A 144,179-nucleotide genomic window follows, 5' to 3' on the forward strand; every position below is an offset into this window, starting at 1 on the left:
ATCGGCTCTCTTTGAAGAGAACCACTATGCATCCATTCATGTCCTCCCTATTTTTCAAACACTATGTTAAGTGTTTGAATTCTTTTTCTTTATGGCCCGTGTGCAATGCGGCAATTGGGGACCTGAACTCCCTGAGGCCTTAGACATGATTGATTAGGGCATCTGGGAGGAAGGGCAGTACATCTGAAAGTAACCACCCTTTTGCCCTGTCCCACTAAGGCTCCCACCTGGTGGGACATTGTCCATCACCAAGCCTGATACTCCACCTTGATGACCATGGCAAATGTGCGGATGAAGAAGACGGCTTTTCCATACATCCTGCTATCCTACCACTTCAGCAAGGGCTGAGATGTAATCATTTTTCTGGGGAGATTAGCATGGGCACCAAATGCCATGTTTTTTATTTTTTTTATTATTATTATTTTTTTAATTCTTTATCATTTTCAAATACAAACCAAATTTCAGTTTGCAACAGAAATATGTGGTCTTGACATTTCAGCAAAATAAAATAAAATAATAGAACAGAAACAATTTATCTCAAATCAAATATCATTATGCCATTTCCACTTACAATTACATTCAACCATTTAAAAATTACAGCATGAGGCAGACATTTTTTCAGCACATACATTATTTTTCAGCACATACATTATTATTAGTAAAGACTTAACATAGCATACCTGCACTTTTCTGGAATCAAATTTGCAGATGATACAAAATTGTTCAGAGTAGTTAAATCACAAGCAGATTGTGAAAAATTGCAGGAAGACCTTGTGAGACTAGAAAATTGGGCATCCGAATGGCAGATGAAATTTAATGTGGATAAGTGCAAGGTGATGCATATAGGGAAAAATAACCCATGCTATAATTACACAATGTTGGGTTCCATATTAGGTGCTACAACCCAAGAAAGAGATCTAGGCGTCACAGTGGATAACACATTGAAATCGTCGGTTCAGTGTGCTGCGGCAGTCAAAAAAGCAAACAGAATGTTGGGAATTATTAGAAAGGGAATGGGGAATAAAACGGAAAATGTCATAATGCCTCTGTATCGCTCCATGGTGAGACTGCACCTTGAATACTGTGTACAATTCTGGTCGCCGCATCTCAAAAAAGATATAATTGCGATGGAGAAGGTAGGGAGAAGGGCTACCAAAATGATAAGGGGAATGAAACAGCTCTCCTTTGAGGAAAAACTAAAGAGGTTAGGACTTTTCAGCTTGGAGAAAAGACGGCTGAGGGGGGATATGATAGAGGTGTTTAAAATCATGAGAGGTCTAGAATGGGTAGATGTGAATCGGTTATTTACTCTTTCGGATAATAGAAAGACTAGGGGGCACTCCATGAAGTTAGCATGGGGCACATTTAAAACTAATCGGAGAAAGTTCTTTTTTACTCAACGCACAATTAAACTCTGGAATTTGTAGCCAGAGGATGTGGTTAGTGCAGTTAGTATAGAGGTGTTTAAAAAAGGATTGGATAAGTTCTTGGAGGAGAAGTCCATTACCTGCTATTAAGTTCACTTAGGGGCGGATTTTAAAACCCCTGCACGCGTAAATCCTTCCGGATTTACACGCGCAGGGCCTTTGTGCACCGGCGCGCCTATTTTGCATAGGCTGCCGGCACGTGCAGAGCCCCGGGATGCGCGTAAGTCCCGGGGCTTCCTGTCGGGGGCATGTCGGGGGGCGTGGTGGGATGATGCGGCGTTTAGGGGCGGGGCGTTTCAGGGGCGGCGACGTGGGCGTGGTTTCAGCCCGGGGGCGTTCTGGGGGCGTGGCCGCAGCCTCCGGGACCAGACCACGGAGCGGGGCAGCCGGCCGACGCGCGCAAAGTTACGCCTGCTTTCAGCAGGCGTAACTTTGCTGACAAAGGTAAGGGGGGGGTTTAGATAGGGCCGGGGGGGGGGAAGGAAAGTTCCCTCCGAGGCCGCTCCGAAATCGGAGCGGCCTCGGAGGGAACAGGCAGCGCGCGCTGGGCTTGGCGCGCGCAGGTTGCACAAATGTGCACCCCCTTGCGCACGCCGACCCCGGATTTTATAAGATACGCGCGGCTACTCGCATATCTTATAAAATCCAGCGTACTTTTGTTTGCGCCTGCTGCGCGAACAAAAGTACGCGCTCGCGCAAGTATTTAAAATCTGCCCCTTAGAGAATAGCCACTGCCATTAGCAATGGTTACATGGAATAGACTTAGTTTTTGGGTAATTGCCAGGTTCTTATGGCCTGGATTGGCCTCTGTTGGAAACAGGATGCTGGGCTTGATGGACCCTTGGTCTGACCCAGTATGGCATTTTCTTAGGTTCTTATGTTCTCTCTAACTGGATACAGGGGAAGAAGTGGCTAGTTTTCTTTGTTCCTCAAAGCTTTTTAATTGTTCAGGCAAATGAAAAATAAAAAGATCCTCCTGTTTCCTTATAAGACACCTACATGGAAAACGTAAAGTGAAAGGGAATCCCAATGATATAACATCTTGGCGAAATGCTAAAAAGCCTTTTCGCCAAATCTGTGTGGTTATTGCTAAATCTGGGAAAATCTTAACCGCTCTATCAAAGAAACTGATGGGGTACTTACTGAAATATTTTTTCATAATTTGTTTAAGTCCATAGGACTGGAAAAAGTTACTAATAGTGTACCCCAATCTATAACTTGTAAAGCAGAGTTTTCAAGAAAATTGGTAAGATCTCCTTGAAATGGCATTTCAGGCCAATATTTGGTTTCGGAAGAAAATAAAATAGGTTAATAACTGGAAGTTCATTTTCAACAAAGCCAAGCTGTTCTAGCATGAACTTTTTATTAACAGTACTTCCTCAACCATTCTGGGGAAGTTAAGAAATCTCAAATTTAAACGCTTAGCATTATTTTCTAAAGTCTCAATGAGTCTGGATAATATCTCTCTGTCTTTAACTACCGCCTCACTAAACACCTGATGCTTTTTCTCTTTCTCTTCCAGAATTTTAACTCTACCGTCAGACTTCTTAATTTATTTTTGTATCTGAAGGATTTCTTGCTGGTTATTAGCTTTAAAGTTAACCAATTTCTCATTTAAGCCTTTGATGTTGCTCACCATTCCAGCCATTAAGTCCCACAATGTGTGACCACAGCAGGCCCTGATAGGATTCCCAGGGCCTCACCATCGGCAACTTGGTCCTTGCCCCCAACCGGGGGATTTATTGAAACCAGTTCTCCACCTTCCTCCTCTGGGATCGAGCCGACTGCTTCCACACCCAGTCCCTTCTTCATGGGCTTGCACAGCCCCCGGCTCTGAACCGGAAATGCTGACCTCTTCGGAAGTCCCTCCGGTGCTCCCATACCTGGTTCTCTGCACGGGTGGTGGCCTATGGTTGGGGCTCAGTGAAGCCTCCTGGGCCGGCTTGAGCAGACCTCCCAAGCTGCTCGGCACATCAGTATCCGCGGTTCCTGGTATTTTAAATGCAGCTGAGGTCATATAGCAGCTTATTTCTTGTTGAATAGGCAAGGGTAAAGGTAAGGAAGGGTAGACCCTCAACTTTCCCTTTGCAGGCATAACTCAAGGAAATCTTCTTAATCTCAGAAGCAAGAAAAAGCTCCCACACCGACCTCAGGCTATGCCGCCATCTTGCCAGATGCCATGTTTTAAGGACAGACCTGTCAACAAGGACATATCATAAGAACATGCCATACTGGGTCAGACCAAGGGTCCATCAAGCCCAGCATCCTGTTTCCAACAGTGGCCAATCCAGGCCATAAGAACCTGGCAAGTACCCAAAGACTAAGTCTATTCCATGTTACTGTTGCTAGTAATAGCAGTGGCTATTTTCTAAGTCAACTTAATTAATAGCAGGTAATGGACTTCCCCTCCAAGAACTTATCCAATCCTTTTTTAAACCCAGCTACACTAACCGCACTAACCACATCCTCTGGCAACAAATTCCAGAGTTTAATTGTGCGTTGAGTGAAAAATAATTTTCTCCGATTAATTTTAAATGTGCCACATGCTAACTTCATGGCGTGCCCCCTAGTCTTTCTATTATCTGAAAGAGTAAATAACCGATTCACATCTACTTGTTCTAGACTTCTCATGATTTTAAACATCTCTATCATATCCCCCCTCCAAGCTGAAAAGTCCTAACCTCTTTAGTCTTTCCTCATAGGGGAGCTGTTCCATTCCCCTTATCATTTTGGTAGCCCTTCTCTGTACCTTCTCCATTGCAATTATATCTTTTTGAGATGTGGCAACCAGAATTGTAGAAAGTATTCAAGGTGCGATCTCACCATGGAGTGATACATGGGCATTATGACATTTTGCTTTTTTGACTGCCGCAGCACACTGAACCGACGATTTCAATGTGTTATCCACTATGACACCTAGATCTCTTTCTTGGGTTGTAGCACCTAATATGGAACTCAACATTGTGTAATTATAGCTTGGGTTATTTTTCCCTATATGCATCACCTTGCACTTATCCACATTAAATTTCATCTGCCATTTGGATGCCCAATTTTCCAGTCTCACAAGGTCTTCCTGCAATTTATCACAATCTGCTTGTGATTTAACTACTCTGAACAATTTTGTATTATCTGCAAATTTGATTACCTCACTTGTCGTATTTCTTTCCAAATCATTTATAAATATATTGAAAAGTACAGGCCCCAATACAGATCCCTGAGGCACTCTACTGCCCACTCCCTTCCACTGAGAAAATTGTCCATTGAATCCTACTCTCTGTTTCCTGTCTTTTAGCCAGTTTGTAATCCACAAAATGACATCGCCACCTATCGCATGACTTTTTACTTTTCCTAGAAGCCTCTCATGAGGAACTTTGTCAAACACCTTCTGAAAATCCAAGTATACTATATCTACCGGTTCACCTTTATCTACATGTTTATTAACTCCTTCAAAAAAGTGAAACAGATTTGTGAGGCAAGACTTGCCTTGGGTAAAGCCATGCTGACTTTGTTCCATTAAACCATGTCTTTCTATATGTTCTGTGATTTTGATGTTTAGAACACTTTCCACTATTTTTCCTGGCACTGAAGTCAGGCGAACTGGTCTGTAGTTTCCTGGATTGCCAATGGAGCCCTTTTTAAATATTGGGGTTACATTAGCCATGTTCGTTTTCAGGTACAATGGATGATTTTAATGATAGGTTACAAATTTTTACTAATAGGTCTGAAATTTCATTTTTCAGTTCCTTCAGAACCCTGGGGTGTATACCATCAGGTCCAGATGATTTACTACTCTTCAGTTTGTCAATCAGGCCTACCACATCTTCTAGGTTCACTGTGATTTGGTTCAGTCCATGTGAATCATTACCCAAGAAAACCTTCTCTGATACAGGTATCTCCCCAACATCCTCTTCAGTAAACACTGAAGCAAAAAAATAATTTGGACCCTGCTAATCTGAAAAATTTTAGACCCATTTCAAATCTACCATTTATAGACAAGGTAGTAAATAAACAGCTAACTGAACATTTAGAAATGAACAATGTACTATATCCTGTGAAACATGGGTTTAGGGACATTTTTTAGTACTGAGAAACTGTTATTATCATTAACTGATACTGTCCTTAGAGGGTTTGATGGGGGCCAACGCTATCTTCTTGTGCTGTTGGATCTGTCGGCTGCATTCGATACTGTGTATCATGAAATTTTACTCACTAGATTACAAGAAATAGGCCTTACGGACTGTACTTTAAAATGGTTTGCTTCCTTTTTAAATAATAGAACCTTTACAGTAAGAATTTGGAACAATACATCTGATAAAGTAAAACTGACTACAGGGGTACCGCAAGGCTCATCATTATCGGCCACACTTTTTAATATTTATTTACTCCCCTGTGCCATGTGTTAACTGGCCTTGGACTAATATATTTTATTTACGCCTACGATATTCAGTTTTTAATTCCTATCATGAACAATCTGGGTGAAACTTGAAAATTAGCAGAGATGTATCTGAATATAATCCGTCAACTACTAGCACAAATGAAGCTTGTTTTAAATGTAGAGAAGTCGGTTTTTATTGTATTAGAAAGAAAAAACATGAGTATAGAACAGAGTAATTACTTTTAGCAACAATCTAAATTTTAAAATAGCTGATACAACTAGGAACTTAGGCCTTTTTATAGATATTGAGCTAAACATGAAATCACATATCACAAAGAAAGTAAAACAAGGATTTGCAAAATTAATGATGCTAAGGCTGCTCCTATCCAGGGAGAACTTAGAGCAGTATTGCAAGCCATTATAATTACTAGCTTGGATTACTGTAACTCCACAATGTTAGGTCTACCAAAATCAACACTGCGCCCTCTTCAGGTTTTACAGAATATTGCGGCGTGTGTTTTAACTAACACAAGAAAGAGAGATCACATTACCCCAGTGTTAAAAGAGCTACATTGGCTACCTATTGAGCAACGAATAACATTCAAGACATTATGTATTATTCACAAAATCCTATATGGTGAAATGACGGAATGGTTAAATACAACAATTAGACTGCATGTGCCACAACGAGAACTAAGGTCTGCAAATAAAGCTTTGTTAGTAGTACCTAACATAAGATCAGCACACTTGAGTGAGGTTAGAGATCGTTCCTTATCGATCGCAGGGCCAAGATTATGGAATCAATTACGATCAGAGCTGAGGCTACAGCAAGACAGAAAGAGGTTCAGGAAAGATTTTAAAACGTGGCTCTTCTGTCAGGCATATGAGAGTGACTGCTAAAACGGAAGCTAAAAACCACGTATTCTGTTCTTATTTGTTACTTTTAACTTGTGTATTTTTAGCTTATCTTGTTTTAGGGGTAATATTAAGATATTTTAACATTGTTTGTATTAAGTTAATTTTAATGATATGAGATTTTAGCAATTTTTATGTAATAATTTAGGATTACTTTTTGTAAACCGTAGCGATGGAACTTTACTGTACAATGGTATAGAAAAACTGTACAAATACAAATCTTCTCCAATTGCCCCTTTAACCCCTCGATCATCTAACGGTTCAACTGAATCCCTCACAGGCTTTCTGCTTCGGATATATTTAAAAAAGTTTTTCTGTGAGTTTTTGCCTCTATGGCCAACTTCTTTTTAAATTCTCTCTTAGCCTGTCTTATCAATGTCTTACATTTAACTTGCCAATGCTTATGCATTATCCTATTTTCTTCTGTTGGATCCTTCTTCCAGTTTTTGAATGAAGATCTTTTGGCTAAATTGCTTCTTTCACCTCACCTTTTAACCATGCTGGTAATCGTTTTGCCTTCTTTCCACCTTTCTTAATGTGTGGAATACATCTGGACTGTGCTTCTAGAATGGTATTTTTTAACAATGACCACGCCTCTTGCACACTTTTTACCTTTGTAGCTGCTCCTTTCAGTTTTTTTTCTATTTTTCTCATTTTATCAAATTTTCCCTTTTGAAAGTTTAGCACGAGAGCCGTGAATTTGCTTACTGTCCCCCTTCCAGTCATTAATTCAAATTTGATCATATTATGATCACTATTGCCAAGTGGCCCCACCACCGTTACCTCTCTCACCAAATTCTATGCTCCACTGAGAATTAGATCTAAAATTACTCCCTCTCATGTCTGTTACTGAACCAATTGCTCCATAAAACTGTCATTTATTCCATCCAGGAACTTTATCTCCCTAGTATGTCCCGATGGAGATGGCAATTTTTAATTATGAATGCTTTTATATGCACTTCTTAGTAACCTCGAATAAGCAGTTGATAAGTAAATAAATGAAAATGAATAAATGAAAGGCGACCAGAGGGAGGTGGGGCTGCAGCTACTGCTGCATAGCTCAGCTTCCTTCTGGGAAGTGGGGCTGCACCTACTGCTACATAGCTCAGCTTTCCTCTTGCTCCTTCTGGGAGGTGGGGCTGCACCTACTTTTGCATAGCTCAGCTTTCCTCTTGCTCCTTCTGGGGTGGAGAGAGAGAAAATCTAGCGATAATGCCCTCACACTAGATAGGTACTTACTACTTATAGCTCTATGGGAGGCCCACCTATTCACTCGAGGTGAGGTTTAGGTATTAGTGTAGGGGTTAAGGGCCACTTTGACATTCAAAGTGAGACGTACAAACAGAACACTGCTCTCTTGTGAAGATTTGATGACCTTGGGAGTGAGAAAACTCATCCAAAGATGAGATTTGTGCAATGTTCTCTCAACCTAGCCTGATGGACTCTCATCTGAAATGAAGAGGGGGGAAAATAAGTTTCTTCTTTGTTCTTCACAGCAGAGCAGGAAAGAAAAACCCCCACAAAAGAAAATAAGGCTTAACTGATTAATTAAGCAGTCAGCACCTGGGCTGGTGCTGGCTCAGTCAGGAGATTGCCTATGTGGAATGGGGAAAAAGCAATTTAAAGTGTGATGTGCAGTGCAGAGAAAAAAATCAAACAAATAGTGTGAGGATTAAACAAAAACCCAGTTTAATAGAAGTTCTGTAACTGAAAGGGGGTGCTTAAACTATCCGAAATTAAAGATAAGAGAAAAAGGAGTAGAAAGGCACGATGGCTAGGGTGCAGGCAGGGGGAGATACAGTATTGTTAATATCAACAGATTTCCCACCCCCGGTTGTTTCCTGACCATTACAGATGCCTCACAGGCCTGCAGAACTTACTCTGCCTCCTGCTTTGACGGTGGAGCCCCAGGAGGGTGTATGCTGTAAAAATAAATTGGGATAAACATGAGGAAAGCTCACAAAAAAACCCTAGTTGCTGTAGATTTGATTAGGAGGAGGGGGTGAAGCTGTTCCCCAGGCATGGAAAAAAAGCTGTTTGTATTCTCTCTTTCTGTCCCGGGAAGTGGGCTGGTAAACTTCTTTCTGCTCTCTCCTTCTCTGCAGATCTGGAACGTGTAATTGCTGGAATGGATTCAGGCTAGACATTTTCCTGTTCCTGGTCAGTTACTGAAAAAGATGACTAGGATCGAAGGAGACTGGGCCGAGTCCTGAAAGTCTCAACGAAAAATGCCTCCTCTCTCTCCTCTTGGAGATCTGGGGCTTGCAGGGAATTTCCAGTCCTCTGTTTCCCTTTCCCAGACAGCAACTGGGTTAGGAGGTTGCAGCAGCAAGGGGGAGGTCAATTTAAGGGCCGAGATGAGGGGAAAAGTCAGTCAAATGTAAAAGCCGAAAAATCTGTTTTCGCCAAAGCTGAGAGCAGCACAATGGAAGTATACAGGAAGAGCGCGCGCTCTCTCTCTCCATGCAACTGCGTAATAGCGTACACCTTCCTCTTCCTTCCGTATTCTGCAACAATCCCCTTTGCCAGCTGTCACCTTTGATTGGCTGCTGCCGAAGAGTCATCACTCTGCGACCGGTGGCCGGGCTGCCCCAGGCAAGGAACAAAAGGCGCCAGCAACAGAGTGGGCTGTTATCGTTAAGCTACCCGGTTCGAAAATAGCCCAATAAAAATATTTCCTTCCCCCCCCCCCATAACGGGAAAAGAGTAGCCCAATTGAAATAGCCCAAGCTGGCAACACGGGGGAGGGGGGGATCCAACGTAGGGTGATTGATCCTGCAGGCTGAGACGGGCAAAGGGTAGAACGGCAGGGAGTGGGAGTCGCGCGCGGGCGGCGCGAGGGCCACAGCAGCAGCAGCTGCTGGAGCGGGCGGGCGCGCGCTCCCTCATCCGCCTCTGCCGCTGAGGGCAGGCCGCGGCTTGGTGGCGGAACGGCGGTTCCCCTGCCTGCTAGCCAGTCGGAGACGGCCCGAATGCCCGCGAGCCCGCCAGCCGCCGCCGCCGCTTCCTCCTCGTCCTCCAGTCTTGTCCTGGCCGCCGAGCGAGAGGAGGAGAACGGGAACAGTAGCAGCAGCAGCCACCAGCCGTCGCCGCTGCTGCCACCACCACCACCACCGAAGAGCCTGGGCAAGATGACCCTGGCGCCGAAGGAGCTCGCCAACCTGCTGGGCATCGTCTCGGAGGAGGCCTGCACCAACACCTTCGAGGGGCTTTCCACCACCTTCCACCACTACTTCGTCAAGGCCGACCACTTCCGGGTGGGCTCGGTGCTGGTGATGCTGCTCCAGCAGCCCGACCTGCTGCCCAGCTCCTCGCAGCGCCTCACCGCCCTCTACCTGCTCTGGGAGATGTACCGCACCGAGCCGCTTGCCGCCAACCCTTTCGCCGCCGTCTTCGCGCATCTCCTCAACCCGGCGGCTGTCGGGGAGGAGCGGGAGAGGCCCCTGTCAGGTACCGGCGCCCGCTTCTTTTCTCCCGCTCGCGGTGCTCTCTTGTCTGTTTTGGAAGGAATAAAGAAGAGGGGGAAGCAAGACGCAGAAGTCTTGTCTTGTTTTCTAGGGTGCGAATCTGAAAAGTTACAAAAATATTGTCCACTGGTCCAAAATGGCTCTAAAGCACACTGAAAAAACCCAAACTTTTGTGTAAATTAAAACGTTTAAAGAGATCTTTTATGCATTGTTTATATTTTCATATTTGAAAAAGTGCCATAGAAAAGTTTGGGCTCTTGCCTGGTACTTGTGACCTGGATTGGCCACTGTTGGAGAGAGAGAATGCTGAGCTTGATAGACCTTTGATCTGATCCACAATGGCATTTCTTATGTTCCAAACTTTTACATGAGGTGGCTTGCAAAAGTATTCGCTCCTCTAAAAAGTCAGCAGATGTGTGGATTACAAATGACACACAGATTGTTCAGGACATTATGTTTATTGCAAACCAGTATGGGCTTAAAATAAATGTTCAAAGTCATGTTTTCTCTCAATTTTTTGTAAAATAAAATTAAAAACTGAAAAATGCTACTTGTATAAATAGTCAACCCCTGTACTGTGGAATCTCCAAGTTTACACAGATGAGATATTGCCCTAACAAATTAGCTTACAGTTGGCTGCTCCCTGCTTTTCTGGATAAAAGACCCTCTAATTCCAGTACCATTGGTCAGACTGGGAATCTGAAGGAAAGCTATGAAAAAGAAGACCAAAGAACATTCTAAGGAAATTTAAAGATAAAGTTATAGATGTGCACAAGATAGGAAAAGGCTACAAAATAATATCCAAATGCTTAGTTACCACAGTGAGCCCTGTTGGATCAATTGTGAGGAAATGGAAGCTGCATCATACAACCCAGATACTGCATAGACAAGGCAATGCCTCAAAACTCTGTGACAGAGTAAGAAGACGACTTGAGAAGGAAGCCCCAGAGAAGCCAACAATCACTTTGAAGGTGCTACAGAGTTAAATGGCTGAGACTGGAGTGGATGTACACCAGTTAACCATATCAAGAGCTCTGCATAAAACTGACCTGACTGGCCTGAATGGGAGGGTGGCTAGAAAGAAGCCATTACTGAAGAAAAATCACATCAAAACACATCTGGAGTTTGCCAGAAAGCGTCAGCGTGACCCAGCTAAAATGTGGGATAAGGTTTTGTGGTTAGATGAAACAAAAATGGAGTTTTTAAGCCAAAATTCAAAATGCTATGTTTGGTGCAAACCTAACACTGCCCATTCCCCAGCAAACACCATCCTAACAGTAAAGTATGGGGGTGGCAGCATCATGTGAGGATGCTTTTCCTCAGTGGGGGCTGGGCATCTCATTAAAGTTGAAGGACAGGTGGATGGTGCAACATACAGGGAGATACTGCAAGACAACCTGCTTCACCCTTCCCTTTGTCCCCCCCTGCTAATAAAACTTAAAACTTTCAGCAGGGGAATGATCCCAAGCACAAGGCCAAAGTAACACAGGAGTGATTGAACAACAAAAAGGTGAATGTTCTACAATCACCAAGTCAAAATCCAGATCTCAGTCCAATGGAGAATCTGTGGCAGTATTTGAAAATTACAGTCCATAAGTGTCATCCAACCAACCTGGAGCAAATCTGCCAGGCAGAATGGACAAAAAATCACTTCCAGACAGTGTGCAAAGCTGGTAAAAATTCACCCCGGTAGACTTAAAGCTGTTATTGTAGCAAAAGGTGGTTCTACCAAGTACTAGTCTGAAGATATTCAATATTTATGAAAGCATTTTCGGTTTTTCTTTTTCTTTTTCAAAAAATGCAGAAAAATAATGAATTGCAACTTTGAAAATTTAAGAGCATACTCATTTGCAATAAACATACTGATAGTAACAATCTGTAATCCACATGTCTGCCAATTTTTTAGGGTATCACATTCTTCTGCAAGCCACTTTATTAGTGTGTTTTCTATATATTGTGCTGAATGTGGTGGAACTTTAGCAGATAAGTACTCCCTCAATGATATAATGAAAGTCTCTATAATGTTTTAAGTAAGTTAGCATATACATATATCATGCGAGTTCCAATCGGGGTCTGTTCTTCCATTAGATAAACTAGGCAGTCATGTAGGGTCTCAAAATTTTGGATGGTGTGACAAAATCCCTAGAAATTTCCAGATACCACCTGCCCACTTTTAATGTGCTGCACCACAAGAGAAAAAATAATGGATGCTGAATAGATGTGGGAGATGGAGACAGAAAAGAAGCTCAGTGGGAGATTAGGGAGTTGAGGGAAGGAGAGAGAGTTGTGCAGGTGAGGGTGGAGTGGAGTGATGATTCTGGGCTTTGCAAAAAGGGGGTAAAGAGATTGGAGTGATTGGGTGCTGAGCAGGGAGTGAAGGAGAGAAAAAAGGATGTTGAGATAGAAGAGTAGAGATGCTAGTCAAGTGAATAGAAAATAGAGATGGGGGGACAAAGGGAAGGGTGATGCATGACTTAGCAGAGGGTGAGAGGAGAGAATGATGGATGCTGGGGCAGGGCGTGAGAGGGAGATCTATGCCACAGGAAGTGCGACACATGAGGTCCGCCTCCTTCACCCTGGGCAGGCAAGTTAAGTGAATCTCACTTCCACCAGCCACCTAGCTATCTACATTCCTAATAACCCTTGTTCTGACCCTTTCCTCCTGGGCACGTGCCCCTGGAGACAAATCCTCAGTGCGAGAGGTGGAGCAGGGGCCGGCATCTACCCTATTGAAAATAAGAGTGAGGTAATTTTTAGTAGGGTCAAAGTTGAAAAGTATTAGAAAATCTATGCATATGCATGGTTTTCACTTCCGTGTATTAATATTTATATGGGTTGGCAATACAGCTTAATGGTAAGTTATGAATTTTTATGCTTTGTTTCCCTATCAGCCCCTCTTTGAAGGGCCAGTGCAATAAGACAAACATTAAAAGAGCGCTTGTTTTCCTAACAAACGCACAGCCATGCCTCTTGGGCACCCGATGCAATATTTAAATGAGTTGCGTTAAAAAGTACGCACTAAGGAAGAAATGTGCGTCCCTAGCGCTCATATTCATCAGGCGCCCACAGTTGCAACGGGTGCTTGGTACGAGCGTCTGTCTTATCCTGCTTCAGGCCAGTTTTGCCTAATATACAGTACTGATGTGCTTCGGCTGAACCTTTTGGTTCGGCCTTTGTTATCGGCCCGCTGCGGGAAATTTCTGTTTCCTGCAGTTTGGGCCCCGAATTTCGGGGTTAGTGCGCCCTAACATTTCTATCTTAGTGTACGCTAACGGGGAGTTAGCGCGCGCTCTAACCCCGAAAAATGAAATTCCCTGACATTTCGGGGAAATTCCCTTCGATTTTTGAGGTGGCTGAAACAGGACGAATTAGACAATTTCGTTGAAATTGTCTAATTCATCCTAGACAAGTGCACATCCCTAATATACATGCACAATTGCAAGGGGCGAAGTCAGCCTGGAGCATGTTTGTTGTGCGTCTAGAAATTTTTTTTTTTTTTTACATCAATCTATTACATTATACTTTTTCTTAAGCACCGCAAGTAGTAGATTTAAGTATTAAGAACATAAGAAATTGCCATGCTGGGTCAGACCAAGGGTCCATCAAGCCCAGCATCCTGTTTCCAACAGTGGCCAATCCAGGCCATAAGAACCTGGCAATTACCCAAACACTAAGAAGATCCCATGCTACTGATGCAATTAATAGCAGTGGCTATTCCCTAAGTATAATTGATTAATAGCAGGTAATGGACTTCTCCTCCAAGGACTTATCCAAACCTTTTTTTAACCCAGCTACACTAACTGCACTAACCACCTCCTCTGGCAACAAATTCCAGAGCTTTATTGTGCGTTGAGTGAAAAAGAATTTTCTCCGATTAGTCTTAAATGTGCTACTTGCTAACTTCAATACTAACATCAATACTAAGTAGGAGAAAGCACAGAGGACAGCATTTTTTTTAAATTTCTCCTGAGCCCTTGACTCACGGTTGACTTAATGCCACCTCTGGGGCTGGAATTAAATTTGCTCCATTAAAAATTGTGCGTTGGACGCCCAGCGATTTTCTGACTCGGGGGGGAGGGTAGGAAATAGCTAATAGCCTCTTCTACATGGAATTAACATTTGATGAGCTCTATCAGCTATGCATTTGTTTGGGCATGAGTTTTGGGTGCACTAATCTCCTTATTACATCGGGTGCTAGTCTAGCGCGTCCAAAACTTGTGTAAATCTGTGCACTAGGCTGGGTGCACTTTATTGCATCGGCCCCTGAGTACCTTGGAGTAAGCCATTTAACCTGCCAGTTGAATTGAGACATGGTGAATTGTTCAGTTTTGTTATACACTGGCACTATATAAGTAAATCATATTTATAAATTATCAAGCTGAGGGTCTGATTTGCTAAGGCTTTGCTCCCTTTCTGTGTCTGTGGGGGGAAATGTTTAGTAACAGGCCGATACAGTAAGGAGCGGTAGGAAGAGGTGTGTTAGTGCCGGGTGCACCCGCAGTTGCTGCATGCACAGTCCGGCTCACCTACTGCTGTATTTAAATAGCTTGCAAATGCAAACCGCGTCCGTGAAGCGTTAGGCCCGCGCAACCCATTTTACTGTATAGAGCGCTATACAGTATCCTGGGTGCGCTGGCCTAACGCTTCACGGACACGCTGGTATCTGTCATTTCAAATGACATTTGAAATGACAGGTACCAGGAAGTGGGCGGTTTTCCTACGCTCGGGATTGCCAGTCCTCTCTCCCCTCCTCCCGAAGCAAGGCGCAGGGGGTGGGGAGAGAGGACTGCCACATGGTAACTTAGAGGGGAATTCATCATGTTGGAAGTGAAGACCAAACAATGCCATAGCTCTGGATTTTCCCAGTCTTCATGGCAGCTTCATTTTATCTATAATCATAGAAGTTGGAATAGGTTAGCTGGCCAGACCATGAATAGGAAATAAAATGATTTGCCTAGATAGAACTGTGTATGGTAATAGCTGTTCATAGATGGAACGGTTGCTTCGTTTGCTCCCTTGTGGTGTAAATTACATTTATTATCAGTTTATATTCCACTTTTTCAAGTACATGCCTGTAATGGATATAAAATTTATGAATATCAAAATAGATTTGTTTTGACTTGATGCCATATGAAAGTCTTAAAATAACTTTTTTGTTTTGCACAGGATTTCTGCCTCCTATAACACCACCAGAAAAATTTTTCCTTTCTCAGCTGATGTTGGCTCCACCAAGAGAGCTTTTCAAAAAGACTCCTCGACAGATTTCTGTAATGGAGTTAGGGAGCATGCCCCAATCAGTGGACATTAGTGGACTCCAGTTAATACTAGCAGGTGAGAATGAAGCAATATTATACTGTACTTACATTTTCTTTTTCATAAATTATATATACTCTGTGAGGGAAGAAGAGCAAGAAAAAGATGACATTTTTGAAAGAGTAAAATAATAAATCTAGTTTTAGAGCTACAGGGAAGATTTTTTCATAGTACCCACTGCATATCCCTGGGATTGCAGCATGGAATTTTATCAACTTTTTGGGTTCCTTCCAGGTACTTGTGACCTGGTTTGACCACTATTGGTCTGACCTAGTCTGCCAAATCTTATGTTCTAAATAGTTATGTTTCTTAACATTTTAAGTTTTAGATTTGTTTTAAAAACTTCTAGGTTATTTTTCTGTGGATGGGTGAAAACTGTGCTCATTAGCATGTATAGTAAAAACTGTCTTTTGATGATAGAAACGCACAGTTTTATCTGAATGTTCCTGAGTTGTATATTTTTTTTTTTTATGAACTCTTGTAATAAGTTTAAAGTAAGAACGTCTTATGAATATCTATTTGTGTATGATCCAGTATCAGGAGACAAACCAGACAATGGAATAAATGGAAATTTGAGAGATTAAGTGTGAGTAATTAAGATATAAATATGATGATAGTAAACTTTATCTATTTCATAATTGGTTCCACTTCACTCTGTTTGTGTTTACATGCTTGGGATTCAATAACATACACTAACATGCATACTTGCAATTTTGTACATGGTAAACCATTTAGTATATGTTATAATAACTCTACTTCCACACATGTACTCAGTGGGAGTACACTTTCTATACTTGTTAAGTTATGCTTAGTTATCTGCTGTGGACGGTGGTTTATCTGTTGACAAGCAAGGCTAAATTAGCCATGTCATGTGAGTGATGTCATCAGTGACACCAAATGGATACCTCTTTCTCTTAGCTCTACTGAGCATGTTCAGGAGTCGCCTCGTGAGCCCCCCTTAGTCTCTTTTCATCTCAGCACCAGCATAGATGTGTGTCTGTTTCTATGAAAATCTTACATTTTTTTCTTAAAAGTTGCCTTGTTGCCACAGCAGCCTTCAAATGCACTTTTCAGTGGCACCTTTAAAAAAAAAAAAAAAAAAAAAGTTTCCTCATAATGTCTGGTAAGAAGAGAGCCATAACGAGTGGTTTCAAGGATTGCATTTGCAATAGGTGAATGTCTATTATCAATGGATATAATTTGTGCCAACGCACCCATTGGCCCCATCGACACATACATCCGATGCATTGAGCCCTGGTTATTAGTGCCATCATTAACACATTGTGTTGTAGAGCTGGCCTATCGAGAGTGTCTAGGACTGGACCAGATCAGGCCGACTGCTAGCATTATAGCTTTATGACCCTGTGTACCCAAAGATTAAGGGCATGGAAAATGGAGGATCTGCTTAAGTCTCTCAGAAGCCACGGTAGAGCCTTTTCCAAAAGCGCAGCTTCATATGCCTCCCTGGGAATGGAGTTGGAATAAGCCAAATCCTTGGGGTCGAGTAACCAGAACCAGCATGTGTCGAAGAAAAAGAAGTGCAACTCTATGGAATCAAAGAAGCACAGAGTCTTGCGCAATGTGTCAATGGTGTCAGCACACCCATTGGCCCCATCGATGCATACATCTGACGCATTGAGCCCTGGAACATCGATTCTCAACACCTTTGGCGATTATCAGTGCCATCATTAACACATTGTGCTGTAGAGCTGGCCTATTGAGAGTGTTATTAGGGGCAGAAGGAGATATGAGGTGAAAGAGGCTATTTTATCCAAAACAAATCCTTCAAAAATTGGAAGAAGGATCCATCTGAAGAAAATAGGATAAAACATAAGCATTGTCAAGTTAAGTGTAAAATATTGATAAGACAGGCAAAGAGAGAATTTGAAATGAAGTTGGCCATAGAGGCAAAAACTCATAATAAAAACTTTTTAAAATATACCCGAAGCAATGACAGAGAGGTTAAAGGGGCTCTTAGGGAAGATAAGGCCATTGCAGAAAGACTAAATGAATTCTTTGCTTCCATGTTTACTAATGAGGATGTTCGGGAGATACCAGTTCCGGAGATGGTTTTCAAGGGTGATGAGTCAGACGAACTGAACCAAATCACTGTGAACCGGGAAGATGTAGTAGGCCAGATGACAAACTAAAGAGTAGCAAATCATCTGAACCGGATGGTATACATCTTAGGGTACTGAAGGAACTCAAAAATGAAATTTATGATCTATTAAAATTTGTAACTCCATCATTAAAATCGTCCATTGTACCTGAAGGCTGGAGGGTGGCCAATGTAGCCCCAATATTTAAAAAGGACTGCAGGAGCGATCTGGGTAACTATAGACCAGCCAGCCTGACTTCAGTGCCTGGAAAAATAGTGGAAACTATTCTAAAGATCAAAATCGTAGAGCATATAGAAATACATGGTTTAATGGAGCACAGTCAACATGGATTTACCCAAGGGAAGTCTTGCCTAACAAATCTGCTTCATTTTTTTGAAGGGGTTAATAAACATGTGGATGAAGGTAAACCGGTAGATGTAGTGTATTTGGATTTTCAGAAGGCGTTTGACAAAGTCCCTCATGGGAGGCTTCTAAGAAAACTAAAAAGTTATGGGATAGGAGGCGATGTCCTTTCGTGAATTACAAACTGGTTAAAAGACAGGAAACAGAGTAGGATTAAATGGTCAATTTTCTCAGTGGGAAAGGGTAAACAGTGGAGTGCCTCAGGGATCTGTACTTGGACCGGTGCTTTTCAATATATATATAAATGAGCTGGAAAGGAATATCATGAGTTAGGTTATCAAATTTGCGGACTACACAAAATTATTCAGAGTAGTTAAATCACAAGCGGATTGTGATACATTACAAGAGGACCTTGCAATATTGGAAGATTGGGCATCCAAATGGCAGATGAAATTTAATGTGGACAAGTGCAAGGTTTTGTATATAGGGAAAAATAACCCTTGATGTAGTTACACGATGTTAGCTGCCACTCAGGAAAAAGATCTAGGCAACATAGTGGATATTACATTGAAATCGTTGGCTCAGTGTGCTGCAGCAGTCAAAAAAGCAAACAGAATGTTAGGAATTATTAGGAAGGGAATGGTTAATAAAACGGAAAATGTCATAATGCCTATGTATTGCTCCATGGTGAGACCACACCTTGAATACTGTGTACAATTCTGGTCGCCTCATCTCAAAAAAATATAGTTGCGATGGAGAAGATACAGAGAAGGGCAACCAAAATGATAAAGGGGATGGAACAGCTCTCCTATAAGGAAAGCCTGAAGAGGTTAGGCCTGTTCAGCTTGGAGAAGAGATGGCTGAGGGGGGATATGATAGAGGTCTTTAAGATCATGAGTGGTCTTGAATGAGTAGATGTGAATCGGTTATTTACACGTTTGGACAATAGGACTAGGGGGCATTCCATGAAGTTAGCAATTAGCACATTTAAGACTAATCGGAGAAAATTCTTTTTCACTCAATGCACAATTAAGCTCTGGAATTTGTTGCTAGAGGATGTGGTTAGTGCAGTTAGTGTAGCTGGGTTCAAAAAAGGTTTGGATAAGTTCTTGGAGGAGTTCTTGGAGGAGAAGTCCATTAACTGCTATTAATCAAGTTTACATAGGGAATGGCCTCTGCTATTAATTGCATCAGTAGCATGGGATCTTCTTAGTGTTTGGGTAATTGCCAGGTTCTTGTGGCCTGGTTTGGACTCTGTTGGAAGCAGGATGCTGGGCTTGATGGACCCTTGGTCTGACCCAGCATGGTAATTTCTTATGTTCTTACCCCTACCAATTACTAGGGCATGTACACCAACAAAATTAATGGAACAAGGACTATGTCTAGAGACCCTAAATTCTATTTGCTCTTTGGTGCCCCTCACATCTAACCAGCTTCCAATCTAAACTTTGCAAAGCCCGGAAAATATTAGAATTCCATGTTTGTATCTTAAGAGGATGTTCTATCACTTATGCCAGGACAAGAGGCATTGTCAGCTCTTTGACTAGTAGTAGAGTTGGTGAAGGATTTCTTTACCTCTTTGGTGACTAAGGACAAGAAAGGGTACCTTCCAACCTCTCTTTTCCAGAATATCAGATATGCTTAGAGAAGGAGTCCCAGTATCACCACTTTGTACCAATACTTCATCAGAACCCCTGCACAGTGGTTCTAGCCTTCAGGATTACCCTACAGTGGAGTCCAGCTGGTTAGAGTATATGTACCAGAAGTATATCCCTCCGAGGTGACCAAGGGCCCATCTTAGTCACCACCTTAATCATTGGGGTCCTGGATTAGTGTGTGTTCACCTCTGGGTTCTGTTGAAGGATTGACAGGGATCCCCCTCCAACTCCTTTCCAGAACCTCCAGAATAGTCATCTCCACCAAAAGATTTCTGGACAAAGTGCTCAGAGTTAATGGGAGCGTAGAGCACCTTTTGGGTTTCCTACTAGTGCAGAGTGAAACTGAGTCTTATGGGAGGAAACAGTCTAGCAATGTGAGTGTATAGGTCCTCCATGTGAGAGAGTGCATATGGTGAGTTCCTCTTATATAAATATTCTGACCATATTACTGTGTGGATTTTTCAGTTACCCTTCTTAGGGACATGTTGTGATTGCGCTGTGGTTTGGATTTTATTGAAGGGGTAAGGCCTTTGTGGTTCTCAGACTGAGACTTTGAAGAAATTCACAAAGCCTTCTTTTAATTTTGGAGAACCAATTTAAAGAACATTTTCTTTTGAGATGAGTTTTTACATCCTCTTGGACTCATGTATCTTTACCCTGTTTTATGTAAAAGTATGGTTATTTTTCTTAAGTTCCCATTAATTAGGGACTCTAATATCAACAAAACAAGAGAGGTTGCTTCACTGAGAAAGGGACCTGAGGGATGAATTAAAACCATCCAGAAGTGAAGGAGTTGGGATGTATCCTAGCAGGGCTATGCACATTTACTAAAGATCTTGGGAGAAGAGGAGTGTAACAGAATTAATCTGACACTATGAAGAGAAGGAGTTGTGGACTGAGACCAGTGGGAAGATAGACTTTGTATTTGGACAAACATAAATTGGACTAAGCATTCTCTCTGCTGTTCATATGGGGTGGGAAGCTCAAAGACATGCCCTAAAACCATGGGAAGGGAAGAAGCGAACTTTGACTTTACAGTCTAAGAAGTCCCAAATTTACTTGAAAGCACTTATAACATCAATAAGTGAAACAAACAGCTGTAGAAAATATCTTCATCACTTCAGAACATATCAGTAAAAGTAATGTTGGAAACCAAGTTAGCTTCAGTGTACTTCTTACTGCAGAGTGTCTTTAATGCTCATCACTGCTATACACAAGAAATTTAAACTGGGACTTAAAGGTTTGCAATGCACAGGGTCTTGAAATTCCTCCCACTCAGGAAATCTTTCCTTACCACTCAGATCTTACAGTGCTCAGGAAGATATGGAGTAGAGACTCTTTGAGATATGGCTTTTTGAATCTTATATCTGGGACTACCAGCACGTGGGTTATATGTGTAAGAACAAAGATCCCTGTGCCAAATTCCTAATTCTGTACACTCTGGCAGAGCCAGCAGCTATCCTGATGCATGAATTTGTTGCAAGAATTGCAACAAGAATGTAGGAAAACCCTATTTCCTATTTTCCTGTGCCCCAGTTGCAGGGAAGCTAGACCTCAAATGTAGAGTGCAGAAATCCCCGGTGTTTGGAAAGGTTACCCCATCAATCTGCTCTTAAAAGAGCAAAGAAAACAAGAATATACTCAAATACTCTGCCAGGGAACGATCCCAGGTTATTGGACAGTTTTGGTAAAAAGATGTTCCAAAGTTCTATGCTTAATGCGTGCATCTCTGCACACCAGTTCTACATGGTTTAATGCTTACATGATTGTATTGGTACAACAAACTGGATATCATCTGCATAAAGACGATATCCCACATTAAAATTTGCTAACAGTTGACATATAGGGAAAATGTAAATATTAAATAAAGTGATGGGCAAGGTCGATCCTTGAAGAATGCCTGTTGATAGACAATAAACAGAGGACTTCTAAGCCTGACTCTGAATCCTTTGAAAACCAGATGTTCGAAAAGGCGGAACCACCTGAGAACTGTGGAAGAGATACCACATGGTTTTAGACGTTGTACCAAAACTGCATGATCAACTGTATCAAAAGCTGCTGTTATATCTAGCATGACCAAAAAATAACTCTGACCAGGATCAAAGCCTCTATGGATTAAATCAAAAGAGGAGAGGAGAATTTCAGGTAATGCACTTTCCTAAAGCTGAATTGAAAATCATCCAATAGAGATGGCAGTTGTTAGAGCACTACCTTTTCTAGAATCTTTGCAAGAAAAGGCAATTTGAAATTGGGCGATAATTTCCCAGTTCAGCAGAGTCAATATTAGGCTTTTTTAACACTGACCAAACAGCCACAGTCTTTAACTTATCTGGGACCACACCTTCATTCAACGAGAAATTCACAAAAGGTAATGTGCATCATTAGATCTTTTCTCAACAACTCTATAGGGACAGAAGAAGAGCCAGTTGAGGGACAAAAGATAGTTCTCATATCAGAGATAACAGACGCAACTTCACACATCAAAACATATCTTGAATTGATCCCAAACACTGGAAGGATCCACATCTAGATCATAAAAAGGTGCAGTCATTGAACAGTCAAGCTATGTATCTTATCATGAAAGAATTTTCCAAACACATCAGGATATCAAGTAGTCCTGCAAGTGTTCTACTTTCCAGGAATCTCCAACACGTTAGCAGATTGCCTCATCAGAGTTTTTCAACCATACAAATGGTCTTTGCAGCAGTAAACAGCCAACATACTATTTAGTTTATGGGGACTTCCAGCAATTGCCCTAATTGCATCAAAGCGAAACAGAAAACTGGAAAAGTTTTGCTTGCTTCTTCTCAGCGAGCTCAGATCAGCTCTAGATGCTTTTCTTCTTGATTGGAATGCAGATCTCATTTACACTTTTCTACCAATTCCACTGATAGCCAGAATGGTGCAAAAAGAGTTTAGAAACCGGTCTTGTCTAATTCTCATAGCTCCAACATGGCCCAGACAAGCTTGGTTTGTGTACCTAGTATTGTTGTCCAGCAGTCTTCTGATCTTTCTTGGGTCAGATCCATCCATCCTTATTAACTCAAGAACGAAGTCTATTTCATTCAAACCGTCCCTCCCTCAATGTGATGGCTTTTAACATAGAAACATGTCAGCAGAAAAAGACCATATTGGTCCATCCAGTCTGCTCATCATCCAATTAATTTAGCATTATAATTCTCATTACTTCCTTAGAGATCCCCTGTAATTATCCCTTGCCTTTTAAAATTCAGATACTGTTTTTATCTCCACCACTTCCACTGGGAAGCTGTTCCACACATCCATCACCCTCTCTGTAAAGAATGTATTTTTAAACATTACTCCTGAGTCCTACCCCTTTTCAACCTCATCTCATGACCCCTTGTTTTCACGAAAAAGGCTCACCTCCTGTGCATGGAAACCTTTGAGATATTTGGATGTCTCTATCATATATCCCCTGTCTCACCTTTCCTCTAGGGCAGGGCTTCTCAACCGGTGTGTTGAGACACACCGGTGTGTCGCCAAGCACCGGCAGGTGTGTCGCATGCTCCCGTTCTCTCCCGCTGCTCTTCCTTCCCTGCTGCCGTTGCTGCCGGGCTAACAAACACGTTCAAGCCCAATGGAACGGCAGCGGTGTTAGAGGAAGCTGTGGCACCCGCGGCTGGCCTTTTCTTCTTCCCACGCCTGCCCCGGAACAGGAAGTGATACCCAGTGCAGTGCACGGGAAGGAGAAAGAGCCGTGCTGTGTGGAAAAGTAGCAGCGGCAGCATATGTAGAATTTTTCGGTTTTGTTGTGGTTGAGGGTGAGAGCTATTTGTGATAGAAGTTGCCGGATTGAAATCCGGTAGGTATCCCAGTATGAGAAGCCTGTGCATGTGGAGAGAGCGAGAATGAGAAGAAATGAAATGAAAATGAAATGAGAAGAGAGCGAAAATGTGGAGAGAGCGAGAATGAGAAGCCTGTGCATGTGAAGAGAGTGAGCATGGGAATGAGAGAGAGACTGGTGCGTGTATATATAAGAGAGAAAGTGATTATGGGAATGAGAAGCCTGTGCATGTGGAGAGAGTGAGCATGGGAGTGAGAAACTTGGGTGGGTGGGTGTTTGTGAGACACAGTATGGGAGTGGGAAGCCTTGTGTGTGTGTGTGTATGGCATGAGAGAAACTGTTCAGGAAGGTGACTGGTGTGTGTGTCAAAGACTGTTTGGGAGATGATTGGTGTGTAAGAGTCAGAAACTGGTCATGGGCCCTAAGGAAGAGGACCATGAGTACAGAGCTTCAGCTACTGCTGGCCTGCATGGAAGAGGAGTAGGAGAGCTGCTGGAGGGGGTTAGTAAAGGTGGCTTTTTAAGTTTATCTTTTTTGATTGACTGCCATTTTAATTATTTAATATTATGTGATGTGTCTGCTTTTTAAAAATATTTTATTGGTGTTTGGAGACTTTTTAATAGTTTTTATGAATTTTTAATTGTTGGATGTTCTGTTCATAGCTGTTTTGAAACATTTATTCTGCTTATTAGTATAGTGTTACAATTATTTCTGTGTGGGGATCTATAGCTGCTTGCTAGTTCTGTTTTCCTAATAGGAGGTGTATTGGTGTTTAGGGCCTGATTTAATATTTGTAGTGTTGCCTTTTCATAGGTAGGGTTGTTACTGTTTTGAGTGCATTCCATAATACAGGTGTAACTGTGTGCGGATTAGTTTATGTACATAACTGTAGATCCTGGGAGTATGTTAGGTCGGTTCTGTGTATGTGACTGAGGTGAGGTATTTTACTAGCATGTAAATGTTTGTATCAGTCTTATTTGTTGTGTTTTCTCAAGAGGACACGCATTGGTGGTAAACTGCTGTCTTTTCATAAGTAGGTACTATAATAATAATTTAATTAGGATGTGATGGTGTTTCAAGAAAAGCCAAAGTTAGATGATCTGGAATAACATCTGCTTGCAGATAAGGCTTTTATGCATTACTATTATGATAGTTTGCTAATTCATTTGTTATAGATGGGGGGGGGAAATACCCCAGTACTGTAATTTTACCATAATAGTTAAAGTCTCAAATTGTTCAAGTTCATATTTTCTATTTTGGGTTTCTGATATTTTGGAAAAATACTTGTACATATATTGAAACACATTAGGTAACAGAAACTGAGGTATTTAGATATTTTTAAGATTGTTGGCCAAAACATTTACATTTAAAGAAACACGAAAGGGATACAGGAGAATGGCTTTTCAGTTTCTAAGAGCTGAAACACAGTACTGAAAGTAATGTCATACAGTAGGTGTAGACGGTGTGTATACGCATCAAGACCAGAAATTATCAACTGCTATTGTTTTGACAGTATATTGAAATAAATGTTAAAACCTTATGAACTGATAATTGTAGGCTAGCCCCCTAATTTTATATAATTGTGAGAATGCAGACGTTGCTAACTGCCGTATAGTTCATGTTTTAATATTTTTATAAGTATAAATAAAACAAGTTGTAGGTGATAACTTTTTATTGGATCAAAGTTCTTAAATTTCTTGACTAACTTTCAAGAGGAACACTCCATCAGGTTAATGCGAAGGAAGAAAATAGAATATCTTTTTAAATTGTAACTATACTGTAAAGTAACAGAAGTGTCGTTTAAATACTACTACTACTGCTGCTGCTGCTGCTACTACTAAACATTTCTATATTTTAATCAAGATATCGTTTTTGCAGAAACTAGTTCAGGATTCTTTCACTGCTTCAGTCTGTTTTTGTGTACACAAAAAGGCCAAATCTAGAAAAATTATGATCATCTTAATGAGATGCAAAAAATCCTTTGCTGTTGAGAGAGAGCTAGATTGAAAAAAATAATGCATTTGAAAAGATAGAGCTGGAGGTTAAAAAGGATTTAAAATGAGATTTAACCATTTAACAGACAGTGAACCTCTAACACTGAATGTGGACAGTTCCAGGCAGGCTATTCTTGGGTTTTTCATTTAAACAATTTTCTTAACAACCAGTTTTAGGATGGTATTGTAAGGAAATATGAGATACGGTTACACTGTATCTAGGCAGCTGTAATATATTTCTTAGTCTACTTGCTAAAAAATACAGTTTCTGACCATATCCAAAAATATCTCTGCCAGGCTTTGACCATTACAGTTTTTAAGATACTATAAAATACTTATCTGTTCTTAAAAAAGTGAAATGCCTTTAAATGTATCATCTTCTGATACATTTAAAGCTCTTCATGCCCAGCTGATATTCACTTCCATATAGGCGAATGGAAAATTTTATATTTAAGTAAGAGAAGTCTTACATATAGTATTTTGACAGCAATTTTAATGGTCAAAACTTGATCGAATCAAGTATTTTTGCAAATATTTGACTGCAGGATTTAAAGCCTGAAAGGTATGTGTGTGTGTGTTTAGGGGGGGGCAGGGTGGGAGAATGATATGAGCATGACCGTGCCTGCCAGCATTCTATAGATTTAAGTTGATTGTTTTTTTAGTGTTTTTGTATAAAGGATAGCAAGAATTCCTTATGGTGAGATTATATCTGTCTGTGATTTATCTCAGCTAAAACAGGAAGTTGAAGAATGTGCTTTTGGTGTGATTTGGTCGGGCAGATGCTGTCAAGTTTTTAAGAACGCCACGTCCCCATAATCTTAGATTGAGTCTAGCATTTGTACCATGTTTTCCAGTGTATGGGTAACACCCTTGTATAAATGGCATCCCAGCAGATAAGACGCACCTGTTGGTATTTCAACTGATGGGTAATCATGGCGATGACCTGTGAGGATCGGGCGTGTACTGGGTGACTGAGCGTGCTGGCAGTGAGCGGGAGGTGTTCTAGTTGAGTGCCAAGCTGCTGTTGGTAGGCCGCACTGAGGAGTGAGAGGCAGTACTGAGGAGTGAGAAGCACGGATGCGCTGTAAGGCAGGAGAGGCTCGGATGCGCTGTAAGGCAGAAGAGGCATGGACGAGAGAGAGAGAGAAGTGAAAACACCGCATATTAGTCGCACTGGTGTATAAGACGCAGTGACTGGAATTTCTGAAAAAACTGCGACACATACACCGGGAAATAAGGTATTTGTTTCTGATAGCTTTTTTTCTGATACCTTTTCTGTTAGAGGTGGATGAGATTTTAATCTTTTGGAACAGGCCTCTCCGAACTTTGTCCTCAAGAGCTGGAACTCAGGTTTGCTGCAATGAATATACATGAGGTCTGTTTGCATGCACTGCCTCCATTGTGCATGCAAATCCTGGAAACTCGACTGGGTTGTGGCTTTCAAGGACCAAATTTAGGGGCCCCTGTTTTAGAGTATACTGTAAGGGGCGGATTTTAAGAGCCCTGCTCGCCTAAATCCACCCAAATCCGGGCGGATTTAGGCGAGCAGGGCCCTGCGCGCCGGTAAGCCTATTTCACATAGGCCTACCGGCGCGCGCAGAGCCCCGGGACTCGCGTAAGTCTCGGGGTTTTTGGAGGGGGGCGTGTCGGGGGCGGGCCCGAACCGCGCGGCGTTTTCGGGGCGTGTCGGGAGCGTTCCGGGGGGCGGGCCCGGGGCGGCCTGGGGGCGTGGTCGCGCCCTCCGGACCCGCCCCCAGATCGCGTCCCGGCGCGCTAGCGGCCCGCTGGTGCGCAGGGATTTACTTCTCCCTCCAGGAGGCGTAAATCCCCTGACAAAGGTAAGGGGGGGTTTTAGACAGGGCCGGGCGGGTGGGTTAGGTAGGGGAAGGGAGGGGAAGGTGAGGGGAGGGCAAAAGAAAGTTCCCTCCGAGGCCGCTCCGATTTCGGAGCGGCCTCGGAGGGAATGGGGGTAGGCTGCGCGGCTCGGCGCGCGCCGGCTATACAAAATCGATAGCCTTGCGCGCGCTGAAATCCAGCGTACTTTTGTTGGCGCCTGGAGCGCCAACAAAAGTACGCCTATTCGCGGTTTTTGAAAATCTACCCCTAAATAAGTAGGTGGTCTTTGATTTCGTACTTTACCTTTTGTGTAATTATTGCTGGTCTTCATTGTATTTCACACAAGTGTTTTGCCATCCTCCCTCTTTTGAACTCTGTTACTTCCTCTGATTTTTGGTAGTTTTCTCACTGAATTATTTAGTCATTAGAACACTTTTTTTTGTTTTGTTTTTGGAGCAAGGAGAAATTCCCTTTTCAAATCTATCGCCCTTGAAGCAGATATAATGTAACTAGCACCATTAGAATAGTTCACAATTTTTTTTCTCTGCTTTGTATTCCTGAAATCAGCGATGCATATGATTTAAGGTGTGGCTTTTTTTTGTTACCATTTGTTTTCAGAGCGTCAGTCAGAGCTGCCAACACAGAGCAAAGCAAGCTTCCCCAGCATTCTCAGTGATCCAGACCCGGACTCCTCGAATTCTGGGTTTGACAGTTCTGTTGCCTCGCAGATCACAGAAGCTTTAGTCAGTGGACCAAAACCACCCATAGAAAGTATGTACTTATTTATGCTTATTTTATTTTAAATAATCGCTAATATTTGTCCTGGATGAAATGGAAGCCAAATCCATATATTTGTCTAGGTATGATGGGAGCAAAGGAAGTATAATCATTTTTATAATGGCTCCTGAGGATATATGCAGTGATGTACAACGGTGATAAGTATTCAGGTGTCATGTCCCTGTGCAAAAGAGCTTACAATGCAAGTGGGTATCTGAGGCAACTGGAGATAAAATGACCTTCTCAAGGTCACAAGGAGTGTTAGTGGGATTTGAGCCCTGTTACACAGTCCATTGCTCTAGTCACTAGGCTACTCATGATGTAAAAATGCTGGAAGGTGATAGGTGTCATGCACACACACAAGCAATATATCATTTTTCATTGCATTTAATTACATTGCTTTTATGAATTAACCAAATATGACAAAAGTCAGACTTATTTCATATGTAATAAAACAAAAATAGAGATCCAGGGATAGAGCACCAATTAACTTTGCACAGTTAAAAATGCAGGGTGCCCTATCAAAACAGTAGGGACAACTTCCAAATAAATATTAAATCATAAACAAGATTGCCTTTGTGCTTAATCATTTTATGTCTCTTAATGGAGTCTATAAGCTCATGATAAAAAAAAAAAACCAGGGAGACTATAAAGCAGATCATTAATTCGTGCCTGCAGACTTTCCAGTTTTCCTGTTTTGAGATGGTGACAGTAGTGATTGTATTTTGTCACAGTTCAGGGTCAATATCTGAACTTTCTTAAAATTCAGACAGGTTAATCCACGACCAGTGGGTGATGCCCCTCTACCAGCAAAGCTGACATCATGGTATTTATACCCCTGCACCAACAGCAGCCCGCCAGTATTCTCAGTCTCCAGCAAAAGGTGGTCGTGCATCTCCCTACTGGAGAAAAGAAAGAGGAAATTAATTCGCTCCGCTCTCCATTCGAGGTTTCCTGAGGTGGCTCCCTGCCTCAGTAGAGTGCCTCGCTCCATTATCTGGTTTTCCGGCGTGGAATTCCCTGTAGAGAGAGAAACAGCAGAGAGGCAAGCAGGTGCAGGAAGTCTAGCACGGAGGTGAAAGCCTTTGCTTTCTCCCCCCCGCAGACGGAGATCGACTCTTTGATCGGCCGGGACGGGCTGAGCTCAGGTAAAGAGTAAATATAAAAAAGAAAAAAAATGAGGGATTTCGTTCCCCTTCTGGTCTCCGAGCCTTGGCGTGTCGATCCAACTCCCCACAACTCCCGCCTCCAGGGCAGCTTGGGGAGTCGTGGAAGCTTGGGTTGAGCAGCCTTTTGGCTAGGCCCTGCTCTCAGGCTTTGCTCAGATGCCGCATCTTTTCCCTTTCCGTTCCCCTTATCCGCTCATCTTAGAATATAATATGTATCCTGTTATACCCTTAATTAGCATATGTTAAGAATACTACCTTTTGAATCTTGTAAACCATTGTGATGGCTTCACCGAATGACGCAACGGCATTCTCACGCTTTTCTACGTGCAAGTCTGCCACAAAACAGTGTTTGATATTAGTTTGCGGTTGTGCGCCTGGGTGGGCGCCTACCTGGACTGCCTATTGGGTGCCTAAATTTTAGACGCCTGTAGTATGTGTTTATTGGACAGAGCTTGTTTTTGGGCGCCCTGTCCAGGCTTGCTTGTGCGGATGCGCAGTTGGGCACACAATTGTCAGATGCCTTAGGAGCGTGTTGCTCTTGAGTGTTTATCCATAGTGCCGGTAGCAAAGAAGCCTAAGCAACTTACCCTTTATGCCGCTTGCTATATTTGGGTATCTCAGCCTGGCGTCCCCTCTAAATTGTGTTAGCGCTGCTTGGAGGAGGCTCAGGGAGGGTTGTCTCTGGCTGATTTTGCTGAGCCCGGCCCTTCCCAGCATGATGCAGAAATGGGACCGGAGGGGGACCTGTCAGGTTTTTCTGGTTTTGGGGCTTCCCTAACTGGTTTGTGAGCAAGGCAACTCAGTGGGAGCAGGACCCAAGGATCCGACGACCCCTGGCCTTTAGTAAGAATCCTTCTGCCTTTTTTTGGGTGGAAATTTTTTCAAAGGCTGCTCTTGAGGTACAGTCGGCAGAGCCGGCCAACCCTAAGACTTCAGAATCGCAGATGATAGATCCCTACATGCCTGGTGCCACTGTAAGCGTCCGAGTATGTCTAGACCTGCTGCGGGCCACACTGATAGGAACCCAGATGGCACGGATGATTAAGGCGATTCTTACTCCCTGGAGGATGGGGAAATTCCTCCAGGGTTGGAACCGTATAGAACAATGTTGTGTTCATTTCATAGAGATGAGTTGCTTGCTCTGATCTCCCAGACACTGAAGATGCTGGGGGTGCCAGGTGCTGATTCCATGTCTGAGCCAAAGAAAAATCCCATTTTAGTTTCTTTGTGTAAAACATCATGTTTCTTCCCCATTATGGATGCTATTCAAGAATTGATTGATCTTGAATGGGGCGCCCTGGAAGCTAATTTTAAAGGGGATCAGTCTTGGAAGCACTGTACCCTCTGGATCCAGTGGCGAGAGTGCAGTTTCCCTTTCTGAAAGTGGATGTGCTGGTGTGTGCCATCACCAAGGGGATGACTATCCCTGTAGAATGGAGAGTGGCATTGAAGGATGCGAAAGATAGGAGAGTTGAGACTATCCTTAAGCAGGCAGGCCTTTTAGGTGGTGGCAATGAATTTCCTAGCGTGTAGACAGATGGACTCAGGACCAGTCGGTTTATGCTCCCCATGCCAGCGGCGGTGATGGAAGATGCCCTCTCCCCCCGCAGCCGGAGACATTCTCTATACTCAGCTGGTAAGCACAGAACTCAGATAAGGTTTAAAAAAAAAATCAGAGACAGACAGAGGGTTTTCAGGACTTCCTGTTGTCTCTGTTCTCGGCACGCCGTAACGATATTCATTCCCGCTCCCGTTGGGGTTGGGGAACTGGATAGCCTGGCAGGTTGAGCAGCCCTCGGTGGGCTAGGCCCCGCATTTAGGCTTTTTTTTTTTTGCACGCCACATGGTAGGCCATGGCGGCCGTTTTCGCGCGCTCTTGTGTGTGTTCTGCCACTCTTTATAGGCTGTCGGTGTGCACAGTGTGTCAGCTCTGCGCATATGTTGTGCGCTCTGATTTTGGGCGCACTTTTTATGCGTACAAACTTTATGCGCTTAACCTGAGGTTCAGGTTGTGCGTGTGCCTTGCTGTGCTTTCTTCTAGATGCTTATTTTTTGAGCGCATTTCATTTTTGAGTGTAAGCCATTTCAACTCACATTTACCGTAGCAATGGCGCCAGTAAGCAAGAAGCCTAAGTGTCTTCCTATTTGTGTTGCCTGTCATATTAGTGCTTCTTAGTCTGACCTTGCTTCTAACCTAGTTTCTAGCACTGCTCAGATGCTCAGGGAGAGTTGTCTTCCACGGATTTTGCTAAGCCTGGCTCTTACCATTCTGATGATGGGTTGGTCATGGCCTTAACTGTGGGGACGCCAGATCTTGGTTCTCCCTTGACTGGCTCCTCCGCTGGCGAGGGCAGATCTGTGGGACCAGCTCCAGTTCTTTCTGGGCTTGGTCTGGACCCGGCTGCTTTTTCTTGAGTGGAATTTTTTTCAAGGCTTATAAGCCTTTTCTTCAGGCGCAATCCTCCACTTCCCCCATTTCTGTCCAGTTGGACCTTCAGCCGGTGGCTCCTCCTTCTTCTAGTCCTATGCTTAAGCACCAGGGCTCATCCTGGCTCCTTGCGGGTGTTTCACACAGGAATCCGGATGATACTGATGAGGTTGATCCTGATTCCCTTGAAGATGTGGACATTCCTCCAGGGCTGGAACCATATCGAACCATGTTGCGGTTTTTTCATAGAAATGAACTGCTGGCCCTGATTTCCCAGACCTTGAAACAGCTGGGTGTTCCTGGTTCAGATGCTATGTCAGAGCTGAATGAGTATCCCATTTTGGTTTCCTTACGTAAAGCCTCTTGTTTTTTCCTGGTGATCGATGCCATCCAGGAATTGATCGATCTGGAATGGGATGCCCCAGAGGCAAATTTTAAAGGGGGTCGGACATTTAAAGGCCTGTACCCCCTGGATCTGGCTGTGAGAGAGTGTTTGGTTTTCCCAAAGTAGATGCTCTGGTTTGTGCCATGTATAAGCGTAGACTATCCCCGTGGAGGGAGGAGTGGTCTTGAAGGATGTACATGATAGGATTGAGTCTATTCTTAAGCAAGCCTTTGAGGCAGTAGCGATGAATTTACAGATTGCCTCCTGTTTTGCCCTAGTGGTGAGATCTTGTCTGCTTCTCTCTCAGGAGGTTGATGAGTCTGGAATGAATTCCAGAGTGGTTATGGAGCCTGTTGCTGCCTTTTTAGCAGATGCAGGCTATGATTTGGTCCAGACCTTGGCCAGAAGAGTGGCTTCAGTGATAGCGGCCAGGCGTCAACCCTGGTTGCAAAATTGGTCAGCTCCAGTATACCAAGGCAATTAGTGCTTTATATGCAACTGCCAAATTCTATCGCACCTTATTATTTAATCCACATCACCCACAAAATTATAATGAACACAAATTTCTAAACATAAGAACATGCCATACTAGGTCAGACCAAGGCTCCATCAAGCCCAGCATCCTGTTTCCAACAGTGGCCAATCCAGGTCATAAGAACCTGGCAAGTACCCAGAAATTAAGTCTATTTCATGTAACCGTTGCTAGTAATAGCAGTGGCTATTTTCTAAGTCAACTTAATTAATAGCAGGTAATGGACTTCTCCTCCAAGAACTTATCCAATCCTTTTTTAAACATAGCTATACTAACTGTACTAATCACATCCTCTGGCAACAAATTCCAGAGTTTAATTGTGCATTGAGTGAAGAAGAACTTTCTCTGATTAGTTTTAAATGTGCCACATGCTAACTTCATGGCGTGCCCCCTAGTCTTTCTATTATCCGAAAGACTAAATAAATAAACAACTTTTATTGCAAGGAGGGAACAGACTTCAGACGCCCTCTGGTAAAGGGCAAAATCATTAGTCTAAAAAACCTAATTCATTCATTGTTTTATAAAAATTTTCTTATATCTAATCTACTTCTAAAAAATTATTTTTTAATTTTTTAAAAAAGAACGCAGTGGCTCATGCACTCTTCTTTGAATATTTCACAAATTCCATTATTCTCCCCTCATATACATTTGATTGTAGACCGAAAAAAAACCTCTTCTTGGGCTTAATGTTCTATTTGAAAAAACAATTATTCCAGAGTTAGCATTGATTTTATCCTCAATCACCTACAGTTATTATGACCAACGATGAACTACATTTTGTATCAAAGATTGCAGATGGTACTATCTTCATTCATAGTAAATTGAATGAGCACTCTTGCTTCCAAAGATAATTTTCATATATCAGAGCTTGATCATTATTTACTTTTTGATAGCGGCCAGGTGTCAATTCTGATTATGAAATTGGTCAGCGACACAGCTTCCAAAGCCAACCTTACCAAGATGCCCTTTAAAGGCTCGCTCTTGTTTGGGAGCGAGTTGGAGAAACTGGCCAGTAAATGGGGCAAGTCCCCGGTGCCTCGGTTGCCAGAGGATAAGAAACAGTTACAGCGCCCCTTTGGTATGATGGGTCGTTTCTGGGGTTCCAGGCATTTTCGTCCCTACAGAAGGATGACCTTTCAGCGGACTCTGCCTTTCAGTAGGTCTCAGTCCTTTCGTCCCTAGCAGCAAAAGAGAGGAGCGGGCTTGGATGGTGGATCTTTTCGGGCTTCCCAATAAAGGTTTGCTGACCCACCTTCCAGAACAGGAAATAGGGGGACGTCTCTCTCTCTTATCGGAGGTGGGTCGAGATCATGTCAGACCAGTGGGTCCTGGAGGTGGTATGCGAAGGGTATGCACTGGAATTTCTCAGTATTCCTCTAGATGTGTTCAATATGTGCCCTTGCCACTCCCCGCAGAACAAGCAAGCACTAGAGTTCACGCTGTGGTTCCGTTGCCCTCGTCTCAAAGTATAGAGCAGTAATCTATTTATTTTGTTGTGCCCAAGAAGGAGGGCTCATTTCATCCCATCTTGGATGGGATGAAATGAGCTGACTCGTTTTCAAATAGAAACCTTATGCTCTGTAATAATGGCGGTGCAGTTGGGGGAATTTCTGACCTCCTTGGATCTGTCATAGGCTTACCTTTGTATTCCCATCTGATTGGAACACCAACGCTTTCTACACTTTGCGGTGTTGGGGTGCTATTATCAGTTTTGGGTGCTGCCTTTTGGTCTCACCACCACTCCCAGAATATTTTCCAAGATAGTGGTGGCCTTGCGAAAAGAAGGAATCCTGGTGCCTCTGTATTTGGACAAGTGGCTGATTCGAGTCAAGTCTCAGGAAGAGTGCCATCTTGTGACACACAGGGTGATCTCCTTATTGCAGGAGCTCAGTTGGTAGTGAACTTGACCAAGAGCAATCTTCAACTATCCCAGTTGTTTGATGGGGGTTCAGTTTGACACGGGACACGACAGAGTTTTCCTGCCGGAAGTTCGGATCCAGAGATTGATGTCTCAATTGCGTCACTTGATGAATACCATATGCCCGATGGTGTGGTCCTACCTACAGGTACTCTGTTTGATGGTAGCTACCCTGGAAGTGCTGCTGTGGGCAAGGGTGTATATGCATCCACTTCAGCTCTCTCTGCTATCTTATTGGGACCTGCAGTCTCAGGATTATGTGGTTCAGCTCCACTTACTGATGGAAATCTGCTCCTGTCTCCAGTGGTGGTTGCAGGAGGATCATCTGAGAAAGGGAGTTCCCTTGGGCTCTCTGGCCTGGTTGGTACTCAAAACAGATGCGAGTTTCCAAGGTTGGGGTCTCACTGTCTAGAGTTAATGACCCAGGGATGCTGGAATGCCAAAGAATCCCATAGGAACATCAATTGCCTGGAGGCCCAGTTGGTACGACTGGCATGCTTGCAGTTCAGCCATAGGCTGCGGAATCGAGCGGTTCACGTGATGTTGGACAATGCGATGGCAGTGGCCTATATCAATCGCCAGGGAGGAACAAAGAGACAGCAAGTGTCGCAGGAAATATATCAGCTGATGGAATGGGCAGAAGGTCATCTGCAGATGAGTTCGGCCTCTTGCATTGCAGGAAAAGACAACGTAAGAGCTGATTTTCTCAGCAGGGAGAGTCTGGACCCAGGCATTTCGGCTGATTGTGGATCAATGTGGCCTTCTGTTCCTAGACCTGCTGGCGACTTCTCGAAATGCGAAGGTTCCTCGCTTCTATAGTCGCAGGAGAGATCATGGTCCCTGGGAATAGACGCTCATACAGGTCTGGCCAGAAGACAGCCAGCCCTCTTCCGTGGCCCTTGGGGGGCAGGATAATTCACAAGATCGAAGGCCACAGGGAGCTCGTACTCCTGGTGGCGCTAGATTGGCCCAGGTGTCCGTGGTATGCGGATTTACGGCGATTGCTGGTGGAGGCCCCTCTTCATCTTCTTCTGCACATGGATCTGCTTCAACAGGGACCGGTTGTTTACAAGGATCCGACTCGATTCTGTTACGGGTTGGCCCCTGAGAAGGCTCGCCTGTTAAAGCATGGTTATTCCTCTGCAGTGATTGCCACTTTACTCTGCGCTTGCAAGTTCTCCACTTCCTTGGCTTATGTGTGGGTTTGGAGAGTTTTTGAGGCCTGATGTGAGGAGCGGGGTGTTCTTCCTTGTTCAGTTAAGATCTTTCTCATTCTGGAATTTTTGCAAGATGAATTGAATAAAGGCTTGGTCCTTAATTCCTTGAAGGTGCAGGTTGCGGCTCTTGCCTCTTTCAGAGGCCTGGTGAATGGTGTTTCCTTATCTCATCCTGATATGGCCCATTTGTTTGAAGGGAAGCACCTTAGGCCTCCACCTGTTCCACTGTAGAGTCTTAATTTGTTGCTGGAATTTTTGGTACTGCATAGCCTTTCCTTATTGTTGTTGACTTTGAAGACTGTGTTCCTGGTGGCTATATGTTCTTCGCTTCGGATTTCTGAGCTGTAGGCATTGTCTTGCCAGGAGTCGTTCCTTCGGGTGACTCCGGGAGCGTTACAGCTGCATACTGTTCCATCCTTCTTGCCCAAGGTATTCTCGTACTTTCATTTGAATCAGTCCATCTCCTTGCCATCCCTGGATAAGGTCAGGGATGCGGAGGAGTTTCGCCTTTTGCACTCCTTGGATGTTAAGCATCTTGTCGTGCGGTATCTGGAGGTTTCTGAGTCTTTTCAAAAGATGGATCGCCTGTTTGTTCTCCATGGCAGGAGTAAGCAGGGCATTCTGGCTTCGCGGGCTATCATAGCTCGTTGGATTAAGGAGGTGGTCATAGCCGCGTATGTGGATGCTGGAAAACCGTTGACTACTCAGGTTAGGGCTCAGGCAGTGTCATGGGCGGAGGTTAGTCTGCTGTCTCCTGTCAATATCTGCCGAGTTGCGATGTAGTGGTCCTTACACACTTTTTCCAGGTTTTATTGTCTGAATGTGCAGGCCCTGGAGGATGCAACCTTTGCATGTGCGGTGTTGACTGGACCACGGGCAGCCTCCCACCCTGTTGGGGATTAGCTTTGGTACATCCCACTATTCCTGAGTCCATCTGTCTACACACTAGGAAATGGAGAAATTACTTACCTGATAATTTTGTGTAGACAGATAGACTTAGCTTCCCGCCCTCGGCTGCTGCATGAGTGTGTTGAGTCTTCCTTTGGGACTCTGGGTCCCAAGAAATTACTGGTAAATGTTCATCCAGTCCCTAGCTTGGGGTACCTAGAATCTTATGTGAGTTCAGTGTTTATGGTTGGTTGAGTACAGTTCTGGTTACCTGTTTTTAATCAAGTTTTTTGCTAGTCTGTCCACAATTGCTTTTGAAGAGAATACTGGCAGGCTGGGGTCACTACAGGGTTATATATACTGTGACGTCAGCTTTCTCCATCTGCTGTCAGAGGAGCGTAAACCCACTGGTCCTGCCAAGCAAGGAGACCGGAGGAAAAACTTACTGAAGCCCTTCCACATCTCTAAATCAGAGGAAGAGTTCTTTACTTACCTGGGCTCAGCGCTTACCGGCTGAGATCAGAGATGGTCTCCAGCTGCGGGGGGGAGAGGGCATAGGCCGACACTGCCATGCTCTGCTTCCTGCACCCGCTGCCTTTCAGCTGCTTCAGCAGCAAAGTTCATGCCAGGACCTGGCTACCGGACCAAGGCACACCTCTGAGGGATCTCGGAAATCGTCTCAGGAATTCTCAACTGGGGGGGGAGGGACCATTAAGTATCACCGCAGGAGAGTGGGGCGCGATCTTTCTCCAATTTAATGGTAAAATTTCCTCTTCTAAAGAGTACTGGGTTCCTGATTGGGAAGGCACAATCCACTTCTGCTAGGAGACAGAGAGACACTGAATGGCTGAGGTCACTGCAGGGGTATATCTAGGGTGATGTCAGCTTTGAAACCTGATTCCATTTCTATCTGCTAACAGGGGAGCACATAACCCATTAGTCCTGAGTCCATCTGGCTACACGCTAGGAAAACAAAATTATCAGGTAAGTTATTTCTCCATTTGCAGATAGCCTCTTGCTTCTCTCTCAGGAAGTCAGCGAGTCTGGTTTGAATTCTAGGGCAGTGATGGAACCAGTAGCCACCTTTGTGGCGGTTGCGGGCTGCGACCTGGTCTGCATTTATGCCAGAGAGGTGGCTTTGATGTTAGCAGCCAGGCGTCAGCTATGTGTCTGAGGAATTGATCTGCCAAATATAATTTCAAAGCCTAATCTTACGAAATTGCCTTTTAAAGGATCACTTTTGTTTGGGAGTAAGTTGGAGAAAATGGCCAATAAGTGGAGTGAGTCCCAGGTTCCTCAGTTACTAGAAGATAAAAAGAAGGCTCCGCGAGATTTCGTGCTAGGGGTTTCAAATATTTTTGACCCTACAGAGGAGCGGCTTCTCAGAGGGCTCGACCTTTGGGTAGGGCTCAGACCTTGGTCCCAGGCAGCCCAGATGGGGCGCGGGCTCTAGTGGCGGTGCCCCCGGCACCCTCAATAAGGGTATGCTGGTCCACCCCTGGGAACAGGAGATAGGGGTCACCTGTCTCCTTTTTTTTTTTTTTTTTTTTATCTGAGGTGTGTCGAGATCACATCTGACCAGTGCGTTCTGGAGATAAGAGATGGCTGTGCTCTGGAGTTTTTCAGCATTCCTTGGGACATTTTCATGGCGTCTCCATGCAGCTCTCCGCAGAAGAGGCAGGCGGTAGAGTGTGTACGTTGTCAAGGCTCCTCAGCCTGCAGACTGTGAGTCCATTGCTCATGTCACAAGAAAATACAGGCCGATATTCCATTTATTTCATTGTACCCAAGAAAGAGGGATTATTTCGCCCCATCCTGGATCTCAAGGGAGTCAACCATCTTTTGCAAGTGACTCGTTTCTGCATGGAAACCTTATGCTCAGTGATAATGGCAGAAGAGTTGGAGGAGTTCTTAACATCTCTGGATTTGTCAGAGACGAACCTGCATATTTGCATCCGGCTGGAGCATCAACTGTTTTCTGCGTTTCGCTGTTTTGGGTCAACATTATTAGCTTCGAGCTCTACCCTTCGGTTTGGCCACCATACCCAGAACCTTCTCCAAGCTCATGGTGGTGGTAGCAGCAGTGTTGAGAAAGGATGGCATTCTGGTCCACCCATACTTAGACGATTGACTAATTCGGGCCAAGAGTCTTCAGGTCTCCCGCAAAGTGATCTCATGGCTACAGGAACTAGGTTGGGTGGTGAACTTGGCCAAGAGCAATCTGCAGCCATCCCAGACACTGGAGTATCTCGGTGTTCATTTTGACATGAAGCAAGGCAGGTTGTTCCTGCCAGAGATCTGCATTCAGAAACTGATGGCCAGGTGTGACTCTTGACAGAAACAATATGCCCAACAGTGTGGACTTATCTACAGGTGTTCAGGTTGAAGGCAGCCACCCTAGAAGTGGTTCCGTGGGCAAGGCGCATATGCATCTTCTTCAGCACACACTGCTTGCACATGGGAGTCTGCAGTCTCAGGACTACTCGATACAACTTTAGTTACCGGTGGAGATCCGCTTGCAACCACCACTGCAATTGGATGCTGATCATCTAAGGATGGGGCGTTCCCCTATGAACACTGGACTGGCTAGTGCTCATGATGGATGCGAGTGTCCAGGGTTGGGGGCTCACTGTTAGGAGTTGACAGCGCAGGAGTGCTGGAGTACAAAGGAGTCTCTCTGGAGCATCAATTGGCTGGAAGCCCATGTCGTTCAGCTGGCATGCTTGCGATTTGTTGACCGTTTGCAGGGTTGAGTGGTCCGAATGATGTCCGACAATGTGAAGATGGTGGCTTACATTAATTCAAACAACAAACAGGAGCACTACTGCATGCAAATAATCTCAGCGGACCACAGAAATGTGCAGGAAAGAATTCAGTGTCCACACAAAGTTCAGTGATTATAATGTTTTCATTTTTAAACGGCAACTCCACAGTGTATATTACAGCAGTTAAAGGTGCAAAGCGGGTCCCCCGACACGGACCCGTGTTTCGCTGCGAGGCTGCGTCGGGAGGGACAAACAAAACTTTAGTTGCTCTAGAAGGTAAAACAATTTGCGTTAAAAAAAAATCCTTGGAAGCAAGGTGGACAACAAACATGATGGAAGCGGCAACTTCAAATTCAGTAAGACAATATTACAATTATAAACAAATCTATGAGTGGTTCAATACATTGCAACACGAGCCTAAAAATGGTAGCCATGTAACTTCAAAAAAATTTTGCATAAAAATTCAATAACTAACCAAAGAAGCTATAGACCGGACATTCCCTCCAGTGGAGGGAGCTTCTCTGAGATTCTCATTCATAGAGAGCAAAGGTGGATCTTCAACTTGCACAGCTTAGCACCCTGTGGGTTAAATAAGGAAATTGAATGGCGCTATTTCATCTGAACCTGTAAGCTTTGGGTTACTTTATTTTATCTGTCGGTCCTACATGTAGTATTTTATATATTATTACACACCATCTGCTGACACTGTTTTGCTATACCGTTGAGAATCTATTTGTTCACATGTACAAGTTTTCCTTTTGTATGTTATGTAAGTAACTTATGGACCTTGTTACGGCTTAGACTGTCATAATCAAAATTTTCAGTCTTCTTTCACATCTGTTTCCTTTTTCTGAATATACTCTGTTAGTCTTTTGTCATATCCGGTTTATAGTACTTTCTTCTGATTGGTTACTGAACTTTCGCGCCAAATTTACTGAAGTCAAATAGCCACCATTTTCATGTTCGCGTTGCACTCCCAGTGACACCATAATTTGAATTGTGCAAAGGTATGTCTGAATATATTTTATTTAAAGTTATTGTCTTTCACCATGTTGACTCCTTTAATTTTGTACGGGTTATTAAGGAAAGAATACTTTAATTTACTCGGACATTAGACTGTTTACTGTTTAATCACCTTTACTGTTCATTTACCCAGATGAGTTTTCTTCTCTGGTTTTCTGTGCTGTCATTTCTTCTTTATCTGTTTTATTTAATTTTTAGTTATATTTAGTCTAATTATTTGTACGTTACCTCTGGAACCTGTACGGTCTCTACTGTTTTTTTCTGCTTTAGTTATCTCTGATGTCTGTTTTAATATAATACCAGGGAGTTCAGATATTTCCTTCCCTGGACAACTGGCTTCTAGTAGCCTCCAACCAACCTTCCTTGTGAGAAAATCTTCTCCGTACAATATCTTGCCTAGACAATCTAGGCCTTCTGATAAACTACGAGAAGTCAAATCTGCAACCTAATCAAACCTTGCAATTCATCGGGGCTCATGTCGACACCATTCAGGACAAAAGCCTTTCCACAGCTTTGAGTGCTTGCTCTGGCCACACTGGCCAGTCCCCTCCTAGAAAGAACATAAGAAATTGCCATGTTGGGTCAGACCAAGGGTCCATCAAGCCCAGCATCCTGTTTCCAACAGAGGCCAAACCAGGCCACAAGAATCTGGCAATTACCCAAACACCAAGAAGATCCCATGCTACTGATGATTCTGGGACACATGGCAGTGTCCATCTATGTCGTCCCGCCTATGCGACTACATATGCGTCATTTGCAATGGGGCCTGAAGACTCAATGGACTCAGTTCCTCAGCCCCCTCTCCACTCCTATCACCCTGACAGCCAGCATGAAAATAGACCTACGATGGTGGCTAACACCACCGGTGCTCACGACGGGCTCGCTTCTACGTTGCCCTCGCCATCAGATAGTACTCACCACAGATGCCTCCTCCATGGGTTAGAGAGCCCATCTCACCAGCCTACAGATTCAAGGGCTATGGTCCCACTGGGAACGGGCCCAACACATAAACCTCCTGGAGCTTCGGGCCATCCGCAATGCCCTTCGAAGCTTCGAGTGGACCCTCCGAGGCCAGATTGTCATGATCCACACGGACAACCAGGTTACAATGTTTTACATAAACAAAAAAGGAGGGTCAGGTTCCTGGCGCCTTAGCAGGGAAGCTATTGAAATCCTGGAGTGGGCTCACAACAGGGGTATCTCCCTGCAAGCCACATACTTACCCAGAATCAACAACTCCAGAGCAGACAAACTAAGCAGGATATTTCACCCCCACGAATGGGAACTACATCAGGATGTAGCCAATCATATTTTCTCCACTTGGGGTCTTCCCCGGTTCGACCTCTTCGCAACAGAACACAAGAAGGTCAAACTGTTTTACTCAGTGTACCCCAGCCCCCACCGGCTGGCACAGGACGCGTTCCTCATAGATTGGTCGCAAGGTCTGCTTTACACGTTCTCTCCGAAACCACTCATCTCTCTCACAGTCCAAAGTGCATTGAAGACAACGCAGATTTGATTCTCATTGCCCCAGCATGGGCACAACAACCGTGGTACAGCTACCTAGTTCAACTATCAACACACAAACTGATCCCCCTAGGCAACAGCCCTCAACTGCTTACCCAAGAAGGAGGATCGCTGCTTCACCCATTTCATTCATTGCTGATTCTCACTGTGTGGAGATTAAAAGGCTCGTATTCCAAAGCCTAAATATTTCTCCTCAACTTCAAGATATTCTGGTCTCCTCCAGAAAACCAACCATCAACTAGACTATGTTACCAGCGAAAATGGTCACGTTACGCATCTTGATGTTCGGCCAAGGAAACAGATCCCCTCACTTGTCCACCAGAACGCCTCCTGGACTATCTACATCTGCTCTACAGGGAGGGCCTTGCCACTGCCTCACTTTGAGTACACCTCAGTGCCATAGCAGCTTACCATACTCCTCTCAATGGGGAACCAATCTCTTGTCATTTCCTCGTCTCCAGGTTCATGAAAGATGTCCTACGTCTACGGCCCCTGACTCGAAAACCGCCAGTACCGTAAGATATCAACATAGTGTTGGAACAACTCATGTTACCATCGTTCGAACCATTGGACACTTGTCATCCCAGGTACCTTTCCTGGAAGGTGCTCTTCTTAGTCGCCCTCACCTCTGCAAGGCGCATCAGCTACAAGCCTTAGTTCACTATCCACCTTACCTTGAGTTTTACCATGACAAAGTTACGCTGCGTACGTATCCTAACTTCCTACCAAAAGTGGTTTCTGCTTTCCACATCAACCAGACCATCACCCTCCTGACTTTCTTCCCAAAACCTTATGCAAACGAGGGCGAGCAAAGACTCCACTCATTAGACTGTAAGCGAGCGCTAGCCTACTATAAAAAGCACACTCATTCTGCCCACAGAGCCTCTCAGCTCTTTCTCTCCTTCAACCCGAATGCACCAGGGCTCCCTGTATCCAAGAGAACACTATCGTCCTGGATCTCGAACTGCATTTAGTACTGCTACCAGAAGCGTTCAGAGACCCTATCCGCCATCAGGTACGTGCAATGGCTGCTTCAATTGCTCACCTTCACGAAGTGCCTCTCCTGGACATTTGTAAGGCAGCCACATGGTCCTCACTGCATGCGTTCATATCCCACTATTGTTTGGATAAACAGGCTGCAGATGACACACACATGGGACGGACTATTCTCAAAAAAGGCACCTCTGCAACACAGCAAAACGACTCATGAGAACTGTCCGCCTATATGCTACTGTCTTGAGTGCATTACCTCACTACGTCATGGACACATTATTTAAGAAAGGTGCGCTCAATACTTCAGCTTTGGACTCCAAGACAGCATGGCTAATTCATGCTGCTTAGCTACGGGAAAAGAGCAAGTTTGCTTACCGTAAATGGTGTTTTCCGTAGATAGCAGATGAATTAGCCATGCTGACCCAGCCGCCTCCCCGGACAGTTCCAGCGTTGCATCTTGTCTTGCTTTGACACGGACTGAGGAGACTCGGGGAAACACAGGAAGATACAAGAAGGGAATACCTCACTAAAGACTTTTTTTTATTATTTAAACTTTATTAGGTTTTCAAAAAGTACAAGAATCATCGTCAACAATGACATCTATGCGTGGTAACATGTATAAAACCAAAGAACAATATTGATCTCCTTACAATCATGTTAACGCCCCAATTCACTGATGGGTTACATGTCAACAATGACCCAATTACCCCTCCCTCCCCACCCCCCCCATCCTCTCCTCGAGCATGATAATTCTTACTCATTAAACCTGAGTTTGGGCAATTTACAAAATACATCATATGGTTATTTCTAGTGAAAATACACGGGTGATGAGATCAGAGAATCAACCAGAGACTTATCCTAATCTATAAGTGGCCATACATCCAGCAGTGAGCATTTCAAACATAGTAGATCAAGCATAGTAGATGAAGGGAATATAGGGGGTTAGACATTCCAAGGCAGCATACCCAAAATACAGAGATTGAAAACAAGAACTACCCGTCACCCAGCGTTCAGAGGAAGTTGGAGGGCCTTCCAGATTTTAGTATGTCTGGGTACCTGGTCATGCTGAAGCGCAGTAAGGTAATCAAGTCGTTTATGTGTTTGCAGTTTCTCATATACCTCTATCAATGTGGGAACCCGGGAGGATTTCCAATAGCGTGCGATAAGAATCCGTGTGGTCACCAATATATGGGTGCACAATTTCTGTTGAGGGCCACTAAGGTTTTCAAGATGCACATTTAATAAAGCCGTAAGCGGCGTCAGTAAAACAGGAATATGGAATAGCTGATGCAGCCACTCACTCACAGCGGACCATAAAGGGGTAAGCAAGCAACATGTCCACCATATGTGAAAGAAAGATCCCACTTCTCCACAATTCCTCCAGCATGACGAGGAGACAGAGGGGTAGATAATATGTAGCTTCTCAGGGTCAAGGTACCATCGATACAGCATTTTATAGCTATGTTCCTGTAAGCGGGCAGAGACAGAGCACTTACTTGCTGTATGATAAATCTGATTTTTCACCCTAATAGGAATCCGCTCCCCCAGATCAAGTTCCCACTTAGTCATATGTGGGAAGACAATGTCCTCCGTGGTTGTGAGAATGGCATATAACTTAGAGATTTCTTTGGTCATATGGTCAGCTCGTATACACATGTTCTCAAATAACGATCTAGTAGGGCGCATATGCTGCTGGGTACGTATATTCACCAAAAAGTGTCGAATTTGAGCATAAGGTAAAAAAGCAGTGGGGGGTACCTGATACGCGGTCACTACCTGCTCTAAAGTCATTATATCTCCCCCTTGAATCAAGTGGCCCAAAGTAACGATCCCTCGACGATGCCACTCCCGAAACAGGTGAGACTGATGACCCATCACGAATTGTTTGTTATGGGCTAAATGAGTTTGATAATAATAATGATAATTCCCTACCACTCTCTTTCTGAATGTCTCCCATAGTTTGAGAGTGGCATCCAAAGACCAAACGATACAAGAAACCGGCATCCAGGTATTTCTAGGTTGCCACGGGAGGGCCGCCATGGGTACAGGGCCCATCATCAGCTGTCCCGCTTGTACCCACTGTTTGGGGTGAACAGTTTTGGTCATGTCAATGATTGCCTTCAATTGGGCCGCCATATAGTAAGCCTGCAAGTCAGGAACTCCCAGCCCCCCCTGTCTTCTAGGCTGATATAAGGTCTGTCTAGCCACCCTGGGGGGACGCCTACGCCATATGAACTGAAGGAGCTTCCTTTGTGTTTTGCGTAAAAAGGTATTAGAAAGTATGATAGGGAGAGTAGTGAAGAGATATAGGAACCGAGGTAATATGTTCATTTTAATAATGGCGATCCTCCCCAGCCATGAGTAGGGGCCCTTATGCCACTTATCCAAATCTCTATCAATTGCTCGGGATAGTGGTATATAATTAAGTGAGTAAAGATCTTCCAACTTGTTATTTAGATAGATACCCAAATATTTTAACGATTTTCTAGCCCATCGAAATGAGAATGTTTCTGAAATATACTGCATATCAGCAGGGGATAGATTTATGCTAAGCAGTTCTGACTTTTCTATGTTGACTTTAAATCCGGACACCCCACCAAATCTGAGGAGCTCCGACTCTACCGCCTTGAGGGAACTAGTTGGGTGGGATAGGGTAAACATGATGTCGTCGGCAAAAAGGGATAGCTTAAAAGTGCTGTTTCCTACCGAGATACCCGTGACAGCAGAAGAGCTCCGAATACTGGTCGCAAAAGGCTCTAAAAAAATAGCAAAAAGCAGGGGTGAGAGGGGACATCCCTGTCGGGTACCTCTCTGTATAGCAAACCGATCCCCATACCCTCCATTGACTTTAACCGCTGCCTGGGGTGCATTGTACAATTGGGAAATCCAGGTCATAAAGAATGGCCCAAAGTTCATTTTCGCTAAAGTATGAAACAGGAAGGGCCAGTGCACCATGTCGAATGCCTTTTCCGCGTCGACAGACAATAGTGCAACTGGGATATTCTCCTTCTTGGCCCACCACACCAAGTCCAGAATTTTCCGCACATTATCCGCTGCCATTCTATGAGGCACGAAACCCACCTGATCGGAATGAATTAAGCCAGGTAGGCAGATGTTTAACCTCATGGCTAGGAGCCTGGCCAAAATCTTCAGATCTTGGTTGATTAAAGAAATCGGCCGATAGGAGCCGCAGAAAATGGGATCCCGCCCCGGTTTAGGCAATACAGTAACGCCTGCCGTGTTAGACTGGGCCTGCAGTGTTCCACCCTCTCGTAAATGATTGAAGAAGTCGGTAAGATGGGAACTCAGGCAGTCATTTAGTGTTTTATAATATTCGCCAGGTAGGCCGTCCAAGCCCGGTGATTTTCCATTTTTAAGTGACTTAATGACCCACGCCACTTCCGTGGAAGTGATAGGCGAGTCTAGTGCTTGCTGTTGTGTGGGACTTAGGGTCGGGAGCGTGACATCGTTCAAGTATGTGGTAATGTCCGCCTCCTGTATGTGAGAATTACTACTGTAAAGCGTGGAATAGAAATCAGTAAAACATTGCCGAATCTCAGTAGGGTTCCTGGTAATGTGTCCCTCCTTATTCTTAATTTTGGTAATTAGGCTAGTTGCTATGCGTGCTTTCATTTGTTGGGCTAGCATTTTACCTGCCTTATTACTTCCCTCATAGAAACGTTGTTTCAGTCGCTCTAGGTTATACGCCAATTGCTTATCATGTAAGGTAGTTAATTGATATCGAGCTTCTGTTAACAGTCGGTAGACTTTGGTAGATTGGGTCCTATAATGGTCTTCCGCCAACCGAGAGATGTCTGCCTGCAATTGTCGATATTTGCATTCCCTAACTTTTTTGTCTGCGGCCGCCTTGGCAATGCATTGTCCCCGAGCTATCGCCTTCGAGCATTCCCACAAACTACTCCATGTTATGTCTGGAGTTGCGTTCAGTTGGAAATACTCAGTTAGCGTCTGGGACAATTGCTGGGAAAAATCTTTTTGTCTTAGTAAGGAGACATTCAATCTCCAATAGGTCTGACCTCCATGACCTAAATGAGACTGCAGGTCAAACCACACCAGCCCATGATCAGACCAGGTAATGGGTTCTATTTCATGCAAGCCTATTTTAGAAAGAAGACATATGTCCACTAGGAAAAAATCTATACGAGAGTAGGAATTATGAGGCTTAGAGTAATAAGTGTAGGAACGAGAGCGGGGATGGTTATGGCGCCAAAAATCCTCAAGATGTTCCTTTTTCATGATAGCTTTGAGTAAGGTTCTAGCCTTCTGACTGGTATGCTTAGAAGCTTTACCCTGGTATGAGTTGTCTAAATCTGGAGCAATCGTGAGGTTAAAGTCACCACCCCAAATAACATGCCCCTCACCGTGTGCCTGAATTAAGTGCTGTATTTTAGGTAATAGCTCTGCTGGATTGTGGGTAGGGGCATACATGGAAATGAGTGTATAAATGTCAATACCCACTTTAATTTTAAGGAAAACAAATCTACCATCGTCATCAGCTATGAGTACCAGTTGATCAAATAAGATATCAGCAGAGATAAGGATGCCCGTGCCCGTGTACTTATGGGTTTTCCCTGCAGCAGCTAAATAAACATGGGGGTAATCCCGAAAGTTCAGCAAGCGCTCATGCCTCCTCCTAATATGCGTTTCCTGCAAAAATATTATATGAATTTTCAACCGCTGCAAATCTTTGTGCAGTAAGTAACGCTTGCGATATACATTTAAACCCTTAACATTAAGGGTGGCTATACGAATAGACATAAGGCAAGGTGATTAGGGAGAAGAAGAATCAAAAAATATGCATGAGCCCCATTGAAGACCACTCTGCCCTCTCCCCCTCCACAAGCATAAACATTAGTGCAGGGTACATGAAGGAGCCGAAATTGAAACACTAGAAAGCCATTATTAACAAGCCCAAATGTAGTCTGCCCGGAGAGAGTAACCCTCAGATTCAGCATGATCCGCATAATTAAACCCGCGGATCCTCTAAGGAGAGGAGTCATCGTCCCAGACCAATAGCCCATACCCCGCCCCCCCCCTCCCCACTCAATCAACAACTATAACATACATACAAACAAAAATGAACCCGAGTCTAACTTAAATAAAGAAAAGTCCACGGTGCATAACCTTAAGGTCCTTTTCAACCTGAGTGTATCTCATTATCGCACACAGTCAAAGCAAACAATGTTTAAAATAAGCAAACTTCCCTTTCCACGCGGTTCCCGCCTTCAACTGGAATCCTGTTGAAACACGGGGATGTAGTGAGAACGCGGACACCTTAGCGTCCGTCTAAAATCACCCTTGATCAGAAAGTGACTCCACTGCGACGCTGCTTCTGTAGGCCGCTTTTCTCCGGGGTCTCTCTACTCTGTGCCAGGTTGACGCGTTAGTGAAGTGCGGCTTGTTAGGCGCCTGAGTAGTTTCAGGTAATTCTGCTGGAATGCCCGCTTCCTTCAGCACGGCTACTGCCTCGGCCGCATTCTTTAGACGATAGGTCTTCCCCGCGCGCTGGAAGGACAAAGAGAAGGGGAAGTTCCATCGATATTTAACCTCCGCTTGCCTCAAAGCATTCGTCACCGATCTCAGGCCATACCGCTTCTGTAGGGTACTAGCGGCTAAGTCTTGAAAGACCGCTACGGAGATATTCTGCCAGTCCCAGGATTTCTTTTTCCGAGCTATGTTAAGGATTCGCTCTTTTTGGGAATAGCTTTGGAAATTCATAAGAATATCACGGGGCTTGCCATCCTTCCGAGCTCCGAGGGCCCGATGAGCACGCTCAAGTAAGATGGCGCCGATCTCCTCATGTTCGCCATTTGCAGGCTCAGATCTTTCCTGCTCACACAGATATCTGCAGAAGGCCTGAGCGGTAGCCATGCTATCCTCAAATTCGGTAGACTCCGGAATCCCCCTTAGTCGGATGTTTTGGCGCCGGGACCTATTTTCTAGGTCTTCGAGCTTGTCGGAAATTGTTAAAAGTTCAGCTTGCGTCTCAGATTTTGCTTTGTCCAGATCCTGAAGTAGGACCTCGTGCCCTTCTGTGCGTATGTCGATTTCATCGACCCTGTGGCCTAGGCTGAGAAAATCATCGCGGAGCTCTGCGAAGGATGCCAATAGCTCCTTTTTATTATTTTTGATCTCCGAGCGCAGGTCCATAAACCATTCCCGCATCTGGCTTTTAGTAAGGATATCCGCCGCCTCTGGAGTGGTGTGCACGGTATGTGGGGGCGATAGTATCGGAGCTTCTTCCTCCGGTCTCCCGTCTTCCCCCATCGGACATTCAGCCAGCTCGACTCCCGCTTTCCTGGAATCCGCCGCCATTCTCGTGAAAGAGAACTTCTGCAGTTCACTTTTTTTCTTAGGATTCATCAGCCCCTTTTACACAGGGCGAGATCAGGTCCTGTATAGCGCAGATCGTGGGAAAAAGCTACTGAAATCGGGTAATATAGTTGAGTGGTTCGGGGAGCCCTGGGATCATGCGGCCATCTTGGTTCGCGGCGAACAGCGCCCCCCCTCACTAAAGACTTTTAGTGATCTTTGAGAGCTCTGCCACCTAGTGGCATGGAGGACGTCCCAGACAACATGGCTAATTCATCTGCTATCTACGGAAAACACCATTTACGGTAAGCAAACTTGCTCCTTTGTCTTCATATTTATAGTGGTCTTTCTGTCCTTGGTGAAGGTTGGCTTTGAGTGTGTTACCGAGGGTGAGGTATTTTACTAGCATGTAAGCACTTGTATCACTTATTTGTTGTTTTTTCTCAATAGGACATGCATTAGTGGTAAATTACTGTCTTTTCATAGGGAATGCTATTGTACCTAGTAGTAAAGGGAGTTTGTTTTGCTTTTACTGAGATGTCACCAGAACATCTTTTTTGTATGTTGAGTTGTATGCATAATGCCCTGCTTCTGCTCTGACCCATTGTTGGGGTCAGGGGGTTCCTGTGGATACAGAGTGTATGTTTACATATAGTCTTGTGACGGTCATATGTTCAGTGTGTCACGCATGTGAGAACTGTCAGGTGTGTCCTGGCCGAAAACAGATTGAGAACCACTGCTCTAGCCATTAGGTATCCCCCTGTGTTTTTCCCATTCCCTTTTGAATTCCATTACCACTCTTGTCTTCACCACCTCTTCCGGGAAGGTATTCTATGAATCCTCCACCCTGTCTGTGAAGAAATACTGACATTGTTCCTGTGGTTATCCCCTTGGAGTTTCAAAGCATGGCCGCTAGTTTTACAGCTTCCTGTCCATCAGAAAAGGTTTGATTTTTATGCATTATTTATACATTTAAGTTTTTTAAAAGTCTGTATCATGTCTCACCTCTCTGTCCTTCCTCCAAGGTACACATATTTAGGTCTTCCAATCTAATTTCATCCTATGTGCTTTTTAGTTTTTCTGTAATAAAGTATTGTAGTTGCCATGGTCGTGTGTACTTTTATTTCTACAATTTTCTTTAGTAATGTTAAAGAACATTTTTTTCATTGCTGTTGATTAAAGAAGATTTTTCTTTCTCAAATACTTCAAGGTCATTTTCGACCAGAGTTTATCCGGCCACCACCACCTCTCCACATTTGTGATGATGAATTAGCCTGGCTGAACCCAATAGAACCAGATCATTCAATTCAGTGGGATAAATCAATGTGTGTAAAGAACAGCACTGGTGTGGAGATAAAACGTATCATGGCAAAGGCCTTCAAAAGTCCCTTATCATCCCCACAGCAGACACAGGTAATTATATGTTTTTCAACATTTTATTTAAAATTATGCTAGCAGTATATTATTTATATTTCATAGCATAACAAGTTCTCACAACTCCAGAAATGTAGCACCCATTAATAAATACAAAGTTAAACCATTCAAACAGCCAAGATTAGGGCATAAAGAAAGAATAGGAGGATTCTCTAATTTTTTTCCTCATAGATTTTAAAATTCTCAAATATGCAAAGTCAAGGGGGCAGCATATTTCTCCGATTATCACAGTTCCAATCAATCAGTTAGCAACCTACCTGCTTAAAGGTTTTCAGATTCTCACTACATCAAAGTACTTAATTCCAACCAGATAATTCACCTTTTCAATTTTGTAGTATGTGTTCCATAGTAGTTTAAGCCTTCTTTTGGATCATGGCTTAATATGGAGACTTATAGTAGAATTGTACAATCAATAAATCTACTACCAAGGGATATCTCTTATAGATACAGGAGGAATTTTATTTGAGATGTCCTAATACTATTAAGTAATCCTCTACTAGTCTAACACCCTGTTATTTCATATATCCAAAAATAAGTTCTGCCCAATAAATCTTTATTATTGGACAGGGTCTCCATGTATGAAAATAAAATTAGACTGTTCACTTTCTCTATCTATATCTATCTGTCTAACTATCTATCTGTCTATATATATATATATATATATATATATATATATATATATATGTAGAGAGAGAGGATTTCACCTTTAACTTCCTCATCAATGGGGTACCATGCCAGTTGTAACATTTTATAGGCATTTTCTTGCACTAATTGATATATCTTTGACTAGTTTGTGATATTTAGATGCATGTTCTTCATCCGATACACTGTCCCACATTGGTTTCCTTTCTATATCTTTCAGGGCCACCTCAGTTGTTCCCTTTTATTAGATTATATAAATCTGGAGATTATGTGGGCAACTTTCAAATTGGCTGCATTGATCCAAAGTCTGCATGTACGTTTTCTCTGTTGGCAAGCAGTATAAAGTCAGCCATACAAGTGGGTAATGTTTTTCTGATGGTGCTGGGATGAAGAAGCTCTCTTAGAAAAACTGACATTTTTTAATCTGAGCAGTGCTGTTTGTCTCTCATCATTCTTTTTCATTCACTTGTATAAGTGAACAAATTTTTGCTCTCTTCAAAGCCAAAAATCATGTTTTACTTTGTTAAATGTTTTTCTTTTTTGCAAATCTCCTTTTTATAAAAAGAAAAAGTAAACTTTTTTTAATTTACTTTAGTTTTCCTAATTTTTGCCATGTTGGGTTTCAAGAAGTGTGGTGTGTCAACAACATTGTGTGAGATGTTTGGGCTCTTAGTCTGATATACCTAATTGTGCCGCCTGTGTTTGTATGTCCTCGAAGGCCAGAAGATATAGAAGTGTTACCCTGAAGGATCTCATGAAATCTCAGTCATTGACCTCAGGAGGCAAGGGAAGGCCTTCAAAAGCTGAGAGACCTTTACCTAAAAAAAAATAAAAAATAAGGCAGCGTCCTCTCATGTTGAGCATCATGAATTTGTGCTCACTCAGCTCAGGCACCTTTCCTCTTTTAGAAATGTACGTTGCATTCTTTGGCACAGAACACAATGGTGCCATTCCAACCCAAGGTTTCAGTGCAGAGAAACACAAAAGGCCATTCTTGATACTGGATGGAGGAAACAAGTTTGTTGCAAGGTACAACACAGTCAGCAGAATTCCTTTTCAGTGCAGACAATATGTTGGCGCCATTGACTAGCAGAGCAGTGGGAGACCTATTGGCACCAAAATTGTCTTGATGCCAAGATGAATTCTGCGGAGCAGAGAAACAGAGAATATTTCTTATCAAGCATTGCATATAATGCCCAGTATTTCAGTAGCTATGCCAATTCTAGTTGTAGAATTGGATGGCAACTCAGCATATCGTTCCTTTTATAGGAAAAAAAATGTGGTTGGAATTTGTAAAAAAGTATTTGTTGGATTAGCCAAAGTTGCTGTCCCCTCCTTCAGTGGAACAAATGTCTCCCATTTTGGGCAAGATGTCTTCTAAGTCAGGCACTTAATCCACTATCTGCCTTATCAGGCAAGGATAAAATGGTCCAGATGCAAATCCTATTTTCATTCTCGTGAATTAGCCTCCTGAGGACAGATCAAACCAGAAGAGCTTCCTAGAAACTTATCGTCTGGACATTCTCAAGCATGTTCAAAATCCTCCTGATTCTTTCTCTTATCATTTGGATGATAACCAATCAACAGGTCTTCCATTAGATCTTTTGCATCCCAAGAGCACATCTCCTGAAAATGTCTGTCTTAATATGCTTTTGTTCAAAACTGGCAAGGGAAATACTCTTTGTTCAACAAGAAGCAGATCCTTGAGAGTAGAGTTGCTTAACTACATTGAGATACACAATAGTAGTAGTGGTTCCATTTCATAGACTTCTGCAGGAATGTCAAGCATGAATGCAGCAGGCACTACTATCCACCCTGCTGACATCAAGTATAGGGTGCAACCAACTCCAGGTTGTCTTAAGATGCAGTTACTGCACCAATTAGTAGTAATGGAGATGGCATTAAAAAGAGCAAAATGTTCAGACATATCCTGTACTTTTCCAACTAAGGATGCCAGAATGCTAGATAATGTAATGAAAAATACTTTTCCAATCAGCCGTGCTTAATTCAAGCTCATCAGTTGCATGGGTTCCAATAATACTGTATGCCGTCTTCCCTATAAAAGCTACAAATGTTAGCAGAAGCCCTTCCAGTAGACAAGATGGAACAGTTCCTACTAGTAATTCAAGAAGCTGAAGAATGTGATGAGCACCTCATCAGATCAGTCTACGATTCTTATGACAATTCTTCCCGAATATCAGCAGTTGCTTTTGGACCCAGAAGACTTGCTTGGCTGCAAGCTTCTGAACTATGGGAGGATGTGCATGACAAGCTGGCAGATGCCCCATACACAAGTGACAGTCTCTGTTTGGGGAAGAAGTGAAAGAAGCAATGGATACCATTTGTTTCTAGAAGGTCTCAACAGCCATACACAGGACAATACTACTCTAGAAGAAGATACTTTCTGTATCCTTGCCTAATACCCTCCTCTGCCGCAGCAGCATCAACCCAGACCAAGGGCTAGGGAAAGAACACAGCCTAAACCTTTGTAGTCAAAAACACTGACTACATTTTGTCATAATTTACTCAGATCTCCAGTTGGGGGGGGGGGGGGGAAACTACAGAACTTCAGTCTAGCATAGTCCTTGATAACAATCTACTAGATATTGAGAATTATCAAACAAGGCTATAGATGAAATCTCAAATATTCTTCCTTGAACAACCCTCCAAAGAAGTATCCCATGGAGATCAAGCAACTCTTACTACTTCAGTAGTAGGTGGCATGTCTCCTAATAGCCAGTGCAGTAGAACTGGTCCCACTACAAGAAGGAAACTCTGGATTCTATTTCAGATGCTTCCTGATTCCAAAAAAAGATAGCTGGTCTCTGACCTATTGTTGACCTCAGAAATCTCAACAAGTACCTTTAAAAAGAAAAAAATAAATCAGGATAAATTTTTTTGGGTACCATCCTTCCCTAGTCAGAAAACAGTTGGTTGGGAAGAAGTGATGTCATCGCCCACAATGGCCGCATAAGCCCAGAGCTCCCTACCCAACAACTGAATCCCCCAACATCAAGCACTCGTGGGGTGTTACTGTGCTATTTCTGCACCCCAGCAGTCCTCTTCAGAGGTGTTATGGCGACGCACAAGAAAAAAAGTGGATTTATAAAATTCCTCATTCATGAATGCCGCCACGCTGTTGGATGCGGGCCCTGACAGCAGTTTTCAGACCAAACGTGGCGCTGGAGGTGAGCAGAGTACTCAGGGGCGAATCAGTAGATGGTGTGCCGACCCGGGCTGATTTTATAAGCTGGTTCGGAGCTCTGCAAAAACAGAGATTCAAGGCTTACTTGCTGAGATGAAAAGCAACATCACTGAGTTAGGGAGACAGGTCGAGGACATGGAGTTCCGCCTGGAAGGCCAGGTCTCAGAGCTTGTTGGCTGTAAATTGTCCCAAGAAACTTTTACAAACTAATTTGGATTTACTAAACTGTATTGAAGACCTAGAAAATAGGTCCAGGAGAGTGAACTTAAGGTTCCGCGGGATACTGGAGAGCTCTGAATTTACTGACTGTAAGCAGGTGGTCGCTAGCATAAGTGCACAAGTTCTGGGTTCCCGTGCAGAATCACTGGAGACTACTGTGGAGAAACTGGAGAGAGCATTGGGGGTTATGCGCAATAACCAGCCATGGTCATAATTGCCTGCTTTCATAGTTTCTCTCTGAAAGAAGAAATCACCTCAGCGGCTCGGAAATCGGAGCCTGTGCTATTAACATAACATAAGAAATGCCATACTGGGTCAGACCAAGAGTCCATCAAGCCCAGTATCCTGTTACAACAGTGGCCAATCCAAGTCTCAAGTACCTGGCAAGTACCCAAACTTTAGATAGATCACAAGCTACTAATGCTTATTGATTACCATAATAGTTTATGGATTTATCCTTGATGAACTTATCCAATCCTTTTTTAAACCCAGTTACACTAACTGCTGTAACCATATCTTCTGGCAATGAATTCCAGAGCTTAACTATGCACTGAGTGAAAAATAATTTTCTTTGATTTGTTTTAAATGAGCTACTTGCTAACTTCATGGAGTTGCCCCCTGGTCCTTCTATTATCTAAGAGAGTAAATAACCGATTTATATTAATTTGTTCAAGTCCTCTCATGGTTGTGTAGACTTCTATCATATCCCCCCTCAGTTGTCTCTTCTCCAAACTGAAAAGCCCTAACTTCTTTCCTCATAGGACAGCCATTCCATGCCACTTATCATTTTGGTCGCCCTTCTCTACACTTTCTCCAGTGCAGCTATATCCTTTTTGAGATGCAGTGACCAGAATTGCACACAATATTCAAGGTGCGGTCTCAACATGGAGCGATACAGAGGCAGTATGACATCCTCCATTTTATTTTCCATTCCCTTCCTAATAATTCCTAACATTGCCTTTTTTGATCGCCACAGCACACTGGGCTGACTATTTCAATGTATTATCCACTATGCCACCTAGATCTCTTTCCTGGGTGGTAACTCCTAAGATAGAACCTAACATTGTGTAACTACAGCAAGGGTTATTTTTCCCTATGTGCATCACTTTGCAGTTGTCCACATTTGAAAGCCCAATCTTCCAGTCTCGCAAGGTCCTCCTTCAATTCATCACAATCCGCTTGAGATTTAACTACTCTGCATAATTTTGTGTCATTCGCAAATTTGATTACCTCACTTGTACCCCTTTCCAGATCATTTATAAATAAGTTAAAGAGCAAGTATAGATCTCTGAAGCACTCCACTGTTTACCTTTATCCACTGTGAAAACTATTATTCCTACGCTCTATTTTCTGTCTTTTAACCAACTTGATAGCCACAAAAGGACATCGCCTCCTATCCCATCACTTTTTAGAAGGGCCACAAGGTGGAAGTATACCAGGATTTAGCAATTTTGGCCATACGCAAGAGCAGAGATGTTGTTTCTACGCTCCACAAGAACAATGTCAAATACAGGTGGCTTTTCCCATTTGACTTGAGCTTCAGTATTGCTGGAGTGGCTTCCCATGTTGCCACAATAAATGAGATAGTGGATATCTTGCAAGCTGCAGGCCTGGAAGTAACTTCTTCAGTTAACAGTGCACCTACCCTCGGAAACGGCTGACTCCAAGATGGCAGCACGTGGACATAAGAAATTGCCATGCGGGTCCATCAAGCCCAGCATCCTGTTTCCAACAGAGGCGAAACCAGGCCACAAGAATCTGGCAATTACCCAAACACAAACATTATTGCCAGAAGCAGTGCCGCCACCTCATTTCCCTAAACTTCTCCCAAACTCCTCCCAAACTCCACACCTTCCCCTAATTTTAATTTTACTGCTGCAATAAGCCCATTATCGTGTGCGTTAGGGCGTCATCACATGCGATAATGCCCTAATGCACGCGACAATGGGCTATCACATCTTGGAAAATGACCCTATAAATTAGCCAGATAAGTTAGACCTCCTATTAAGCAGATCTAAAGTTAGCTGGATAAACTTCAAGCTAATTTAAAACTTATCTGGGTATATTCAGCAGCATGACTGTGCCACAGAGTATCTCGACAGGAGAGCGTTTCCTTCTTGAGTTGTAGGCTGGTTGATTAATGCTGGTTCTGGGACATTTCTGCATTTACCTGATATTCTACCATGGACATGTTTATCTTTTTGTTGGGTAAAAAGGGGGATTTTCTCTATTTTCTGTTTATTTTCACTAATGGGTGTGTCTGGGTAAATTGTGATCACTAAATTGTGATCACAATTGTGATCCCCAAAAGAAAATGGCACATCAAATTGCTTAGGAATAAGACCTGGGGGATATGTTGGAGGACAAAGATCAGGATCAATGCTTCTTAGCGGTCAGCAGGAGTTCAGTCTCCTCAATAATTAAGGAAAATGGGTATAAAGTACTCTAGAGATGGTATTTAACACCAGTTCAATTGAGCAAAATGTTCTGATGACAGGTGTTGAAAGGGTTGTGGAATTAGAGGCACATTTATACACCAGTAGTGGGAAACTATGGGATGCAGTGCTTGATTTAATTTACTCATTGGAAGGGTTTCGAGTACCTAAGGATCTCAGTGTGTTGTTTATGTATACCAGAAGCTGTGGGGACAGAGTTTTTTCCACGATGGGTTCTGTAGGTAGTCACTGCAGCTAGGTTCGAAATTGCTTATTGGTGGCGCAAGCCTACCGTTCCTTCACTGAGAGATGTTTGTGCCAGGCTTGATAGGGTGTTTTATACGGGAAAATTAACTGCTATGCGCAATGATAGCGTAGTTAGATTTGAGAAAATTTGGTTCCCCTACACACAATGGAAATCTAAGCTGTCCATATGATTGATTAATTTGGGCTGTTCCTGTGGGTGGGATGGTCCTAGGGCATCGCTGCACTGGTCCTATCTTGGTTAAGGTTCTCCCTGGGAATTCTGCGATGAAGGGAGGATTGATGGTGATATAATATTGTTTAATAGGGTGTTTTATTCTCACCTATTAAATTCTCTTGGGGTTCATATGCTTTGTATTGTCTCATGGGTATTCATCTTTGTCAGTGTGTGTGTGTGTGTGTGTGTGTATATATATATATATATATATATATATATGCACCTATATATACTCAGGTTCTGCATAAATACTCAGTCACCACAGGAATTCAGAGGGGGGGTGGGGGTATAATAATGAAAAGACAGCAGCATTTGAATGATAGTTTATTTTATGGTAGCATGTCATTGGTAATGTCTTAACAGAAATATTTATATGGTTTCACAGCACTGTATGTTCTCATTGTGCTGTAGTTCATTTGTTTCGTTTAATGGAGATATTTGTTTTACTATAACAAAATTTCACTGCCAATACTGTATTCTTCCTTTTACTGTCTCACCAGCACCCAGAGTTGTTGCTGCTCACCTATGAGTAAGCAGTGTTTGTTTTCCCCTGTCTAGACGATTGACTCTTATCAGGTCATTCCCTGCAAGAGGCCCATTCTTCCATACAATGTACAATGACTACTCTTCAGTCAATCCCCCAAATTCCAACATTACATCTTCTCTGGTAATAGACATCATTGGAACAAATATAGATGCTTTCAAGGGGAAAGTGTTTCTGCCTCAACAAAGCGCAGACAAATTATACAAAAAAATCCTGAATTTTATAAAACGGCAACAAATTCCTGTTATGTTCTTCATGAAGATGTTAGTCCATAAGGCAGCATCAGTTCTACTTCATTTGCCCGTCTCTGCTTGAGACAAGCTCAGTGGCATCTGACATTCCAATGGAGCCAACATCTTCAACCAATGTCAGACAAAGTGAAGATATTTATCAATTTTGTTTACTCTTTGAATTGGTGGTTGGACTATTCAAACCTGCTAAAATATTGATTTTTTTCCCCACCAACCACAATTTCAAGAAGTTAATGCAGATGCTTCCAGTCACAAGTGGGGAAGCTCACCTGAGAGGCCTATACTCTGGTCTGAAATCCAACTCTGTCAAAGTTCATCGGCCTATTTCTCATCAACCTACAATTGCCAGATTTACGAAGAGCCTCATGAATCTGAAACCTTCAATAAAAGATCCACCTGTTCCTTGGGATCTAAATGTAGACCTTGCTCAGCTTATGAAGTCTCCTTTTGAACTGTTTATTGGCAGATCTAAGATTCCTTTCCTGGAAAGTTCTGTTTTTAGTATCATTTATTTCTGCCTGAAGAGTATATTTATGTATTTATTTAAAATTATTTGTATCCCACCTCTCCAGTGTTTGGGGTGGGTAACAAAACATAGAAGCATAAAATACATGTCTTACATATAAAAACAAAATAAGAGACAATACATAAAATGAACAATACAAAGGTTGACAATACATAAACAATACACAGGTAATGGCAATGGAAATACCATTTAAACTTATTTACTGCTTTATCTGAATGGCTATCTGCCATGGTCACAGCCACGATGGAGGCATTGTATCTGGAGATAACAAGTGAGCAAAACTTACTGGATGGGAGCTTGAATGGGCGTGAGTAGCAAGGAGAAGGCAGTAGATAATAAATGGGTTTTTATTGCAGTTTTGAAGTCTTTTTGATTGATATGGTCCTTATATATTGTGGAAAAGAGTTTCAAAACGAGGGGCCTGCAAGTGAGAGAGCTTTTTCACGGGTGGAGGACATTCTAACTAAACATAGGGAAGGGGTTTTGAGCAGTTACTGAGAAGCTGAATGGAAGGATCTGGTTGGAACATATATTTTAAGAGTACTGCTGACCCATGGAAAGTGGACATGATGTAACAAATTGCGTACTAATAATGCCAGTTTATATTGTATTTGATAATCAGAAGCCAATGTAAGGGTTGAAGAGCTGGGGTGATGTGGCATGTTTGCATATGTGTTTGACCTACCTTGCTGCAGTATTTTGTACTAGTTGGTTGGAGTGGTTTGATGGTAGAGTATGGAAGGCCAATGTAAAAGCATTAGAGTAATCGATTGAAGTTAGTATTAGAGTTTGGAGTACAGTTTGAACATGTTGTCTGTCTAATAAAGGTTTTTTGTTGGTTTTTTTTTTTTTTTTTTTTTTTAAATAGTCTTTATTTTACTTTTTCAAATGGTAACAAATACAAAAACAATGAACTCCTTCAGGAGTGGAAACAAGAGTCCAGCTTTAACTCCACCAACCCCCCTCCCACCCTCCCCTATCTAATAAATGTTTTAAGTGATGCAGAAGGCGCAATTTATAAAATGATGAATGGACAACAGATTTTACATGGTCTTGTTTTTAAGTCTAATTGAACTCCAAGATGACATACAGTTTTTGATATGGGAATAGTTTGTGAATCAAATTGTAAGGAAAAATGGACAGGAAAAGGTGTGGAACGCCCTAGGACCATGATCTCTGTTTTACTGATATTTAAAGAGAGTCTGTTGTGTTTGAGCCAGGCTGTAATGGAAGAGAAACATAGAGAGACAAATTGATGAGTTACTGACCAGGATGAAGTGATTGGAAAAAAAAGAAATGAATGTCAGTATAAATGTGATAGGATAGACTCAATGTATATAGAAGATGACAGAGGAGCTAGATAGATATTAAATAGTATAGCAGATAGAGCTGAGCCTTGCGGAATACCCATGGTGATTGGAAACCAGGAAGATGTCATTAGCTATTTTCATGTGTTCTGTCAGTGAGATATGAAGTCAACCATGATATGATGGCACCTGAAATGCCAATATCAGAAACACGGTTACGAAGTATGTTATGGTTCAAAGTGTCAAAGACTGAAAGAATCATGAGAAATGAGGTCCCTGAGTAAATGAATTGCAAGCCCTGGTCTTATACTCTTTTTGTACTCAGATTTTCTGCAACAGGGTAGTTTTGAAGAGGCATCCTAAATTTCTCTCAAAATTTGTCTTTGTTTCATTTAAATCTACCCATCATATTGCTAGTGTTCTTTTCTAGACCAGATGCCTATAAGGGCGAATAAACTCTTCATACATCGGACTACAGAAGAACTTTATTCTATTTAGATAAAATAGTCTTACAGAAAATCTTCAGAATTCTTCATCTTTCATCCCAGTTAAGCAAGGGGTATCAGTTATAAAGATAACTCTATTGATTTGGATATTTGGTTGCATCACTTATTGCTTCCATCAATCAAGACTACATCATCAAAGTAAAGTGAAAGCCCAGCACATGAGGGCTACTGTAGCTTCCTTGGCATATACTTATTCTGTTTCTGTAGGAAGATATCTGCAAAGCTGGTACTACTATGTCTTCCGTGCATGCATGTCCCATTAGAACAGTAGTTTTGGACAGGCAGTTCTTAAAATCTTATTTAATAAATCTCTGCAACTTTACCCACCAGCCTTGAGCAATAATTGTGGGTTGCAATGACACTTCTCTGTCAACATGTAGGCATGAATCAACCTTAACGTGGGTGACATCATCTGATGGTACCAACTTGGACCCAGCTCTCAGAGCTCATTAAGTCTTACTGAGCATGGTGAGAGTTCCTGCACATGTATTTTTGCCTTGTGAGCCCTTCAGTCTATCTTCATCCAAGCTTCTGCAATATTTTGATGTTGACCTTGTTTTTGGACTTTATCTGCCTTATTGTATTTATTTTTTGCTGCTGTCTTGGTGGCCCCTCATTTTTGTCTCCCAAAAAAAAAAAAAATGGAAAAGCCCAATAGCAGTCAGCAGTTTTAAGGACTGTATGTGTGGGCACTCTACATTAATCACTGATACGCATTCCATCTGCTAATGCTGCGATGGTCCAGATCATGATGACTCCAACAACTACAGTTGTGGTTGGATATACCTGAGGGCACAGCAGTACTGCGCTCGGAAAATGGAGGCCCTGAAGAAGGTGCTGGTGAGTAAGAGCCCAAAGGTTTGTCGTGAGGCTGAGCAGTGGAGCTGCTGCTTATCCAGGAGCAAGGTATTGGATTTTAGGTGGAAGGAACTGAGGCAGGATTCACAGGAATACTCCCCCCTCCCTGCGGCATCAGTTTCTTTTTTGTGATGCATCACATCAGTCTAGGTCAGGAAAATGTAATAGTACAGCCTGTCCTTCATTTTCCTGACCTAGACTGAGGGACAGATGATTGGTTTCTCTGTTGCAAAGCAGAGTTCTAGTTGTATGGTTTAAGTTTTGGGAAAGCAGGGCACCACCAGATTGTGTGACCTATCATGTAAATCTTAAACAAACTCATTTGGAGAACAATTACAGCTAAATAATTTTTTGCAAAAGATATGTTTTAAATGTCATTAGTTTTGAGTAAGCAATATGCATTGAAATGTCTTTTATGAATTTGTATTGTTTTTAAAAATTTGCTATTTGCAATTGGCATTTAAACACTTATTTTAGTAGTTTAGTCAAGGCTTTTTAAAATGTAATGTATGTTTGAAATTACACGTTTTATGCATTTGTTTTAGAAAATGTAATCACTGTTTTCTTCAGAGGTGTTCCAATTCTCAAACTGGTGGGTTACATTCTCAGTTGGTGTGAGGAAAACTTAAGCTTACAGTGCTTCTCTTACTACAGAGACGCTTAGCTAGACCAAATGTATCTAGTATTTTCCTCCAGCGACACAAAATGTACAGCTAGCCCACTATTCCATAGTTACCTCATGTTTAGGTTATAGAAGCAATCATACATTATGACTATCCTTTGTAATTCTATCTTCAGAACCAAACATTCCAGGGTAAGAAATACTGAAAATAACGAATTATGCTCAGAGTAGACTTGATTGGGGCTATTAGCAGGACAACTACCCTTGGCCTTGCTCTGAAAGGAGGCGTCGTGTTTGCTGCATGCTCAGGACGGTACAGAGGCTGTGGGGAGAAACAAGTGGCAGCTTGTCCCCTGATGAGGCTCTGTGCTGAGGCTCGTATCTTTGCTCCTACATGTCCCTAGATCCTGCCATGTACTGGAGAAAAGCAGAACAAAAAATGTTTAATTTTGTTTTCATTTTCTTTATCGTGTTAGTATTCGATTCTTGCAGTTTTGCACTCTGGTTTATAAAATGCCGTTTGTTTATATTTTTTTCATAGCTCCTCGGAGAGTTAGAAAAAGATCCCAAGCTGGTTTATCACATTGGCCTAACTCCTGCCAAGCTGCCAGATCTGGTGGAAAATAATCCTTTGGTTGCTATAGAAATGTTACTTAAACTTATGCAGTCAAGTCAGATAACGGAGTACTTTTCAGTCCTGGTCAACATGGATATGTCCTTACATTCAATGGAGGTGGTAAATAGGTAAGCATTTGCGTTTTGTGCAAAGATTTTTTTTTTTTCATTTGGATGTAACATATATTCTTGCAGTGTCATGCTTATGAGTGATTGGAAGAGTCAGTATTTAAAGCATTTACTGAATTTGTATTCTTTCAACAATATTATGATTCATTTCTATGCTTACATTTTGTGCCCAGTTGGCATGTTCAATTTTGAAAAGAATTGATTGGGAAAGGTATATGGCCTGTTACAGTGACCCAGTGTGGTTGACTGTGAACATTTTATTGGCATGCTTATATCACAAATGTCTAAGTAGACCTGTTTTGAAAGTACCTGCTGTCTTCAAAAGTTGTGTTGAGGTGGTATTGATGTCAGCATGCATAACAAATACCCATTCCTGTTCTATTGTTGCCTGCTTCACAGTGCCCTGGAAGATAGGAAATGTGTATCATAGATTGATACTTATTGTTACTACTCTGCTCTTGCAAGATGGGAGATTGGTTAGTGGACAGAGGGCATGAGAAGATAAACTGAAAAATGGTTTGTTTTCATGTCATTGTTTTAGTAATAGGAAGCTAATCTCCAAAGTAATATTGCCAGTGTTAACACAAGCCAAAAACTCAGTATACAATAGTAATTGTTAGGATTTTACTTTAGCAGTATGTTGTCGTTTTTTTTGTGTGTTATCCATGTATATAAGTTTGAGTTCTTATATCACAATTTTATGCCATAGAATGCCATGTTACCATGCTTCCAACCTAGTCCTGGGGGAATTCTGCACTACTGCAGAGTGCAGAATTTGTGCAGAATTCCCGCTCTGCGCAGAAATTCAAGTTTCTGTGCAGAATTTGGAGCAGACCCCACTGTGCCACTAGCGGACCCCATCCTGCTTGCGGGTCCCAGCGTGCCACATGGCGAAGAGGGAGGAGTCCCGGCATGTCAAGTGGCGGTGAAGAGGAAGGAAGCCCCGGCGTGCTGCGTCATGGTGAAAGAGGAAGGAGGCTCTGGCGTGTTACTTGGCAGCAAAGAGGATGGAGGCCTCAGTGTGCTGCAACACAGCGAAGAGAATGGAGGCTCTGCTGTGCCGCTGCACGGTGAAGAGGAAGGAGGCCCCGGTGTGCCACGTCACAGTGAAGATGGAGCTGCAAATCCCAGCATGCCGTGAGCGAAGCAGGCTCCGTTGAGTCTGTGTGTAGTGGTTGTGTGAGAGATTGAGAGGCTATGTGTAGAGGTATGTGTTTAAGACTGCAAGTTGGTATATGAGTATGGGAGAGCATGAATAAGGGTGTGTGTGTGCCAGAAAGAGGGGGGTCTTTGTGAGGAGATTGTGAAGGAATGTGTATGTGTGTGAGAGATTGGGAGCTGGTGTGCATGAAAAAGGGAGTGTGTGTTATATGAGGGAGTGAAGGTACTTGTTTGTGAGAGGAGGAGCCTGAGTGAAGGGATGTGTGTGTGTGTGTGTGTGAGAAAGAGGAAGCCAATGTGCAGGGGTGTGTGAGAGAAAGAGATCGGTGGCCTGTGTGAGGGTGTATGCATGACAGAGAAAGGGCACCTGTGTGAGGGTGTGTGTGTCGAGAGAGCGGGAGCCTGTATGAGAGAGTTCGTATGTGTATGATAGAGGGAGCCTGTGTATGTGAGAGCGAGAGAGGGAACCAATGTGGAGGGGTGTATGAGAGAGAGAGACATAGGTAGCCTGTGTGAGGGTGTATGCATGAGAGAGAAAGGGAGCCTGTGTGAAGGGGGTGTGCGAGAGAGAGAGAGAGGAAGCCTGTATGAGGGGTGTGTGTATATGCACGAGAGAGAGGGAACCTGTGAGTTTGAGAGAGAGAGGGACAGAGGGAGCATGTGTGAGAGGAAGTACTGAGAAACGGGACAAACTCTGGGAGTTTCTAGAGTGGAAGGGGTTGAGCCTAGCGGGGAAGGGGAGAGATAGTGGAGAGTGAAGGAGTTTGGGGGCCTGAGAAGGCAAAGTGAAAGGAGACTGGCCAGGGAAGCAGGGAGAGGAAGGGAGGGAGGAAGGGACATTCTTACAATGTGCTTCTAGGGAAATTCTGCTCAAAATATTTAAAACTCTACATGTTTAATACATTTTTTCTGTATTTTAAATGAATTACTTAAAGATTGTCATGTATATTGTGCTAGTTTAACCAATATAAAGTGTGCAGAATTTTACAGAATTTTCAATTTTTGTGCGCAGAATTTTAAAATTGCGCGTGAAGAATTTTCAATTTATTTGCTCAGAATTCCCCCAGGAGTATAACCCCTAGGTCAGAATAAAACTCCTTGTGCAAGCGCATCTAGAGCACTTTGAATTTGACATTCGAACGTTTTAGATCTTTTCTGCAGTGTGGACTCTTCCATAAGAGATGTGGACAGCTGAAACCAGTTTTGAGTGGAAAAGGACCTAATATTGGATTTTTCAGCCATTTTATAACTGTGCATAATATATCTGAGATTTGCAAGAGAAGTTCGAGCATTACTCATGAAGAATTGAGTGGAGAAGTGAAGAAATACAGTGAATGTGCCATTTCTACACTGTGTGTAATGACATCCATGAGTTAATTTGGTTTTCGAGTGACGGGGAACATCTGATGCAACACTTTTGGAAGATATATAAAAAAGGCAATGTTTTAGAGGTTGAAAAGACAGGGGGTGGTTTGGATAAAAAAGGAGTGTTTTTTGGACAGTATGTGGTGATTGGGTGATTGGTATGAAAGAGATGGTGGTGAGTGGGTGAGAGCGTGCATGTGCGATTAAGGTAAAGGGAGGGATGTTATGAAAAAATTGTAGTCCTGCAACATTTAAATATGTAAACAAATGACAGAGGTGTTTCTAAATTATATAACAGAAGTATTTTAATGTGCAATTAGTGAAGAATAAAAAGATTTTGTTATTGACAATTGTTAATTGAAAAAGCAGACTGTCTCCTTATATGAGAGGTGGGGTATTTGATGTATATTTATAGACAGTCTGGGTATTGGCGTGTTGTTTTTTTGTGTGCATCACAGAATAAAATCTTAACAAATTCTTCTACACAGTAGTAATGGAAACTCATAGCTCATGGAATCAGTTCAAGTGTTTAGTCTGCCTGTTTAGAAGAACTTCCAGTAGGGACTGGTGAAACAGGCATTTACGAATATCCAGCTGGGCAATGGTGAAAGACTGTGGTGTGTCTACCGATTCCATATCATAGGAATACATATGTCAAAATCTCCTTCTGCATTATCTGTTTATTTTGCTTTGCAACATTACTGATGCATTCTACTGTAATTAATTTTGGGATATTCCTATCCTATAAAAATATAGATAGCAGAAGTTTATATTTGTATGATTAAAGGTTTCCTTTTGGAAAGTATTCTTCTCAATGCACAATTAAGCTCTGGAATTTGTTGCCAGAGGATGTGGTTAGTGCAGTTAGTGTAGATGGATTTAAAAAAGGTTTGGATAAGTTCTTGGAGGAGAAGTCCATTAACTGCTATTAATCAAGTTGACTTAGGGAATGGCCTCTGCTACTACTGGCATCAGTGGCATGGGATCTTAGTGTAGTGGATTGGCCACTGTTGGAAACAGGATGCTGGGCTTGATGGATCATTGGTCTGACCCAGTATGGCAATTTCTTATGTTCTTAAGAATCAGCAATAAAAATGAAGAATCAATAGTGTCCTTGGTTTTCAGTATTTTTTTTTTCCTGGGAGTTAACCAGTGTTTATTACAACAAAAACAAACACAGAAAAGAATCAGCATAAAAAATTACATTACTTTTCCCAGAAAATAACTTATTTTAGTAGACATAAAATAGTACAGTAAAAAATAAATATATCTAGAGCAGAGCTATCAAAACATTTTATGGAAAAGGCCACACAACTTTCAAAGTCAGTGATAGAGCTAGATGAAAATTGCAATGACTCTCCCACCAGCATTTCTCATCTTGTCTTTTTCTCACCCAGTGACTTACCTCTTCCTTCCCTTTTCCCCATAGAATCTTCCTTGTTTTTTCTTCAGCTCTCCATGTGTTCCCCATTTGCTTCTCTCCTCCTTCCAGCAGAGCACAGTTCCCATGCCTTCCTTCTCAGTGGGTGGCGCCAGTGGTAGCTCTGGATCTCCCAGTACAGCCCCAGAGGTGATTTTGGCCTCCCTGTTTGGCGGCAGCTGCCGCAGCAGCAACTCTGACCCTCCCTCCTGAGACGTAGCAGCTCCAGCTCTGACCGTGGATCCGGTCTCCCTCCACCACTGGCACGGTTTCTTTCCTCCTCCTGTGCGGGCCTGTGGTTTCGGTGGCAGCATGTCCTGCACGTTTTGCTGTATATACGGTCTGGGTCCAGGTCCTGTGCATACAGCACTGTCTGTCTTCTGGGGGCGTGCGGGGGAGATGCTTGAAAGCATCATGGGCCTGCAGCCATGTTTTTTAAATTAGGGTGAAAATCAGTTTAAACCAATTTTCATCAATAAATTACCAGGTTTTTGTGAAGATGAAAATAGGTTTAAACTGATAATGAAGGAGGCTCATTTTTGGGCATCTTGAAAATCAGATTTGTTTCTGTCCCTTTGAGTAGGCCATTTCTGCTTTATGTCAGTGCTTTTCAATCAAAGCATAAAACAGTCTTTGCTCTTTCCCACTTACGTATCTTTAAAAGTGTACAAATCTTGTCAAGTTTACATTTTTTTTAATACTGACTCTTCTGAGAGATCAGTGATCTCTGACTCCCAAGGTTGTATTTCCATGGGCTTGATTTACAAAAAAAGCTTGCCCCATTTTTTTTTTTTCATGTGAGGATATCCTTTCATTATTCATATGTTCATCTGTTAAATAGTGAATTTGTGGCTTTTGCAACTACTGTCCATTTTGTTTTGGAAGAAATTAAAAAGCAAATAAAAACATCTTATCCCTTTTTAAATTATGGGCCAGCAGTTTCCTCCTTTAACTTTGGACTTCCAGATCATTGGGTATTGGCCTTTAGTGAACTACAGCATCATGAATTTTTATTCGTGGCTACCCGGGGTTTTCCCCTACATTATAAACCTCTACTGAGCCTGGCTATTGCACTGGCATTCCTTGGCTAGGGTCTGCGGACCATGGCTCTCTGGAATCTGGTATGTATATACCTTTAAGTCTGGCACTGAACATTGCCTTTGCAACATCCTCAACACAGAGAATCGAAGACCTGACCCAGGAATCAAATCCAAGTATTCCATATGGCAGAGCACAGCACTGCCATTGAGTCAAAGCCAATGTATTTTCTGCCGCCTTGTTGTGAGTTTGATAAGGCAAACAATCAGCCCTAGTTTATTACAGTTAGTATTCCAAGACGTTTTAGAGAATCGCCACACAGTGCAATACAGCATTGTTCACAAGGCCCACAGACACATCTGGCTTTAATGATATCCACAATGGGTATTTCTTAAATATATTTTTTGTCATAATTGGTTAATGAAACCTAAAGTTGAGAGCTATTGCAGCAGAGGGATAAATAAACCTGAAAACAGGAATATGTTTATGCCTTCAGAGGAATTGGAGGATAGGGAAGGAACAAGAGAGTTAATGATTTTATTTATTTTTTTTTAACATTCCCTTGCTCCTTCCCTATCCTCCAATTCCTCTGAAGGCATAAACATATTCCTGTTTTCAGGTTTATTTATCCCTCTGTTGCAATAGCTCTCAACTTTAGGTTTCATTAACCAATTATGTCAAAAAATATATTTAAGAATACCCATTGTGGATATCATTCAAGCCAGATGTGTCTGTGGACCTTGTGAACAGTGCTCTATTGCACTGTGCTGGGGTTTAAAAACATACTGGTGTATGATTGTTCCCTGGGACATCATTTTTAAGTTTTTAAACATAAGGAATGTGGGAATGAATTATATAAAAGGGATCGATATTCATCCGTCCAAAGAAACAATAACTTTCCAAAAAAAAGGGATGGAAATTCACCAAATTTGGCATGTGGGAAGAAAATGTGACTGTCGCAGATAAGTTCAAAAACCAGGAACACTGAGTCAGTATTTTGAAAGAACCGAGCCTCTAAAAAATGAAATCCCCACTGCTTTCTGTAGGAATGTTGATCAGTGCTCCATTCCAAAAGTCTCCCTTCAGCTTCTTAACGCTTTAGCCCAGAGCAACACAAGCAGACAAAAAAAAAAAGGAAAAAATAACTGAAGCAGCTGGTGACAGATGGCACCAAAAGGCATCTTCAAAGCCATCCCCACACTACACAGATCCTTAAACTCCCCAAACACACTCGTCTATATCTCTTATCCCCAAACTACAAACATGCACCCATACTCACATCCCCAACATACCCTCTATTCCCTCCCAGTATAACTCTCCCCCCACACACCCTTCTGTGAATCTGTGCGTTTCAGAAACCATGCCTCGGCGTGTTCTTTGATCCACACTTTAAGATTAATTATAAAACGTACAGTTTAATCTAGTCAGTTTCTACAAAAGAAGAATAAAATTCACAGTGATGCATTTCCCTTTTAGTTGTGATATATATCACAACTAAAAGGGAAATATATATATATATAGTTGTGATATATGTTCCTTTATGGAGTCACATGATTTTAATATTTAAACATAGTTCTCTGCATCTTAGTTGTGTATTGGTCCTCATTCTATTATTTTTAATCATATTTTAATAACTATTTTTGCCAAATCTTGTAGTTACCTGTAACACAATTTTTTTCTTTAATACAGACTTACTACAGCAGTTGATCTCCCTCCAGAATTTATTCATCTATATATCTCAAATTGTATCTCTACTTGTGAACAGATTAAGGACAAATATATGCAGGTAGGTGGTCAAGAACACTTTAAATAAAAGGAAGTCCTGGCTTAATTTTGTAAGAGGCGGTGCAGCTGGCCTTGGTCACAGGAAGTGTAAGGGTCTCAGAGCAAAGGCACAATGACCCCTGGACACAAAGTAATGGAACGCCCTTTGTCTACAGGAAAATATAGGGTAGGAAATCTGAATGCCCGATATACAAGAATTAGTGAGGCAACATTTGTAACATTCAGTTTAGATCAGTGGTTCACAGCCTTAATGATAGCTGCTTAAGTAGCAAGGCGGGTTTCAAAAAGCCACATGTATTTTATCTTGCTTAAGACTTTAAGTAAGGACTGCCATCTGTTATAATTGTGCAATGCTGTGTGCACTAGCGGTTTTAATAAGTAATTGAATGTTGCAAAGGGTTTGTAATGTATTAATAGCAAAGCATATATATACTCAACTAATATGCTTTTATCGTTTCATAGGTTAATTCTGTCTGAGATAGTTGCTTAAAGCAGTAATTCCCAACCTTTTCAAGCCTCAGGCACACCTACTTTAACAAAAATATTTGGCACACCAGCCTGCATGGAGCAGGCAGTGCAGACGCAGAGGACTCATAGGGCCAAAAGAAGAGCTAGAGAATCACTGAAGCCCTAGCAGTCTCTCTCAAATTTTAAAACACAAGGGAGATGGGTTAGAACACACATGGACCTTCTATGATGGACCAGCTCCCTCTAAATATAAGTGCAGGATAAGAGTGAAGTCAGTGTGGTGTGAACAGCCAGCTCAGTTACTTTGGCTGCTGCATGAAGCTGACAAAGCTCCTTTACTGCTGCTATTCCCAACTCTCACAGTAAGTCACATCTAGTGCTCAATTCATGCTCTCTCTATTGACTCAGCCTGGGGATAGGACAGAGGATGGAAGGACTCTTAGGAAGCACATGAGGGGGGGGGAGATGAGATATTGTATGCAATGTGTGTGCTCACAAAGTGGGACCTAGCTATGTGTACCCTACATGCTGCCTATTAATTACCACACTCCAGGGCTTATGTAGCTAGGAAGAAGAGGCATGCATGATTACACGTGCTAAGAAAGGAACTCTTTCATATTTAAGAACCACCACTGGTGGTTCTTGTTATGAGGTATTAAGGGCAAAATCCAGCTACTGTTTTGGATATGAGCAACAAACAGTGGTGACTTTTTTTTTTGTGTAATTTAATGTTTATTGAGCAAATTATATGAGCAATATCATAGTAGCAATCTACAAAACCGTAAAACAATATTTCTGTGAAACATTACTATTGATATACTACAATAAAATAAAGCTTTTCATAACATATGCTAACTTTTCATTTTATGCCTCAACCCCAACCCCCTGCCCTCCTCTCAGTATCCATGTGGTAGATGAGTAAAAGAACAGAGCAAGTGTATGTATGTACCAGAGAGAAGTGCACAAAGGTATCAGCGAATTACAAGTATACGGACCGTGATAGACGACTATTAGTGAGGGTATAAACAACCCAATTAACCGCTTTATAGAACTATCATGTATCCCACTACCCTGGCCTTAGAACTGCCCAGTGAGAACAGCAGGACAGCATCACGTAGACACCAACCCCTCCAAAATCTGCATCTCAGATTAAACAGTCAGTTATATTAGATTTCCATTGTAGATAAGGGTGCCAAAATGTTCAAAATTAACCACTCTGTCATTTCTCATGGTTGCTACTTTCCCCATATAGTACACTAACAATTCAGTTAGGGTAGGAACAGTAGGTTTATGCCACTAATAATCGATTTCGCATCTAGTAGCTGTTACCACTTGTTGAGCCCATTGCTGAAAAAACTCAGTCCCCACAGCTGTTGGTAAACATAATAAGCAAACTTTGGAATCTTTGGGTATCTGAATACCTCCCACGGAACAAATGAAGTCATGCACTGCATCCCATAGTTTCCCAATTTCCGGCACTCCCACCACAAGTGTATAAATGTACCCTGGGCTCCAAATCCCTTCTAACATCTATCATTAGATCCATTATACATCTTGCTCAACCTGACAGAATTCAGATACCACCTGTAGAGTACCTTATACCCGTTAGATTATTGAGGATACCGAACTCCTGCTGTGTGCTGAAAAGCATTGGTCCCACACTCTGTCCTCGAGCATATCCCCAGGTCCTGTTCCCAAGCAATTTGATATATCATTTTTCTCTGAAGTTCCCAATTTAGCAAGATATAGATCCTGGAGATAGACTTACTAAGTCTATCAGCTTGAGCACAATTTTCAAAATGTGATCTACCCTTTCTGAGCTACTGCCCAGCCTTTGTGGAGGTGAAAAAATGAATAATCTGATTATAGGCAAAGCTATCTAACTCAGAGATCGGATACAACTGTTGCAATTTGTTAAAAGTTAAGTTTCTTTCCATCCCAAACTTGCTCCCATTTAAACAAGCCTTTCCCCTTCCATTGTCCTTCAGTCCCTGGAGGAAAATTTCTGTCAGAGGAAGGAAGTTAGGTGATAAGCCTGTTTATCACCCACTAATCTGGACCTCCACTTATAACTTAATCTGGAGAAAGGTGACAGACCAGAAAAACTTATCCCTCCTTTTTGCCAGGCTTTAATATGTAGCGGAGGATCACCAGCCTCCAGTGTGGCTGTTTGGGCTCAGGGTTTCAGATCCCCCCAGCCTTATGCCAGTGTATGAATACATTCAGTTGTGACGCAGCAGAATACCATGCCAAGTGAGGAACCTGGAGACCCTCTCACAGTTTGTCTTGAAATAAAACTGTTTGGCATCTCTGGCGCAGCCCTCCTTTGGTTCAAATCCTACCTGGCTATTAGACAATTCTCTGTAAAATTAGGCAACTCAGAATCCACACATTTCTGCCTCACCCAAGGAGTCCCTCAAGGCTCTTCCCTTTCTTCCATCCTATTTAACATATACCTCCTGCCCCTCTGCCAGCTACTACCTGATCTCGGCCTCAAATTCTACATCTATGCAGATGATGTTCAAATCATCATACCAATACAAGAATCCATCTCCAAAACGCTAAAATTCTGGGAGAAATGCTTTGCTTCCATTAACTCCCTACTCACTAATCTCCACCTTGCCCTCAACTCCTTGAAGACAGAACTGCTCCTCATCTCCAGCCACCAAATGCTCAAGCTCTCCCCAGCAAGCGAACCAGCTTCCAGCTCTTTCGCCTCACAGCTTCCCGTATGAAATCTTGGTGTTCTAACTGATCAGCACTTAAACCTAAAAAAACACATCAATTCTGTCCTAAAAGATGGCTTCTATAAGCTCAATGTTATAAAAAAAACCTCAAACCTTTACTTCGTACCCACGATCTCCGTACAGTCATTCAAGTGACCCTTTCTTCTAAACTGGACTACTGCAACTCCCTATATCTAGGCCTACCCTTCTCCACTATCAAACCACTTCAAATGCTACAGAACGCCATTGCTAGAACCATCATGAATGCCCGCATATCCGACCACATAACCCCCCTCTTTAAAGACCTCCACTGGCTCCCTATCCCATCAAGCATCCTCTACAAGACCCTCACCATTATTCACAAATCCATCCACAAACACAATTCCAGCTGGCTCGATGAGCCCCTCCGAGTCATACCTTCCACCCGCCCTACCAGAGCAACTCTTAAAAGTACCCTGCACATCCCATCCCTCAAGAATGCTCGCCTTACTTCCACAAGGGATCGTGCCCTATCAATTGCTGGCCCCACCCGCTGGAATGCACTACCCACAAACCTTCGCCTTGAGCCTTGCTCCTTCAAATTCAAGAAAAGCTAAAGACCTGGCTTTTCCACCAGGCCTATCCAGACTAAGTCCATGAACATCAACTCATTACTACTAACTTATGCCTTCTAAGTTATTACGTTAATGTTACCTCTCCAGTTCTTCTTTTCTTGCTCATCTATTTAATTTTCTCTAGTTGTTGCACTTTGTTGTCCCCTCCCCATTTCCCTGTTTTTTGTATTTTCCATCTACTGTTTATAAACCGATATGATGTACCTACTAATACCGGTATAAAAAAAGGCTTTAAATAAATTTAGAGACTGTAGGAGTTCTGTGTTTCCAGATGAATCTGAGTAGCTTAAGCTGCCATATTGTCAAGAGGGAATCTTTTACAGTCACAGGAAGTGTTTGGAGGAAATAGCAAAATGAGGCAGCACATTCATTTTAATAATAGCTACTCTCCCCAACCAGGAGAAATCCAGTCTATCCTATCTAAGTCTTTTTGTATATTAGATAATAAGGGAGTGTAGCTAAGCTCAAATAACTCATTTACATCAGGACCAATTTTCACCCTTAAATATTTCACCCACCCCTTTGCTATCCAAAATGGGAGATTAGCCTTATTGTGAACAAAATGATCGCTTGGTACTGATATGTTTAATAGCTCCAATTTAAAAACCGAGACTCTTCCAAACAATCTCATATCCTGCAATAGGATCTGTAGTGACGATTCCGGATCTGCCATGGTAAATAAGAGGTCATCTGCCAACATGGTACGCTTATAGTGATGTGATCCCACCAACATCCCCTGCATTTGAGAGTTATCACACCCGCTCCACAAATGGTTCTAAAGATAGTGTGAATAATAACAGCAAAAGAGGACAGCCCTGTCTAGTCTCTCTTTTTACCTCAAGGGAAAGTGAATATCACCCATTGATTTTTAAACAGGCCCTAGGATTTTCATATAGATGCTGAATCCATTCAATAAAGCCAGAACCTAATTTCATTTTCTCTAGCACTTTAAACAAAAACGACCAGTGAACCCTGTCAAAAGCCTTCTCGCTGCCCACAGATAATAGCACTATAGGAATATTGTTTTGCTGTGCTCGCCAGATCAACTCTAAAATCCTTCTCACATTGTCTGAGGCTAATCTACCCAGGACAAACCCTAATTGATCTTCATGAATAAGGAAGGGAGTCACCATCCCCAAATGTGTCGCTAATATCTTGGCAAGATTTTTTTAATCTTTATTAATCAAGGATATTGGCCGATAAGACCCACAGAGCATGGGGTCTCTCCCACTTTTAGCTAGTATAGTTATCCATGCCAGGTTGGACTCTGATGAGATCGAACCTCCCAACCATAGGGCATTAAACATATCCACCAATGGCGGAATCGCCACTGGATGAAATGTTTATAAAACTTGGCCGAGAACCCATCTAGACCTGGTGATTTCCCCAGCTTTAAACCCTGAATGGTTTGATAAACCTCACTATGGATAATTTCTCTTTAATAACTCACGAGCCCTGTCCGGCAAGGAAGTTAATTCTACACCTTCCAGGTATGGCATGTTCTTATGTTCTTATGACCCTCGGCCCACTCCACCAGAAGGGTAGAAATGTATGTAAAGAAGGTACCTTAGTCCATATTCGGACCATATAAAATAAGAAATGTGAACAATTCGCTATTATAGCTTTAAGAGCAATGAATCTACTTTCTGCATCACACCTGATATCCTTAACATCTACCACTAAGGTGCGTGAGAATAAAATACCCACTCCACAATATTTTTTTTAATAGAGACAGAAGCTAAATTCTGCTGCGGAAAGGACCTATCCCACATCCACCGTTCCATATGTTTAAGTAAGTGAGTTTCCTGACAGAAGATACCATTGACCAGCAAACCCCGTGCCTCTTGGAATAACAGTTTCCTCTTAACCGGAGTATTTAACCCCTTGGTATTAATAGAAATTATTCGTAAACCTCCCTTCGCATAAAGGCAACATGAGTATTGACCCTTTCTTTCCGAAAAGCATTGCACAAAAAGACAACATATCTCCCCGCGTGCACACACCCAGCAACCAATCATACCCGCAACCCCAAAACCTCCTCAACCCCCTCCAGAACTGGTCTACCTCCCAACTCTATGGATTGCCTCCTTGAGGAATAAAGACATTGTATCATCTAGTCACTCCACCCCGACCCACCCAATAGAATAACAACATGAGATAATGAGAAAATCTTTTCCCCACCAGTAGAAAACCAAATCCTCTTGAAAGCACCTAACAGGATAGTGAAACTGTTTAGTCCCAATATTAATCAGCCATTCCAAAGCACAGAATGGTCAAACTGTTCAAGATAGAGGATCCTTAGAAGGGAGCGAACTACCAGAATGCTACCAAAGTCTTCTGCCTCCCCATGTCCACTTGTTGCCACCTCACACAGTGTCACTGCGCAATTGACTACTTGTTGCAGTTGATGCAATGGTATCCAAGGGAGTTATATCCAGACCTGCAGCTTGCAGAATTTCCACTGCCTCTACCATCATGAATACATGGGAAGCCACTTTGGCAATGCTGAAGCTCAGACCAAACGGAATAGCCATCTGTACTTAATATTATTGCCATGGAGTGCAGCTATAACATCTCTGAACTGCTTTCGTTTGAATATAGTAGAAATCGCCAAATCTTGGTAAATTTCTGCCTTGTGGTCCTTCCAAGTCACGGGCTCTGATTTTCGAGCCGCCATGGCGATTTCCTCTTTAGAGAAAATCTATGATACCAGGGATCTAAGATGGCTGACCGATAGCGGCATGAAGACCTCTCGAGTGATTACTTCCTTTCCATTGTCTTCTGTTTTTTTCTTCCTCTAAATGGGCAGAAAGAGGAAACCGAGGTCTGGGCCTTTCCCCATGGCCCCTCCACTCCTCTCGATAAGCCCGATGGAGACCTTCATCGTGTGTAGCAGCCCATTTCCGGGGACCCAGCCACTGGAGAGAGTGGGAAGGGAATTTGAGCTACCCTCTCTCCCTGGCTCTTTTTCACTCTTGAGCCCCGCAAAGGGAACACCACCCGGTAATCCTGCAGCTGTGAGAGTTTCCCGGGAGTCAACGGAGATGCCGATGGACTTGGTCGTGGGTGCAGTGATTCCATCGGGGAGTGACGGGGTAACCTCTGCAGCTGCTAGTCCATTATTTGAACTTGGACAACTGGGTAAGGACACTTTTCGAGATTGAAGACAGGGAAGTGCCGGGAGTACTAATGAAGGTGTATCAAGTGAGTTTTCAGCATCTATATCGCTATTCCCACTCCAGAGACCTTCTGTCTTTTCTTTGAAGGCCATATGGGACGCCATAGGAGTTCTGTTTTCCAACAGTTATCCCCCTTATGCAGAAATGCAAAGATTTGGAGCATAAAGTTTGTTTTGTCTAGTACATCTACTGATTTGGGATAGCAACTTACATCTATACGTGTTCAAGTGAATTCTGTTTAACAGACTCAGGTTGCAGTAGTCAAAGAAAACACTAATATGGCTTTAAAATTTGAAAATCGTGAAAATACTGTGAGGAATAAAAAAAATCTCAGGTTCATTAATTTTCCAAAATTGCCTTAATATCTCCCAGAATTCAAGAGATATTTAAATGAAATTTTTCAAGTTTCTGAAAATGCAATTCTCCCTGTTTCTAAGATAAATTTAAGAAAATTAAAAAGGGGTATGGATGGAATGGTGTCCTTGGTTCCAGTTGAAGGACCCACTGTGGATGTTTCTACTATGCTTGAAACTTCGGATATCGAAATAGCTGTTCCAGCAATGCTTATTGTGTCGCTAGCTCTTAAGCCTGATAAAGACTGGTTGTTGAGACTTTTTTTTCGACATAGATCAGAACCTTTTTTGTAGCTTAAAGTAAAGGTCTTCCCAGATGTTTCTAGACAGACTCAAAAAAAAGTGGAAGCAATTTCTCTTAATATGTTCGAAGGTTCAGCAAGTGGGGGAGGGGGGGAGGTTTCCCTTAAATTTCCTTGTAAATGTATGGTTAAATACCAAAATAATTCACATATTTTTTATGACACCCCCCTCAGCTGACCCAGTTTTTGATTGGTAAAACATCTTCTGTTGGTTCCTCTGATAATTTCCAGTCGTAATATCTCGTAAATAGTTCCCCATTATGTAGCATGACTGTTGTTAATCGATCTTTGTTTCCTTTGAAGTATTATTCCTTGGGTTGTGGATTGGGTCTCCCCATCTTGAGGACTTGAATAAGGAATTGAGTGTGACAAATTTGTGTTTATATTTTATGGTGGTTATTTTTCTATTTTTTTTTTCTTTCTCTCAATTTTTTTCTTTCTCTCAATTTCTCTCTCTCAATTTTCTTTCTCTCAATTTTTCTTTCTCTCAATTTTTTTCTTTCTCTCAAATCGTCCCCGCAATTATATTGCGGGGATGATTATTACTCACAGCCCCCGGCGCTCTGTGCACCCTTTTCAACTTTACCACAGGGCCTCCAAAGACTTAGAATCCAAGCCCAGAACCAGCGCACTAATGTTAACCATTTGGCAATAGTCAGCAAATTCAGAACTCTCCGGTATTTCTCTGAACCTCAGATTCGCTCTATGGGACCTGTTCTCTAGGTCTTCAATTTGATTTAGTAACTCAGTATTGGTTTGCAAAAGTTTGTTTGGAGACAATTTACAACCAGCAAGCTCAGAGGCCTGGTCTTCTAACCACACCTCCGTCTCCTTGACCCGCCTCCCCAGCTCAGTGATATCTCCTTTCATCTTGGCAAGCAGGTCATGAATCTCCTTTTTCAGGCCTGATATATCATTTCGTAAAATTCCAAACCAGTTCAAAAAATCGGCTTGAGTCAGTGTGCCATCTCCCACACCATTGCTGAGTTTGCTGCTAACTTCCAGGGACATGTGTCCTGCTTGCATGCCGCTGTCCATACCTGACTCCAGCAACGCAGCAGTGTTCATAAACGAAAACTTTTGCAAGTCCACTTTTTTTCTTGTATGCCGCCAAACCATAACTAAGGAAAGTAGCAGGATGCCAAAAATAGCTTGTCTCTGAGCTGTAGATGCCCGATGCTGGGGGATTTAGTAGGGTCGGACACTCCGGACTTATGTGGTTAATTTCTTCCGATGACATAACTTCCTCTAATGGTGATTTTTCCGTGGCACATCTGATCTGGCGTGAAGGCACTCTGGTTCCTTTCATTTTTTTTCTCTTCTTTCCACCCCTTCTCTCCCCATCATACCCAGGCGCAGCCCTCTCTCCTCCTTCCACCTCTCCCGACTCCCAGGACTCAAAGGAGGCCTTTTTGTTTCCTCCTTGCTCTCAGGCCCCACTCAAATGCTGAAGACACTTATGCCACTTGCTGCTCCCTTGCTAGCTAAGAAAATATACTTGCTCCAGTCAAATGAGTGAGTGCATTTTAGAAACCCTGAACATGATGTATTCATGCCTTAGAGCGATTAATTTACTGAATGCATATTGATTATTTAGGTGTAGTAACTGATATGGAAAGGTTAAAATCTTGTAAGTAGATGCATAAGGCTATCTCATTATTTTCTAGCCAGTGTGGCTTCAGATCTGATCAGGTCTGCCACGGAAAAGTCACCACTGCCTGATATTCAGATCCATAGCAGCACCTGGGTTCTGCTTTCAGCACTTCATAGCAGCAATAGTTATCAGTGGGGGTTCTTAAACATGTAGGAGCACTTTTCTGAGGCCATGTGTAATCATGCATCATTTTTCTAGCTACAGAATGAGCTCTGGAGTAAAATTAAAGGGTATCATGCAGGGCCATGGATAGCTGGGCCCCAGTTTGTGTGGAACTGAGTGTATTATTGTCCCTTTCTTGAGCTTTCTGCTTTGGTTCCTACTAACCTCTGAGCACTGGATGTCTCATTCTGAGTGTTAGGAGCAGTACAGTGGAAGAGCTCTGGCAGCCACATGCGGCAGCCAATGTAACTGAGCTGGCTGCACATATTTCTCTCTTCTGCACTTGTATATAGAAGGAACTGGTTCATGTGTGTGTCTGAAGCTTCTCTCCCTTCAATTTAAAATTGGCCATTTGAATACTCTCCATGTCCATATTGCCTGCCCAATGGAGGCTGGTATGCCACAGAATATTTTATTAATGTAGGTGTGCCTTGGGCTTGAAAAGGTTGGGAAACATTGAGCTAGCTGATGCAAAGTAGTAGTAATTGGACAGAAACATTGAGCTAGCTGATGCAAAGGTAGTAATTGGACAGAATATGATTCCTCTGTGCTACTGCCAATGTTAGGATTGGCTACTTCTGACTGTACTAAAAACAATGCAAATTGTTTAGGCCTGCCTTAAAATGTAAATTTCTAAGACTGTGGTATTTACAAAAGTAGCCAATTACAATGTGCAGAGAGTCAATAGCACCTATAATGCAAAGAAAAAAAAAACTATTTTGGAGACCTAATCAAAATATGGGGGGATAGGGAAGGAAAGATCAGGAAAACTAGAGATCCACTTGAGATGTCATCTATGATATGTAAAATAGAAAATAAAAATGTTTTTTGAAAACTCTGCTCTTTAATTGTCCAGGCTATCAATTATCTAATAGTCCAACTGACTCCCTTGCAGGCTTCCTGCTTTGGATATATTTTAAAAAGTTTTTATTATGAGTTTTTGCCTCTATGGCCAATTTCTTTTCAATTTCTCTTTTAGTCTGTCTTATCAATGTTTTACATTTAACTTGCCAATCCTTATTCTTTTTCGTGTTTTCTTTAGATGGATCCTTCACATTTTTGAAGGAAGATGTTTTGGCTAAATTAGCCTCTCTCACCTCACCTTTTAACCATACTGGCAGTTGTTTGGCCTTCCTTCACCTTTCGGGTCGATACAGTAAAAACGCGGGAGAGCGGGCGAATGCTGATAGCCACAGGCTCGGAAACCGGACGCCGGCAAAATTGAGCGTCCGGTTTTCGACCCGACAGCTGCGGGCCCATTTTAAATGTTTTTTTTTTTTTAATTTTTTAAACTTTCAGGGCCTCCGACTTAATATCGCCATGATATTAAGCCAGAGGGTGCACAGAAAAACAGTTTTTACTGTTTTTCTGTGCACTTTCCCGGTGCCCGGAGAAATTAGCGCCTACCTTTGGGTAGGCGCTAACTTCTGAAAGCAAAATGTGTGGCTTGGCTGCACATTTTGCTTTCTGAATCGCGCGGGAATACCTAATAGGGCCATCAACATGCATTTGCATGTTGCGGGCGCTATTAGGTTCGGGGGGGAGGGTTGGACGTGCGTTTTGGACGCGCTGTTACCCCTTACTGTACTGTATCGGCCCGTTTGTTAGTGTGGAGTACATGTGGACTGCACTTCTAAGATGGTGTTTTGTTTTTTTTAACAATGTCCATGCCTGTTGTGTACTCTTAACCTTTGTAGCTGCACCTTTGTTTTTTTTTCTAATTATTTTTCTTATTTTATCAAAGTTACCCTTTTGAAAGTTTAGTGCTAGAGCTGTGGATTTACTTATTATCCCCCTTTCAGTCATTAATTGAAATGTGATGATATGTGATGATATCACTATTGCCAACCACCGTTACCACTCTCACCAAATCCTGCACTCTACTAAGAATTAGATCTAATATAGCTCACTTTCTCATTGGTTCTTGAACCAATTGCTCCATAAAGCAGTCACTTATTCCATCCAGGAGCTTTATCTCTAGCATGTCCTGATGTTACATTTAATGTCCAAGTTAAGCCTTTATTGAGAGGAGACGAGGAGGCTGTTCAAGAGTATAATTGATTTTACCGTTATTAATTGTTTTGCCTGTACTGTTGTGTAGGTTTTATCATATTTTTAAATCATGTTTTACCTGTTTGACGAGCCCATGATTTTATTCAATTTATACATAGAGAGGCAATATCAGTCACTACACAATTTTATTTTTATAATTCATATTTGTTTTATATTTTTCCCATATTTTCACAGTTAGATTAAGGTACAGTATTTCACTTTATTTTTTAATACAGGTATATTCTAGATTTTAATATTATTCATATGCGCTATGAATTTATTTATGGTATGAAGGATGCAGGTATATGTTCATCATATTTTTTATTTTTCATTTTTTGGATATATGTGGGTTTTTAATGGATCTTCAATTACTGTCCTGGTGGATACCAGGCTTTCTGAGCCGTTCATACGGGTTCTTTATTAACCACGCCTCCCTGTTGTGACTGACAGGAGTTTTGGCGCGTTTTTAAATATTTAAAGGACAGGGCAGCGTCTTTTCAACTTTAGGTCCTTGTTAGTTATGAGCGGAGACTTAATCGCACCATCACTATAATTGTGTGAGTATGCCGCATATTTCCTTTGAGACATGGTTGTTTATATAGTAGTAATAAGAATTTTCAAAAAAAATGTTTTAGTTTCGGCTTCCCTTGCGCTTGCATAAACAAAAAATAAAGACAAAACAAAGACAGCATATATTTAAGTCGACACCCGTGACTATTTTGTTTTTCAAATAGCGTTCTAATATTTGAGAGTGGCCGTATCAAATTGACAGTGGTGGACAATTGTGTGTTTGTTGCAAAGACAGTTTGTTTGGGGTAGACTTTTATTGTTTATTTTTTGCGCGCAGAGCCGCCGGCGTTGCCTTTACCGCTTTACATTCATGCAGTTCAATATGTTTTGATGTTTACATGTTTTCTCCGCACTGCTCAATAGTTTTTATTAAAACTCTGAAGGCATTTTTTTAAAATAAGTGTATAAAGGTATTTAATTTATTATTTTTTATGCGAAACTTGATAAGATTTGTATATTTCCAGTTTTGCTCTGCACCCGCACAAGCAGGACATAAACACGGCACTGTCTGAAGTGTACAGCCGGGACACCTTTCTTTAAATAGCCTTTTTTTTAAATAGCCCTGTTTTGTGCTGATTGCGTTTTTTCAAATTTAAGAGTGATCATATAATGGCGGCACATATAATATGTTCATAGTCATGTACAATCGTGCATTTGTTTTGAAGTTAGTTCGTTTGTAGTAGACTTTGAACGTGTCTCATTTGAGGGTAGAGCTGATGGCGATGCCTTTATTATGTTGCATTTTTTAATTAAATATTTTTTGGTGTTTACATTTCTTTCTCTGTACCGCTCAAATATTCACCATTTGAAACCCAAATACCATGTCTTTAAATAAGCAGATCAAGTTTTTTTTAATTTGTTTTTTGCATGTAATATGTGTTTGCGCCTTATCACATTAGTATATCAGCAGCACAACAAATATCGGTTGTTAACGTTAATTTTTAGGACACTTTACAAAAATAAGCTAACTGCTGCGTATTGTTTTTTAGTTATTATACACTGGAATACCAATATGTACAATTAATAGTTGTCCTTAGCGGATAATTTTTAGTTACTTAGAAGTTGAATTTTTTAGATTCATCATCAGTCAAGCATGGTTTTTCTATTTTTTGTGATTTTATAGTGGTAAGCCCTATATAGGTTTTATAGTGACAGCTTTTGTACCTCTATTATACCCACATTATTGCTGTAGTTTTTGATAACATACTTGTTTATCTTCTATTTTTTCATTTCAATAATTTTTTTCATCTTTTGACTGTAAGTTGCATCAGAGGCCTCTTCTCTTTGTTAATTTTTTAAATCTTTTGCAGACCAAAAGAGTGTGTGAATTTTGGCACACAAAGGTTAAAAGAAAAATTTTTTTTTCTTTTTGGCTCATTTAGTGTCCATCCATATACAGGTAAAATGATGATATTACACTGTATGTCTTTTTTGTCAATTTATTACGTCTTTCTTTATGTAAGTTTTGTTCATGATTTTAATTTATTCTCATTTGTTTATGCTCTTATTTATTTATGTGTTGCCTTTTTTTAAAACATTGTTTATGATTTTAAATTATACGTATTTATTTATGTATGTCCGGTATTGTTTACTTTGTTTATTTGTTTGTTAATTTTAGCCCCTGAGGCAGCCCCTGGTGGGGCGAAACTCGGCCTGAGTTGGGCACACGCACAAAACACACGTCTCCTCTCAATAAAGGTTTAACTTGGACATTTCCTGTTGTCTAATCTACATTATTGCCTAAACGGCCTTCTTAGATAACTTACCCTCTTGTTTTATTGGTCTGATGTTACATTTACCCAGTAAATATTAGGATAATTGGTTAGCTTCCCTAATTTCTCTTAGCATTTCATCGTCCATCTCATCATTTTGACCAAGTGGAAGGTAGTATATTCCTGTCGCTATACTCTTCCCCGATACACATGGGATTTCTACCTATAAAGATTCTATTGTGCATGTAGTCTCTTGCAGTATTCTTATCTTGTTGGATTCTATGTCATCCTGGACGTAAAGCACCCCCCCCCCCCCCCCCCCCCCCCCCCCCACAACCACTACCAAGTTGCTCCTCCCTATCATTGCGATATAATTTGTACCTTGGTATGGTACTGTCCCATTGGTTATCCTCCTTCCACCAGGTTTCTGTGATGCCAATTATGTCAATCTCATCAATCACCTGTATACACTCTAACTCTCCCATATTACTTCTTAGACTTCTGGCATTGGCATACAGACATTTCAAAGTGTGTGTTTTGTTTGTATTAACAGCCTGCTTTTCAGTTGACAGGGATAATTTGGAATCTTTTAGCTCAGGTGATTCTTTACTTATAGACATATGGACTACATGTGCTTTATTGGAACCTCTTTTTGGGATACCCTAACTCTCTTGCTTCATTAGTATCCTTCGAAGATGCTTCCCTCCGAACCATGCGCTGCTGAATGACTATTGTCTTCCCCCTTGTTCTAGTTTAAAAGCTGCTCTATCTCCTTTTTAAAGGTTAGCACCGGCAACCTGATTTCACTCTGGTTAAGGTGGAGCACGTCCCTTTGGAAAAGGCTCCCCAGTTCCTTACAAAACTGCACCATTATCTCACCCATGCATTGAGACTCTGAAGCTCTGCCTGCCTCTGGGGATCTGCACGTGGGACAGGGAATATTTCATATAATTCTACCCTCGAGGTTCTGGATTTCAACTTTCTGCTTAACCTAAATTTGGCATTCAGAACCTCCCTCCCACATTTTTCTGTGTCGTTGATGTCCACATGTACCATGATAGCTGGCTCCTCCCCAGCACTAGGTGACGCATGAGGTCCCCACCTTTGCACCAAGCAGGCATCTTACCAGGCGATCCTCGCACCCAACAGCCACACAGCTCTCTACATTCCTAATAATGAAATCTCCAACTTTGATGGCCGACCTAACCTTTCCCTCCTAGGCAGTAGCCCTAGGAGACACATTCTCTGTGCAAGAGGACAGTGCATCAACTGGAGAGCAGGTCCTTGCTACAGATTCACTTTCTGCTGCACCAGGTTGATGCTGTCCGACCAGGAGACCACCTTCCTCCAAGGCAGCACCAGTGCTACCAGACTGGAATTGGGACTTGGCTACTATGTCCCTGAAGTTCTCATCTGTAAACCTTTCTGTCTGCCTCTGCTCCTCCATGTCTGCCACTCTGTCCTCCAGGGATCAGACTCGTTCTCTGAGAACCAGGAGCTCTTTGCACTAGATGCACACACAAAACCTCTCACCATTCGATGCAGAAGACTGGAATGCCCTCCTCTTGCTGCTGGATTGCTACCTTCATCTTAATTTTGTTGAGTTCTTAGTTAAGTTTAGGTTGCTAAGGGAGTAGCAATGTGTAAATAAGAATCCTTTAAATTTATTGGTATATTCACTATAATCTGAAAGTGCCCTGCAATGGGATAATTAAACTCTTGATCAGGCCTGGGGCAGTTCTGTGTTTTAGATAAAAGGCTGATTGATTTTTAATGTGAAAGTGTCTCCTGCCTATAAATCAAAGGATGAGCTTGTGATGGGTGGGAGGGAAAGAGAAACACACAGAAACTCTAAGCTTTTTCCTACTATTTAGCTAGCTTTTTTTTTTTTTTTTTTTTTAACAAAAACACACACACACTAAAGAATGTACCTCGATAGTTTACCTCTCCCCAAAACTTTAAGATCTAAAATTTCCCAAAGCAGTACTTACCAATCTTCTTCAGCCACCAGCAAGATGATCCTTTCTTCTCAGTGCTCCCACTGGATTGTCATGCCCCTTTTCATCCAAAAGATGGCATAAGAAGTAACGTTTAATTTGGAGGAGTAATCTATTAGAGTATTTTTCTATAGGCTTAAAGCAGTGTTTCTCAACCTTTTGAATGCTAGGGGCAAGTTACCTATCTTTCTTACATTGCATGGACCAGTTGCAGTGCTAATGAGCGGGGGGGGGGGGGTGTATGTGGGATTACTCCCACCTCCTCCTGGTCTTTTAACCTCATAGATCAGCCCTACTGTGGATACTATTTAAGAAGATAACTAGCCAGTTTAATGACATTTTCTAAAAAAGAATAAACCTCTCTCTCTCTCCCTTCTTCCAGCCATCCAATGAAATTGTCCTCTGAAAAGCGTGATCCATCCTGTCATTGCAATGTAATTTGTATCCTGGTATCAGAGTGTCCCTTTGGTTATCCTCTTCCTATCAAGTCTCTAAGATGACAATTACAGCTTCCTCTAAATTTAGCATTATAGATTGTAATTCTCCTATCTTATTTTTCAGATTTTAGCATTTGCATATATACATTTCAAAGTACGTTTTTTGTTTGCATCAACATTCTGCTTATCAGTTGAAAAGGGGTAATTTGAGATATTTTGCTCTGTCTGCTCTTACTTAAAGGCTGCTGGGTTACTTTAGCATTAATACAACCTCCTCAGGATGGCCCTAACATCCCTGTTTTGTTAGTATCCTTTAAAGATTACATCATTCCAAAACCATTCGCTTCTGAGCGACTGTCTGTTTTCCCCCATCATCTAGTTTAAAAACTGCTCTATCTCTATTTTAAAGGTTAGTGCCAGGCCAGCAGAAAGATTCCATTCTGGTTAAGGTGGAGCCCATCCCATCTGAACAGGCTCTCCCTTCCCTAGAATGTTCCTCAGTTCTTAACAAATCTATAATCCCTCTTCCTTGTACCATCGTCTCAACCACGCACTAAGACTCTGGAGCCCAGCCTGCCTCTGGGGTCCTGTGCATAGGTCAGAGAGCATTTCTGAAAATACAACCATGGAGGTTCTGGATTTCATTTTTCCTACCTAAGAGCCTAAATTTATCCTCCAGAAACTCCCTCTTGCACCTTCCTATGCCATTGGTACCCACATGCACAATGACAGTCTGCCCCTCCCAGCACTCTCTAAAATCTTATCTAGCGTGAAGGTAGCGTGAGGTTTGCTACCTTCACATGAGGCAGGTAAGCTACCAAGCGATCCTCACGCTCACCAGCCCCCCCCCCCCCCCCCCCCCCCCCTGTTTTCTACATTTCTAATCATCGATTCATCACTATAACAGCTGACCTAACCCTTGTCTCCTGGGCTCTCACTTCTCTGGAGACACATCCTCAGTGCGAGAGGATAAGGCATCACCTGGAGGGCATGTCCTAGCTATAGAATCACTTCCTGCCAGACAAAGGTGATGGTCTCCTGACCAGGTGACCTTTGCTGAAGTTGGGACCGCTCTACTATGTCATTTAAGGTCTTTCTATATACTATTGTCTGCCACTCTGGCTCCAGAGATTGGACTCGTTCTCTGAGAGCCAGAAGCTCCTTGCACCAGGTGCACACATACATCACCTTACCAACTGGTAGATAGTAATACATGTGGCAATCGATGCAAAAGACTGGACAGCTCCCAACTTGCTGCTGGACTTCTATCTGCACATCATTTTTGTTAAGTAGCTAAAGTAGTTAAAAACTGATTAACGAGTAGGTATGTCTCTTAACTTAAGGGATTTTAAATTATTTGGTGTCTTTTAAAGTCTAAGGTTTTTAACTTGATAACTAGGTGACTTACTTTTTGAATGACCAGCAACAAGATTAAAATTAGTCAATCACTAAATCAGGGTTAATTGTATGGTATTCAAACTCACTGACTTCTATTTAGAAGATTTTCCTTTTAATTGGGTTGGTTATTTAGCAGAGAGAGAGCCTGGGGTGGAGTGAATGGGCCCAGAAGTAGTGACTGATTCCCCAGGAATCAGAATTCTCATATTTTCAGATCAAGTAAGTTACCTTTGTAAACTCAGTTCTATTACTTACAAAAAATACTGACACTAGCTTAGAAATACACTAAAGAAATCCCTTATTATTCCTAGCCTGCTTTTTGTTTTAAATTAAAGCCCCTCGCACACTCCCTAAAAGAAATCACTTACCTGTCCTAGCTTTTAAACAAGGTGCACATTCTACAATTTCACCTCTCCCCAAATTTTAAGTCCCAATATTACCAGTAAGCAGTACTCACCAGTCCTCTTCAGCCACCAGAAAAATCTTCTGTGCCCAATATTCCTTCAGGGTTAGTGGAACCAACTCTGGAAAAAAGTGAAGAAAACAGACCTATATTCCAGTAATTTTCCAGGGAAGGAAGCCAAGCTTTTGGATGATTTGGAGGAAAAAGATGTTCCAAGCTGCAAGGTTACAATCTAGAATTTCATCACACCAATTACAAATGGTGCAATACTTATACAATACCTTACAGCACATAAAAGAAATATCCTCATTCCCATCTGACATTCATAAGATCACATTACAGATTAATGATGCAGAGGAATGCACGAATTATCTCATAAAGTCAGTCTATGATGCTTTTGATACTGCTTCAAGTTCCTTAGCTATAGCCATATAATTAAGACTAGCATGGCTAAAGGCTTCAGGCCTGCAAGAAGATGTGCATGACAGATTAGCAGATGCTCTATGCATGGGCGAAAATTTGTTTGGAGAAAAAGTTAATGAAGCAGTGAAAATGATAAAGGAGCATTTAACAATTTTGTTCCATAGTGACCACAGTTAGTGTTTGCAGTTATCACATAAAAAAGGTCAGTATCAACCATATAAAAAAGAAGGTATTGATCGTATCAGTATTACAGGCAAAGGCCACAGCTGCAGCAACAAATGCAGCATCAATAACCTAAATAGCCTCCAAAGGAATTGACTCAACAAAGATCCACCCTTAAAGCTGTATAGAAATCTGGTCCTAGTTTTTGAAAACTCCCACTATTCTACAAGTCCTCTACAAAATCTTCAGTGGAAGGAAGATTGCATCATTTTCAAACTCAATGGTCATTAATAACTATAGACAGATGGGTTCCACAAATTATTCGGATAGGCTATTGCCTTAATCTTTCCAAATACTTTCTGATTTCAGGAGACCTCTGCCCAATCCTTGACATGAGAAACTTGAACAGGTATCTAAAAAAAAGAAACATTCAAAATGAATTCCCCGGGATAATTCTACCTCTTCTGGCTATAGGAGATTGGTTTAGACCTAAAGGATGCATATTTACATATTTTAATCCACATCAATCTCAAAAAATATCTGCGCTTCATAACAGACAGCAGTCATCAGTACAAAGTTCTTCCCTTTAGTTTCTCAGCAGCATCCAGGGTATTCACAAGTGCTTAGTGATAGTGACAGTATGCATCTGAAAGAACAGTGTGTTAGTCTTTCCATATCTAGACGATTGACTAATATCCAGCAGATCTTTACCAGAAGCTCACCAAGCAACCACCTACACAATACATATACCCTTCATTGGGGTTCATAGTAAATTTTCAGAAGTCCCGCAAGTTGCATCAAATGGAATTTATAGGGTCTCACCTGGACACAAGAAAGGGAAAAGCCTTTCTCCAAGGACAAGCAGAATGGTAGTCCTCACAAATGGGTGACATTATCAGATGGAGCCCCGATGCAGAAAACTTTTATGTCAAAGTTTCTAGAACTTTGACTAGGCACACTGAGCATGCCCCAAATCATGCGTCCACGCGGGGGTCCCTCTTCAGTCTCTTCTTTTCCGCGGAGCTGTAAACCTTGCGGTGTGATTGAGCTTACTTGGCAGTTTTTGCCTTGTGGAAAACGTTTTGCTCTTCTCATTTTTTTTCATTTTTTTTCCTTTGATCCATCGCTGGGTCCTTCTCTGTACCCTTCTGAAGTGTCCCTAGTCAGGATTTTTGGCGTTTCAGGTAAGTTTCCTTTCACGGTCAATTCCCCCTGTGGTGGCGGTGCCTCGGCACCTGCCAATCATTGATGCCTGCCACCATTGTTTGTGACTTTGCGCCCCTTTTGTTTTAACCCATCATGGCTACGTCCAGTTTTCGCTGATACCCCCAGTGCCCAAGGACCATGTCTATCACTGATTTTCATGAGGGTGTATCCTCTGCCTGTTGGCATCGCATGACTTCAGGGTTGCGCTTGTGTACCCAGATGAACGAAGGAACATCAACTTCGACTCAACAAGATCGATCAGCTATTTGTGTCAGGGAAGTCTAAGGCATCGGAGGCATCAACATCGAAGGAACTTGGAGCTGCACCGATGACACTATGCCATTGACATTGGCGGGACTGTCGGTTCGTCGATGCTTGCCAGTGGACAGGGGTGTCAGAGACCACTGTTGTCGAACTTCTCTGGAACGAGGATGATGGGTTCGTTGTCTTCGACTTCCAGCACTGGGAAAGACCAGGCCAAGCATCAAGGGAAGCCTAAGAAGCATCAATCCCTGTTGAAACTCTGTGCCGGGTGCAGAGATGCCTGGCTTTTGCTACGATCTCGTGGCAAAGAAAGCCCCATCCTCTGTTGATGCCCGGGGTCCACGACACTCTCCACCAGTCCTGGTGCCAATTGCTGATCTCCCTCATGGGTCCGAAGAAGATTTGGCCACCCTCCTTTCTCTCTTTGTGTTGGCATCGGCAATGCTTGAGGAGGAGCTGGAGCATCGAGTCCAGCTAGCTGTGGAGTGGGTGTTGAGGGACTTCAATCCTATGGCACCGGAACCGGTGCCTGCCCCATCCTTGTACGCTTCTAGAGAAGCTCAGTGTGCTCATTGGTGCATTATTGACCCAGCTAGCGTCAGTTCCTGAGACAGTATCATTGTCCAGTGGGCACTGCGGCTTCCCCCCTATTGATACAAGTCATCGCCTGTCCCTCTGAGGAGGAAACTCCACCGAGACCGGCAGAGACGCCGAGGCCTGTAGTCCCACATCCAGTTTTATCGGTGCCTGCAACCTCTGGACCTAGGATGAGCACCTAGGACCCCATCCCCTGTAGCATACTGCAAGGATGAGGGTACCTATAACCCCTGGGAGGATGATCTGCTGGAGTCCTCCTCGAGGACTCTGATGGTCTCCTGTCAGACTCTTCTTCACCAGATGAACAAAGGAAGTCTCCGCTTCAGGACTTAACCTTCGCAGGTTTTATGAGGGTGATGGTGGAGGCCCATCCCTTTTCAACTTTTGACAGAGGAGGATGCCAGACACAAAATGCATTGAGATCCTCCAGTTTGTGAAGCCTCCTTAGGAGATCATGGTGGTCCCGGTACACGAGATCCTTAAGGAGTTGCTGCTGAGGCTTATGGGAACACCCCCTCACAGTGCCTCCCGTTATTAAGGGGGGACAGGGTCTACCTCATCCAGAAGGCTGCTGAATTCGATAAGCATCAGCTGCCTCAACAGTTGGTGATGGTCAAATCTACTCACAGAGGGCCCATCCTTGGCACTCCTGAGGAAGGACTACAGAGCGATAGATGCTCTTTGGAGGAAGGGTGTTTTCAAGGTGTCTTGCATATGGCTGCATCACTGCCCTACCAGCTCTTCATGAGCCAGTACTCGCGAGACATCTGGAGCAGGTGCAAGAGGTAGCTGAGCAGCTGCCTCAACAGCAGCATGACACACTCAAGTTGCTGGTGCATAAGGGTCTGGAGTGCAGAAAACATGAGGTCCAATGCAACCTACAATGTTTTGAGACTGCTTCGAGAGTCTCTGCAGCAGGAATGGGCACCTGCAGAATGGCATGGCTGTGGGCCTCGGATCTCCAACCAGAGGCACAAGAAGACTTGCTGACGTGCTGTGCACTGAAGAGAGTCTCTTCAGAAATAAGGGAGGGATGCTGTGGCCCAACTTTGGGACCACCATAAAACCTCCAACAACTCTCCGCTAGTATTCCAGACCCTCTTCATCCAGGAGGCCGTCAAGACCGGGACCAAGGAAGGCTTTTAGCCAGAGGAAGTTCTTTCCTCCGTCTCCTCGATCCTGTCAACACCATCAGTGCTCCCGCAGCTGTTTCAGGCAGCAGAGAGCCCTAAACCTCAGCCAGATTTTTAGTCAACTCCAGCATGGCATTTTGACTGGGCTGTAGAGAGAGCATAAGTCAGTTGCCTGTACCCGGGACAATGGACCCTCCAGTCAGGGGCAGACTGCAGTTCTGTGCAAACCAGTGGCCCAGAATACCTCAGACCAGTGAGTTCTGTCCATTGTCCGTCAGGATTATCATTTAAACCTATTGGGTAGCCACCAAATTGCCCTCTGTGCCCGCATATTGGGAGCCGGTAGTGCATCAGGGGGGACTACAAGCGAAGCTCTCATCCCTCTTAACGGCAGAGTGGTCGAGCCCGATCCACCCGAGCAAAGAGGGTGGGGATTCTACTCCATGTACTTCCTGATTCCATAGAGAACAGAAGGACTCTGTCCCATCCTAGACCTAAAGGCCTTGAACATGTTTTAAAAAAAAAAAAAAGTTCAAGAGGGTTTCCCTGGGCATCTTATTCCCCCATTGTAAAAAGGGGTCTGGCTATGCTCCCTCGACCTAAAGGACACATACACGCACATAGAGATCTTCCCCAGTCACAGGAGTATCTCCGATTTGTGGTGGGAAGATAGCGCTTCCAGTACTGGATGTTGCCGTTCAGGCTTGCATCTGCCCCATGGGTCTTCACAAAATGCCTGGCCTTGGTGGCAGCGCACCTCCACAGGCTGGGAGTGCATGTCCGTCTTGTATCTCGGATGATTGGCTAGTCAAGAGCATGTCTCAGGCAGGGGCCATCAGGTCCATGTGCTTGACCATTCGGGTGTTGGAGTCACTAGGTTTTGTTCCCAATTACCCAAATTCCCATCTCAGCCCCTCACCTCAATTGGACTTCATAGGAGCCCTGCTAGACACGGCTCAAGCCAAGACCATTCGCCTTGCCAGAGGGCTGTCGCCATTGCTACCATTGCAGCAGAGATTCAATGGAGCCAGCAGGTATCAGCCTGGCACATGTTGAGGCTGTTGGACCATATGGCTGCAACCGTCCATGTTACTTCCTTGGCACATTTACGTATACACAGAGCCCAATGGACCCTGAACTCACAGTTGTGCCAGGCCACTCAGAGCTTCCTGGGTTGCATCTGAGTCACTCTGTCTCTCCGGGACTCATTGTCTTGGTGGCAGGTACTTTCCAATCTAGCACAGGAGATCTCGATTCGGAGTTTCCTCACTCAAATTGTTCTAATTTTGGATGCATCTACGCTGGAGTGCGGAGCTCATGTAGATGAGCTTGGTACCCAGGGTCTTTGGTCCTCTCAGGAATGTTCTTGTCAAATCAACTTCCTGGAGCTTTGGGCGATCAGGTATACACTATGGGCTTTCAGAGATTGTCCTGATCCAGACCAACAACCAGGTAACCATGTGGTATGTCAACAAGCATGGAAACACAGGATCATAGTTCCTGTGTTAGGAAGCAGTACAGATCTGGTCATGGGCCCTGTCCCGCAGGATGGTGCTCATGGCCATATACCTGGTTGGGACGGAGAACATGGACTTGGACAGTCCAGTGGTCTCTGGACCAAGGGGTAGTGAATCGGATATTTTGCCTCTGGGGGAACCCAGTCATAGATCTGTTCGCATCCCCTGCAACAGGAAGGTGCCTTGGTTCTGCTTCCTGTACAGGTTAGATGGCAAACCAGCCTCTGAGGCACTTGCCTGTCAATGGGGCAGGGGGGTCTTCTGTATGTGTATCTGATTCCCTTAGTAGTGAAAAACTCTTGAAGCTTCGCGAGGACAAGGGGACTATGATCCTTATAGACCCTCATTGGCCAAGACAGGTCTGGTTTCCACTCCTGCGGGAGTTGACCATCCAGAAACTGATCAGTCTGGAGACGTCCCCAGATCTCATCATGCAGAATCAAGGCAGGCTGATGACATCCCAACCTCCAGGCCTTGTCGCTTACAGTCTGGATGTTGAGAGGTTGATTCTGCAGCTGCTTGATCTTTGAGAAGATGTGTCTTGGGTCCTGGTGGCTTCTAGAAAACCTTCCACTAGAATGTCCTACATACTGAAGTGGAGGAGGTTTTCTGTGTGGTGTGAGCAGAAGGTCTTAGATCCATTCTCCTACTCCACACAAAAACTGCTTTGATTACCTTCTACACCTATCGGAGGCTGGCTTGAAAACCAACTCCATTAGAGTTCATTTGAGTGCAATTGGCGCATACCACCTTGGTGTAGATGGTACGTCCATCTCTGTGCAGCCTATAGTTGTATGTTTCAATCGGGGCCTCCTTCAGTTGAATCCTCCCCTAAGGTCTCCCACTGTCTTGGGACCCCAACGTGAGGTTAGCTCAGCTGATGAAAGCTCTTTTTGAGCTGCTGTGCACCTGTGACCTAAAGTACCTGACCTGGATGGTCATATTTTTGATGGTAGTCACTTCAGCACATAGGGTTAGTGAGTGCCAGGCCTAAGTGACTTATCCACCTTATACTAAATTTTATCATGACAGGGTGGTCTTGCATACACACCCTAAGTTCTTGCCTAAAGTGGTGATGGATTTTCTTCTTAGTCAGTCATCCTGCCAACATTCTTTCCCAGGCCCCATTTGCACCAAGGCGAACGAGCACTGCACAGTTTGTACTGCAAGCGAGCCTTAGCCTTCTATCTGGACTGGACAGAAGCCCATAGACAGTCCACCCAAATTTTTGTTTCTTTTGATAAGAATAGGTTGGGCGTTGCCATTGCCAAACAGACCATATCCAATTGTCAAGCAGATTGCATCTCCTGTTATGCCCTGGCGGGGCTGCATCTTGGGGGTCATGTCAAGGCTTATTTTGTCAGAGCCAAGGCAGCATCGGTGGCCCACTTGCGAGCAGTTCTCACGGAGGAGATCTGCATGGCTGCGACGAGGAGTTCTCTCCATACCTTTCACATCACATTACTATCTGAATAGTGATGACTGATTGGACAGTAGGTTTGGCCAATCTTTCCTTTGGAACCTGTTTGAGGTGTAGAACCCAACTCTCCCAATCTAGGGCCCATTGTTTGAGTTCAGGCTATCTCCCCCCTCTGTTTCCAACAGCACCGGTGGTGTTGTGCCCGTTGGCACCTGGTTAGGTGTCTGTTGGCCCCCTTTTGTGTTGGGGAGCAGCCTGTAGCTAGGTATTCACCCATGTGTGAGGACTACCATCCTGCTTGTCCTCTGAGAAAGAGTTGCTTACCTGTAATGGGTGTGGACAGCAGGATGTTAGTCCTCATGAAACTCTTCTGTCACCCTGTGGAGTTGGGTTTTTCCTGTTTTCTATTTTTAATCGTAATTTTATATTACGAGACTGAAGATGGACCATGCGTGGTATGGGTATGCTGGGTATGCTCAGTGTGCCTAGTCAAAGTTCGAGAAACTTTGACATAGGTTTTCTGTATTGGGGCTCTATCTGATGATGTCACCCATGTTATGAGGACTAACATCCTGCTGTCCTTGGAGAACACCTGTTACAGGTAAGCAACTCTGCTTTCTGCCAGTCCAAAAGATGAAGAATCTCATCAGTATAATTCTCCACTTGTGCAGCTGAGCCTCAGCCAAAACTTTCATGAGATTGCTAGGCCATTTGGCAGCAACACTCCATGTTGTTCCTCTGGCACATTTACACATGAGAAAAGCCCAATGGCATTTAAGACTTTTTGGAATTAGCATACTCAGTGTCTTTCAGAATATATATAATCAAATCACTTGTCTGCTCCCTACTTTGGTAGACTTAGCAAGCGAATCTTTGTTGTGGTCAAACCTTCCAACCTCGACATCTACAAAAAATATGACCAGAGCTGGCGAGTCCATCTCAACACAATATATTCGCAGGAGACTTGATCCATTCAAGGCATGCAATGCCACTTAAATTAGCTACAGTTAAGAGCCATAGCCAAAGCTTTCCCAGTTTTTCAGAAATGGCTGACATGATCAGTAGAACAAATATATGCAAACAGCCAATTAGCCATGTACTATATAAGCAAGCAAGGAGGCATGGAATCTGCAAAATGTTGCAAAGAAGCATGCAAAATTTGGAAGTGAGTTTTCACAAGAAAGGTATAACTTTCTGTTATATATCTACCAGGAAAATCAAATGTTCTCATGGATTCATTTCTAGCCTCACGAGTGGTCTGTTCACCTCAACACAGTCCAATATCGCTTTGTGTTGGGGAACAGCAATGATAAAACCTCTTTGCAGTTTTGTCAACCACAAAGTTCCATTATACTACTTGAAAAGACTGCTCCGAATGCTCTAGCAAGGAATGTTTTCTCCATTCAGTGGAGAGTTACTGCCAAATGGCCTAGCAATCATCATCTTTATGCATTTCCACTGATATCTCTTATATCAAACTGTAGTGAAACTAAGAATATGCAGAAAATGATCCCATTTTGGCTGAGACAAATCCTAGTTTCTATGGCTTTAAAGATTGGCAATAGCATCTCCTATTTATTTTCAAATATTTCCAACTTTGCCAACTCAAGACAGTGGTGCTTTTCTTCATCCCAATCTGCAATCAGTTCTAACAACTTGGATATTGAAAGTCGAATAATGCAGAGATTACCTTTTTCATCTAAAATAAGTGAGCTACTAGCAGCACGAAAACCGTCCATTAGACAATCTTATCAATTTAGAGACCCTCCTACTCAATGGGACATCAATATAATTTTCTCTGCTTTAATGAATCCCTTCTTTCGAACTTCTAGCAACTATAGATGTAAAATTTCCTTTTAGGAAAATGTTATTCCTAATAGCAATTATTTCATCTCACGGAGTTAAGCGAACTTACAAATGTTAGTAATTCTCTTCATAACACACACATTTTCAAAAACAGGATAGCCTTAATAACTCAGCTTTAGTTTTTACTGAAAATAGTGTCAGTCTCATTTAGACCGCAGAAGAGGTTTGCTTTTTTCTTTAGAGAGAACAAATGTTTTCAGAAAGTCATCTCAAGTATTTGTTTCTTATGCAACAGTGAGACAAGTTTCTCTAGTAAAGAAACAAATCTTCTTTATGTGGCTTTCCATCTGTATTTCATATTGTCACACCCTTACAGCAGGTCATCTTGCAACCAAAATTAAAGCCCATGGAGTGAAGGTAACTTGAACATCCATAGCTCATCTGCATTCTGCTTCAATTCTAGACATCTGTAAATCGGCTTCTTTGGTCTTCAATTCAGACTTTTACCAAACACTATTTTCTCAAGGAGAAATCTTGCAGAGATAGTAGTTTTGGTTAAGCAGTTTTAAAGAACCTATTTAATAACTTCAATTCTCCCTCTGGCCTCTTTTTGCTGGGTTGCAATTACTCTGTATCCAGTTAAAAAAAAAATAAAAAAATTCAGCTATTCAATTGCAACCCATAGCTTAGGAGTTCTCTCATTTGACTGCATTTGTTCTGCTTGTCCATGGAAAAAGCAAATTTGCTTACTTGTAACAGGTGTTCTCTGTGGACAGTAGGACAAACCAGCTATACAAGCCCATCCTTCTTCTCAGAGTGGAAGTTTAACTAGAAGCTTGTGCAGTGGTAGCAGTGTTGGAATTTGTGTGCATGCTCAGACTTTTTTTTTTTTTTTAATCTTTCTGGGCTCAGAGAGCATGTTCTGTTTTGGTGCCATGCATTGATGTCACCCACTTGTCTGGCTGGTTTGTCCTGCTATCTATTGAAAACATCTGGTGCAAGCAGCTTTGGTTTATGCTGTACTTGTGATAGAATACAGTGCTTCAAAGATCATTTGCTATGAATATCAAATGGTGGTCTGCTGCAGAAGTTTACTTCCTCGATTAAAGTGAAAACCCTACAAACATGACCTGAATTTGTTAAATTGCATATCAGTTTTGCTAACATGTTCCTTCCTCTTAAGTTAAGGCTACTGGTGGCATAAATGCTTATCCTTCATGGGTTTGATCTTCTAACTGCCAGTGGTTATAGTTTTTCTGCAGAGATGAGCAGAATATAAAGTCTTCATATGTGGCTGGTGTTTCCAATGGAGCCTGGAATGGGAAGATTATACAAAAGCTCTTAGAAGCTTTTGGCATGCTCGATTGATCATGCTTATATACAGCATGACCCACATCACAGGATCCCCCTCATTTCTTGGTTTTCCTTGGAGTCCTGTAGTTTCATTTCACATCTCTCTTGAGAGATTGTTTTTTTCAAAATTGTTCAACTTTTCAATATTTATGCATGGAGCCTCGTGGATATTTTCATCTCATTCCTCTTATTTTACTGATGTTTTATCAATTGTTTAAAAGCTTTCTTAATTTTTTGTTGACTGCCATGTGCACTGGGATTTTGGTTGGGTTTTTGTAAAATTGATTCGTTTGATTTTGCCTCACTTACTTTTCTGCTGATATCCCAGAAGGTCAGTAGCTTCAATAAGTGTCCCAGTGCGAATGCATTATGTCTTATTACAGCTCCCCCATGATAGATGTGTGCTTTGCCTGGGGGAGGATCGTGGCATCTCAGGGTGCTCCACTTACAGAAAGGTGACCACCTAGAGCAGTGTTTCTCAACTACTGTACCACAGAGCTGCACCTGTCCCTGAATTTCTGCTAGTCCACAGAATGACATGATTGCAGGAGGATGAGGAGGAAGCAACACTTACTCTGCAGCTATACATGCTGCATTGTATCCTACACCACAGCTAGCAGATACTCCTAAGCCGCAGGCTCTGTCTTCCCTCTCTGCCTACCATGCAGAATGTTTTTTTTCCGGATGAGGTGGTCCTGAGGCCCGGTCTCTGGGAGGAGAGCAGCAGTAGCTTAATGTTAACGAGCAGGGGTAAGGCTAAGTTAGTATCTGATCTGCTTTCAGGTCATACCTCCTATGCAAGGTGATAGGAGCATTGCAGGGCCTGAGCATGGAACAGATGCTGACGCATTCTTGTGCTGATTTAACATTCAGCTGTAGCTGTTGTACTCCCATTGATCAAGCCTCGGATCGGCTGCAGTTGGAAAAAATTCAAAGGGTATTAATTGTAATAGGTTTGCTGACTGGCATGAGGATCGAAAGGAGGAGAGAGGAATTTTATTTTCACTGATAAAGTTGTGGCTGGCTGAGTGGGAAAAAGTGAGCAATTTTTTTTTTTTCTGTTGACTATTTGTGAGAGGGAAGGAAGGGAGTGGTCTTTCTTTTTTTAATAATTTTTTTTCTTAGAAAACAGTTTTCCTAAACTGATTGTAAGGCTGACCCATGAGATTAAACAGTGAGTGGGAGAGGAAATATATTCACCATCTCCTTTTTCATTTTCACCCCCAAGCTCATCACAGAGTTTTTAAGGAAGTTGTAATTTTTGTGTCCATTTATTCCAGCAATCTGTAAAGGAGTTTTCCATTACCTAGCAACAACAGAGATCTATACAGAACAGATATAGAAAGTTTGGCGATCCTCCATTTATAAGCTGTGAGCTCCATTATTTGCACGAACATTAGATAGTATCTCACTTGAAAATAACCGTAAACATCAGTGTGTGGAATTCCAAATTCATCTTGCAATTGAGCAAAAGCATGCCTACATACCTCCCCATCCAATAGTTGACCCAAATTACATAATTCTTTCTCAGCCCATTTAGAAAGCACACTAGGGCCCAGACCAGGATGGAAAAGAGCATTACTTCTTATGGGTAAAAAGGGGCATTTCTTTGATATTTGGTACAATAATGTGTTTAGAGCTGTTTGAGTGGCAGTGTCTTAACTGTAACTTAACTGAAAAAGGATTTCTGCCCAACTGTCTATCACATTGTGATTTTCTTTAATTTCAAAATGTTGGCCGTGATTGGTTTTTTTTCTTTCGAGCTGCATATGTGTAAATTTCTCCTCGCATAACAGCTTTAGCTGTTTACCAAGAGCAGAGATTCCTGTTGATGAGCCTGATTATGCCCCTCAAATTCTTTTTATTTCTTAATCAAGTATTCATAGAAATTATCATGATACAAGTATGTAGGGAAACGCTAGGACCTGGATTGGATATTATGGGTGAACTCCATTTCTACTCAGACTGGGGCATGATCAGATATTTCCAGGAGACCCATTTCAGAGTAGGGGACATGTGAAGCACAAGAATCTGAGATTAGAACATATTCTAATCTAGACTGTGGATCGTGTGTCCTAGATATGTTTGTAGTCCCTATAGGCCTCTCCAGACATCCATCAAATTTAAGTGGTAACATACATAAAGAATGCCCTGTCTCCAGTCTTGGGATCCAGGGACTCTTGCATGCCATCTGTTTAGACCAAGGTCATAGACGATATTAATGTCTTCCCCCCCCCCCCCCCCCCCCCCCCAAAATATTGGGATGTGGCTATAATTGGCCAAGAGGTTGACTAAATGAACAAAAACAAAAATCTGTGATTATATATATTAGGAGTGTATACATTCCCAAGAACAATATGTTTGCCAAATGTACTCTTCAGAAAACATATCTATCTACTGGATCTTGGATAGTGTGCAATTCCTGAAAGGAGAGAGACTTGCAAATAGGAATCGCTACCCCAGTCATGCACTGTCCGAAGGAGTCAAAGAAAATGTCACCCACCCACTGGCTCTTCAACTTCAGATGTTCAGTGTCTATCAAGCAGGTTTCCTGCTGAAATGCAATACCCATCTTAAATCTATGCATTGCTTGCAACAGCTTATATCTCTTAATAACGGATCCTATGCCACAAACATTCCATGTGAGAAATTTTGTGCTATTAGCCATATATGGAGAAACTACTCATAAGCAAGAAAATCAGAAGTGTACAATATCATCTGGGGTCCCTCAGGTCAGATTGGTAGTTTGTGTAGGATTTTATAAACTGAAACTGCTTAGAGATCTCAAGCTAGGAACTCCCTGGTAATTTTCAAGCTGTAGTTCAAGTACTTCTGTTACCTGCGTTGAATTATTGCAGTTCCTTTTATATGGGTTTGCCATATACATCCAGTTGTGCACATTTAATCAAGGGCTGTAATAGAAGTGATCATATTTCCCCTGTGTTGGCAGACTTCAATTGGCTTCCTGTTCAGTGGAGGGTTAAATATAAAATAGCCATGTTAACCCAAAATCTATTGACATTTGACTCATTAACTTGAGCAAATGCAGTGTTGCTTATGCATAATCCCATAAGATCTCTGACATCGTCTCAGATGTCATTACTTGATATTCTCTCAGTGAAACAAGCTAGGCTGTAACACGTGAATGTGCCTTTTCTATTTCTCACTATTCTTTCGGCATACTCTTCCTAAGGAGTTTAGAACGATTAAGTGTCCTAAACTGTTTAAGGCCCTTATAAAATGTATTTATTTAAACAAGCTTTTGCTTGATATAAATGTAAGCTTGTCCTACTGATTTTAGATGTTTTTATTAAGAATTCACCTATGAAGTTTTAGTTTTGATTTTATTCATTCTTTTATTTTTTTCTTTTAGATTTTAATCTAGTGTATGCTCCTAATTTATATGATTATGCTTTTTTATATTAAAATTCTTACCTTGATTAGTCAGTTCTCTGATTATTTGGTTGTTTTGGGAGGGGATTTTAATTTTCCAGCAGATCCAAGGGTTGATGCTAGGCCTCACGAAGTTCTGGGACTCATAAACGCGTTACTGGTATTCCATTCCTTTTGAAAGAACTTCTTTTGGATGTTTTGAAGGAGATACATCCGGGAAATTAGATTTTTCCTTTTATTCTGATTCTCATCAGTGCTACTCCTGTATTGATTATTTTTTGATATACTCTGATGTATTTACGATGGTTACTCAGGCAGCTATTAGAAATTTTACACTATCTGATCACACATCTATATCCATCAACCTTAGTTTGGGTTGCCCTTCACCTTCAGCATTTAAATAGCAACCAAATCCCCACTTACATTATAATAAGGATTATCATGTTCATAGATGGAAAAAATATTTGGACTCTAATATTTCTCCTGTCATTGCTCTGGATATTCTGTGATAAGCTAGAAAAGATATTATGAGGGGTGCTATTATTACTTATACTGCTGGTAAAAACAAACTTTGATATATTTATTTATTTATTTAAGAGCTTTTATATACCGATGTTCAAGTACTGGTACATATCATGTCGGTTTACATAAAACCAAAGTAGGAAATTACATCGAACAATCGAACATTATATCAGACAAGAGGTAACAAGTAACAGGTCAAACATCATGAGAACTTATAGATTATGCTGGGAACTTATGGTTGGAGCTGGGGACAACTTATGGTTAAAAATTAAAATTGTTATTACAGTATCAAATAAAATTAAAAAAACAGAGTCAATAAACAGAGTCAATAAACAGAGTCAAATATCAAATAAATAAAATTAACAATAAACAGTCGGAAATTACAACCGACTTATTAAACATGGGTGTAGATAGATATTGAAATTTTAAGTCTTAATCGGGAGCTGACGACTTAAATTCCTTCATGTTTCCTCTATGCAGTCCTCTGTTAAGCTTCAGATTGATGATATCAGGCATACTTTAAACCAATTGCTTCTTTTAAGAGCTTTGAGATCCCATTATGTAGATTTTGTAGTAAAATGTTTAGATATGGCAGCAAGGCTGATAAATAGGTGTCCCGCTTGATTCATGGTGCCAGACAGCAACATTTTATTTGTAATGTGCGGAATGAGCAAGGTACTATAGTTGCTGATATTGTAGGAATGTCTGCAATTTTGGAAAAATTTTATTCTGATCTCTACTCAGTTCAACCTGTGAATGAAGTTATAAGAGACAAATTTTTTAATAATCTCCATCTACCTATGTTGACTGAGTTACATCAGCGACGTCTGGATTCTACCATATAGGCCTTAGAAATTCAGTATGCTTTAAAGCAATTGAAATTGGCTAAAGCATCAGGCCTGGATGGATTGGGTTCGAAATTTTATAAGAATCTGCTGGACTCTGTTATCCCTCTCTTATTGGATATGTATAATCACTGTCGAGGGATAGCTTCTTTTCCCTTGGGTATGAATAACTCTCTTATTAATATTCTTCCTAAGAAGGGGAAGGAACTTTTAGACCCAAGTTCTTATCGACCCATCTCTTTAATCAACATTGATGTTAAAATATTGGTGGCTGTTTTGGCCAGGAGATTGAGTACAATATTGCCAACTTTAATAAAGATCAAACAAGATTTGTTAAGGATAGACATTTATTTATTTAAAGTTTTTACTTTCTCACAGGACAAGCAGGATGGTAGTCCTCACATATGGGTGACATCACAGGATGGAGCCCAATCACGGAAAACTTTTGTCAAAGTTTCCAGAACTTTGACTGGCCCCTACTGGGCATGCCCAGCATGGCACTAACCCTGCAGCCAGTAGGGGTCCCCCTTCAGTCTTCTTTTTTCCACGCAGCAGTAGCCTCGCGGTTTAGGAGCTCTGAAGAGATTCCTGACAGGAATTTTCCTCACGAAGTTAATGAAACTTAAATTGTCCCACAGGGGTCCCTCCTCTAACTTTTCTCAGGCCGCGGTACTCCGGTAAGTTTTTCACCGTTTATCGTCGATTACCGTCTAGTTTGGCCCTCGCGGCCTACTGGCCGTCGACCGTACTGCGGCTCGATTTTTTTTCTATGGCCATGGCGTCGGGGTTTCGTCGGTGCCCAGACTGTACTCGTACCATGTCTATCACAGACCCTCATGGAGACTGTGTAATGTGTTTAGGCCGTGAGCATGATGTCCTGACTTGCACCAAATGTGCTCTCATGACACCAAAAGGTCGCAAAGCCAGAATGGAGACTATGGGACTCCTCTTTCATGCTCACACCCCGACGCCGTCTATCGCATCGACGTCATTGGAAACGGCACCGTCGAAGTCGTACCAGCATCGACTACCGTCCGATGACCATCCGCCATCGACGTCTTCATGGCCATTGACTCCCATTACTCCCCCTCAAGATCGAGGGGATCGTAGGGAAAAACATCGGCATCGTAAGTCTCGGACCGTTGAGGGAGTGAAATCATCGACCTCGCCACCGTCCGAGCCACCATTGAAGAAGCCCCGTCCAGAAATGGCACTGACCATTCCTGCGATCGGGACATCGAGGCCACCCTCACCCAGTCGGGGTTTGGGAGTCGCGATTCCGCCTGTAAAGGTGGTCCCTCCGACTGTGCCTCCGCCTCCCTCTTTCGTCATGGAGCCGGGGCAGCTTGCTCCAGGTCTCCGGGAAGAACTGGACCGGCTGGTCCAGGAGGCCATCGACAAGGCGATGCAACGGCTCCAGGTTCCTCCGGCACAGAGAGTGGAACCGGTCACTGACCCGATGACAGCAGCGCTGGCACCGCTGCTATCCCGGATGGAGGCGCTCATGACTGCCCTTCCACCGATGATTCCCGGGTCTCCGATGGCTCCGGTGCACTCCCCGTTGACAGCTTCATCGGGAGGAGAAACACTGTTCCGCATTCCTCCTTCAGGAGTATTGCCTCAGCCATCGATGCCAATTCATGGGGGGCGATACGCACATCGGCGCCATCGATGCCTTCGATTCCGGTACCGATACCTTCCAGGCCGTCCACGGTGCCCCCGGCGATTCCTTCGATTTTCTCGGAGCCTCAGCCGGGGCCTTCGGGTATCCAACCCCCTTCTCATCCTACAGGTCAGTCTGCTGATCCTTATGACTCCTGGGGTGATGATACTTCCACAGACACCAATGACTTACCTTCACCTCCCTCTCCTACTGAAAGTAGAAAGTGTTCTCCTCCAGAGGACCTTTCTTTTATTAATTTTGTGAAGGAAATGTCAGAGTTGGTCCCTTTTCAGCTTCAGACAGAGCAGGATGTTAGACACCAGGTGATGGAGCTCCTCCAATTCCTGGATGCCCCTAAAGTGATCACTTCTATTCCCATTCATCAAGTTCTTCTTGACCTCCTCAAAAAGAACTGGGAAAACCCAGGATCCATTGCCCCAGTCCATAGAAAAACTGACACTACCTATTTAGTTCAGTCAGCCCTCGGCTTTCAAAAATCTCAGCTCGACCACCACTCAGTTGTGGTGGAATCAGCTCAAAAGAAAGCAAAAAGGATGAAGCCTCACTCTTCTACCCCTCCTGTTAAGGAACACAAGTTCCTAGACAATATTGGATGACGAGTGTTCCAAGGGGCCATGCTCATCTCCAGAATTGCTGCTTACCAGCTGTATATGACCCAATACAATAGGGTCATTTTCAAGCAGATACAGGACTTCTCTGAAACCCTGCCTGACCAATTCCAACAACAAATCCTTGTTAACAAGGGGTTTGAAGCAGGGAAGCATGAGATAAGAACAGCTTACGATATCTTCGACACCTCCACTAGAATGTCTGCAGCTGCTATTTTGGCAAGACGATGGGCCTGGCTCAAATCTTCTGACTTTCGCCCAGAAGTACAAGACAGGCTACCTGACCTACCATGTGTCGGAGACAATCTGTTCGGTGAACAGATCCAGCAAATAATGGCTGAATTAAAGGACCATCATGAGACCCTTAAACAGCTCTCTTAGATACCTTCCGACTTCCCCTCAAGACAGCCCTTCAGGAAGGACTGTCATTCTTCCGTCCAAGGAAGTACTATCCTCCACCAGCAAGGTCCCGAACTACGAGGCCTTCCCAAAAACCTCAGCCTCGCCAGGCCCGAAAGCAAAAGCCGCAAGCAGCTTTTTGAAAGGATTGCTCCATATCAAGCCACCTTTACGTCCTCCGGCCCCTTCTTGGGACCTTAATCTGGTTCTTGGTCGACTCATGAAACCTCCATTCGAACCTCTTCACTCCTATGATCTAAAATATCTCACATGGAAAGTGATTTTCCTTTTAGCTATTACTTCAGCTCGCAGAGTTAGTGAATTACAGGCCCTAGTTACCTATCCGCCTTACACTAAACTCCTGCAGGACCGGGCGATACTCCGCACTCACCCTAAATTTTTACCTAAGGTAGTTTCGGAGTTTCACATTAATCAATCCATCATACTACCTACCTTCTTTCCCAGGCCCCATTCCAATCCAGGGGAACAGGCTCTGCATACCCTTGACTGTAAACGGGCTCTATTGTTCTACCTAGACCGTACAGTTGCCCACAGGAAGAGCACTCAGTTATTAGTCTCTTTCCATCCCAACAAATTAGGGCAACCTGTGGATAAGCAGACTCTCTCCTCCTGGTTGGCGGACTGCATATCTTTTTGCTATCAGCAAGCAGGCATTCCTTTTCAAGACCGTGTCAAAGCACACTCTGTGAGGGCCATGGCGACCTCAGTAGCACACCTACGAATGGTGCCGCTTCCTGACATTTGCAGGGCTGCCACCTGGAGTTCTCTCCATACATTCGCAGCCCACTATTGCTTGGACAAAGCAGGAAGACAAGATTCCATCTTCGGCCAGTCTGTCCTGCGTAACTTATTTCCAACGTGACGTACCCATACCCTTCCGCCTGCCCAGTGGGGTTCAGAGTGCCCTCTACCAAATGCCACCCCAGTTGTTGTGCCTGTTGCACGCCGTTGGGTACATTTGGTGCATGTTCGGACATCCTCAGCTCGGTACTCGCCCATATGTGAGGACTACCATCCTGCTTGTCCTGTGAGAAAGCAAGTATTGCTTACCTGTAACAGGTGTTCTCACAGGACAGCAGGATGTTAGTCCTCATGAAACCCGCCCGCTGCCCCGCGGTGTTGGGTTCGTCGTCTTATTTTATTTTTCGGCACTACCTGTAGCTATCAAATAAGACTGAAGGGGGACCCCTGCTGGCTGCAGGGTTAGTGCCATACTGGGCATGCCCAGTAGGGGCCAGTCAAAGTTCTGGAAACTTTGATAGAAGTTTTCCGTGATTGGGCTCAATCCTGATGATGTCACCCATATGTGAGGACTAACATCCTGCTGTCCTGTGAGAACACCTGTTACAGGTAAGCAACATTTGCTATACCAGCATTCGTTGGAGACATCACATCGGTTTACAATGAAGCATAACGGCAGCGTAGTTGCTTTACAGTGGAACAGGGTTGATAACAATGAACAATAGCTAAGGGGGGGGGGGAGTGAACCAGGGGGAAGTGGAATTTATAGATTGCGGGATTTAGATTAACTATATGAATATCACAAACTATTTACAACGTTTATGCATATTAGCAGATCACAAACTAGTTACAACGTTTATGCATATTAGCAGGTCATGGGGTTGTTATGGGGAAAGGTGGGAAAAGGTAGAAAGGGGGGGGTTTTGAAAGGGGCGGGGAGGGGGGAGCAGGCAATAGGTGGAGGTAGGGTGGAAGGAGGGGAGGAGTGTGAAGAGTGTGGGGTCATGGGTACGCTTGTAAGAAAAGCCAAGTTTTTAGTTTGAATATTTGTGGGCTGTGTTCTTGGCGAAGGTCGGTGGGCAGAGTATTTCATAGGTTGGGACCTGAAATGGAGAGAGTTCGCTCTTTGATGGAGTTATATTGGATAAGTTTGGGTGAGGGTGTGTTTAGGGTTGCTGAGTATTAGGATCGGGTGGGTCTGTTGATGTTGCAGAAGGAGAGGGAATTATTGAGCCATTGCATATTTTGGTTATGTAAGGTTTTGTATATGATGTTGAGGGTTTTGTATTGGATGTGTTGTTGTATAGGGAGCCAGTGTAGGTCTTTGAGGATAGGGGTGATGTGCTCATTCCTGCGAGTGTTGGTAAGGATCGAGCGACTGAGTTCTGGAGCATTTGGAGTGGAGTGATGTAGATTTTGGGAAGGCCGAAGAGGAGTGAGTTGCAGTAGTCGACTTTTGTAAATATGGTTGATTGGAGCACTTTCCTGAAATCGTTGAGGTGGAGGAGGGGTTTTCGTTTTTAAGTGTTTGAGCTTAAAGTAACAGTCTTTCATGGTAATGCTAATGAATTTTTTAAGGTTGAGTTGGTCATCAATGATAACGCCAAGATTTCTTACGTGATGTGTAGTTGGGATGGAGGGAGGGAGGGAGTTGATTTGGGTGGCGGTGAAGGGATTGTGCTGGGGGGTACATGGGGTTAGTAACATTCATAAGCTTTTAGAGACCCAAAATAACGATGATATTGTGGCAAGCTTAAATGCAGAAAAATCCTTTGATAAAGTTCAGTAAAAATGTTTTGGATCTTGGGAAAATATGGGTATCTGATTCCTTCCTTTCGTGGATAAGGTTATTGTATGAAGCTCCCCAGGCTCGATTGAGAGTGAATGGTTGTATATCTTCGGTATTCCCCTTGTTTAGTTGAACAAGACAAAATTGTCCATTATCCCTGTTGTATTTATTAACAATTGAGTCTTTAGCTATAAAAATTAGAGAATCTCTTATTTGTGGTCTTAATTTGGGTGGAGTGGATTGTTGTATTTGTTTGCAGATGGCATGCTCCTCTCTTTAGGTAATCCTTAGGCTTTGTTGCTACATGTCTTGCATTTATTTACATCTTTTGGATATTTTGATGAACTGAAAATTAAGTTTTCCAAATCTGAGGTTTTGCTTCTTCAGGAGAACATGAGATTGAGCTGGCAAGGTTCATTTCCTTTAAGTTGGGGAATTGGCAAGATCAAATATTTAGGAATTGGTCCCAAGGTAATAGAGTAGGTTATATTCGCTTAATGTTAGTTCAACAGTTAGTGTAGCTGTGTTTAAAAAAGGATTGGATAAGTTCTTAGAGGAGAAGTCCATTACTTGCTATTAATTAAGTTGACTTAGAAAATAGCCACTGCTATTACTAGCAACAGTAACACGGAATAGACTTAGTTTTTGGGTACTTGCCAGGTTCTTATGGCCTGGATTGGCCACTGCTGGAAACAGGATGCTAGGCTTGATGGACCCTTGGACTGACCCAGTATGGCATGTTCTTACATTCTTAATGCTGTTGGACCTTCAATTCCAACTTTAAGCTTGGAATAATTTACCTCTTTCACTTATGGGAAGAAGTGCCTTGTTTAAGATGGTGCTATTTCTGAAGCTTTTATATAAGTTGCAAATGATTCCCAGTGGTTTGCATACTAGTGATATTGCATCTCTTAAATCAATGCTAGTGCAGTTTCTCTGGTGGGGGGTGGTGGGAAGAGAGCTCCTCTGTTAATCTTTCTGATTTCTGTTTTACGATGTGGCTTGCCAATTGTTTTTTGGGATTAATATACTTCATATAATTTCTGCACTCCTAATTTGGTTACTTCCAAAATTTAAACCACTTTCCATCATTGAGGTGCTTAATGCTGAGATACTGGCCATATTGTGGAGGTGTTGCTTGTTTCGCTCAGTGTTGATAGCATGGGGATCCACTCCTAAGAACATAAGAACATAAGAAAATGCCATACTGGGTCAGACCAAGGGTCCATCAAGCCCAGCATCCTGTTTCCAACAGTGGCCAATCCAGGCCATAAGAACCTGGCAAGTACCCAAAAACTAAGTCTATTCCATGTAACCATTGCTAATGGCAGTGGCTATATTCTCTAAGTGAACTTAATAGCAGGTAATGGACTTCTCCAAGAACTTATCCAATCCCCTCCAATCCCCCTCCTAGGGCTTCTTGTCTCTGCAGGGAAAAAATGTTTTCCCTGGAATCTTGGATGAGGTATTGTTCAGACATAGTGTATTTTCTTTTCAACAATTACAGAAGCAATCCAGGAAACTATAGACGAGTGAGCCTGACTTTGAGTTCTGGGAAAAATAGTAGAAACTATTCTAAAGATCAAAATCACAGAGCATATAGAAAGACATGGTTTAATGGAACACAGCATGGATTTACCCAAGGGAAGTCTTGCCTCACAAACCTGCTTCATTTTTTTGAAGGCGTTAATAAACGTTGATAAAGTTGAACTGGTAGATGATGTGTATTTGGATTTTCAGAAGGCGTTTGACAAAGTATCTCATGAGAGGCTTCTAAGAAAACTAAAAAGTCATGGGATAGGAGACTATATCCTTTTGTGGATTACAAATTGGATAAAAGGAAACAGAGTAGGATTAAATGGTCAGTTTTCTCAATGGAAAAGGGTGAACAGTGGAGTGCCTCATGGATTTATATTTGGACTGGTGCTTTTCAATATATTTATAAATGATCTGGAAAGGAATACAGTGAGTGAGTAATCAAATCTGCAGATGATACAAAATTATTCAGAGTAGTTAAATCACAAGTGGATTGTAATAATTTGCAGGAGGATCTTGCGAGACTGTAAGATTGGGCATCCAAATGACAGATGAAATTTAATGTGGACAAGTGCAAGGAGATGCATATAGGGGAAAAAATAATCCATGCTGTAGTTATATGATGTTAGGTTCCAACCAGGAAAGAGATCTAGGCGTCAAAGTGGATAATACATTGAAAATGTCAGCTCAGTGTGCTATGGCAGTCAAAAAAGAAAACAGAATGTTAGGAATTATTAGGAAGGGAATGGTGAATAAAGCAGAAAATGCATTAATGCCTCTGTATCGCTTCATGGTGAGACCGCACCTTGAGTACTATGTATAATTCTGGTCACCGCATCTCAAAAAAGATACAGTTGCACTGGAGAAAGTACAGAGAAGGGCATCCAAAATGATAAAGGGGATGGAACAGCTTTCCTATGAGGAAAGACTAGGTTAGGGCTGTTCAGTTTGGAGAAGAGATGGCTGAGGGGGGATATGATAGAGGTCTTTAAAATCATGAGAGGTCTAGAATGGGTTAAATGTGAATCAGTTAGTTACTCTTTTGAGTAATAGGACTAGGGGGCACTCCATGAATTTAGCATGTGGCACATTTAAAACTAATCAGAGAAAATTCGTTTTCACTCAACACACAATTAAGTTCTGGAATTTGTTGCAAGAGGATGATCATAGTACAGTTAGTGTGGCCTTCTCAATGGAGCAGACTGAAACCATTAGAAAGTCCACCCAGGTTTTTGTTTCTTTTGACTGCAATAAACCTAGAACTTTCATTACCAAGGGCATCTTTTGTAATTGGATTGAATCTGTTTCTGTTATGCCCAGGCAGCCTGAATCTTGAAGGGCTTGCCTAGGCTCTGCTATGCAGACATAAGGGAAAAAGCACAGGACTCCTTCTATGGCCAAATCCATAAGCAAAGCACATCAAACAACACTGTCTGAATTTCCAAGAATAGCTGCAATTTCTATGGGTTATCATAAGGCTAGGGGTTAACTGCACGAACCAGTAGTTACTACCCTTAAGAGAAACATGGGAATAACCTGCACAGTTACTGCCTTAAGAAGCTTGCTGGGCAGACTGGATGGAACATTTGGTCCTTTTCTGCCATCATTTCTATGTTTGCTTCTATGTTTAGGCTCATAGTTTGAGCCATGGTGGCATTGGTGGCTGCGATTGGCTTCCATGGAGGAGATTTGCAAAGCTGTGACATGGCGTTCAATCCACACATTCCTCCCCTAAGAGGAAAGGCTGAAGAGGTTAGGGCTGTTCAGCTTGGAGAAGAGACGGCTGAGGGGGGATATGATAGAGGTCTTTAAGATCATGAGAGGTCTTGAACGAGTAGATGTGACTCTGTTATTTACACTTTCGAATAATAGAAGGACTAGGGGGCATTCCATGAAGTTAGCAAGTAACACATTTAAGACTAATCGGAGAAAATTCTTTTTCACTCAACGCACAATAAAGCTCTGGAATTTGTTACCAGAGGATGTGGTTAGTGCAGTTAGTGTAGCTGGGTTCAAAACAGGTGGATAAGTTCTTGGAGGAGAAGTCCATTAATGGCTATTAATCAATTTTACTTAGGGAATAGCCACTGCTATTAATTGCATCAGTAGCATGGGATCTTCTTAGTTTGGGTAATTGCCAGGTTCTTGTGGCTTGGTTTGGCCACTGTTGGAAACAGGATGCTGGGCTTGATGGACCCTTGGTCTGACCCAGCATGGCAATTTCTTATGTTCTTATTATTTGGATAGGGACTCTGATATAACAGCTTTGGTCAGTCCTCTGGAGTCTATTTGAATTTAGAACTCAATTCCATTCCAACTAGATCTTTATCATTTTCCAGGCTGTCCCTAAAGAAGAAAAAGAAAGGGGGAAAGAAAACAGTTGGTTGCCACCAAAAACAGTCTTGCTCATTAGCAATATTTTTCTGGTTGCATTTCCCCCTTTTTTTGTTTGGGCAGTCTAGCTAAGAATTCTCTGCATGTGAGGATTTCCCATCCTGCTTGTCCTTGGAGAAAATGAAAGTTGCTTACCTGTAATTGGTTCTCAAAGGACAGAAGTATGCAGGTCCTCACAGAACCCACCCTCCTCCTCTTGGATTTCGTTCTTTACATTTTTAAATAATTATGTTAAGAACTGAGGGGTCCCCGCACAACGTGGGTCATGCTACGCATGCTCAATGGAGCATGTCAAAAACTTCTAGAATCTTTTGTATAATCTTCCTGCACTGGGATCTTTCAGATGACATTCACATGTGAGGACTTAGATCCTGTTGTCTTTGGAGAACACCTGTTACAGGTAAGCAGCTTTTACTTCCCTTATTCTCAACATTCATAGTACGGTATTAAGTGTATATTGTTAAGGCTAGGAGGAGAAACTAGCTTCCATGTTAAATACTGAATTAACCTGGAATGTAAAATATAATTCTCATGAGGTTTCATAGCTTATTTTTTCTTTTAGCAAGGCACCAGTTTATTAAACATATGTTTGCATGCTTGGTACTTAGGAGTTCCAGTGCTATGTGATGAAAGCAATTGATCTGTGCTGTTGTCTTTCAAATACTTTTCAATACTTATGAAAGACTGCTTTTTTTTTTCCCCCAGAATCGCTTGGTGCGCCTTGTTTGTGTCTTTCTCCAATCTTTGATCCGAAATAAAATTATTAATGTCCAGGACTTGTTTATAGAGGTGCAAGCATTTTGTATTGAGTTCAGCCGGATACGAGAAGCGGCCGGTCTTTTTCGATTGCTGAAGACATTGGATACTGGGGAGAACCCGGCGGAGATGAAGCCTACAAAGTAAAAGGGACTTTTCAGAACTTTCTGCAAGAACAGATCAGTCTCCTGGATTGTGGTTTTTTTTTTGTATATTTTTTGTACGTTTTAATTTTAAAACATTTGCAGCAGTGGATTGCTTAGTCTAATCCAGTTTAAAGAACATTTTATGCACTTGTTAAAGCAGTAGATGTTGCTTTTGGAATAACAGGTGAATTTAAAAGTCAGAGTGGTGATGAAGCTCATTTATGTTGCTGATAAACAGAAAACTTTATTTTTATGGCTTACTGTCTGTCTTGAATTTTCATCCCATTTGTGCCATTTCACTAGCCAGGCAAATTTAGTAGAATGGTTTGCAGTCATACCATTTCTTAATCAAGGACTCAAAAGCAAATGTTCTTTTCTTAGGACAAGTTTGATAGCAGTGATAGGACAAATATTACTGTGAGCCTGAACTTAAACATGTTTTCCCCATTTTGTGTGTCATAAAATATGTTGATTGTCCTAAACAAAAGTCACAGTATTTCTAGTCCAAAGTTGCCTCAACAAATGTTGGACATAATTGTCTGAGTTGTCCTTCAGCCTTCGTGAACAGAGTTGACTTAAGTTATAATAGTAAAAGGTCCATACCAGAAGAAATGAATAATATGTGAAACTAAAAAACAAAGTTAACTGAAATGTATTTGAGTTACTTTTTTGATACTGTTTCTTAAAAATTGATTTCAACAGTTGTCTCTGTGCTAATTCTATATAAATATATAATGCTGCTGTATTCAGGTTAAGAAAGACTACTGCATTCAAGGCTCATATATCTGTTGTTTTAAAATTTATAGACACTCCACCCCCTCTTCTGCAAGCTTATCTAGTGGTTTATATCAGAGGTTCCCAAACCTATCTTGGGGGAGCCCCAGCCAGTCGGGTTTTCAGGATATCCACAATAAGTATGCATGAGGTAAAATAGGCATGGCATGCAGATTTATCTCATGCATATTCATTATGGGTATCCTGAAAGCCTGACTGGCTGGGGGGTCCTCCAGTACAGGTTTGGAAGCTACTAGTTTACTTAATGAACATAGATATAATCACATAAAATAAACCAAGGACATGATATAAACAATTTACAAAACCAACAATAAAGTCATCAATGTAAAATCATCAAACCTAACCCAAGATCATTGCCATCTAAGGAACTTGCCTCTCAATTTATAATTTATGAATAGCTTCATATGAAACAGGTCTTATAGCCTATTAGTTTCTATAGGTATTTAGATGGATTGTGTGATCTTTTGTGCATCTTCAGAACTTCCTTCTGCTGTAGAACATCTGAACAGTTTTTCATTGTCTTAGAAGAATCTTGTTCACAGCTCTTTGTATTCATGAGCTTCTTTTCATGTTTTTTTAATTCCAAGTTTAATTTGTTTTTGTATAGCTTATCTAGGCAATTCTACATGATCATTATCTTTTTTGGCAGCGTATTGGGGACCCCCTCAATTGCTTATGCCAGACTATGTGAATTGCATCAGTTTTCTTTATAGTTTAATTTTTTAATATGTTTATATTTTTTTCAATATTTTTGTTTCCTTTCATGATAGATATGTTATAGCATGCTTGTTAGTTTGAGTGCTTGTGCTATGGACAGATTTCTTATGGATATAATATCCGAATACTATAGCTGTGAAAGACATAACACCTACTGTGAGTAAGGTCAGCTCTTTCTATCTTGGGAAGGCTTTTTGTTCACAGAAGTCAGGCATAAGACCACATGGTCTGAAGAAAGATTGACTTGTAGTTAAGCCCTCGTGACCTGCTTTAAGATTTTGATATGAGATAAGGTTCCAGAGCAAGAAGGACTGATCTGGTTTTGAAGCGGCCATGCTAGGAGGACTTCCTTGCTATTTTATGGAGTTGATGTGGACTTCTTGAAGCATGGATCCAGATGTACTCTTGCCTAGTTTTAACTCCTTTGTATTGACTGAAATAACCCACAGGCAGACTGTGAAGTAGGTAGAATCTGCAGCAAACAGATCCAAGACAATCCACATATATTAATTCAGCAGGCATTTATAAAGGTCACCATCTTCCCTGATTTTATTCAGAATATGGTAAGTGCTATTCTTGTATTTATTTATTTTTTTAAATAGCAGAGACTCTTAAGCTTCTGTAAGTCCTGTGAGGCAGATGCGAATGCGTCCTTATATGGTTCTGGTTGTAAACAGAAAGAGGGACATTAAGTATTATGTCCAGAGAGCATCAAGATCATCATTTATTTATATCATTCTTTTCCAACCCTGGAGTTCAAAGGGTGACACAGCAGAAAAGGGATTTTACAGTATATTTAGAGTACAGGAGATGACAGTTTAAAAGTATAGGTTATAGTTTACAGGATTACATAATTAGTTATAAGTATACAAGATTGAATTTCTTGTAAAATTAATTAGTAAAGGTAGGAATGTCATACTAGAGTAGCAATTAATACACTAGATATAGAGTGAGCAGCATGCATAGGTCACATCATTGGGGGCTGCATTATTTACCAGAGCTAGGTTGCTCAGCCAGTGTAGGTGATAGAAGTTGGCCAGTGAGGTTTGATAGGTTAGGATGGGTGGTAGGTGGGGAGTCAATGTTCTGCTCAACTGGAGCAGGAGATGTCTAGACTGGGTGCAGAGGTCCGTTCAAGGTAAGAGTTCTGGTTGAGGGCCAAAGACTGCTATAAAATAGCTAGGATTTTAGATTCAGCCACCCTCTAATGCCATATAAGAGCTTGAATGGTGGTAATGAGTTTTCTCTTCTAAAACTCATAAAACTACTTTCCATGCCAAGGAATGTAAAAAGGTTGGAATAAGCTTTTGAAGATAGTCTTATCAATATTCCATGCTTAATTACCTCATGCTTGCCTGGCAAGATACCATTTTTTTTAAATCATGGAGTTTATTCCTTTGGAAAGACCTGAAACACTGCTCTCTTGAATCTGACTGTGTTCAATATGAGAAGCACCATAGCTAATCAACATTTTGATACCTACAGCTTTTCTCTAGGGATTCATGCTTGCAGATAAAATTCATTAGCATCATCTTGACCAGAGCGAATCTTTTTGGAGAAAAGACAGTTAATCTTTGATCAGTGTCAGAGTTGTCGTACCTTCTACTATAGCTTTACACTCTTCCTGCTATCTAATTGCTTAAGATTATTTCATGAGAGAGGTTTCTAGAAAGGGCTGTTCAGAAAATAAAATGTTTTGCTCCTTAGTAGCAACAAAGGGCTAGACATTTCCTTAATTGTAATGGTTTCATAGCCCAGTGCTGCTTCTAGTCATCTAGTGTCTGATTTTTGGCTTGATTCTGTGTCTATATGTAGTACTCCTGTCCAGCCTCTGGAGAACCTTTCAGTTGGAAGAGAGACTAAAGTTTTTAACAAAGTGGCTGCTAATCATCGTTGGAAGAGTTGCATGTGTTTTGTGTTTTTTGTGAAGCAGTTCATATTTTCCGCAGTTAAGCAAGTGAAATTAGCCATGAATTCTGGGGATCGTCCTCTAGGTGGTGGAACTCCTCAAAGCACACAGAGCTGAGCTCTGTGTGCCTGCCTGGACATATATAATAGAGATGTGAATCGGAACCAGAATCGGTTCGGATTTCAGTTCCGATTCACATCTCTAATATATAACCACATGGTCTCCCACTGCCTCAGACTTTCCTTGTTCCACGCTGCATGTTGCACATGGAGTCTCTTTCCTCTACTTATGTTTGATCACAGGCAAGTGCTAAGCTGCTTTGATGGTGTGGAACTCCATTGCAGTCAGGGCCATGCCTCCAGGCAGAAGGAGGTTCCTGAGGCCCTCAGCTTCCCCGCTCCAGCTATCCTGCTGCTCCGGCTTCCAGCGTCCACAAGAGAGGAGTGAAGAAAGAGTTAATGAGATCGAGATCTTGCGGGAGCTAGCCCTTCTGGGTTGCGGAGCGGAGCAGATACCCTCAACAGAGCACTCCTCCTCTGGGCCCCTAACGGGATCATCTGAGAGCAGGATCTGACACTCCTCCGAGGAAGAACACCAGCTGCTCTGGTGGACTTCCAAAGCCGCCTCAGGGGAGGAGTGAAGAAAGGGCTAATGAGACCGGGAGCCAGCTCTTCTGGGCTGTGGAGCAGATATTCTCAACGGATCAGTCCTCCTCCAGGCCCTGAACGGGATTACCCGAGAGCAGGGTCTGACATCCCACTTCGAAGGAACTCTGGTGCATGCTGAAGCTGCTGCGTCGAGGTTTGCCGATGCAGGTGTGTCGACGAAGGGAAGTCCAGGTGTTACTCAAGGTGCGTGTAACACTTGTGGAAGCAACTGCAGTACCCTCTCATGCAGTGTTGCATAAAGTGATGACTAGGGCGTGACAACATCCCCCTGCCAGATGAAGTTACATCGCATGAAACAGATTTGAAGTTCAGATGTGGAAATCACCCTTCTACGGTGAGGCTAACTTCTCCACAATTCTACAGGGCGGGAATCAGCTGTAGAGAAGGCTACATTCCATATCCCACCGGAAATACTAATACGTATTCAGACAGCTTAGGAAGTGGGTCTTCCAAACTGCAGCATCAAATGCCAAGATACAGCAACACCTGCCCTATATCTCTTATCTCGAGGCTTCAGTCTTACCACTACTGCCACAAGCCTGGCGTGACTGTGAGCAAGTGCCATCAGAGGGTAAGCGCATGAGCAACTAACCAATTACCTGGTCACCCGGACCATCTCTTCGGAGACAAATCGTGGGAATCCAAAGCTTGGTTAATAGAAGCAGGATATAGCGATGCAATCACTTGCCTTCCGGAGGAATAGCCAGCAGAGGATAGCCGTGCATAGAGGGAACACACATTTTTCTCTCACCTGCAATTACCTAGAGCAGTTGTTCTCAACCTTTTTTCTGTCGGGACACACCTGACAGATGGTTCTTACATGTATGACACACTGAACACATGATCGTCACGGGGCTAAAAGTAACCATATACTCTGTATTACAGGATCCACCCTGACCCCCCAACAATGGCTACAGAACAGAATTAGGGCATTTCCCGTTCAATTTACCATACAAATGAAATATTTCTGGTGTCATCTCAGTAACAGCAACATAAACACTCTCTCCTACCAGGAGCAATAGCTCTCCTTATGAAAAAACAGTAATTTACCACCAATGCATGTTTATTGAGAAAACACAACAAATAATATTGATACAAATGCCTACATGCTAGTAAAATACTTCACCTCGGTCACACACATAGAATCGACCTTCACCCATTACAGAAAGACTACAAATTACAAATCTGGAAACAGAAACTGGAATGGAAACCCAAAAAAGGTAATCTGCATTCTGTGCAAAACAGAAATATAGCATCTAACAGACTTCCAGGATCTGCAATAATGTACACAAACTAATGTGCATAAAGTTACACCTGCATTATGGAACTCAAACAGTAATAACCCTACCTATTAAAAGGCAGCACTGCAAAAATTACACCAGGCCCTAAACAATACATCTCCTATTAGGAAAACAGAACTAGCCAAGCTGCTCTAGATCCCTATCAAGAAACTACAAGCCTGCAGAACACCCTTAGCTGGGTCACACATGCAGAACTCAGTCCCTCATCAAAAATAAATGACCATAAGCTAATGTTTTTGTTTTTGCGTTGTTGCACTGCATACAGAGTTTAGCTTCTTGCTGTTGTCAGTTGTTTTTGTCTCCACATTTCTAATTATAGATTCCTCGAGAAATATAAAATAATTCTAAAACTAGAATATAATAAATGTTTCAAAACAGCTGATAAATGGAATAACATCCAATCATTAAAAATTTTCAAAATTATTAAAAATTCTCCAAACCAATAAAATATTTCTAACAGCAGACACATCACATAATACCCAATAATTAAAATGGCAGTCAATCAAGAAAGATAAACTTAAAAAGCCTTTACTTACCCTCTCCAGTAACTCTCCTACTCCTTTCCCTTCTCGGCCAATAGCACATACCAGAAGCAGCAAGAGCTGCTGAAGCTCTGTCCTCATGTTCTCCTTCCTTAGGGCCCCTGACTAATCTATTTCGTGCGCACACACACACACACCAGTCATCTCCCTGACCAATCTCTCTCTCTCACACACCAGTCACCTTCTTGACCAATCTCTATCACACACACACACACATCACCTCCTTGACCAATCTCCTTGTCTCACACACAAACGTCACTTCCCTGACCAATGTCTCTTTTCTCTCATACTCACATACCGGTCATCTCCCTGACCAATATCTTTCTCTGCCTCAAACACACACACCAGTCACGTCCCTGACCAATGTCTCTCTCTCACACACACGTGTCACCAGTCACCTCCCTGACCAATCTTTCTCTCACACATACCAGTGACTTTTCTGAGTAATATCTTGCTCTCACACATTTTCTTTCTTTCTTACACACACACACACACACACACACACACACACACACATATGCTGGCTCACTCTCTCTGTCTTACTCACTCAACCCCACCTACAGCACACATGGCAGCTATAATACAAGGTAGCTGGTATGCTGCTATTAAAAGCAGAGTCCTGACAGGCTAGAAACTGCAGCAGGAATGACCTCCCTGCTCCGCAGTAGTAAGAAGGCAGCACTCAGCTGATTGCTTGTGCTGCTGTCTGTTGCGTCCATCAGATGGCTTCGACCTCTGTGCCTCACCTTTCTTCCTTCTCTCTCCTCAAGCCTTGGGAAGATTTTTTTATTTAACATTTTTATATACCGACATTCATTCTGAAACATCATATTGGTTTCCAATGAACTAGATATGCAGCTAACTGAGCTTTACAGGGAATGGTTTTAGAAACGATTACCGGCATGGTTAAAAGGGGAGGTGAAAGAAGCTATTTTAGCCAAAAGATCTTCATTCAAAAATTTGAAGAAGGATCCAACAGAAGAAAATAGGATAAAGCATAAACATTGGCAAGTTAAATGTAAGACATTGATAAGACAGGCTAAGAGAGAATTTGAAAAGAAGTTGGCTGTAGAGGCAAAAACTCACAGTAAAAACTTTTTAAAATATATCTGAAGCAGAAAGCCTGTGAGGGAGTCAGTTGGACCATTAGATGATCGAGGGGTTAAAGGGGCACTTAGAGAAGATAAGGCCATCGCGGAAAGATTAAATGATTTCTTTGCTTCGGTGTTTACTGAAGAGGATGTTGGGGAGGTACCCGTAATGGAGAAGGTTTTCATGGGTAATGATTCAGATGGACTGAATCAAATCACGGTGAACCTAGAAGATGTGGTAGGCCTGATTGACAAACTGAAGAGTAGTAAATCACCTGGACCGGATGGTATACACCCCAGAGTTCTGAAGGAACTAAAAAATGAAATTTCAGACCTATTAGTAAAAATTTGTAACTTATCATTAAAATCATCCATTGTACCTGAAGACTGGAGGATAGCAAATGTAACCCCAATATTTAAAAAGGGCTCCAGGGGCGATCTGGGAAACTACAGACCGGTTAGCCTGACTTCAGTGCCAGGAAAAATAGTGGAAAGTGTTCTAAAATTCAAAATCACAAAACATATAGAAAGACATGGTTTAATGGAACAAAGTCAGCATGGATTTACCCAGGGCAAGTCTTGCCTCACAAATCTGCTTCACTTTTTTGAAGGAGTTAATAAACATGTGGATAAAGGTGAACCGGTAGATATAGTATACTTGGATTTTCAGAAGGCGTTTGACAAGTTCCTCATGAGAAGCTTCTAGGAAAAGTAAAAAGTCATGGGATAGGTGGCGATGTCCTTTCGTGGATTGCAAACTGGCTAAAAGACAGGAAACAGAGTAGGATTAAATGGGCAATTTTCTTAGTGGAAGGGAGTGGACAGTGGAGTGCCTCAGGGATCTGTATTTGGGACCCTTACTGTTCAATATATTTATAAATGATCTGGAAAGAAATACGACGAGTGAGATAATCAAATTTGCAGATGACACAAAATTGTTCAGAGTAGTTAAATCACAAGCAGATTGTGATAAATTGCAGGAAGACCTTGTGAGACTGGAAAATTGGGCATCCAAATGGCAGATGAAATTTAATGTGGATAAGTGCAAGGTGATGCATATAGGGAAAAATAACCTATGCTATAATTACACAATGTTGGGTTCCATATTAGGTGCTACAACCCAAGAAAGAGATCTAGGTGTCATAGTGGACAACACATTGAAATCGTCAGTGCAGAGTGCTGCGGCAGTCAAAAAAGCAAACAGAATGTTGGGAATTATTAGAAAAGGAATGATGAATAAAACGGAAAATGTCATAATGCCTCTTTATCGCTCCATGGTGAGACCGCACCTTGAATACTGTGTACAATTCTGGTCGCCGCATCTCAAAAAAGATATAATTGCGATGGAGAAGGTACAGAGAAGGGCTACCAAAATGATAAAGGGAATGGAACAACTCCCCTATGAGGAAAGACTAAAGAGGTTAGGACTTTTCAGCTTGGAGAAGAGACGACTGAGGGGGGATATGATAGAGGTGTTTAAAATCATGAGAGGTCTAGAACGGGTAGATGTGAATCGGTTATTTACTCTTTCGGATAGTAGAAAGACTAGGGGGCACTCCATGAAGTTAGCATGGGGCACATTTAAAACTAATCGGAGAAAGTTCTTTTTTATTCAACGCACAATTAAACTCTGGAATTTGTTGCCAGAGAATGTGGTTCGTGCAGTTAGTATAGCTGTGTTTAAAAAAGGATTGGATAAGTTCTTGGAGGAGAAGTCCATTACCTGCTATTAAGTTCACTTAGAGAATAGCCACTGCCATTAGCAATGGTAACATGGAATAGACTTAGTTTTTGGGTACTTGCCAGGTTCTTGTGGCCTGGATTGGCCACTGTTGGAAACAGGATGCTGGGCTTGATGGACCCTTGGTCTGACCCAGTATGGCATTTTCTTATGTTCTTATGTTCTTAACAGTGTTTAAAAAATATAGAAAAACATTACGCTAAAGTAGGTTTACAGGGAATGGTTTTAGAACAATTTTTAAACAATATGGATATATAGAATCTAAAGGAGCTTTACACTGAACGCTTTTAGAACAGTATCTAATCAATGAAGCTACAGTAATAGTTAATAGGGGCTGAGGAGAAACATAAATACCAAGATCATTATAGTTGTAGGAATTACAGGATATCTGAAATAGGTCGAAAGTCTATAATTATCTCGCATGGGTCAGGGGTTCACTTGTTGCAGTGGGGACGATTTAAGCTGCTGCGTCTTCATGCCGCTCTCTCCGGCATCCCTGGATCAGCACCGGTGACGGTGTTCGCCATGATTGTCCTGAGGGCCTCCTAAGGTGTGCACGCGCATGCCATCCATGTCATGGCAGGAACCTCGGGGGCGTCCCCTCTGAGTGATGTCATCACATCCTGGTATTTATCCTGCCCTTCATTTGCTAATAAAATGAGTTAGCAAGGATCGGGATTGGAATGCCTCTGGTTTAAGCTACTCTGCCGCTTCCCAGCTGCAGCTGGAAGCGCTCTCTGCCCTTCGGGGTAATTCTTCTTAACGTGGGTACCTGCTCCTCGGGGGCCCTTCTGCTCTATTTCAGGTGCCTATCTTGGGATACCGGGTACTCGCTCCTCGAGAGCCTGCTGTCCCTAATCTGATGCCTGCCACTGAACAACATCTGCCTGTCTGGATCTTCAACTATACAGCTGCTGTCTCAGTGAGTACTAAACCTTTCCAGTCTGTCTCATCTCCAGCTTCAGTGCTCTGAGACACATCCGGTACCTGTCCCTGCTACGCTGCGCTGCCTACCTTCTACTCGTGTGAGACTGGTCTCCTCTGCTGAGGACCCCTGGACTACTTCACTGGGTTACCTTCACTGCTGCCTGCTCCTCGGGCATTACACCAAGCTGTACAATAAATACAACTTCTCTGTGTCTGCGTGTATAGAGTCTAGCCTAGTACTGTGGTTCCCTTCGGGGTTCCTCCCTGTGGGAATGGCCATCGCCGCAGTACCCAAGAATCCACTTCAACACCTCAAAACCATAACACTATCACGGCACAGAGAAGTCAGCCTAGACTGTAATTCTATGCTTTTTCTTCTCCCCACCCCAGCCTTTTATTTTTTTTGCAATTTGATTATTATTATTTTTATGTTTTCTTGCTGATGTTGCACTGGCGAGAGAAGGAGAGGTCAGAGTCAGGCCGGGAGGCAGCAGCAGCACCACCATACTCCTGCACCCCCTGGCAACGTGACCAGCCAGCATTGATCTTCAGGTCCGGGCAGCAGATGGATGACTTTCCCCAACAGCCGCGAGGCAATAAATCCCAGTGGCCACATTCTCAGCTGACTGCTCTATGCTACGATGATTGCAACACAGGCAAACTGCTGAGTTTAGCGGGGCCGGGGAGAGCCTTGAGGTGCAATTTCTGCAGCAGCATGCATGCATGGCCTTTTCTTCTTCCCGCGTGCCCAGTAAACCACTTCCTCTTCAGGGCCACAGGGGTGGGAAGAAGAAAAGGTCATGGTCCTGTTGCCAGCTTTCACAAATACTGCTGCTGTTCCCCCTCGGGGCTTGAATGTGCTGATAGCCCGAGCGGGAACAGCAGCAGTGCTTGTCTCACTGAGGTGAAAGGGGGGAAAGAGCCGCGGGTGCGAGACACACTTGCCGGTGCTTTGTGACATACTAGTGTGCAATGACACACTGGTTGAGAACTGCTGACCTAGAGCACGGCAACAACAGCAGATGCAGAGTCACAGTTGGTAGCACATCCCGCCTGAACTGCAAGGAGCTGCAGCTTGAACCTCCCTCATCTAAGGATACCTAAACAGTTATCTCCAGTAATGGGGAGGAGAAGAATGAATTACAAAGCCCAGGAAGATCTTGCCCTCTGCCGGACTTCAGATGTTGCAGCGGGGGTTCAGAATGACTCCAAATCATTTGTATTCCATGTTCAGCCAATGACTGGTAGAAACCAGTGGGCAGAGTGGAAACATATTCACTTGTTAGCCACCAGATACGCTCACAAGGCTGCATGGCTGGGCCAAGGAGCATTAGGCCCAATGCATAGTGCACCCTTCTGGACTCTGGTTGTCCAGGGACAACCTTATCAAAGAGTGATTATGGATGGCGGCCGGTCCCAAGGAATGGAAAATATTGAAACCCTTCTCTGCATCCACAAGATGCAGGTTTTTCAGGTCCATTTATTGGACAGCACGCCCTATACAACACTTCTGATGACAAGGACTGATAGTCATCAAGAATGGGAACTCCAGACCATGTGAAGTACATGTGGCTGCAGTGGATTACCGGCACTAGGGCTGGAATATAAGTGGGAGGCGATTATCCATATCCCCATGTCGTGCTAAAGTAATATCACTAAGAACATGAAGACAGAGTTGCAATGGGGGTTGCACCCTCCGACGACGGTAAGAATATTTCCTAACAGGTAATTCAGAGAGGCATCATGAAAACAAGTTTGCCGAGCACGATCTCAAGAAGTCGGGGATAAGTGCTCTTCACAAGCAAGAAAAAAAGGTCCAGTCTACAAACCTGTTAGGAAGTAGTATGCATTACAATATACACAAGGGGGGAGCCTGCTATATCATAGTAGGCTCACCTTCACCATCATAAGAAATGCAAGTGGAATTCTGGGATGACCCCGGCAACGAAGGTGCACTCAACTCATCCGCCAACTGAGCCCGACCATTATGGAGCAGGTTCCTTTTCAGACTCATCGGTTCCCTTCCCTGCCACATAGTGGGAGTTAGAAGGAACAGTGTTAATGTACCTGACATTACTGCAACTAATCCTGGAGGTACCGGGATCCTCCAAGAAATTCTACTTTGGGATGGATTTATCAGGCAAGTGAGTCAGGCATTCAAAACGTGGCGGGGAATATGGAGTTGATCCTCTTTCCTGCCCCGGGTCGTCTATTGGGATGCCTTCACCCGTCCATCAGGTGGGACTAGCAACAGCATCCGCCAGAATACATTCAATGCTTCTACAGCTTACCATGTCCCGTAGAGGACTCCGGGGTGTCACGTCACCCGTTAGTCTCCAGATTCATGGAGGACACTCTCCGACTGTACCCATCGGTTCAAAATTAGCAGCACCATGGGACCTCAGCTTAGTCCTGGAAGGCTACCGCCCTTTGAGAATGGACAGTAGCCATGGAGGATACCTTTCCTGGAAAGTATGCTTCCTGGTTGCCTTAACATCAGCAAGGAGAGTCAGGGAGCCGCAAGTGCTGGCCCATTATTCACTATGTTTGAAACTTCACTAGGATGAAGTAACATTAAGAACTATCCTTTCCTTCCCAAGGTGGTATTGCCATTCCACCTTAACCACAGTCACTCTACCAACCTAATCGAAGCCGCAGAAATCCAAGGAGGAAAGATGGCTTCACATATTGAACTGTAAGCACACTGTAGCTACTAAAAAAATGTGTACATGCAGAGTAGGAGATTTCTCAGCTTTGTGTCCTTTCATTCAATTCTTGGACTACCCATCTCCAAAAGATCCATATCATCCTGGTTACCACAGGGCACATTGTTCTGTTATAACAAAGAGCAGAGAGTTTACCTACATCACCTAAAGCTCACCAAATTAGAACGATGGCAACAGCCATCATCACCTAAATGTAGTACCTATCCAGGAGTCATATCAGCTGCCACATGGTCATCGCTGCATACCTGCCCTCGCACTACTGCCTTCACTGGAAAATGGCTGCAAATGTAGCTCTGGACCGAGCCATTCTTGGCGGGAACAGCTAAAGAGACTGTTCGCAAACAGGTGACAGGTTGAGCGCCCCTATATAGGAACAGGAACGGATTACCATTACTTCCAGAGACTAGAGGGTGCCCAACCTGCTAGCTAGGGACTCCCCAGAATTCATGGCTAATGTCACCTGCTTATATGTGAAAAAGAGCAAGTTTGCTTACAGTAAACTGTGTTTTCCATGGATAGCAGGGTGAATTAGCCATGTTAACCCGTCCACCTCCCCGGACAGTCTCCGAACGGTATAAATGCAAGCTTGGATAACAGACTGAGGCAGACCGGGAGACCATGCAGTTATATGCCCAGGCAGGCACACAGAGCTCCGCCACCTAGAGGACTGGAGGATGATCCTCAGAATTCATGGCTAATTCACTCTGCTGTCCACGGAAACTTGCTCTTTGCTCCTAAGAATTGCTGCAAAAAGAATTCTTTTCCCTCTAGTCAGTTTATGAAGTAAAACTTTGTTCACCTCAGGAAGGAGGAAAGGGATTTTTCAATTCATGATAGTTTATGGTGCCCAAAAATCTGAAGGATTCATACACACTGTACTGAATCATCAATTCCTATTGATTAAGCTGTCTTATACATGAAAAGATGTATGTTTGTTTTTTTTTTTACATCAATTCAGAATTCCTTGGTAGAGTGGTGTCTCAATTAGTCAGTTAGTTGTCTTCCACTCTTTCTCTACTGCACAACCACAACTGAAATGCTGCTACTAATTGCACTGTAATGTTTTCTGACTGGAATAACACAAGTCCGTCAGAAAATATAACCTCTTTGTGAGTAAAAAAGCAAACCAGTATCTAATTAGAATTGGCTAGCAGATTTCATCTCTCACTGTTATGACTTGAAAGGGTTGAATTTGTGAAGTCCAAAATGTTTGAGTAGTAGCAGTGTCTGTAAGCAACTTCAGGTTGACCTCAATTGAAGAAATTTGCAAAGCTCCAATGTGAAGTTCTATCCTCATGTTCATGAAATGTCTTTCCACTATCCCAGGGAATTTGGTGTTTTGCTTAGTGGCACTGTAGGAGGTTAGCAAGCTAATTCCTAACTCCCAATATGCATTTTTATTGGAATTTATTTCTAAGGCAGATGTCTTTCCTTTGTGATTCAAAAACTTTTAAAACATACTTTTGCATTTCTGTATACATTTGGTGTGCACTAGTGCCATTTATTTTTCAGATGACACTAAGCTAGCTAATCACAATGACTCCTAAAGTTTATCTGGAAAAAGATTTTACCTCTAAGTGATGTTCTTTAAGAATGGCATACTGCTTTTTGCGAGGACTTCATTATCCCTCTCGTTAAGTTTAGAACAGATGAATAGTTTCCAGTGACCACTTGCTCCTCCCTAATTTCATGTGGGTTTCTCAGTGCTGTGTCTGTCACGTAGCATTATAAAAATGTTAAGAAATAGTAGAAGTTTTAAAACTTGGGAGATGATCCTCCTAAGGATGTATGTGACAAGTCATATGCTGTTAAGGAAGTGATGGGTCCTGTGCCCTGATACATCAATGCAACTTATGATACCATTAATCATTTCTGTAGTACAGTTAGATGTACACAGCACTGTAGAGATACATATGAAACCATCTCTGCTCTGTGAAGCTTACAGTTTAAATGCAAATGATCTTATTCTTGTCTGTATTCGGAGTAGTGTGATAACAGCTATGTAATTAAGTTTATGAAATCATCCTCCTTAGCCGGGATGAAGAAACAGAACAGGGAATGGAATTTCCTTGAGTTCAGGTGTGCATACACAAGATGGAAGGAAGAACCTAGCAAAAAATAAGAAGTTCTGCACTACAGAACTAATTCTCCATGGACAAGCTGGATATTAATCAGCTATACATGTAGGTAAGGTCATCCAATGACACTAAGATGGAAAATCTCTCAGCGCTCAGAAAAGCTGAGAAGGCTTTGGGTATGCACAATTGTTCCTGGACAAGTCTCTTTAAAAAATGTTTTACTTAAGATATCTTAAAAATTTTGTTAAAAGTAGCCTCTGTTATCTTTACAATAGTGGATGGCAAACAAGGCTTCAAAAGATGTCCCTGCTGTTTCTATGAGATGACTTGGATCAGCACGACTGCTGTGCTGCTGCTTAGGACCCTCCTTATTGTGCTGCCTGTATCTAAATGTCTCTCACTGCCTTGCAGTGGGAAAAAAATGTGGAGTTTTCCTTGCAAACAAAACTTTATTTTCAGAGGCACATCCATTAATTTTATTTGGAATGATACAAATGAAAATGGTCTCTTTCAGTTCTGTTTACCCATTTGTTCTAAACAAATGCACATCCCTAGAGGACAAGACAGTATAATATTGTAATCAAGTCCAAAGTTTTAATCTTTTTATAAAGCAAGGAAATTGAAGGTTGCCTAGTATAACAGCATTTTGAAGCCTAAAACTTTACCTTCAGTCAGAGTATAAGATTACTGGGCTGGCTTTCTGGCCATATACGTTTAGTTTTATATATTTTACCTTGTACTTGGATATTTATTTGCAGGTCGTTAGGAGGGATGTGTATTCATTTCATCTGTTTCGGCAGGTATGCACATATCGCACTGATTTTCTAGTACAGTGGTTCTCAACCTTTTTCCGGCCGGGACACACCTGATAGATGATTCTCACATGCATGACACACTGAACATGTGAGTGTCACGGCTAAATGTAAACATACATTCTGTGTCCTCAGGAACCCCCTCGACCCTCATCAATGGTGCAGAGCAGAACTAGGGCATTACCCATACAACTCACCATATAAAAAAGATATTCTGGTTCTTATGACATCTCAGTAAAAGCAAAACAAACTCTCTTTACTGGCAGGCACAATACCCCTCCTTATGAAAAGACAGTAATTTACCACTAATGCATGTCCTATTGAGAAAACACAACAAATAAGATTGATACAAATGTCTACATGCTAGTAAAATACCTCACCTCGGTCACACAAACAGAACTGACCTTCACCAAGTACAGGAAGACCACAAATTATAAATATGGAGACAAACGAATGGAAAACCAAAAAAGCCACTCTGCATGGAGAAATAGAAAGAGAAATATAGCACCTAACACAGTTCCAGGATCTGCAATAATGCACAAAAACTAATCCGTACAAAGTTACACCTGTATTATGGCATGCACTCAAAACAGTAACAAGCCTATCTATGGAAAGGCAACACTACAAATATTTAACCAGGCCCTAAACACTAATACACCTGTTAGGAAAACAGAATAAGCCAAGTTGCTATAGATCCCCACACAGACATAATTGTAAAACTATACTAATAAATGTTACAAAACAGCTGATGAATAACTTTCAACAATTAAAAACTCATAATTATTAAAAATTGTCCAAATTGTCCAAATATCAATAAAATATTTCAAAATAGCAGACACATCACATAATACCTAATAATTAAAATGGCAGACAATCAAGAAAAATAAACTTAAAAAGCCACCTTACGCTCTCCAGCAACTCTCCTACTCCTTTCCCTTGCAGGCCAATAGAACTCACCAGAAGCAGCAAGGGCTGCTGAAGCTCTGTCCTCACAGTCCTCTTCCTTAGGGCCCACAACTGGTCGCTCACAGTCTCTGCTCACACATCTGAAAACCTGGCTTTATAAACAAGCTTTCTTGAAAGACAAAGAAAAGGAGGCAGTCGATAGATAAGGACGCAACAAGCAATCATTTTTTTCTTTTATATCTCCAAATACATATTAACATAGATTTGAACCGCTTTACAGTTTTCTAACCGACATATAAGCTTTATTCGACACATAGTTTCTATTATTAAAATATATTACCGTTCTATGTTGGCACAGGTTTAATTTGTAATCTGTACCAATTATAGTTTTTCTTTTTGTGCCTTTCTGGGAACCGTTGTGATGGTGAATTAACTTAACAATGGTATAGAAGAGTTTTTAAATAAAATAAATAAACCTCCCTAACCAGTCTCTCTTCCTCACACCAGTCACCTCCCTGACCAGTCTCTCTTAAACCCACAGCACTCACCTCCCTGACCAATCTGTCACACACAGACACCAGTCACCTCTCTGACCAGTCTGTCTCACACCCCAGTCACCTCCCCGACCAGTTTCTGTCAGAGAAACATCACCTCCCTGAGCAGTCTCTGTCAGAGAAACATCACCTCCCTGAGCAGTCTCTCTCACAAAAACACATCACCTCCGACCAGTCTCTCAATCACACACATGCTGTCTCGCATACAAGCTCTCAATCACACACACATGCTCTTGCTCCCATTCTACCACACACACATACAGCTGCCTCTCACACACCCAGGCACCCATTCTACCTCACACACACACACAGCTGCTACTCATGCAGCCAGATACCCATTCTACCACACGCATACAAAGCTGCCACTCATGCAGCCAGGCACCTATTCTACCACACACAAAAAAGCTGCCACACACATATACACACACAAGCAGTTTCCTCTCTTACATAGAGCCTCTTATTGTTTGGCCCAATAAGCCTGGCCTTTGCTCTTCAGCCGCTACTGGCCTGGCTGGTGGCAGCACACAGCATCTCTCTGCTACCAACTGCATCGGCCTACCGGGGAATGATCGATCCCTGATAGGCCGATCCGCCCCTGGGGAGAAGGGACGCACAACTAGGGCAGTGGGGACACTGGGATCTGTGACACACCTGCCGGTGTTTGGCAACATACTTGTAGAGAATCACTGTTCTAGTACATGCAAAAAAATGTTTAGTGTGTGTATTTTTAATAATGAGAGACACGTATACTATCCGTTTTCCCGCATGTACTAAAAAGTTGGTGTATCCCTAGTCTCTAGTAGATTTAACATTTCTTTATAAACTACATTTATGTTCAAAGTTAAAAATAAAGATAATTTATGTTCCAATAGAGAATTGTTAACTTTATTCTGGTTATGTATATGTCACAAAATTTGTTAATCTTTTTTTTAGGGTTTTTTCAATATGGTGGGTGATAATGCTGAGATTCTAATCATTTAAATGTTAGTCATTGGGGATAGTTCTTTAAAATCCTATGTGCAAGTGGCAGTCTAAAAGACTAAAATATTTGGAATTATTGAGGAATGTATTTTGTTTTCAGTTCCTATCACTGAAGCCATGATATGGCAATATCTTGGATACAGTGGAGTCCATTTTCAGCTTCTGTCTGGTCAGAAAAGTTAGCTAGATAAGTTTATCTGCCTACCGTTGTTGGGATATTCAGCAGTGTGCCCTCGCTGCTGAATATACCTTGCTATCTTAAAATTACTTGGATAAATTAATCTGGCAAACTTTAGAACTGCTCTTTACCAGTCCTAACGTTATCCAGCTGTGCTAGCCAAATGCTGAAAATCCTCATTTATCTGGTTAACTGGCTGCACCCTAGAACACTCACATCCTGCCCTGAACTAGCTGGATAACCTTTTAGCCAGATAAAAAGGTTATCCAGCTATCTCGGGGCAGGGCAACATGACAGGATTTTCAAATCCCACCATTAGTCTGGCTAAGTTCAAACAGAGCCGGACATACAGCGCTGAATATGGAGATCTATATGTAGTTCTGGTCCCCCATCTCAAAAATGTAGAGCAGCTGATGATCCAGGGTTGCAACAGCTTCTGTGTCAGGAATTTTTTTTTAAATAAATTAGGATTGTTCATCTTGGAGGGGAGAAAGATGATAGAGGTATGTAAAATCATGAAAAGCACGGGGATGTAAGCTTTTTACTGTGTCCTTTGAAAAAAAAAATAAATCTTGTGGCCACCCTAAGAAAATTGTCAGGGGGGCAAGTTTAGAATAAAGAAAATGAAGTACTTTTTTACACAGTGGAGCATGGTTCCCTCTAAGCTGAGTAAGTGAACAATTGATCATATATTTAGGAGCGTCGCTCACAGGTTTTACATGGACGCGCTCAAAATTTTTCTTTGTGCTATATACAGAAATGCAAGGCCAGTACTGGTGCTCAAATATTTGTTGGCTTAAAAAAATTGTTGCTCACATGAAAAAAAAAAATGTGCACACATCTAGGCGGTCTTTGGAGGGAACATTGTTATGGAGGCAAATAATATAATTGGGTGCATAAGTATCATAGTGAGACTGCAAATAAAGACTGAAATGGTCCATCTAGTCTGCACACCAAGGGCCAGATTTTATAATCTACGCCCGGATTTTATAACATGCGCGTGCGCAGCCACGCGCATGTTATAAAATCCGGGCTCGGCCCCGATGGCGTTCCCAGTTCCCTCTGAGGCTGCTTCGAAATCAGAGCTGCCTCAGAGGGAACTTTCCTTCCGCCCCCCCCCCCACCTTTGTTGCAGTATTTATGCCTGCCCGAGGCAGGTGTAACTTGTGTGTGCCGGCACGGCCGCTGTGCCCGAAGCCTCGGTCCTGCCCCTGGACCAGTGCCATGCCCCCGACCACGCCCCCGGATTGGCGCCACCAGCCCTGCCCCTTCCCGCCCCTTTTTCAAAGCCACGGGACATACGCGCGTCCTGGGGCTTGCGCGTGCTGCCGAGGGGGGGTTTTAAAGGGTTACGCGCGTAACCCTTTGAAAATCTACCCCCAAGTGTTTTTTTTATAGGTAGTAGCAGCTGCTGCTCTATGCAGGTTACTCCTAGTACCCTTTCTGTTAAGGGTATTAGCAAGTGCCATTCCGTGCAGGCTTCCCCCAAGCAAAAAATGTGAACTTGAGGTGTAACCCATTTCTTCATTTCCCTTCTGTAGCCAACAGGCATAATCTGAGTTTGTCCCTGGCTCTTGAATTCTTTTTCTGTTCTCATCTTCACCTTTTCCACCACCCTTTCCATAAAGAAATATTTCCTAACATTGTTCCTGAGTCTTTCCTCTGGAGTTTCGTAATGTAACCCTTAGTTTTGCAGCTTCCTTTCCATCATTAATTCATTTCAGATACGTGTGAAGGTCAGTATCATATCTCCCCTATCTCTTCTCTCTTCCAGAGCATACATTATTTATTTAATAGATTTATATTCCGCTTTTCAGATACTGTATGTATTAAGTACATATTAAGGACCTTCAGTCTCTTATGGCTTTCCACACAGACCCCACACCATTTTGCTTGCCTTTCTCTGGATCACTTCCATACTGTCCTTATCTTTTTTGAGATTAGATCTCCCAAACTGAACACTATTCAAGATGAGACCTCACCAAGGATCTGTATAGGGATATTTTCATCTCCTTTTTCCTGCTGGTTATGCATAAGAACATAAGACTTGCCATACTGGGTCAGCTCAAAGGTCCATCAAGCCCAATATCCTGTTTCTAACAGTGGCCAATCCAGGTCACAAGTACTTGGCAGGATCCCAAGGGGTAGATAGATTCCAAGCTGCTTATCCCAAGAATAAGCAGTGGATTTCTGCAACTCTAACTTAATAATGGTTAATGGACTTTTCCTCCAGGAACTTGTACAAACCTTTTTTAAATGAAGCAACACTAATAGCTTTCACCACATCCTCTGGCAACGAATTCCAGAGCTTAACTATACATTGAGTAAAAAAATATTTTATTAGTTTTAAATGTATTACCTAGTAACTTCATTGTGTTTCCCCTGGTCTTAATCTGAAATTCCAGGAATTTTAGCATAGCTCGAAACAGATTTGGGTAAGTAAACCAAGCATGATAATCTGAACTAGGTTAAAAAAACAAATTGACACGTATGAAAGTACTAATGATTGAGTTCAGTAATGCCCTTAAATACATGAATGCAAGTTGATGAAGGGAAAGGAAGTATTCAAAATCAAATGTTATTTAATATGTGTATTGAATTTAAGTATTAAGCTTTAGCATTCAATGAATGGAAACAGATTAAGCAATCTACTCTTTTTTTTTTTTGGCGTTTGCACCAAAACAGGATAGCAATTAAGGATTTGATTTGATTATCTATAGTTAAGTAGCACTAAGATATCAAATAAGTAAAGCATTGTTCCATATGCAGTGCTTTTCATAATTTATGCAATAATATCTAGTTGTGATTTATTCCGCAGGAATTTCAGAATTTTAAAGAATTAATACAGATTATTAAAAAAAACAAAACAGTCACTGCAAATAAATGGTATTTAATTGTCATATGAGGCTGTGATTCTAAAATCCATCCTTTTTGGTATTTTTCCTGGTAATACTATATTGGGAATTTGGTTTTTACTATTACTTATAGTCATGAAAGTTTGTAGCATCACCGACCTAGTTCCACTGTTAGAATATAATTGGAATTCATTCTGAGCAGCATGACAAATAAATCAGTCACCCATTTTTGTATTTTTTAAACAGGTGTGGCTTCTAAAATCAAAACTACTTATGGCAAATGGTTGTAAGGTTCATTTACATTTACTTTTATTCAGAATATTACATATATCTTATTACCATTTAAATTTTATTGTGGCATTTCATGATTTGTTGTAGGAGGCTTTTGCAGAGAACTTAGGAGCCTTTATTTTCTGTTTGTTGCTCCCCTTCTGCATTTCTACTTCAGGGCTGGCCAGGCCCTTTCTCACTTTCTCCTATCCCTTGGTTCTCCATATGTTAATGACTCTTGACCCAGGAGAAAATGTCTTCTCCTTTCAAAATATCTTGACACTTAAGCCTGAAAGATTATTATCTTCCACTACTTTTTTTATTTCTTTGACCAGCTTCTCCCTGCTTCATTGAGCTTCCTTCTTAGTTATAATCTGTCCCAATTGACTCTCCAGAGCAGGGATTCCCAACCCAGACCTTGGGACACCTAGCCAGTCAGGTTTTGGGGATGCATAGGTAGATTTGCATGTACTGCCTCCATTGTATGCAAATTCATGTCATGCATATTCATTGTGGATATCCTGCAAGCCAGACTGGCTGGGTTTGTTGAGAATCCCTGTTCTAGAGTCATGAGCTTTTATTCCAGTGGTTCCCAACTCTGTCCTGGGGACCCCCAGCCAGTCGGGTTATTAGGAATACCCCAATGAATATGCATGAGAGAAAATTTGCATGCACTGCCTCCATAACATGCAACATTTTCTCTCATGCATATTTATTGTGGATATCCTGAAAACCAGACTGGCTAGGGGGTCCCCAGGACAGGGTTGGGAACCACTGCCCTATTTGTCTGTAATACAGTGGTTCCCAAACCTGTTCTGGAAGAGCCCCAGCCAGGTGACTATTCAGGATATCCGCAATGAATATGCATGAGAGAAATTTGCATGTGCTGACTCAACTGCATGCAAATTTTATCCTATGCATAGTCATTGCGGATATCCTGAAAACCTGACAGGCTGGGAGTTTTCCAGGACAGGTTTAGGAACCTCTGCTGTAGTAGCTAGTTTAATGACTACGCTCTGCCAGGGCCACCGACTATAACATTCTTCAGAACATGGGATGTATACACCCTGAATCAAGCCCAGAAGAGATGCTATAGTGTGCTGACCAGGTCAGGATCCATGCAGCAATGACCAAGCTAGGAGCAGTGGGAAAGTCTATTAATATAGGAGAAACATTTCCAGGTAGATGTGAATGAAGGCTCATAGAACCAGGATCCTACTACTGATTCTGATTTGAGCTGGAAGAAAAAAGGAGACGAATAGTATTAGTGCCAACATAACTTAAAAATACTTTGATAATTTAAGTACCATAGCAGAGATAGTATGACCAATACAGTGGAATATTTTTCCTTCCTGAGTGGTTTGTCATAAAGTGTAATTACCAGAAGAAACAAATGACAAAAGGCATGCTAGCCACTTATAAAGTAGAAGTAGGTGCATTCCTCCCCTCCCCTCATTCTTCCTCCCGCTCTTCCCCCTACCCCAATCAGCACCTCTAAGCCGCGGAGCTGAGCTTAAACGCCAGCACCACCTTGCTCCAGCAGTCCCACAGTGAAACATCCCTTGTTTGAACCGTGGGATGCTATAGGTAGGGAGCCCTGCAGGCTTCAAACATCCGCTGTTGCAAGTGTGTGGCTCTGTGCAGGTCCAAAGGTAGTTGTCTGAACCATGCGTGGATCCGTGGTTCAAAAAGGAGAGGGGAGGGCTAGGATGGAGATGAGAGTGAGAGATGGAAAGCTGAGAGGTGAAAAGAGAGAGGCTGAGGACTGGAGGGTTAGTGAGGCAGAGGAAGGGGTGAAATTTAACTAAGAGGGGATAGAAAGGTAAAGAAGAGTAAAGGAGTGTAAGGATCAATGTCTGAGACAGATGAAGGGAAGAAGACAGGAGGAGGGAAGAAATGGTATGTAGAATGGAGAAGACTAAAGACAGCAAGTATAAGCGAAGCAAGGCAATGACAAAAAGAAAAAGCCAACTGAGCCTATTAGATAAGGCTCAGTTTGTGTTCTCTATATGCTGAGTATGACTGTGGTGGCTCAGGGGGCAGCAAGCTTGCACTTTAAAATACCAAGGGCCGTGGGTTTGAGTCTCCCTGGGAGCATTAGGGAAAGAAGCAGAAAGTAGGGACTATTCAAGGTTTTCCAGTGGACCCATAATGTCCTACTTTTTCCATTGGGCAGATGAGCCAAGTGGTCTTTTTTTGTCGTCATATTTCTAGGAGGAAATATGTTGACATGCAGTGTTTGGCTTGCCCTGTCTTTCCAATAGGAGCTGTGTTAGGGTTCTATGAGGAATGTGTTTTGTTTTTCCAAGAGGAAGGGTATTAGGGTTCTAGGGCCTCTAGTAATATTTGCAGTGCTGCCCCTTCCTAGGTACAGTCGCTGTTGATTTGGTTCTGAGAGATAAAAGTGTTACAGTATGGCAGGCTTGCTGTATAGGTTCTGAGTGTCTTTTTTGCTGGCTTTTATGTTACCTGCCAAAGTTTCTGGCAGTGAAAGGTTGTCTGTGTGTCTCTGTTTCTGAAGTGACACCAGACGTGGAACTTTGTTTTGTATGGCGAGTTAGTAAAGTCCTATCCCTACCAGCCTGACATCATGATGAACGGCTGGCTCAGGGCACACATGTTAGCGTGCAAAAGGGGACATTTCTGGCCCTGCTTTGGTCGATGATAGGCAGCTGAGAGGATCGGTAACACATAGCAGTAGCAGGACGTTTTGTGGTGCTCAATCAACTTCGGCAGTCGCCCCGGGTCAACGGGAGGGCTTGACCCTCCCACCTGAAATTTCAAGGTGAAACAGATGGGAAAGAAGATGAGATTTCCCTCCTGTGGACTTGTCATACCCCAGCGCATATTGCCAAAAAGCATCAGATGCAGAGCAAAGTGTGCCTTCTGGCATCATGAGAATCTTTTGTTTGCCAGAATTGGTGGAGAGTGTGATGCCGCAGAATGCCTGGCAATGGAAGAGGTCATCTTTCAACTGGACTCAAGCAGGTTCTGGAGTGGGGTAGTAGCCTAGTGGTCAGAGCAATGGGCCCTGAACCAGGGAAGACAGGATTCAGTTCCCATTCAGGGATTGCTCAAGGCAAATTACCTCTCCCTCTAGAACAAATAAATGTGGGAGTAACCTTTTTGTGATTGTTTTTTTTGGGGTTTTTTTAAGAGGCCCATATTCAGCTCCATTTGTCCGCCTAAGTTCGGACTTAGCCAGACAATCTGCAGAATTTGAATATCCCACCACGGTGACTGGCTCCGAGTCAACCTGATGACTCTCTATCTGGCTAAAACATTATCAAGCTAACTCAGGGGCTGGGTGGGGGGCGTTCCAGGGCAGAGATGGCTATTCAGCTAAGTTAGACAGTGCTGGAGGTAAACAAGTAACACAGTAAACAATGGCAGATAAAGATCACAATGGTCAACCTGGTCTGTCCAGTTGACATTCATCTACTTTGGGTAGATGTGCATAGAAATTTCCATATGCAACCCAACATCGACTTCTGCCCCCCTCTGGGTCTTTTACCGGACTTTTCAACCCTGTTTTCATCACTGCTCTCTCTAGGTGTCTCAAGCAGGCTCCAAATCTGTTAACAGTAATGGCCGCTTCAGGCCTTGCCATCTTCAGCTTAATTAAGGTAAGCAGAAAGATGCTCAATAATAACTTCTGAAGTGGTCTCCAAGCATTTCAAGTTTGGAAAGAGGACTACACAGCACTCCTGAAATCAGAGACAAATGGAGAGTTAAGCAAACTACCCAAGTGCGGAGCACAATGATCATTGGGGGACACCACAGTAAGTCTTTGTGAGACTGCAGCATGCCCTATGGGTAAAAGCAAGGAGCTGCCAGATCAGGTTCCAATCCCACCTCCTCTGTGCACCGTGCACCTGACTTTCAGCAGCTTATGTACCCTCCCAGCACTCGAACCACACTTCTCAGCTATTTAGGGAAAGATCCCAAAGACCTAGCAACCTGCACAGCACCTGAGAGCAGGGGCGTCGAGTCCATAGTGCACAGTGGTGCGCAGACACCACCAGCTTTCAAAAGGGGTGTGTACCGTACACCACTGACTTCAGATACTGTCATCCCCCCAATAGCACTTCCTCCTGTTTTCTTCTGCTCTCCCCCTCGGTCCCATTCTTCCTCTGCTCTTCCCCTGCCCCGACCGCACTTCCAAGCTACTCGGGCTGCAACTTAAACACCAGCGCCTCCGTCCTCCTGCAGGCCCACAGGGAAACATCCCATGTTTGAACGTAGGGAGCCCTGCAGGCTTCAAACATCCGCTGTCACAACTGGCAGATGCTTGAGCCATGGGGGGGGATCTGTAGATAAAGAGCTTGTGGTTCAAACGAGGGGAAAATCGGAGGGCTGGGAGTGAGAGTGGGAGATGGAAAACCGATAGGTGAAAGGTGAAAAGAGTGAGGACTGGAGGGTTAGTGAGGGAGAGAAAGGTAAAGAAGAAAGTAAAGAAGTAAAAGACTAAAGAGAAGGATCAATGTCTGAGATAGATGAAAGGAAGAAGTGAGAAAAAACTGAATGGAGAATGGAGACCACTGAAAAGAGAGAGAGAGAGCACAACCAACACAATGACAAAAAGAAAATGAATAGAGAAAAAAAGGTTAAATATATTTTCTTTTCAGTTTTTAGAAAGGGCATATGTGCCTTTACATTTTGCTCAGTTTGGGAGGAAACGCATTTCTGTTTCTTTTTGCCAGTGCAGCACTGCATGCAGAGTCAGCCTTGTCTGGATTTTCATTTCAGCTTTTGTCCTCCTTTCTCGTGCTTTGAATCTGTGGGCCCTTCTTTTTTTATTAGGTAAGGCTCGGTGTGCTTTCTGTGTATGTGACTGTGACTCGGGCAGTAGCAAGTTTGCGCTCTGAGCGCCCTCGGCCTGGGATTTGAATCTGGCTTGGAGAAATAGGGAGGGAGGTAGAAAGTGGGTATCAGTCAAGCTTTTTGGGATGGGTTCATTTTTTTTTTTTCTCGGCAGTCATGTTTCGATGAGAGATCCTGTTAACGTGGCTGGCTTGTCCTGTTTTTTTTCCAACATTAGGTGTAATATGGTTGCAGGGCTGCCCCTTCCCCAGGTACAGTCGCTGCTGTTTCGGTTCTGGGAGTTAGTGTGTTGTGGTATGGCAGGCTCCCTATAGAGGTTCTGAGTGTCTTCTTTTTTGCAGGCTTTTATGTTACTTGCCAAAGTTTCTGGCAGTGAAAAGTGTCTGTGTGTGTCTGTTACTGAGGTGACACCAGAAGTGGAACTTTGTTTTGTACGGGGAGTTAGTGAGGGCTTGTCTCCCCCGCAGCCTGACATCATGGTGAAAGGCCGGCTGAACATCACGCGTGTTAGTTTGTGAAAGGGGACATTTCTGGCCCTTCTTTGGTCAATGATATCAGGCCGGGGAGGCAGCTGAGAGGATCGGTCACATAGCAGCAGGAGGTTTTGTGGTGCACCAGCAACTTCGGAGGTCACCCCTGTGTCAACAGGAAGGCTTGACCCTCCCAACTGAAATTTCAAGGTGAAACAGAAAGAAGAAGAGATTTCCCTCCTGAGGGCTTGTCATACTCCTGTGTATGTTGCCAAAAATTGTCAGATGCAGTGACCCTGCAACTGGGGTCCTTTTTGGTACAGATTCCTTAAGTTCTCCCATCTTTGCAGGCAAGGAACTGTTAGCAGATCATCCTGAAGCCTCAGTCTCTCTGGACCATACCGTGTTAATGAAACCTGCTGTTAAGAGCATTAGAGACCTTCGGGTCAGCTTTAGCAGGTTTAGAGAAAAATTTGACCTCTAAGATGGACAAAATGTTATCTTCAGTTAATGCATTGTCGGTTATAACCAATGAACATTCTCAGCAAATCAAAGAAGAGCAAGAAGATAAATTGAGAGAAGTTGAAAATTAATGCAAGAGTTTATGTGAATCTGATTTAGCCCCAATTAAAGATTATCACAAATTATGAAAATGTGGATAATTATTCTAGGAGATCTAATCTTTGTTTTCTTGAGATGTTGAGAACATTTTTTTTATGGATTTGTTGAAAGTACCTAAAGAATTAGTTCTTCCAATAGCAAAATTATATTATTTGTCTGTGTGACAGGCAGGGTATCCTTCCTCCTTGTAACCCAATGAAATGCAAGATATGATCTTTCCGGTTTGTCAGAACAAACACAGTAAGACATTAAGGAGAAAGCTACATTGTTAGCGAGGTTTGTTTTGGAGCCAGATAAGCATTGGACTTTTAAGATGTGTTTTCATTTAAAAGAAAAGATGTTTCTAGGTCAAAAAATTGCAATATTTCCTGATGTTGCTAAGGAAACTCAACTAAGAAGAAAATGGTTTTCTCCAGATTAGACAGAGTCCTTTCTTTGATGCTGTGTTTTGTTTTTTTACAATTTCCTTGTAAATGCTTTGTTTAATAGGAGGGTATCAAATATGTCTTCTTTGAACCTGCATAGTTAGAAAGTTTTATTCAGCACAGGACTCCCCTCCAAGAGATGCTGTGGCACAGGTGGTTTCTGAATCATAGTTTGAGAATAATCTGCATATCTGTTTCTTCTCTTTTTCCTGATTTTCTCCCCCTATTGTGGTTGAATTCATGGAAGATTACTAATTTATAATTTTCTTGATATTGTTTCAAATTTGTTTTTTTTTGTACTGACATCAACCATCAGTTTCCTTATCTCAGTTTTAAAGTGTTTTTTTTTATTTTGAAAAGACAGAAAAAAAGATGAAATAAATAAAAACAAACAAACATTGGGCTTTATTGGAGAAGGAAAAAGCCCCTCCCAGACCTCCCCTCAAATCCTCTTACTATCACTTTCTTTCTTCATGGGACAGGAGTGATCTCCAGTCCCGCTGGTACCAGCAGACAGAGGCCGGCGCCATTTTGCGCAGAAGAAATTAACATTGGCGCCGGCTTGGGTTTCCCAGCACTATTTCTAAGCCTACCACCGGCAGGGCTGGAGTGAAAAATGAGAAATATGGGGAGAGGAGGTGGGGGTATTGAAAGGGGGACCTGGGAGAGTTTTTGTTGCTGGTAACAGTGCTGAAATTGTTTTTTTTTTTTAAAGAAATGAAATTATTTATTTTGTTTAAAAAAAAAACCAACCCAAAAACAGACTGAACCTGGAGATTTAATTAAAATGTCCTTTTTCATTGCATTCTAAAATGTCCTTTTTTTATTTCATTCCTAATAGCAGGTAGGCTTTGTTTGGTTTAAACCCAGCAATTTTTTCCTGCTCCATTGGGTTTTTAGCTCCATCTGAACCAGTGCCATCAGTGCCATGAGCCTTCTATCACAAGTCCTCTACTCAGAAGTTCCCTCCCCCATCCCCATTTTGTATCCCATCCCAACTTAATTAGTCCAGCCATTACAACAGTGACCCTTGGCCGGGGCCCATAGACAGCAGATCTCCAGAATGCAGTAACGGGAACCCTGAGTCTAACCTCTACATGCTATAGTACAATGGCTGGGATTTCCCTCCCCCTAGTGTTGTGTGTGTGTGCTGCTTTCATAGCATCTCCACCCAACCCTTGGGACTGATGGACCTTTGATCGGATCCAGTAAGGTAAATCTTATATTCTTATCCCATTCTGGGAATCAAACCAAGGTTTTCTGCATTGCAGCATATAACACTGCCGCTGAACCATGTAGACCCTTTCTCTTCCCGTACCCATTTTTACTGTGTTCTTTTCAGCCAAGTTAGAATGTTTTAGTTCAGAGGTTCTCAACCCAGTCCTTGGGACACACCTAGCTAGTCAGGTTTTCAGTGTATCCGCAATGAATATGCATGAGAGAGATTTGCATGTAATGCATCCATTGTATGCAAATTTCTTATACATCTTCATTGTGGATATCCTGGAAACCTGAGTGGCGGGTGTGTCCCAAAGTTTGGGTTGAGAACTTCCGTCTTAGTTAAGGTACTGGTTCAGTGGCTACAGAGAATGGAACAATTTAACAATTATACTGAGAGCAGATCATAAGGGTCGCTAAGAATGTGCCAGTAACCAGGGCTTAATTTATGATGGAACAACCCAGAATGGTATTCTGTCACCTTTTTTTCTGGAATCCAAGAAAGCAGAGTAGAGCCAGCGGTGTAAATCAGTTCTGATTCCCCCACAGAAGGGGAGCTGAGCTTGCAGTATAAATCACTTCCAACTCCTCTGCACAAACTTAGTGGCATATGGTTGTGCTCATAAGTTTACATACCCCAGCTGAATTTGTAAGATATGTAGCATTTTAAGAAAATAAGAATGATCAGACAAAACACATCTGTTATTTTTGTGTTTCAGATTAAATTATTCTGCATCACAGAATAGCACAATAGTTAAACCATAGGAATAAGGGAAATAATAAAGTGGCCCTGTTCAAAAGTTTACATACCCTTAGTTCTTAATATCGTGTATTGTCCCCTTTTGCATAAAAAATGGCTTCAATTTTTTTTTGTGATAATTTTGAATGAGACCCTTTATTTTCTCATGTGGTAAAGCTGCCCTTTCTTCTTAGCAAAAAGCCTCTAGATCCTGTAAATTCTTTGTTTGTCTAGCATGAACTGCATGTTTGAGTTCTTCCCAAAATGGCTTAATGAAGTTGAGGTCAGGACACTGTGATGGCCACTCCAGAATCTTCACTTTCTTCTGCTGTAGCTGCTAAAGAGTTGACTTGGCCTTATGTTTCAGATGTCATGTTGGAAAGTCCAAGTGCACCCCATGCGCAGCTTCCTGGCTGATAAATGCAAATTCCCCTCCAATATTTTCAGATAAGTTGCCTCATTCATCCTGCCATCAATTTTGATTAAATTCCCTGTGTCACTGTAGCTCACACAACCTTAAAACAGCAATGATCCACCTCCATGCTTCACGGTAGGGATGGTGCGCTTCTCTTCGAAGGCCTTGTTGACTCCTCTCCAAACATAGCGTTTATGGTTGTGACCATAAAGTTCAATTTTCATCTCATCATTCCAATTATTTTGTTCCAGAAGTTTTGAGGCTTCTCTAGATGCTGTTTGGTGTATTGTAAATGGGCTGTTTTGTGGAATTGGTGCAGCAATTACTTTTTTCTGGCAACTCTACCAAGCAGCCCATTTTTGTTCAAGAATCTCCTTATTGTGCATGCTGAAAGACCCACACCACTTTGTTTCAGAGAAGTCTGTATTTCAGTAGAAGTTGCTTGTGGGGGTTTTTTTGCATCCCAACAAATTTTCCTGGCAGTTGTCTGAAATCTTTCTTGATCTACCTTGGTATTAAGAGAACCCATAATTTTCCACTTCTTGATCAGAGTTTGAACAGCACCGACTGGCATTTTCACATCTTTGGATATCTTTTTCAATCCTTTTCTTGATTTATATAGTTGAACTACTTTTGCTTACAGATCCTTTGACAGTTCTTTTGCTTTCCCTGTGCTTCAGTAATCACCAAAGTCAGTAAAGTCTTAGATGAAATGAACAAGGATTTCTCAAGCGCTAAGAAATTCATTGATTCTTTATACACAGACACTAATTACAATCAAACAAGGCAGTTATGGATATCTACCCTTCATTCCCTGTGTGTATCCACTTGAGTATATATTATCAGCCCAAACATTCAAGAGTATATAAACTTTTGAACAGGGCCATTTTATTATTTCCCTTATTGCTATGGTTTGTTTAATGATTGTGCTATTCTGTGATGCATAATAGTTTTAATCTGAAATGCATTAAAAATAACATACGTGTTTTTTCTGATCACTCACGTTTTCTTAAAATGCTACACATCTTATAAATTCTTCTGAGCACAACTGTATATCATTTCTGGCCTTCCAGGCCTCAGAGGCAGCAAAGCAGTGTGTGTTGAAGCTCCTTTCCCTGCAATGAGGTTGCCACATGGCCTTGATTTTGTGCAATTTCCTAATACAATTGAGGAGGCCCCCAGAGATAAAGAGCAAGGGCAAAGAAACATGAGATGAATGCCTGTCAGCTCCCCTTCTTCTGCTGCTACTGGGTGTGTTGTCTTCCTGGACAGGTTACTGCTTACTATGCTGGCTTCCTGGGCCCTGCTGCTAGTAAATAAATAAATAGTGACCACACTAGGGGAGGGGGAAGTGAATGGGGGGGGGGGGGGGGGGAAAGAGTGAATGAAGGGATTGGAGGAAAGCAGAATCAGGCTGGAGGAAGGACAAGAGAGTTGTTAAACATTTAATCAAGGACCCATCTTCCATCTCAAGAAACTATAACTTCTCAAAGGATGCTTGCAATTAATATACCACATCTTTTTTAGATAAAATCAATAGGTTGAAATCTCAGTTCCCTGTCTGCTCACCCACAAAAGCACTTGAAGTTCTGGCTAAATGGACCATGTTCGACAGACTAACTAATCTTGAAATTAGTAAAATCATAACTAAAAATCCTGCTATTCACCAATGTGACCAATTCTAGCCAGTACCTTGAAACAAGAACACAGTGTTATCTCTCCGGCAATCGCAACATTAATTAATCATTCTCTCTCAGAAGGATTTGTTCTAGATGGGGCAAAACAAGCTGTGATAAAACCAATCCTAAAAAATAAAACTGGTAGAATTGATGATTGGGACAACTATCGTCCAATACCCAATTTGTCTTGTCTCTCAAAAGTACTCGAAAAAGCAGTGTTAGCTTGTAAATCATTTGGAAGATGT

The 144,179-nt window shown here is 42.5% G+C and overlaps 1 protein-coding gene across 1 annotated transcript; it reads left to right on the top strand.

The window, feature by feature from the left end:
* Positions 1-8,965: 8,965 nt before the first annotated feature.
* Positions 8,966-113,253, top strand: CNOT11 (CCR4-NOT transcription complex subunit 11). The gene is made up of 7 exons (XM_029604803.1): positions 8,966-10,167; positions 15,351-15,515; positions 27,871-28,023; positions 50,418-50,620; positions 62,779-62,981; positions 69,655-69,751; positions 112,296-113,253. Exons 1-7 carry the CDS (start codon positions 9,690-9,692, stop codon positions 112,491-112,493), a joined length of 1,497 nt encoding a protein of 498 aa, XP_029460663.1. The 5' UTR covers positions 8,966-9,689; the 3' UTR covers positions 112,494-113,253.
* Positions 113,254-144,179: the final 30,926 nt, after the last annotated feature.

This window comes from Rhinatrema bivittatum, chromosome 5 (genome assembly GCF_901001135.1).
Source record: "Rhinatrema bivittatum chromosome 5, aRhiBiv1.1, whole genome shotgun sequence".
Taxonomy (NCBI): domain Eukaryota; kingdom Metazoa; phylum Chordata; class Amphibia; order Gymnophiona; family Rhinatrematidae; genus Rhinatrema; species Rhinatrema bivittatum.

Coding starts and splice junctions, on each gene's coding strand:
- CNOT11 (XM_029604803.1), top strand. CDS start 9,690: ATGCCCGCGAGCCCGCCAGCCGCCGCCGCCGCTTCCTCCTCGTCCTCC. Junction 10,168..15,350: donor GCGGGAGAGGCCCCTGTCAG/GTACCGGCGCCC, acceptor TGTTTTGCACAG/GATTTCTGCCTCCTATAACA. Junction 28,024..50,417: donor ACCAAAACCACCCATAGAAA/GTATGTACTTAT, acceptor AAATACTTCAAG/GTCATTTTCGACCAGAGTTT.